The 137,022-nt window shown below is 60.5% G+C and overlaps 5 protein-coding genes across 6 annotated transcripts; 2 read left to right on the forward strand and 3 right to left on the reverse strand.

Annotated features, from left to right (window-relative positions):
* Positions 1–13,846: 13,846 nt before the first annotated feature.
* C3H9orf50 (chromosome 3 C9orf50 homolog) lies at positions 13,847–20,388 on the reverse strand. Its single transcript, XM_036020132.1, has 6 exons — positions 19,772–20,388; positions 19,307–19,531; positions 16,058–16,611; positions 14,738–14,909; positions 14,382–14,556; positions 13,847–14,081 (listed from the first exon to the last, which is right to left on the reverse strand). The coding sequence occupies exons 1-6, from the start codon at positions 20,386–20,388 to the stop codon at positions 13,974–13,976; spliced, it is 1,851 nt and encodes a 616-aa protein (XP_035876025.1). The 3' UTR covers positions 13,847–13,973.
* A 3,707-nt stretch (positions 20,389–24,095) lies between these two features.
* On the forward strand, positions 24,096–30,845 carry NTMT1 (N-terminal Xaa-Pro-Lys N-methyltransferase 1). Its single transcript, XM_028518780.2, has 5 exons — positions 24,096–24,257; positions 25,534–25,620; positions 27,872–28,084; positions 28,911–29,163; positions 30,040–30,845. The coding sequence occupies exons 3-5, from the start codon at positions 27,923–27,925 to the stop codon at positions 30,294–30,296; spliced, it is 672 nt and encodes a 223-aa protein (XP_028374581.1). The 5' UTR covers positions 24,096–24,257; positions 25,534–25,620; positions 27,872–27,922; the 3' UTR covers positions 30,297–30,845.
* A 395-nt stretch (positions 30,846–31,240) lies between these two features.
* Positions 31,241–36,033, reverse strand: ASB6 (ankyrin repeat and SOCS box containing 6). 2 transcript variants are annotated; one of them, XM_028514124.2, is made up of 6 exons: positions 35,745–36,021; positions 34,664–34,845; positions 33,584–33,690; positions 33,381–33,489; positions 32,842–32,928; positions 31,241–32,693 (listed from the first exon to the last, which is right to left on the reverse strand). In XM_028514124.2, the coding sequence occupies exons 1-6, from the start codon at positions 35,855–35,857 to the stop codon at positions 32,026–32,028; spliced, it is 1,266 nt and encodes a 421-aa protein (XP_028369925.1). In that variant the 5' UTR covers positions 35,858–36,021; the 3' UTR covers positions 31,241–32,025. The 2 variants fall into 2 exon arrangements, with proteins under 2 accessions (XP_028369925.1, XP_028369941.1); XM_028514140.2 differs by lacking the exon at positions 33,381–33,489 and having other exon boundaries at positions 32,589–32,693; positions 35,745–36,033.
* Positions 36,034–51,958: 15,925 nt separating this feature from the next.
* Positions 51,959–94,267, forward strand: PRRX2 (paired related homeobox 2). Its single transcript, XM_028520423.2, has 4 exons — positions 51,959–52,465; positions 91,781–91,968; positions 92,588–92,766; positions 93,807–94,267. Exons 1-4 carry the CDS (start codon positions 52,213–52,215, stop codon positions 93,940–93,942), a joined length of 756 nt encoding a protein of 251 aa, XP_028376224.1. The 5' UTR covers positions 51,959–52,212; the 3' UTR covers positions 93,943–94,267.
* Positions 94,268–103,429: 9,162 nt separating this feature from the next.
* Positions 103,430–113,911, reverse strand: PTGES (prostaglandin E synthase). Its single transcript, XM_028525451.2, has 3 exons — positions 113,569–113,911; positions 111,008–111,090; positions 103,430–104,110 (listed from the first exon to the last, which is right to left on the reverse strand). The coding sequence occupies exons 1-3, from the start codon at positions 113,695–113,697 to the stop codon at positions 103,861–103,863; spliced, it is 462 nt and encodes a 153-aa protein (XP_028381252.1). The 5' UTR covers positions 113,698–113,911; the 3' UTR covers positions 103,430–103,860.
* Positions 113,912–137,022: the final 23,111 nt, after the last annotated feature.

Genomic DNA, 137,022 nt, shown 5'->3' on the forward strand with positions numbered 1-137,022 from the left:
CATCCAGGAGGTGGCGTCTCTGAGCGCCCTTGCACCAGGCCAGGCTCCAGTCCTGGAGGCCACAGTCCAAGGGGCAGGGGAGGAGCCCACGCTGGGGGGCACACTGTCCATTTGCAGGGAGACAAGAGCAAATCCAGCAGTCGGCCATTCATTCCACAGCAACTTAGTTAGTCGTCTCTGCAGAGAAGCAGAGCCACACTGGCTCTGGAGCCCAGGGGCCTTAGGGCAAAGTCCCGGCTCTGCTGCTCGGGCTGGTGATTCAGCCAATATGTGTCCCTCAGTTTCCCTGCCTCAAAGGTTAGGGTTATTGTGAGGATTAAGTGAATGCCTACAAAGTACTGAACACATGTCAGCTATTTATTATTATTATTATCGATGATGATGATGAGCTAGGAGATGGAGATTGTGACACAAGCTATTAGGTCTCGTCTCTCCTCTTCTACAAGACTAGCAACCCCCAATCCTTACCTGAACATATGGCTGTTTGACTTAGAAACTACATTTCCCAGCTGCCCTTGCAGCTAGATTATGGCCATGTGACCAAGCTCTGGCCAATAGGATGTTGACAGGGGTGGTCTACATCACTTCCTGGGAGTCTCCTTAAAGGACAGGGTCAGATACTTTGTCCCTTCACCTCCTTTCTGCAGACGGGAAAGTGAGCACAGCAGCTGGAGCCGGAGCAGCCACTGTGCACTGTGAGGCTGGAGCTGCTTGTGAGGACGGCAGAGCAAATAGCCCTCAGGAGCTCAGGTCCCCAGCAGCCACGGAGCCCCATTCCAGGCCTGCCTGCCTGCACTTCCTGCAGCAAGACATAAAGCCCTTTCTGGTTTAACTACTGTTATTTGAAGCCTGCCGTGTTTGAAGCACAATCAAACCCTTTTCAACACAGGAGCACGGCTGTGAGCCAGAGGAACAGACCCTGCCTTCCTGGAGCCTCAGTCTACTGGCGGGGGGGGGGGGGGGGGGGGGCGTCTGTGCCCTTGCAAATAAAGGAGAGCTCGGAGGAAATGGAATGAGGGCATGGAGAGCATGAGAGGGGGCTGGAGGGCCTGGGAGGAGGGGGCCAGGGAGCTGAGGTCTGACAGATGGAGGAGCGGGGAAGGGCGTCCCTGCAGGGAGGAAGGAGGACCCCTCCCCGCCAGGAGCCACAGGGGAAGGCTGGGGTGCAGTAGGTGGTCCTGGGCCCCCAGCCTGAGCTGCCCCCTCCCAGCTGTGGGAGCTGTTTGTGTCTCTGAGGCCGAGTGCCCAGCCAGTACCCGGCACATGGTAGGTGCTCATGAAGACCGCTGTTTGAGACGGGCTTTCTAAGGATCTTGAAATGGTAAAGGGAACAGAGTGTGGGGGGGTCTTCTCAGTAGAGTGACCATTCAGATTGGGTCCCAGGGACATGGGAGTTTGGCCAAGGTGGTGGGAAGAAAGGGTATTCTAGGAGAGCGGGAGGCAGGCCCTTTCCCCTCACCACCCACTTGTGGGCCAGCCCGACCATCGCACCCTCTCAGGGCCCAGCCTGGCTTTCCCCACGTCAGCCTCTGGCCAGTCCGTTCCAGCTGGGGCCTGAAATCCAGGCTGGGATTTTCTCCTAACCCCAATTTAACTCCTATTTCTCTGGGTCCCACCCATTGAGTTTCCTCAACCTGCCTCTGAATTGTGGGGGTTCCCAGGTCTGGCGAGGCCCTGTTCAGCCCCCAGGCCTCTGCCACACCAGCCTGCTCTCCCCACTCACACAGTCCAGCCCACTCACTCATCTGCCTGCACACTCTTCCCTCCCGCCACTCACTCTCCTCACTCTGGCCTTTGCTTTCAATTCATCCATGCCACTTCCTCCAGGAAGCCTGCCCTGCTGTCTGTGGTCGGGTTAGAGCCTTTCTCTGAGCTGTCTGGATTTCCACCAGGATAACCCCTATTTATGGGTCTACTTGACATGTGTCTCTTTCCCCCGCTAAATGATGACAGTGCTGTCCAAAGAGGCATCTGCATGCTTAGCACAGGGTCCGCACATAGCAGGTGCCCAGCAAACATTTGTTAAAGAAGAAGGAAAACGAATGTTCAGCCCTCCAGGATCTGTGAGAAAACAGGCTGAGAAGCTTGGCTGGGGTGGGGGCGGGGGTGTCAGGTCTGCTGCCTGCGGCCCTACCACGAGCCATCCATTCCCTCCCCCTACTGCGCTCTGCCCCTGGACCCAGCAGAACAGAGGGTGGGGTGGGGGCAGTGGGAGTGGTGGTGGGGAGCGGCCGACAGAGCACACCGGGGAGGCGGCTGCAGCAAAGCGGAGCTGGGGGTGGGGTGGAGCTCACATCTGGTGTTGGCCACCCAGGGTGAAGCTCCTGCAGGCAGCTCGGCCCTCTCCCCCTCACCACCCCGCCACCACCCCGCCACCACCCCGCCCACAGCCCGCCTCTTCCCTTCCTGGGGAGACAGGAAAGGGCCCGGCTCAGGGCCGCTCTGGGGCTGTGTGCGTGTCCAGCGGGTATGACGGTGCCCCGTGCGTGCATGGAAAACATCCGGTCCCGAGACACGACACACAACCCACCTCGAGGCTTGTGGCCAATTTGCTCCCGTGTTTAATTTACGGAAGCCCCCCCCCCAAAAAAAAGATGGTGCCTGGGCCCCCTCCCCCTGGCAGGAGCCCTTAGTTGAACAGAGTCCTAGGCTGGAAGCTAGCCTGGGTGGAGGGATGGGGGGCGCCTCTCTGTCCTGAGGCCCAACACTGCCAGGTCTGGCCCACTGGCTCTGGGACTCTGTGGACCTCGGTGTCCCCGACTGCAACTCAGAACTGAAACTCTGTCCCCAGCTCGCTGTCCTAGGCTCTGGGAGAGGCCGGGAAATCAACTGATCCCCGGACGAGAGGGTTCAAGAAGGCCGCCGTGGAGCATTCCGGGGCTGTGGGGCGGGGAGTCCGAGGCCAGGGCTCTATCTACTGCCAGTGGTGGAGCCTGCGAGGGCTGGGGCCGCAGGGGGCAGTGGGGTGGGGGCGGGGGTGGCTGCACAGTCAGGTGAAGGCCTGGGCTGGAGGTGGGGAGAAGGGTCTCCCATGGAACCCCTCAGACCGGCCTGCGAGGCCGTTACTGACTTCTGCCAGTGTGCAGCGCACCCGCCCACAGCTGTCCAGGCTGGGGTTCGAGGAGGCCTTCCTGGAGCTCGCAGCCAGAGGCCCGGGGGGACCGGGTTTCTAGACTCCCAGGTGCCCTCCTTTCTACGAGGGGCCAGGTGGGAGAGCTCCTGGGAAACAGGTGAGGGAGCCGTTTGGGGGAAGGTCTGTGAGAGACCAAGCAATAAGGAGCTGAGCTCAGGCTCGGAGAAAAAGGTGGGAAGGGCGGTCCAGGCAGGAGGAACAGCATGTGCTAAGCCGGAGACAGAGCCATACTTGGGAACCACAATGATTCCATCTGGCCCAGGGGCCGAGGGGCAAGGGGCGCCAGGGGCAGGGCACCCAGCGCAGGGGCCGCAGCGCCGAGGACTACTCGCTTCCGCGCTCCTTGGGCGCCGCAGGTCCCTGCGCACTCCTCCCGGCGGGTCCCAGGGAGACTGGGCTGCCCGCGGCTGCCCTTTCATGTCGGCCTCGGGGAGGCAGGCCCCCGAGCCGGCGGGCAGCGGGCCGCTGTGGGACTTCAAAGCTGGCGCCCCTAGCCCGATCCCTTGGCGGAAGGGGCGGGCGAGTCCGGGGAGGGGGGGGAGGTGGATTTCAGCGGACGGCCCTTTCATCCCGCGGCTCCGCCCGGCCCAGACCTCCGGGCGGCGCCGCACGTCTTGCAGGGCTGAGCTGCCCGGGAAGGCAGGGGCTTCCGGGGGGCACAAAACGGCGTCTGTGCTGGGTGACCTCAGGTCAGTCCCTGCCCTTCTCTGGGTCTTGGCTGCCCCCCTCCCTGCCCAGAAAGCTGGGATCCGGGCCTTCGTGGGCAGGGGGGCTTCTTGGGAGAGGCATTCGGGAAGACTCCGGCATTGGGACCCTTGAGATCTGAGCAGGCAGCCGGGGCTCACCTGGGGGACCTACTCTAGCCGCCCCCCCACCCCGCCCCGCCATCGCACCCGTCCTTCCTGGAGGTAGTTTCAGCAACTACCGTCTGTCTCTGTGTGCCCCCACCCCCCAGAGTACTCCACTGTCCGGCTTTCCCCTCTCTGGGCCCCAGCTCCGCGGAAGCTCCAGGGGGTGGCGTGCGAGGGTCCCTCCGAGCCGCTGAGACGCAGCACTCCCTCCGCAAGCCTGTTTTCCCATCTTAATTAGTGCGGGGCGGAGGGAACCGACTCCACTTTCCGACACAACAGTAATTACGGCAATGGCCACACGCTGTTCCACGGAAGCCTCGCAGTGCCCTTTGTGGTCAAATCTGGACCTCCTTTCTCAGGCGGAGAGCCTGAGGCTCAGAGTGGGGACTCAGCCCAGGTGACAGGGCTGGGGAGGTGGGACCAGAGGCATGCCCAGGGAGAGGACGCTCGCGGGGCCGTGGAGTCTTTCCCGTGCTGTTCATGCCTGCTGCCCGCGTGAATCAAGATGATGGGGGTGGGGGGGCAGGCTGGGACTGCTGAAAGCAGACCCTGGTGTGCAACTGAGTGAGTGCGTACAAAAGAGGCAGGGGAACCCATCACCCCCATTTTGTAGATGGGAAAACGGAGGCACCAGGCGGTCACACAACAACCAGCTCAATAGCAGAGCTAGGCATGGGCCTGGCTTATTTGTGGCTCCAGAGACTTGAGGCTTAGCCACTGGCCCTGGGAGGAGAAGGGCAGGCCCCTGACGCCCCAGAGCCCAGGCAGAGAACCATCCCTGTGACCCCAGGAGCCCAGGCGGGGGGGGGGGGGGGTGCTGTTATTTATTACGCCTGTTATACAACTGAGGACCGAGGCTTGGGAGAGTACAGGCGGGCCTCGGTCTCCCAGAAAAGTGGCCAGGTCAGAACCGGAACCCAGCCTGTCTGGCTCCGAGCCCCGGGCAGACTTGGTGGACAGCTCTGGCTGCAGAGGGCAGGCCCACCGCCAGCAGCACGGAGCTTCGGAACCTCGAAGGCATCTCGTCTGCCAAGAGGGGGCCGTTCTAATGGGTCCCGCAGGGTGCCAGGGGCACTTGGGCTGGTGGGGTGGGGCTGGTGCCTGGGATCGGGCAGATGCCACCCCAGCCTAGAGATTTAACATTCCTCCCCGGAAAATCAGACAATCAAGGAAGTCAAATACCGTGAAATGAGTGTGATCCTCGCCAGAAGCCCAGCGGGAGCACCAGAGAATCACCATCACATGGCAAGTGCAGGAGGACCACCCACCCCCGGCCTTACAGGCAGGGAAACTGAGGCACCCAGCACTGCAGGGAGGTCTGCCCGGAACGTCCCGCCTGCCCCCTCGCCCAGCATTCACTGAGGGCCTCCCGTGTGGCGGGCTCTGTGCTGGGCCTGTTCGGTCCCTGTGCACCTGGGATTCAGGGTCTGCTTGAGAGGGGCCCTCTGTGTGCCAGTAAGGTACCATTGCTCAATGCTGATTCAGGAGGGCTTCTTGGAGGAGGGGACATCTAAGCTGAGACCGGATGTTAAGTAGGAGTCACTGAAGCTGGTGGGAAGAGCACTGCAGGCAGGGGAAGAGCATGTGCAAAGGCCTTGGGGCACGCAGGACTCTGGCTCGGGAGATTAAAGAAGCAGCCAGAAGCCTGCTGTAGAGGGGGGAGGGGGGAGCATGGAGGGAGGGGGCAGGACCGGCACCCAGGAATCCAGCCCGCAGGGACCGCCCCACAGGCATCCAGGACTGGAAAGGCCAGGAGACCCCCGCTGGAAACGGGAGACAGGAGGGAGTGGCTCCAGTCCCATCCCGTCCCGTCCCGAACCCTGTCCTGTTGAGCTACTAAAAATTAAAAAAAAAATAGATAAGAAAAGGAGTGAGATCAAAAGGGAACATTCGCAAGTTAGATGTACCCTCGATTCTGCTAAACCACCAAAAGCTGCTGGAAACTAGTGTCAGGGTGTCAAGGCCACAAACGCTGGTGGCCCCAGCCCGGGAGACCTGTGGGGCCGTGGCCGTTCCCCCCCCCCCCCCCGCCCGGGGAAGGAGGGTGCAGCCAGGGCCCGGTCTGCGGGCTCACCAGCGGGCACACAGGAGGCCGCTGGGCTCCGTGGCTCCCACGTTCGATTTGTGCTCCTCAGACCTGTGCCGTGGACAGGGTCAGGCCGTCTCCACCAGCGGAGGCTCGCAGGCCTTATCCAGGTCCGTGCGTGGGTGGGGGGGCCGGAAGAGAGGCAGCAGGAAGGGAGAGGAGGGGAGGAGGACAGGCGAGGAGGGAAGCAGAGGGGAGTGAGTGGGTCGGAGGAAGGGGCGGTGTCTGTCTGTGCTGAGGGCGGTCACCACCAGGGGTGCCTGTGCCCTAGGACCCCCTACTCTGTCTGTCTGCTCCGGTAATGTCAGCTGCCCGGACGGCGGAGGCCCTGTGCTGGCCTGGGGGCAGGAGAATCCCCAGGTGGGTCTCATCTGACCTTCGCAAGGGGCTGCACCCAGTCATCCCATTCAGCCAGACCCCACGCCCTGGCACGTGTAACACGCACGGGTCTCTCCCCCTGGGCCCAGCTCCAGGTTTCCCCAGGACCAGGCACCACACGTGTGCACCTGCGTGTGTGTGTGCACACGTACATGCTTTCGTTAGGTTAGGAGTATAACAACCGCGAACTGGCTGGGCTTAGACCCTGGCCTGGCCACCTGCCAGCTGTGTGACCTCGGGTGAGTGGCCCAACTTCTCTGTGCCTCAGTGATGAGCAGCGAACGAGTTGATCCCAGAAACCCTAGACGACAGCCTCTGAAACAGAGCTAATGGAGGGCCTCAGTTTTAGTTACAAGGACTATTAGTCCGAAGAGGCAGGCTGCGGGACTCCTTTAGGGGGGACTCTACATGGGAGGGAGGGGTCTGTGGTGGGCCTCGGAAGTCCTAGCTGCTCCCAGGATTTTTCTGAACAGAGGTGGTCCTTAGCTCCTGTCACGGGGCCTCATGACCCCCAAAGCTGAGCCTCCTCGAGCCCTCGGTGATAGTGCCCCCGGGCTCCGAGGGCTGCTTGGTGCTTGCCCCGGCCAGGCCGGGGCTGGTGGGTGTCCACGGTCCTGCAGAGCCACCACAGACGCCCCATGTGGGGGGCCACGCGTGCTCAGGGACAAGGAGCCCCCCATTCAAGGGAATGATTTCTCAGGCCGAGACGACACCGCACGGCTGCATCCAAACCTGCTCTCTTCTCTGCGATGGGGTGGCGTGAAGACAAATTTCAAAGACGGAGCTTTGAATAAACAAAACCCAATAAAAATAATGCCCTGAACCCAAATGCTGAATCACAGCCCCAGGCACATGCAACCAGCTGACGCCAGCCCTCCCTGGTGACAGGCACGAGCCACTTAGGGGCGTGCCAGGAGCTTCCGTGCAGCTGGGGCCTAGGTGGCCCAGGCGCCGCACCTGCCCCACCCCCAGCAGGCCACCTGGCCCAGCCCCGCGCTCCGGGCCTTGCCGGGACTCCTGCCAGCTCCGTCCTGGTGGCTCTGTCGGGCTGGAAGCGTTATTTGCCCGATTCTCACCTGCTCCCCCATCTGGCATCAGGGAGGCTGTGAATATATTGCAACCGACCCCCCACCCTACCCCGGAACACGAGCCTGCTGCTGGGAGGTAGTGCAGCTTCTCCGCACATTCCAATCTTGGTTCCGCTGTGTGACCCCAGGGTGGTGGCCGCACCTCTCTGAGCCTCATGTAGAACCGGGGGTCCTCATAGTACCTCCTTCATGGGGTGGAGCTCTGGCTGCCTCCATAGCAGCTGGGGCAGGAGACAGGCTGTGGGGGAGGCCTGGGTGTATGGCGAACACCCAGCGGGGCGGTAGACCACAGCGTGCCAAGGCCAGGTGCTGCTCATGGGCGGCCGTTTACGCTGTGCCTAAGTGGCCTTGAAAGAGCCTCCTCCGCGCCCCCAGGTAGATGGTAGAGTGAGGACGGTAAGTGCAGGGAAATGTGCACAGTGCGGAACCCATGCCTCACCGACTGCACGGTACAAAATGCACGCATGCACTCACTTCCTCGTTTGTGCGTACACTGTCTCGGGGAGGCACCCAGACACGGGGGTACCTGGGAGGAGGGATCAGGGCCCAGGGCCCGGTGGGAGGCAGCTGGGAGGGGCTTTCGCCTCCCTGCTTTCCGGCCCGTGCCCGCCCACACTGCCGCACGCAAGCATTGTCCGACCAGTGCACATGCGCAAGAGTCTGTTCCAAGTTCTTCCGGAGCTTAGCTGGTGACCTCGCGCCTGCCGCTGACCCAGCTCCCAGGGAACTGCCCCAAGGGGTCCGGGGACCCGTGGCAGGATGTGGGGTCAGGACCAAGCCCAGCCCCCTGGGTCAATCAGGCCCTGCCTCTGGGCAGCCCTCCTGGGCGCTCCTGCCAGCCCCCCAGGGGGCCCAGCCCAGCACGGACCACGGTGTAATGTCTGCGTTCTGGACCTTTACGGTCTGCAAGGGCTCGGGGAAACGTGAACACACAGCGCCCTGGTTCAAAGCCCATTAAGAATTTCAAGAGGACGAGAGCGGAGCATGAAACCCAGTGCAGAGCCCTTCTAGGCGAGGGGCCCCAAACCAGCCCCCGCTGTGCCCTCCTCACCAAGACACAGGCACCTGCGTCAGGAGCACCGCCCGTCTCATTCGCAGGGCCCGGCACACAGCCCGGGACACGGCAGATGCTCAGCACGCGTGCGGGGAATGAACGAAAGAGAAGGAATGGAACCGAGGCGCGGGCAGAGTTCACCATCGACAACGAGCCTCTGGGGACCCCGGCTGAGCCTCTGCTCCCGCAGCCCTGCCCTCTGGGCTGGGGGAGCTCTGGCCAGTTTTCTGGAGGGCCAAACCCCAGGCTCAGCGGAGGCCACTGCCCTGTGCTTCCCCCATCACAGCACTTCTCACGGGCTTCTAATCTGGAGCTCGGCTGTGTGACCCTGGGAAAGTGACTTAACCTCTCTGTGCCTGGCTTCCTCATCTGTAACATGGGGCTGGGGCAGTGCCTACTTTGGAGACATGCTCTAAGCATGGCAGTCTCTGGACCGATGTTGGCTCAGGGTACAGGCATCAGTCATTCCTCCTCTGATTTCTGGGGGGACTCGGAGCTCTGGGAGGGCAGGGCCTAGGTCTGTCTCACTCACGAGGACCCCTGGCCGCTCTAGTTACCATTCCAGGCCGGCTGTGGGCTATTAGAAGTTACTCAGGAGCTGGCCTGGGGGGGTGTCTTTCCCTGGAGAACACGGTCCAGGCCCCCGAGGAGCCTGGGCCAGCAGGGCTCATGGCCAGGGGGGCTGGAAGTCAGCCCAGAGCCCAGCAGCGGCTCCCTGGGAGCTTGGGGGTGGCACTGTGGTCCCCGGGGCTGCCAGGTGAAGATAATAAACTAGGTAGGCCCTGGCGGGTGAGTCATTAAGGGTCCCCGAGGCCCCATGATGGGAGATGGCAAAGGAGCTGCTCAGGCTGCTGTTCTTGGGGACCAAGGGCCACAATCCAGGAGGGTTGCAGAGCCAACCTGGAGGGTCCAAAGCCTGCTTCTGGCTCAGGCTCCGCCCAAAGCCAGCTCCGATGGGCCCACATAGTGCAGCGAGCATCACCAGTGTCACCGCCTTTCCTGAGTCTGTTTAAGGGAATGTTGAGGCTTGTAGGGCTGCCTGGAGGTGGCAGCGTACATTGTCTGCACAGAGGGATTTGATGGTTTTCAACAAGAGCCCCTGGCTGGTGCAGACCACCTGTCCTTTAGGGCACATCGGGAGGGAGTGGCAACAGGACCCAGAGAGACAGGGATGCGGGGGAGAGGGAGGACGCGGGTGGGAGTGAGGTCAAAGGCAGTCGAAGGCAGAGGGACTGGAATGAGCAGTGGGCAGCCCACGTGGGGGGCACAGGACATGCGTGCGTGTGTGAGAGTCTTGTCTAGGAGGACAGTAACCGTTCCCCTCGCCTGTCAATGGCCTGCCTGGACCCCCTGCCCACCCACACCCATGCCCAGGCCCAGAACTGTTACACCAGCCACGCTGCACGCAGGCCAGCCAGCAGTCACCTCTCTTCCCACACTTCCTGTTCCTCTGTCCGGGTCTGGCCACGCCCCCACCTCACTGTGGTGGAAGGCCCAGGTGTCCGCCCCGCGCCCCATCCAATGGGTGGGACCCCCTCTGTGCCCCCAAATCCCAGGCTTCCCATCACCACTCGTCACTGTGTCCTGTTTTGTCCCCCACTAGACTGTAGCTTGAGGACAGGGCTAGTCATTCTAGTGTCCACCGAGGGCCCAGGGCCCGCGTGTATGGGGCGCACAGTAGGTGCTCAATGAAGGGCCTGCAGAACGAAAGCAGGTGAGCCCGTGGGGCAGCTCGTGTCAGGCCCCTCCCCGCCCAGCCCCCGCCCAGAGTCAGCGCTGCCCTGCCCACGCCGGGGGTCCAGCCGCCGTGGCCTCCACCCTCCGAGGAACCTTGAGGCCTCCTGCCCCTCTGACCCTTTGCTCTTGCCGCTCTGCTTCCAATCTGCACACCCTCCCCCAATTCCACTTTCTCCAAATAACCTCTCTCCCTCTCCGACCCAGCCCTGGGCCTCCCTGCCACCGAGATGCCCACGTGCTGGACGAGGGGCCCCAGGCAGGATGGGTCTCGACCACCCTGCGTGCCTTTCAGGTGGAGATGTGGGCTGCTGCCACGAGGTGCTGCCGTACATTGGTGTCTCCTCCTGCCGACCTTCAGCCCGGACTCCAACACTTGCAAACTGTGTGGCCTTAAGAGTCTGACCCGCCCTGATTGGTGTGGCGCAGTTGGCTGGGCATCCTTCCGCACAGGCCTGGGTTGCGGGTTCGGTCCCTGAGCAGGGTGTATACGGGAGGCAACCAGAAAAAGAGTGGCACCCCTCTGGGCCTCAGTGTCCCCAGCAATGAAAGGATGTACTGGGAACACGTGTGTGTGGCCGAAGGCTGCCCACTGGTAGAGGACGCAGCCTGGCCACACCCTGGTGTTCTCTGAGCTTCAGTTTCCTCATCTGCTGCAAAGGGGCTAGGAGATACCCCGGCCAGCCTGGCGGGTGGAGGGGCCTGGGAGCGGGGAGGGCTCTGGAGAGAGGAGCAGCGATTTTCTTCCCTCCTTCCTGCTCCCCTCTCTACACCCCCAGACCGGACGCAGCTCCCCTGGCCCCACCCATGGTCTTGTCTCAGGTCTGAGCATGGACCACAGTGAGGGTGGGGAGCAGAATGGGGTGGGGACCAGGTTTGCTCAGAATGAGAGGGCACAAGAGGCCTGTGCGGGGGGCACCCCTGCCTTGCACCCCAGAGATTCTGCAGGGGTGGGGACCGGAGCCCAGCCCCAGCTCCAGCTGCAGAAGGCCATGTTCCCGGCCTTCCGGCCATGCTGCTCCCCGGAGCCCCAGGAGGGGCTGGCCACCCGCCAGCCCGAGTGGGAAGGTGCCAGAGAAAAGGGCCCTGTTGGGAGCCCTGAGAAGGGGGGAGAGCTCAGAACCTGGGGACATCTGGGAAGGGGTCCCACCCACACCTGCACCCACACCCCCTGCCGGTCTCCACACCTTCCTTCTGGTCACCCAGTTCAAGTTCAAGCTCTGCCTGAGTGGGGGAAGGGCATGCCAGGGACTAGAGCTGCAGAGGATGGGGAGGGGCTGGGGGGGACATCTGGGGCCTCCCTGTCAGCAGGTGGGCCTGGGAATGTGGGGCTGGAGTCGCTGGGAGACCCTGAGTGTGTGTGTGTGGGGGGGGGGGGGGGGATGTGTGTGCGCCATCTGTGGTGTCCCTAGTGTGTGTGGTGCGGGTCCCTGCATGAGTGTGTGTCTGTGTGTGATGCCTTTGAAGTGTGTGTGTGTCTGGCGTCTGTGTGTGTGTGGTGTGTCTGCTGTGTGTGGCGTCTGTGGGTTAGGCTGGCGTCTCCGTGTGTGGTGTGCTTGCTGCGTGTGCATGTGTGGTGGTGTGTGTGGTGTGTCTGCGGGGGTCCCCCTGCGCCTGCTCGCGCGCTGAGTGGGATGTGAGGCTCCGAGCTGATGCTCAAGGTCCTCTTGACACAGAATCCATGTTTGTGGAAGAGGGAAAGAGGAAGAGAAGGGAGGCGAGGGGAGGGTCGGGGGCGAGGGAAAGAAAAAATGAAGGGCTGGGGAAGGGGCGCAAGGGGAGGGGGGAGGCGGAGGGTGCAGGGAGGGGCAGAAGGTCCCCGTTTGCCTGGGTGCGGGCACCCCAGCCAGCCCGAGCCTGTGGGGGAGGTGGAGAATACCCCCCATTCCCACCCCTTCGGCAGGTCTCTGTCTGAGCTCCTTCCCTTTGTGCTGGCCGCCTGCGGGGCAAGTGCTCGGCTTTGGGTCCCCCCGCCAGATGCTGGCAAAGATTTTCCAGGGGCCTCTCCACCCCGGTGCGCTGCCCGCGGGACTCAGTTTCGAGGGCTCGCTGCTCACAGCTCTGTCGCAAGCTTAGCAATTTTTGGTTAATCAACACAAGGTGAGAAAGAGAAGCTGCGGGACCAGCGGCCACCAAGCCCTCGTGGGCGGGCAGGTGGCAGGCGGCCGCTCGGGCGCAGCGGAGCTCCGGGCTGGAGGCGGCGCGGGGGCGGGAGGCACGGGAGCGGCGCGGCGCGGCGCGGCGCGAGGGGAAAAGTTTCCGACCCTCGGGCGAGAGGCGGAGAAGTTTCGGCTGCGCCAGGCGGCGCCAAAGCCAGGCCAACACTGCCCCCGCGTGGGCGCGGGGTGGCGCGGCAGCCGGCGGCCGGGCGGGGGAAACTGAGGCTCGGAACTGGCGAGAAGGGCTCTCAAGGTCACCGGGAGGAGGTGCGGCGGAAGCAGGCCTCCTGTGAGACCCGCAGACTCTCCAGGAAATAGAAAGACTGCGCCGGGGCTGGGCGTGCAAGTCCGGGAAATGGCGTGGAGGGGGACAGTCATCCCGGGGACTGAAATCCCAATCCGGCCCCACACCCCCACCCCCCCCCACCCCCCCGCCCCGCGACACACAAAGGGGTGGAGCACTGCCCCCAGCCCATCCCCTACAAGGTTTGTCCAAACTGTGCCTGCACTTGTCGCCTCTGTTCTGGAGCCAGGGCACCCCCTTAAAGAGGGGTCCCCACCCACAAACTGTCCTGGCCCTGAGATCCCCACCGCCTGTCCCCCCAAATCCCACCCTTTTCCCACTCATCAGGGTGCCCGGGTGTGGATTCCGCAGCAGTTTCCTTACTGGCCAGTAGGTGGCGATAAAGACCCGGATCCCGGGCCTGGCCAGGGGTTGGGGCCCACCCTGAGCTTCAAGGAGTGGAGGGGGCTCAAACTTTGCCAGGGTGTTGCAACACAGCCGTGGCAGGGCCACACCCGGACGACAGGCATGTAGGGTGGCACTGGGGGGTCAGTACAGAGGTCAGATTCACTCCAGGCAGTACCTGCCACCTAATCTTTTCGTCACCTCCTGCCCACGCCTCCCCTCACCAGGAGGAAAAAGACAGCTGGTGGGGGCCCACCCAACTACCCTCCCACCCAGATGCTGTGACCAGGGACAGGGGGTGTGAACCTAGTCTGGGGCACTCAGAAAACCAACATTTGAGCACACATAGGGGTCTTTTCCCGCAGCCTCAGCCTGGACGCCCTCAGCCCACAGCAGTAGGTCAGCAAGCACCCTTGGGTGCCATCGGAGATGGAGGCCAGCCCAGGTGTCTGCTTCAGGTGTGGGCTGATCCAGACGGACAGAGGCTCGGTTCCAAGGTTTGAGGTGTGTGGTGGGGTCTCCCACCTTCCAGAAGAGGGATTCACTTAGAACCAACCCTGACCCCTGGGGATGCCTTGCCCCCGCCCTTCAGCCTCATCTCGGCTGTGGCCCCCCCCCCCCGAACCCCCCCCATGGTCTGGGCCCCCCAGGGGTCAGCAGAACCAGACACCTGGAGAGGCTTGGAGGGTGAGACCTGGCAGCAGGTTCCAGGCACCTGGGATGCACATTTATTTGTGGGCCAAGGCCGGCCTGTCCTCACCCCTGGCCCCCGTCCACACCTGGGCTCGGCTCCGGAAGCCTTTCATCGCTGAGCCTGCTGCCGTGTCACTGAGGGCAGGAGGAGCTGGTACCCCTTCGGGCGGCCTCGGTTCAGGAACCTGTGCAGCTCCAGGCTGGGCAGGAAGGACTCCTAGAGGGAGAAAAGACCAGCTGGGGCCTGGGTGGGGGTGGGGCCGGGGGCGGTTCCTGGGCAGCAGACAGGGCTCCTGGGGCCTCAGCACTAGGGGGCAGGAACTCAACTCCATTTGAGAGATGAGGAAACCAAAATGCAAAGACAGCTTGCTCTTACGGAGCTGGGATCTGAAGCAGGCAGCCCAGCTCGAGACCCAGCCCTCAGCCAAGCGTGTGGGGAGGCTCCACCTGGCACTTGCTCCCCCACCCCCCACCGGACTGGGGTGCTCCAGGTGGCTGGCTGCCCACAGGTACTCACCAGTTTCTGGCTCCAGGAGCAGGGCGGTTTGCCCACCGGGTCGAGAATGCTGTGGGCACCCAGAAAGCTTTTGCGGTCTCTTTGCTGCCGCTGGGTGCTGGCCCTGGGGATGTAGGGCACGCTTCTGTTCATAGAGGTGTCCTCAAAGAGGTAGTCTTCCAGCTCCGGGATGGGCCTGGGGGCAGATCAGCCTGTGAGCTGCATGGAGCCCGGGTCCCAGGTCCGTCCATGGCTGGCGAGGCTCTCAAGGGCCCAGGCCCGCGGCCTGCCCGCAGCTGGCCGGACCTCGGGCTGGGAGCTCTACACGGTGAGGAGGGGGAATGAGTGGGAACCCCAGCCCTTCCCCGAAGCCTCACAGGCTGGGGTTGTCCCAGCGGAACGGGGAGCTGGCCGCGGCCTCCTCCTTGGCCTGGAAGTCCAGGGCTCCGCTGGGCAAACTCTCCACCCATCTCCCGACGCTCCCAAACGCACGCTCCAATGCCGCCTCCGACGGGGTGGCTGGCCTGGTCCCGGTGATGCCCTGCTGGACTGGAGGGGAGAGGGCACTGTGAGAGCTCTCCTGAGGGAGGGAGGGAGGGGACACCCCCCCCCCCCAGCTCTCCCCTCCTCCCTCTGGCAGGCAAGGCTGGCAGAGCCGGTCTCCATGGAAACCCAAGGCTCCCCAGCGCCTTCTGGGTACCTCCAGAGAAGGCTCAGGTTTTAAAACTCTCTCGTGTGACTGTTTTTGCCTTTATTACCCAGTCTGCCCCTGCACCCCCACACCACTCCTGCTCCAGCCCCAAATGGCCCCCCTTTTCTACCATGGGAAGGCCAGTCACCCCACAATGGAGGTCCAGGGGAGGGTATTGATTCTCCCGTGGGGATGGAGGGGGTTCTGGGGGCTGGGAGAACCTCCTGCCCAACCAACAGCAGCCATTCTGACCAGTCAGGGGTCCTGAGGATGGGGCGGCTGGGAAACACCCACAGAGCCCCAGTCTGGCACCCTGGGGTGCAGGTGCAGTCCCCCCAGCTGGTGGCTGGCCAGGCAGCTCCCCCTGTGCCTGGCAACCGCCAGTTACTGGAAACTCTCTCCAGGCGCCTCAGGGCACCGCCTGTGGTTGCCCTGGACCCCCAGAGTGGCCGGGCTCCCTCTGGCGTCTCTTCTTGGTGGCTGTGCCATCTGTTCAGGCCCTTGGTGTCCTCATCAAACAACTGGAAGTTGGGTAAAATCACGGTTTCTCTCTGCAGCTTCCTGGGACCCTCGGGGATCCCCCCCCCCCCAGCCGGTGACAGTCCTGGGTTTTAGGGCTACAGCTAGGCTTTGGGCAGCCGTTTCCTGAAACTGCACCTAGTAGGTGCTCAAAAAAAAAGAGGCGCAGACTGTTGACCGTCGGAGGTTGCAGCCCCCAGGGTCGCTGCTGGAGCTTGAGGAGAGAGGAAGCGGGGAAGGCGGAGAGGGGGAGCTTTGGTGACCTCCACGGGAAGCCACGCCCCAGCGCTCAGGCTATCCCGTTCCTCCGTCGTGAGAGCTCGCGGAGGGCAGGGGTCTGCTGCGGACCCAGGCCTGCTGGCTCCTAGCTTCTTTGCCAGACCCGGTGGGGCTGGTCTCCCCTAATCTTCTGGAACTTTCTGGACACCCCCTCATCCAACTCTGCTTTCACGAATACGGGAGGAAGATGCTTCTGGCGCCCTCCCACCGCCACCAGCCCCTGCAAGCCACGCGGGGAGCCGGATCCGGGTCGGCAGGCTGTGGGCGCGGTTCTGAGGTGGGCAGATGCGGCCTGTGAGAACCCAGGGGCGTCCAGCAAGTTCTGGGCAGCCGTGGTGTCCTGGTCCCATGCTGTGGCTGCGGCCTGGTGCCACCTGCTTTGGGACACTTCTACCGGACCTCGGACCCTCAACTTCGTCCTCGAAGGCCACCCTGACATCCTCCGGAGGGGCCAGGTCAGGTGCCTCCTTTGAGGGCTCAGCGGCCTTTCGGCCTCTGCGGGCCGGTGCCTCCCTCCCAGCACCCAGGGCCGCAGGGTCCGCTCTCCCAGCTACAGGCTGGGGCTCTGTGGAGTGTGGGGCTCCCCGCCCCAACTGCTTACGTGCCCGGCTGCGCTCCCAGTAGCGCAACGCCGTGTCCCATACGGTCTCGTCAGCGAACCGCACTCGGAAGGGACTGCACCTCCTGTGGTGCCCTGAGCCTTCCTCCGAGGAGCTGTGGGTGAGCTCGGCCTTGAGCTTGGGCGCCTGGAGACCGTGGGGCCTGCGGAAAGAGGCAAGAGTGAGAGGGGAGGGCCAGGGCCCGAGCCCTCTGGGCACCCCCCCACCCCAACAACGCACATCCACCAGACTGCAGCTCACCGTGCGAACCTCACGGTCACAGCCGCTGGCCTTTCCCGAGCACCTCCCGCGTGCCAGGCACGCAGCGTGCAGCCCCACCCAGCCCACACACCTCTGCGATGTATGGTCACCGTTCCCATTTTACAGACGAGGAAACTGAGGCACAGAGAGGTTTTTTTTTTTTTTTTTGTAACATGCCCAAGGTTACAAAGCCGGCGAGGGATGGGGCCAAGCTTTGAATCCCGGTTCCAGAGCCGGCGCTCTTCCGTACGGGCATTTCCGCAGAGGGAACAAAGGCAGGGTCTCAGGAGCCAGGCGGCCCTGGGTTCCGATCCCAGCTCTCCTGAGCTCTGGTTCTCTGGTCCGCACGGTGGACCCCAGGCCTGCCCACCAGCCAGGGCTGCGCGGAGGCGAGACGAACAGCAGAGCACCCCGCCGAGGGTCTGCGGGGCCGGGGTGAACACCTCTAACTGGGAGCTGTGCTCACTGTAATTACCGGCCTCGATGACACCCCCTCTCAGCAGCGTGCTCTTTGGGGGCCAGCCCTTGAGTCTGCCCTTGTAGTGCCCCCTTTAAATGATTATGTAAATCATGGACGGGCATGATAATAGCATCCTTAGAAGAGTTTGGTGAGCATCACATAGCTTGTGGGAAGCATCTAGCCCAGGCTCTGTGCTCAATGAAGGGGATCTGTTATTGTTACATGCGTTGTTACTAATTTTGTCCTCAAGGCCACGGCCCCACGAGGGCCTGCCTGATCCACCCACGGTTCTGTGATTCAGAAAGGCCATGTTTGACCGTAGGCACATACGCATCGCTACATCCACGCCCATTCATCTGACCACATCTTCCCGCCTGCGCGGACCCAGAGGTCCACGAAAGAGCCTGGCAGGCGGGAGGTGTCCGAGACTGCGCCTGGCTGCAGCCCTCGGACCTGCTCATCCGACAGCCGTCGGCATAGCGACGCCCGCTCCACGCAGGCCTCAGGGCCAGGCCAAGGCACCCCAGCTCTGCCCACGCTCTGGCACCTCAGCGTCTCCTCCCAAAGGCTGCTGGAGCCTGTTCTAGTGCACCCTGCATTGCCCCCACCCCAAGGCCCACCAGGGAATCTTCCGCACTGGAAAGTGCTCGAGTACTAGCTCTCGACTACGGAGCACAGAGAATGCAGCCTTCCCTGCTCTTCTCACGGTTGAGCCCTCGAGAGCCATACGTTTCTTTATTATGTCTTGCGAGGAGCGGCGTGTTTATCTGGCCGGAGTGGTTTAAAGTTCCTGGGCTGGCAAATGTGTTTCATTTCTGGCTCCTACTCCAATGTCTGCCTGGAGCACGGTGTCAGTGGGGAGAAGTGCGGCGATCCATTAGCACTGTCTGCCACGCGTGCAGGATTAGAAGGAACGGTGCATGTGTCGTGTATTTACTCTGCTGGTCTCTAAACTCCTGCTCAGCGCTCTTCACCCCTCACCCCTGTTTAAGCCCATTTAAGCCGGAAGCTGTTTTTCTGCATTCTTTCCGTCCTCCATCAGAGTTATGGTTTCTTCTCCTGCCTCCATCCCTTATTTTATTTCCCCCAATATTCGACATAATTCAATAAGACATAATCAATGGTAGAGGAAGAAATGGTTGAATGGATGGTGGAAAGGGAAAAGGATGGAAGACTTGTGGGTGGGTAGGTGGATGGCTGGACTAGTGAAAAGGTCTGAATGGCCCCTGGCTGGCATAGCTCAGTGGATTGAGCACGGGCTGCGAACCAAAGTGTCACAGGTTCGATTCCCAGTCAGGGTACATGCCTGGGTTGCAGGCCATGACCCTCAGCAACTGCACATTGATGTCTCTCTCTCTCTTTCTCCCTCCCTTCCCTCTCTAAAAAATAAATTAAAATAATAATAATAATTAAAAAAAAGAAAAGTCTGAATGGAAGAGCTAGGTCTAGGAGGATGGGTAGAGGTGTGGATGGGTGGGTGAATGATTACGTGGATGGGTGGGCGAATGAGTATGTACATGGGCATGTAGGCTCGCAGATGGCTTCGTGACTGGATGAGAGCCGGCTAGCGTCCTGGGTTTGTAAGTGGCTAGAAGGACTTGCAGGTGATTGATCTACACATTGGGTCCGTGGATAACATTGTGGGCATCTGCGAATAGGTGAGCAGCTGACCAACGAGATGGGCAGACGGATGGATGGGTGGGTTGCTGAATAGGGTGCAGAAGACCTCGTTTGCAGATAAGATGCACGCAAGGTGGATGGGTGAAGGGGAACGTGAAAACACGGATGGCTTCGTGCATGAATTATGAACGTGCTGGTAGGAGACCTAACTGATGGGTGGATGGATGGGTTCACAGGTGTGGATGGATGATTCCCGAATGTGTTGGGAGAAAACCTGCTTCACAGATGGACGGATGCAGCGATGAACGAGCGGAGGGTGGGATGCATGGATGGGAGGATGGGTGGATCCACAGGCGGACTGTGAATGTTCTGGCAGAAGACCCGACTGTGGGTGCCCCCGCAGATGGACGACCAGGTGGATACATAGGTAAACTCTCGGGCGAAAGACAGAAGGAAGAAAGGGAGCAGAGAAATGCTCTGTCTCCTCCCTCCCCGCCCCCATCCCCCCGGCACTCACCTGTCGGCCTTTTTGACCTTGGTGGCTTCTTGATCTCTCCTCAGCAGCCCCAGGGTAGGTATCTGATCAAGCGAACTCTTCTTAAGACTATTCTGGAAGTTCAATGACCGGCCCCTTGAAGACAAATAGGCCACATCCGGCATGAGTGGCCAGGGTCCCCACCCTTGGAGCATCGATGACAACCCTGTCCCCTGCCCTAGCAGGCCCCTGACACTCACCGCAGGTCTGGGACGAAGGAGCAGTCGGGGCTCGGAGGCGAGTACCCCCGCCAGCACTCGGACACGCACCGAGGATATGGCGGTTCTGAGGATGCTGAGAGCCAGGAGGAGATGGAAACAGTTAGGAGCCTTTGTTTGGGGACAGCCCTTACCAGGGTCTTCCTAATTCTATACCCTTTGGCCTCAGTTTCTTCATTCCTTCAAGATGGGCAGTGGTAGGCCCGCCCCCAGACATGGCTGTCCGAACTCTGCCAGGAACTCAACTAATGTTAGCATCATTCTTGGGAAGGGGGGGGGGGGGGCTCCCCACTGGAAACAACTCAGCCCCGTTGCGCAGCCCCCTGGGGACCCGGCAAGGGCCTCACTCGGCGGCGGCGGCTGCTCAACCCACTCCGCACCGAGCTGGCTCAGGAACTCCCGGAACCTTCGAGGGAGGAACTCTCCGATGAGGGAGCCCAAGGAGCCCGAGGTCTTCCTGGCCGAGCCCCTCCAGGAGTCCTCGCACTCTTCAGGCCTGGGGTGCGGGGGCGACAGCAGCAGCGACCTCAGCCCCGTCCGGCTCCGCGCCGCCCGCGGGCTCATGGTGAGCAGAGGGGGCAGGCGCAGCCCGGAACGCCAGACGTCCACCCCTGGCTCTGTGTGCGAGGACTCGACACTGGAGGCCGGCCACCACTCGGGGCTGCCCCTCGAGGCCCTCGAGCCCCGAGATCTCCACGCGCCAGGCACGGATCGGAGGTCACGCGGAGGCGGAGGCGGAGGCGGCGGCCCTGGCAGCCCCGGGTCTCTCCTTCGGCGCGCGCCCTCGCCAGGGAACCCCTTGGGCGCCACCTGCTGGGCTCGGAGGTTGGGGTGACGCCAGGGCATGTCTGGCCCGTACTCAGCTCAGGGCATCCTCAAGCCCGTGGGGGCGGGGGTTGCCGTGTGCAGCGGAGAGCAGGGCGCAGACCAGCCCCCAGGCCATCGTGCCGAAGGCGAGGCAGCGTGGTTTGGGGGTAACATCCCGGGCTCGCCAGACACGGAGCGGCTTCAGACTAGAGCTCGCCCAGCCTCTGTGTCCTCACTTGGAGGGTGGTGACGGTAAGAGCACCCACCTTTTTTTTGAGTTGCTGTGACGTTCCAATGAGCCGGCGCACGTAAACGGGTTAGAATAACGTGGGGCACATCGCCAGTGCTCAGCAAACACTAGCTGCTATTATGATGAGGATTTTAAAAGATGCATTTAGAATTTAGCCTCAGCTCCACTACTCATTAGCTTTGTGACCTGGAGGAAGCCCACGGATGGGCTCCGCTGGGCGGCCTCATCCGTGGAACGGGGATAACGGAGCCCCGCCCCTCGGAGAGTGAAACAGCCTCACGTCAGTCACGTGGCAGGAAGCATTTCCCTCATTGGAGGGTCAAGTCGTGGAGGCAGTTACTCTTACTAACCCTCGCCCTGCTAGGAACGAGGGAGAGAATCGTTCCTAGAACCCGGGACCCGCAGGAAAGGAGAGAGCTGCTCAGCGCCTGCCTCCTGCTGGGGCCTCCCCACCCCCACCCGCGGGTGGGGAGCTTGTCCCGGGGGTGGGGAGCTTGTCGAAAACACAGATGCTCCAGCTTCTGATTTACCGTACTTTGCCACGTATAGTGCGCATGTTGGCCCAAATTACTATTTTTTAAAATATTTTATTTATTTATTTATTTTTTAGAGAGGGAAGGGAGGGAGCAAACATCAATGTGCGGTTGCTGGGGGTTATGGCCTGCAACCCAGGCATGTACCCTGGCTGGGAATCGAACCTGGGACACTTTGGTTCCCAGCCCGCGCTCAATCCACTGAGCTACGCCAGCCAGGGCTCTGGCTCAAATTTCTGAGGGGAAAATAAGAATGCGCATTATACATGGGTGGTACTAATTCTGTGTCTATCCAAACGTTTTTTAATTCTTTTATTTTATGCTTATGCCTTAAAAGTGTAACTCTAGAAAGCAATAACGATATCCATAGGCAAAATAATACCCCGGAATAGGATCATTGGTTCTGTTTGTAAATATAAATACATAAATAAAACTGAATTGAAAATGAAAACAAAAGAATTTCCCCCTGAGAGTTTGGGCCAAAAACGTGGGTGCGCATTATACACGGCAAAATACGGTGGTAGGTCTGGGTGCGGCTAAGACTCATACTTTTAACAATCTCTCCCTTTGGGAGACAGAACCCCAGCCTTGCCCCCAGATCCTGACCCTGGGGGTCTCAGAGCCTGCTTCCTCCTCCACACCCCGCTCCTAGAGGCTGTTGGCTCTGAGCTGACTCCTGATAGTGCCACTCACCCTCCTGTGCCTTGGGGATGGGGGCGGAGAAGGTCCTGGGGAGTGCAGAGCCCTCAGCAGGTGGCTGGTGAGATGCCAACAGGCGGCATCCTGCCAACAGGTGGCAGGATGCGGGAGCCCATCTTCCCGGCCTGGTCTCTCTGCTGGCCCCTCCCTGCCGCCTTCAGGGCCTCTTCAGGGTCATTGTGATCCGCCCCACACCCAAGGCTACGTGAGGAGCAGCGGGCACTGAGGCCTGGGGACAGAGGGCGGGGCAGTTGTGCTCGGGATGCCAAGGCTGCAGTCACCAGGTGGTGGGGGAACTCCTGATCAGAGCAGCCATGCCCGCGCCGGGGATGGAGGGCCCGGGGTTCAGCTACCCTCTCCAGACCAGGGAGGCCCAGGTAGGTCATGCTAGGGCTGGTGGTTCTAGAAGGAGAACTTCCAGCGGAAGGCTGGGCACCACCAAGGCAGTGGGCTTGGAATCCCAGAGAACCCACTTGGGGACCACGTTCCGCCTCTGTGTGCTATGCAACCCCGGACCAGTCTCCCCTTTGTTGGGGCTCCGTGGGGAAATGGACTGTTGGGAAAGGGCTTGAATTGTGAAATTTGAGTGAGGGACAAGGGTAATTTGGACAAGTAATTTCACTGGCATGGTATAATTTCATGATCTGAAAATTAAAAAAAAAAACACACAAAAAAAACCCAAACTTCGTGAATCAAACTACAAGGCATCTGCCTGGAGGAGGCGTCCCAGAGTATGTGTTCCATTTCTTGCAAATACTCCTCAGCCAGGGATGGGAAGAAATACCTCTCTGGGAAGTTAGAATAGTGAGTGGGGAAAGTGAGAAAGTTTGATATTTATTTTTTTAAATATTGTATTTATTTTTAGAGAAACGGAGAGAGAAAGAGAGGGAGAGAAACATCGATGTGTGGTTGCCTCTCACGCGCCGCCAACTGGGGACCTGGACCACAACCCAGGCAGGTGCCCTGACTGGGAGTTGAACCGGTAACCCTTTCATTCACAGACTGGTGCTCAATCCACTAAGCCACACCAGCCACAGGGCTGATATTTATTTTGAGGATATGCGAGTTTTTAAAAAATGGATGAGGAACGCCAGGCTAACTAGATGACTTCTAAGGAGCCCTCCAGCCCCTTGCTTGCTATAAATGTTGATTGAGCAACTACTATGTTCAAGATTTGGGAATTCAGAAATGCAAGACGCTTTGAGGTTGGGGGGGGGTGCTGGCCAGACCTGGAAAGGCCTTGGGGTCAGGGTGTAGGGAGGGGACTTCCTTTTCTGTGGACAGGAAATAAAAGCAGGGTGGATTTTTAGGAACCTCCAAAACGGCTAAACTCAGAGCGGCCCCCAAAATAAGATTACGGACACCCCAGGCAACTGACATTACCCATCACCCCCTTCCCCTAGAGACATGGAAAACGAAGCTTGAAAGGGGACCCAAGTCGGACCTGGAGCACTCTAGAGAGGATGCCAAGCAATATGGACATGAACAGATTTGGGGGACCCCACAGGTGGGCCTTTTCCGCACCCCGCCACATAGCCGTCACCTCGTTAGAGCAAACACAGTTTAAGCACCTCCCGTGTGCACAACTCAGAGGAAGGTGCTGGGCTGACAGTCTAAGACGAGAATGTCAGTGTAAGACAAACGGACTTAGGACGGATATCGGCAGTATCATGGCGGCAAGGGCCGGCCTGAAGCCTTGAATTGCAACGTCCCACACGTTTAACACTCCCGGAGTTGGCAGGTGAGCAGTTATTCCGTCCGCCTGGCAGGCGGGGAGACTGAGGCTTCGGGACCTGCCCCAGGTCTAGCTGCCGGCGATCTCCTATTGCCATCAAGGCTGCCTGAAATTCCCGCATTTCTGTTATATGGGAGGACCCCAAGGAAGGGCAGACTTTTTGAAATGTAAACTTCGTGGACTTGTTCTGCTTATTTGGGGTGGCAACCCCCGGCACTGCTAAGGTATTCCTTTTTTTCTTCTTTCCTCTTTGGATCTGTATTAAGATGCTAATTGTTATGCATGGGATTTGAAGGGGAAAGTCTCCCCGCTCACTTTACCCAGTGGGAAGCTTACAGAACACTCGTTTTTAAAAGTCCAGCCTTGAGCCTCCAAACGAACCGGTGCCCGTGCGGGAGACGGGAGAGAGTGGACGCTGCGCCCGTTCTCTCTCGCACAAGACGCAGAAGTCAAGTTAGGTCAGGAGACCAAGGGGCGGGGCAAGCCGACGCGGGGCGGAGCCAACCAGGCCCCGCCCCCTCCGGGCACCCGGAACTGACGTGAGCGGACAAAGGCAGCGCGCGCCGCGAGGTGTCGTGTCTGGTCGTGGTGTGACCGAGGTGGCTGTGGGCTTCTGGGCTCTTCGCTGCCGCCGCCCTCTCTTTCTCTCGCCCCGTCCTCTTCTTCCGGGTCCCGGGAGCCCCCGCCCGGGGTGAGTAGCGCGAGGCGGAGTGGGGGCGGCAGCCAGGGGGGCCCTGACCCCCAACTGTCTCGGCGCCCTGCGGCCCCGGCTCGTTACGTGACCCGGCGCTGGACGGCCCGACGTGCCGCACGTGCGCGCTCGGGGAAGGTTTCGGGCCGCGGGTGGGGGTCGCGGGCGCAGGTCGGGGCACCCGAAACCTGGCGCAGGCACCCCCCGCCCCCGACGCAGGTCCCCGGGCCGCAGCGAGCCCCTTCCCTCCTCTCAGCCTTGGTGTCCCCTCTGAGACCCGGGGGTAAGGACCCCACGCCCCCGCAGGGTGGGTGCCAGGATTCAGTAGAATGCTCACTTCGGAGCCGGGCGCGAGGCAGTGCCCGTGACACACGAGTCGCTATCGTATTTCACCCCGACCCCGCCCCAGAGATGGCCAGACACAGGGGCCGAGCAGAGGACAGTTCGCCGCCGGGAGACCTTGGAGCCAAGGTCAGCCCGTGCGCGGAGAGGCTGTCACACCGAAAGGCCTGGCTTTGCTGCCCGTCCACCGTGTGATCCGTCTCAGGACGCCCGTTTCGCCGGCTGTCTAATAAGGGGTAGAAAGACAGCGGGGCCAGAGGCCGCTGGGCCGCGGGGTGGGGCGGCGGTGCAGCCGGTCTGGATGTACAGAACCGTTGCCGGTGGGATGTGTGACCCCTGGGAGGACTCGGCCCCGATGTCGCCGAGACACTGCGGTTCCCTCCTTAATTCTGTTCCTGGTCTCCTGGGTGTGTCCGAGGCACCTCACTCCTGCAACGCAGTGGGTTTTCAGTCTCCAGCTGGCGGCTGTGGGAGGGTCGGAGGGTCCACGCGGGTAGCTTTGGCAGAAACCGGAAGCCATAGAGTCACAAAGATGGCATCTCAGAAAGCGTCCTTCCCTCCCCTGCAGCCCAGCGCCCTTTGGGCTGCTGGACGGACCCACCACCCAGCATGTCAGTGACAGTCCCTTCGGTGGGTCCAGTGCTCAACCCTGCACAGGGCGCTTCCCTGCGTCTGTCTCTCCGACCTTCACAGTTGGCAGAGATCATTGAGGAGGATCTCATTTAATAGAGATTTCTGAGCCGGAGGTAATAGGCCCCCAGCATTTATGCTTTTCTGTCCACCTCATCACCTCAGCCGAGCCCTCGAAGCCGGAGAGGGGCAGAGCCTGGCTCCGACCTGGCTCCCCTGGCTCCCTCAGAGCCTTCGTTTGTGTCTTAACGCTTCTCCCTGATTTTTTCCTTCCTCCCTCCCTCCTTCCCCTGCCTTGTCACAGAGCACGCCGCCGTTGTCCTATGTCCAGCTGCAGACACACGGACCCAGGGAGAACAGGCCCCAGCCGGCAGGCCTCCAGGAGGAGGAGGTAAGCTCAGGCAGGCCCCGGCCTCCCGTGGCTCCCAGGCTTGCTCCTGGAGACCGCGGTGACTCTGCCCGCCGCTGGCGGTGACGGGCACCCTTCTCTCCCAGGACCGGGGCAGGGAGAGGTAGCTGGGGAAGCAGAGGTTGCCCTGACACCTTGGCGGGGGAGGGGGAGAAGGTGGGGGATCACCATGAAGGATGATGAGCAGACACACCCTCCCCGCTGAGGAGCAGGAGCGCACTGTGAGCGAGGGGTTCCCGTCCTCCTCTGGGGGCTCGCCTGGAGCGCCCGCGCAGCCCCCCTGCGCTCCGGCCCCTTCCTAGCCCCGCAGCTGTGCGGCTCCTCACCGCGGCCCGGCAGGGTGCCGGAGGGCTGTCTGGCTGACGGCCCTGCTGTTGCCGCCCTGCCCACACCCCCTGCCCACACCGGGAGAAGCAAAGCGCAGACAGGGCCGGGGGAGTCACGTTTGCTAATGACTCGGCTCCTAGAACAAATGTCAGAGTTACAGCTGCCGTTTCCCGGCGTGGATGTGCCTCCCCAGCTTGTTCCCAGAAGCTGCTCGAAACTGGAACTCTTGTAAATTAGGTTATGCAGGGGACCCTGACATTTAAAGGAATCATGTTATACGGCTCTTTGGTAAAGCAAAAATTATATTGTCGGTAACGGCCTTCAGTGGCACCAGTTTTGAACGGTCGGGTTTTTATCTACGGGATTTTCTTAAAAGTGGAAACTGGCTGTAGCCACAGGAGACTCACTCTGTGATTCAGTCAACAGCCGGTCAGCCAACAGCCGCCTTGAATCTCGTGCCGGACTAACCGTGTTCAGAGTAACGACCCTGCCCTCAGGGGGCTCACGTGGGGGTGGGGGGCAAGGGGAACAGATAGGCAGGGACAGTAGAGCCCCGTGAGTGCGTGGCCCCAGATTTACTCTGTTCGTCTCACGGGAAGTGAAGGCTTTGCGGACACCCACGCGCCACACGGGGCGCCAGGGAAACATGGTGCTGCTCTTTGCGCCCTCCTCTCGGGTGCTGCCCGGTCCGCCGTTCGGAAAGGATCCTCCGTCCTCCGAGTTTCCACGGCTCTTTCTGGCCCAGCGAGAGTCCTCGGGGTTCATGTTTGCCCGTCTCTCCTACCGGGCGGCAAGCTCTCCAGGGTCAGGGGTCGGGGCCTGGGGCCGGACTTGAAGTGCACAAGCCCCACGGCAAGCAGAGCAGTGCCTGCAGGGCGGGGGGGGGCATGTGCCGGTGCCCCAGGGTGGCGAGGGGACCCTGGGTCCCTCCCAGGCCTGAGGTGGGCTGGCAGGCTGAGTGAGGGGCTGCTGAGCCACCCTCCGGTGGCGTGGGGGGCCTGAGCCCTCTGCCAGCGCCCAGTTGTTCCTTGGTGGTCCCCCTCTGTGCATTGGTGGTAACGCACCCATCAATGTCTGCTCTCACCCTCGCCCCAGCGGTCCGTGTGGCTGCCACCACTGTCTTCCAGAAACACACACCTTCTTGTGTCGCTCCCCACTTAGCCCTGAGCCGTCCCACTACTCACTCATCACTCTCCAGGGTGAGACGTAAACCACTCGATGGGACCCATGGGGCCTGGAGTTTCCGGTTGCCAGGGCTCTGCATGCGCTCCTGGGGCTTGTCCCGCTTGCTTCTCGAGCTCTTCCTCACCCTTGGCTGCAGCTGACGCCACTCCCCGGGGTGCCTTCCCTGACCCCAGCGGAGGCGGCCCCCAGGGTGCGTGTGCTCTTCTGGTGTCCTGGACGTCGCAGCCCTCACAGTGGGGCTATGTCTAGCTGCGTCTGCCCGCCCATTCGCAGCACGTGCCTGCAGAGTCCTGGCGGACCGTCCATGAGGGACCAGTCCCCACAGTGAGCTAGCTTCTGTGCTGGCGAATGGGAAGAAGGGGGGTGTGGGGGCTGCCCAGGCCCCTCCCAGGATTAGCCACATGCCCACCGCAGCAGGCCTGGGCTCCTGGCCTCGCGGTCCCTCCTCTTCAGTGAAGGTCAGATCCCCGTCCCCTGGGGTCAGAAGCCGCCGCGCCAGGTGGCCTGTAGAGTAGAGGGGCACTGGGAGCCGGGCCTCTGTGTCTCTTGCTCTGGCGTGACCATAGCTTTGTGAAATGACTTCAGTGCAAGGGGGGGGCGCTGCTCTCCAAAGGGTAGCAACGGGTTGGGGGACACTGGACGTCCCTCTGCGCCAGGCTGGACCGTGCGGCCAGCGAAGCATGGTGTCCTCGGCGTGGCTGACGCGCTCGTGTTTACGCAGGAAGCACCGCTGCTGAGTGTGTGTCTGAGCGGAGCCGGGGTCGGCGACAGCATGACGAGCGAGGTGATAGAAGACGAGAAGCAGTTCTACTCGAAGGCCGAGCTGTACTGGAAGGAGGTCCCGCCGACGGTGGACGGCATGCTCGGGGGCTACGGCCACATCTCCAGCATCGACCTCGGCAGCTCGCGGAAGTTCCTGCAGCGGTTTCTGAGGGTAGGTGGGCCTGGGCGCCCTCCGGGAGGGCAGGGCGTGGCTGGCACTGTGTCTTCCCCTCCCACGAGGGGTCTGAGGCTGTGCGTCACTGTCTGCCACCCACGCCTCGGACAAAGGGCAGGGGCGGCAGGCGGACTGTGGACGGGCCTCAAGGTCCCCAGGCGGGAGCTGGCTGTGATTTGGGGGGACTCCCTGGTGCTGGAACGGGGTAGTCCCCCTCTGAGTTTCCAGTTTTTCCGGGGACGGAACCTTTGTTCTCTGGCCGCCATGTGTGTGGGCATTTGGGCCCTGGCCGTTGGCCGTTCTGCTGAAGGCAGGCTCCGCCCACCGCCTTCCCCTGTGGCTGGGGCCTCCCTGGTCCTGTCCCCTTCCTGTCTGTCCCTCAGCAGGTGCCGGAGGCTGCTGCCCCCCTCCCCCCACCAGCCTACCCCATGTCTCTCCTCTGCCCACTTTCCATTGCCCCAAGTTCGTTAAAACCGTGCATGTGCTTGCCTATCGCCCTCTCCCGCTCCCTCCCTGATCAAATTCTCTCTGTTCTCCGTGCTGTCACTTTAACGGGGCGTCAGGAGAGGACACGAATGCCCCTCTTCAAGTCAGCGCCTCTAAGGGGAAGTCGGCTTTCATTTTAGAAATCTGGGCCCCAGAAAAATCACGTCACGTCCCCACCCACTGACGCCCCCACTGGTGCCGGCTGCCAGCCTGTGCCCCGTTTAGATGTGATTACTCCCAGGGCCCCCCCCCCCGCCCCCCCGGCATGATGGGGGCCCTCTGGCCCTCTCACCATTCTCACCCTGAGCGCATCTCCGCCTCCCTCCCCGCGTTCCAGGAAGGCCCGAACAAGACGGGGACCTCCTGCGCCCTGGACTGTGGCGCGGGCATCGGGAGGATCACGAAGCGGCTGCTCCTGCCCCTCTTCCGCGTGGTGGACATGGTGGACGTGACGGAGGACTTCCTGGTCAAAGCGAAGACCTACCTGGGCGAGGAGGGCAAGCGGGTGAGGAACTACTTCTGCTGCGGGCTGCAGGACTTCAGCCCCGAGCCTGAGTCCTACGACGTCATCTGGATCCAGTGGGTGATAGGTGAGCGTCCCGCTGCTGCTGCCGCCGCCCCCTCGGCCCTGCGCTGCCTCCCACGGTGGGGACTGGAGGCCCCCCCTGGGGTCCTGGGGCTAGAGGCCCCCCGTGGGGTCCCGGGGCTGGTGCCCCCGCGGCGGAGGCTCCTCCCGTCCGCCCTGCGCTCCAGGACCATGGGGCTGGCCACTGGGAAAGTGCCTCTCCTTCCATGTTGGTTTAACTCAGTACCTGCTGCAGCCCATGGTGGTAGGGGTGCAGGTTTTTGTTGAAAAATGTACGTGACCATCAACCACCTCACAAAGAGCACGGGCAGGAGATTTTGTGAAACGGGGCTTCTACTAAGAGGAAGCGCTGAGGCTTGGGCGGTCCCTGCTGTTGGCAGGGAGGGGAGCCCGGCTCTGCCGTCCCGTGCTGCACCGGCTCAGGCTGACAGCGGCGCACCTGGGGTGCTCTTCCGGGCTGCCAACGTGGTGACCAGCCACCCGCCCCAAGGCCGGGAGCACTGCCCTGCTGGGACATGCTGGGCCTGGCCCGCACTCAGTGGCGGTTCAGTGTAGGGAGGGAGGGAAGTCTGGCCCACTGGGCCGGTCCAGGCCTAGGAGGGGTGGGTGTGTGTGGTGGTAGGTGTCAGGCACAGCCTGGAAGTGGTGAAATCCCGGCAGCCTGCTTCGTGATCGCCCCGGGAAGGTGACCTCTGGGCCACGTCCGTCCTCCACCACTGGGGCTCAGTCAGCCCCCCCGGGATGTCGAGAGTGCCCTCAAGGCCCCGGTGTGGAGCACCAGTGTGTGCTCGGCTAGGTCAGGAAGGGGTGGCTGAAGGGAGCGCCCAGCGGGGTGTGCGCGCCTGTGCCCTCCTCAGCACTCCTGCCCCCGCCCCCACAGGCCACCTGACCGATCAGCACTTGGCTGAGTTCCTGCGGCGCTGCAAGCGGGGCCTGCGCCCCAACGGCATCATCGTCATCAAGGACAACATGGCCCAGGAGGGCGTGATCCTGGACGACGTGGACAGCAGCGTGTGCCGGGACCTCCAGGTGGTGCACGGGATCGTCCGCAGCGCGGGCCTCAGCCTCCTGGCCCAGGAGCGGCAGGAGAACCTGCCCGACGAGATCTACCACGTGTACAGCCTGGCCCTGAGATGACGGGCGGGCGGGCGCAGGAGCCAGAGGACCCGTGCGGGGGCGGGGAGCTGGCGGCCAGGGGCCGCCCGGAGGCCCCATCCACACCGGTGGTTTGCAGTGTTGGGTGAGGCCACCGGATACACCTGCCTGCCGCCCACTCACCACACAGGCTCTTTTAGCAGACACTGGGACCCACCGGGGAGTGCGGCTGGGTGGGCAGTGGGGACTGGGCAGAGCCAGCCTGTGGGAACACGGCAGCAGAGCCCCTGGGTCCCTGCCGCTGCCGTTACCAGGCCTTCCGGGCACGCACCTGGCTGCCTTCAGAGGCAAGAACCCTCTTAACTCGGTGGAGGACAGTACCTAGCGGGGAGGAGCGGGCTGCTGGAGCAACCAGCATTGCGTTACTTGCAGCTAGTGGGAGGGTGACAGTCCACGCGCTTTGGTGACAGGGCCCGGAGGTGGTGAACGGCAGCCTGCAGCCAGGAATGAGGTCTGTAACCTCATTTTGGCCACGCCCTGTGGCTCCTCCTTGGCTTGCGTTTCATTTCAAAATAAAAGAGGGTGACTGTTCCGGCCCGTGTGGCTCAGTTGGAGTGTCGTGCTGTAACTGAAAGGTTGCTGGTTCAATTCCCAGTCAGGGCACATGCCCAGTCGTGGGATACAGGAGGCAGCCTATTGGTGAGTCTCTTGCATGGATGTTCTTCTCCCTCCCCCCCCACCCCCACCTTGAATGGGGAAAAAAATAAACCGTTAAAAAACGGAAAAGGGTGAGCCCCCGTGCTGTGAAGGCCCGCCAGACTGGAGTGGCGCTTCCCTTCACAGACGCGTGCTGGCTACTCAACCCTAATGCGGTGTCTGCTTGCACCAACCACCCTGTCCCTGGCCGTCGTGCGGCCCTTCCCCCCAACTGAGCGGCGGGGATGTTACCAAGGACCTGTAAGGCCAAGAGAAGCCAGTTTGATTTGATAATATAAATATGTTATTCAGTTGCCTCGACTCACTTCCAAGGCATTTGCACAATTCGTAACCGCCAGGACCCAAAAGGCTTTGTGGGGACTCCGCACTGGGCGGCACAGCTGGCTTTCGGTCCTGGTCGCTTTCTCCGCCAGACGGGACAGTCTGGAAAGGGCTGTCCCTGGTCACACATGATTGCTTCTGGAGCAGAAGGCGTGGTCCCCGAGACCCTGGGTTTGGCACAGAGTACAGCCCTGAGCCTCGGTGGTGGGCGGGGCCACAGGTGTCACAGCCCCAGAGCTACAGGCCGCTCAGCTCTCTCCCCAGCCCACCGACGCACTTCCGTGCAGGGCAGGACCTCGGCTGGGTGGCCCCCCAAAGACCCCCAGCTTCCTTGGGGCTTCAGCTCTGTCCCCATGCAGCGCTCAGCCGAGGACCTGGGCTCAGGGCTCCCCTGCTTCCAGGGATGTCCAGCAGTCCCTTCAAACGCAGCCCAGACCCGCACCCGGTCATTTTGGCCAATGCAGCCTGAGAACCTGGGGGGCTGCCCAGGGAAGGGGGCAGTCTCCCTGACAGGTGCGCAGTCTTTTCCCCCCGGGGTGCCCGCAGCGGCTGGGCTCCGCCTGGCGCGCTCTGCACCGAGGGTCAAGCCTCCTTCCCAGCCCGCGCCTCCTGGCCAGGCAGGACCACAGTACTGAGGTCCTGAGTCCTGAGTCCTGAAGCCGCCGCAGGTACTCAGGTCCACTGGCGGGGCTGACAGAGGGGCTGGGCCCTGTCCCCTGCAGCCCGGGTGCGGTCACATGTCCTCTTCGGCCGGGCCGCTGTGCTCGCTGAGGAGGTACCACTTGAGCCTGTCGGGCAGCGGGAGGGCTCTGACCTTCGCGTCCACCGGCCACGGCTGGAGGTAGAGCCGGATGTACACGCGGCACAGGTGCTTGAGGGGCGGGGGGTAGCTGTCCAGCTGCCGCAGGGAGAAGTGAAGGGCCTGGATCTTCTCCGCCAGGCTGCCCACAGGATGGATGTCGAAGTTCTCGGGCAGCTGGAGCTTCTGGGAATTGGTCACCATGAGGTCCAGGACGGTCTCGGCCTTGCGCAGGAGGTCCGCGTGGCTCTCGTCCTCGGCGCAGCCGGGGTGGGAGCAGAGCCGGTCGAAGACGACGTGGAAGCCGGACCAGCAGGACGCGCCGTGCAGGGAGCAGTTGTAGGCGGCCCCGGACTCCAGCAGGAAGCGCAGCAGCGGCAAGTGCGCCTTGAAGCTCTTGAGGCAGATGTGCGTGAGGGACTCGTGGGCCGGGCACTCGCTGGGGTCGGCCCCGTGGGCCAGCAGCAGCTGCGTGACTTGGAAGCAGAAGCGGTTGATCATCTGGGCCTCCTCTTTGTCCCCGCCCACCGTCTCACCGAGCAGGAAGATGATGCAGGTGAACACGGTGTCCCCGTCTTTGGTGGTCGCCTTGACGTCGGCCCCTGGAGGAGCGGAGAGAACAGAAAGTCGGAGAAGCCCAAACGCCCTTAATGTACTGCTCGGTGTTTGGGTGCGGGGAGAGCCTGCAGGACCTGGGGTGAGGGCCCGGTGACAGGACGGGGCTTGGGGACAGCCGGGGACCGGCCTCACCTCCTTCCAGCAGCAGGCGGATGTTCTCGGTGTTGTGGATCTGCACCCCGTCGCTGCTGGCCAGCGCGTGGAGCAGAGCGGTCTTTCCTGGGGAGGGAGAGGCAGTGAGGGTGGGAGCCCGGGGCGGGGCAAGCCCACAGGCGGAGGGAGATCAGCAAATGACCTTTGGAAGGGACTGCCCTCTCCGCTCGGGCTGAGGGCCACCGCTTTCTGGCCATCCTCTTCCCACCCGCACAGAGTGTGAGGGCCAGGAGAGGCAGAGATTTTCTGGACCTGGGAAGCCACCTGAGATACAGTTCCCTCAGAAGCCAAGCGCCCCACCCCCCACCACGCCCCCCACTCCCCTACAGAAGCCTTCCCGGGGCTGGCGTGGGGCCAACGGCCGCATTCTCTCCAGAGCCTCTGCGAGTCAGCAAGGTGCACCTGAGCGCACCCCAGGCCATGCTGTTCCTGCCCACCTGTCGTTCCGGGGTACCCCTGCTCCCCTCACAAGGTGCCCGGGCCCAGGACTGTTCTGCTTTCCCATGGGAGGTGCCCACCATGTTTGTCGGCTGCGTTGACGTCTGCCCCGAGGTCCAGGAGGCGCTGCAGGCAGGGCAGGCGCTCCGGCTCCTCACTGGCCAGGTCCAGGGGGCTGCTCTCGTGGATCTGGGCCAAGAAAGCACAGCCAGGTCATCCTGCAGGCTGCACGTGGCTCCCTCCCGCACCCCCCACCTCACAGCAGGCTGGGCCCGGCTCTCACCCGGTCCCTCCGGTTGATGTCGGCCCCGTGGCGCACCAGCAGCTCCACCATGTCGGGCTGGTTGCGCAGGACAGCGATGTGCAGCGCCGTGTAGTAGGTGACCGGGTCTAAGGCACACACACAGCCCGGTCAGGCCTGCCTATCGGCGGCACGTTCCTGCAGGACCCCAGGCCCTGGCCCGGCAGCCTGGGCCCAGCACGCCCAGCACAGGAGGCCGGGCTCTGTCACAACCCAGTTGTCCTCATCGGATACTACAGCTCAGGCTCTGGGGTCAGACCTAGGCTCTGGTCCTGGGGGCGTTCTAGGGGGCACTGTCCTCGGTCTGTCTGGGCTCCAGTTTCCTCTCTGTAAAATGGGGCCACACAACCCGCCATCTCCTCCGGGCTCTCGGGAGGGCGCCCAGACTGGCAGCTTCTCGAAGCTGGCCCTCAGCCCCTTGACCCCTCCCGAAGCCCACAGCCTCTGAGTCTGTCCTCAAATGGGAGAGGAGGCGTGCCCCGCCACATCTCGGACCAGCACACAGCCCCCCGTTTGGTCGTGAGCTGGCCACGCAGCCTCCTCGCTGACCCTGCCTTCCTTGGGGGAGCCAGAGAGGGAAGTGCCGCCCGGCCCCTCCGCTGGCACCTACAGCCAGATGCCAACACAGTCCCCCTGCGATGTATACCAGGTGTGACCTCCTCCCCACCTCCTGCGGCAGGAACAAAAATGCAAGATGGCTCAGAATAAGAGGCAGGAAATTACCTTCCCTTAGCTCTCGGCACAGTGCCAGCAGCTGCACTTTCACACTAATGGAAGCAGGGAATTAGCTGGGAGCTGGGAAGATCTGCTAAGTCAATGCCATGGTAGAAGCAGCAACAAACTTGCTCTCGGACCAGAGGTGGAGAGGGCCATTTAAAGCCCGGCGGGTGGGGGGATGGGAGGCCACCCAGTGTGGGTTTCCCTAGTCCACAGCCGGGAGACAAAGGAGGGAAGGAGCTTCCAAGAGAACAGTCAGCAGAGCCCAAAGGGCTGGCTGCCCACCGGGAGCAGGGCTCCACGGAAGCCGCCCACCCACTCCAGCCCCATGCGGTTCCCCCTGACCTTCAAAGTTGAGGTTGGCCCCGTGCCGCAGGAGGACATCGGCCGCCTGGGTCAGCCCCAGCTCGGCCATCTTCAGCAGGGCATTGCTCACGCCTTCCTGGTAGAAGGGAGAGTGGGCCTTTCTCTCCAGAAGCTCAGTGAGAACAAGCAGTCGGCCCTCCTCGCTAGCGACGTAACTGGGCCTGGCGCAGGAGAGAGGCGGACCAGCTGAGTGTGGGAACAGCTGCGGGCCCTGCTGGCCCGGGCACCCTGTGGGTGGGTGGCCTTTAGTCTCCTTTTGTCACCGCCCCAGCCCTGGCGAGGGTCCAGTGCCCCATGGGCGCAAAACATTCTGGGACTATGCAAATATACGCCCTGCAGCCCCCTGTGCTGCCCTTCCCCCACCCACCCCAGGCAGCCTCGAAGTTAAGGAAACACTTTGCACTGCATTTTTTTTTCAGGACAAGCCTCAAAGTGAAGACAACAGCGCTGCCGGAAGCCTGCGTTTCCACCGAAGTCCCCAGACAGGGGCATAACCACCACTGTGTTTGAAATTCCGACGGGTCCCCGCAAACCCGCACCTGAGCCCCCTTTCCTCCGAAATCCTAGGTACTTTCCGTGATGGTCAGCCTCTCCCCTCTGGCGCGTGAGCATCAGGAAGGCGAGGGGTCTTGTTTAGCTCCCAGACATAACCCTGAATGACGCACTTTCTGACACCTTCCCCACGGGTTCACCGAGAGGCCTATTCCTGTCTATATAAAATGCTAACTCGGCTGCAGAAAGTTCATTTTGGCACTGCGGATACAAATTGAGGCCTCCATAGATGCCACTCTGCTCTTTTGCAACTCCGGGTGTAGTTGCAACAGGGTGGGCACTGAGACAGAGGCCCCGCCCGCTCTCCAGCCCTCGGGGCACTGGGGCCCCGCACCGCCTGCCCGGGGCGCGGCTAGCACTCGAAGCCGCGCCACTCGGGCCCCGCCCTGTCTCTTATCTGTATGGTGGGGACACAGATACCCCGCTCCCCGCCCCGCTTGTGGTGACAATTAAAAGGAAGCAGAGCCAGGTCGGAGAGGCCCCGACCGGCAGGAAGAGAGCGAGTTACCCGTCCAGGGGCTCCTGCCGCTCCGGGTCCTGGATCCCCAGGGAGCTCAGAATCGCGTCCACCAGCGGCTGGTACTCGAAGATGATCCTCCGGAAGCCGTGCAGGAACGGCATCGCGGCGGCCCCGGGCGCGGCAGGGCGGCCACACCTTCTGCCGAGGCTGGGACACCGACTGGGCGCGATAAGCGGCTGCGGGACTGGCCGGGCCTGTTCTCGCCAAGCCCCTCTCCTGCCGAGTCCACCGCCGCACCCGCAGCTCCGTGCCGGAAGTAACTTTCGCGGTGACTTCCGGCTCGCTTCGACCCCGGAAATGAGCGTTGGCAACAGCGGCCCCTGCCGGCTCGGAGGACCGCGGCGCATCCCGGCGCGCGAGCCGGAGGTGTCTGGCGGACCGACCCGGGAGTGAAGCGCGCGGGCTCAGTGCCGAGCCGGATCTCAGCCGGAGGCGCTCACGCCGCTTCCCGGCCCGGCCCTGCTCCGCCCTGCGATCCCGCCCGCGGCCGCTGGGCGCCGTCCGAGCTCCGCCCATTGCACGGCCCGGCCAGTGCACTGACTGCAGCCCTGGCCTAGGACCAGGCATCTTCCTTTTCGGCTTCTTCCTTTGGGCCACGTATTTGAACTTCCCCAACCTCAAGCTCCGCTGTGGAGCCATGATCTTTTAATGATTTTGGGAAGTCCGTTATGAAGAGGTGTGTGATCCCAGCCTTGGCCTCCCCCCGCCCCCGCCACGCGGGCTTGGGGTCTCTCCCACCTGGCACCTGCCAGAGGCGAGAGTTGTCGAGGGGAGGAAGTCAGGTTACAGTCACATTTAAAGACATTAGACATTAAAATGGGCACCATAAGCCTCCTCCAACAAGAGCAAAACTGTTCACAAGAACACCTTATCGAAAGCTTGCCCAGGTCCTGCTCTGGGATCCAGTGGGGTCAAGTATACAGCAGGGGATGGATAATTACACACCGTTGGTATTGTTAGGTTTACAAGGTTGTTTTGCAGATCAAACGACAAGCTAATTAAAACCCCCATCGGCCACTCAACACGCCTCATTTTGCCTCCCCTTCCACTGCCTAGAAGAGCAAGAAGGAGGCGTGGGGTGGGCAGCCAGTACAGGCCTCGTTAGGGCGGGCCAGCATGAGACCTCAGGTTTCCAGCACACTTCTGCCTGGGTTCCTGCTCCGGAAAAGAAGGCTCTTCCCCGTGACTGACACTGGGAAATTTTGCCAACACAGAAATGGAGACTTCCAGCTTGTGTTGTAAAGTCAGAGGACCCGGCACCTGGGCCCAAACTCCTACCTGGCAACGATGAGCATCCAGATGTGGCACTGGCTCCGACGTGCCTCAGCCTCGCGGGTGTTACCCTGGGTGGTTGGGAGTGTCCGTCTCTGTTTTCAGGGTCTGCACCCTGCTGTCTGTCCCCCTCCCCATTGGTCCCGAGGTTCTGAACAGCACAGCAGCCCACAGGTGACCCCGGGGCTGCACGGCCCTTCTCCCGCGTGATCCAGGGTCAGCGCCCCACAGCACAGATGAGGACATGGAAGTGGCCGGGGAAGGCCCCCCGAGAACAGGGTCCAGGGCAGAGTTGGGGGGACGGTCTGGTCCGACTGCCCCCCACTTCTTCCCTGGCTCTGTTAGTTTCCTAAGGTCATCGGAACAAGTGCCACAAACTAGGTGGCTCAAAACACCAGGAACGTGTCCTCTCTCAGTTCTGGGGACTGGGAGTCTGAAATCAAGGTCCCAGCAGGGCCCAGCAGGCCCACGGAGAGTCTGGGGAAGGTTCCTTCCTGAACTCTCCCCGCTCTGGGCAGCCCCAAGTGTCCCCGGGACCCGGCAGCATCCCCTCCATCTCCGCCTCCCTCTCTGCGCGCACACGGCCTTCTTCCCCTTGTCTGCGTCTCTGCCCAAACCTCCCGCTCCTTCCTTCCAAATGACACCAGTCATGGGACGGAGGGCCCACCTGAATCCAGCGTGACCTCTTCCTAACTTGCTTACTCCTGCAAAGCCCCTCCTTGGAGGACACAACCGGAGCCAGCAGAAGGAATGACGCCTGGCATGCCCCCCGTGGCCCCTGGGCCTCGGTTTCCTCACCTCGAAGCCGGAGGCCTCCCACGCTGACAGTCTTGGAGCCAGCAAAGAGCTGGACACAGAGCTCCACCAGGAGGAAAACTAGAGTGCTCTTGAGACCAGCGTGGTGACAAAAGGAGTTAACTTTCACTCACCGAGCCCTCTCAAGGTGCCAGGCGCTGTGCTGATGCCCGACGTGCTCATCTCAAGAGACCCTGTGAAGTAGGTGATGGTTTCAGGCCGTTTTACAGACAAGGAAACTGAGGCTCGGAGAGGCTCGGATGCTTGTCCAACCCTGTGGTGCCTCTGGCTCTGGGCCCAAGAGGGTCTGGACATGCAGCAGGGAGGAGCCGACCCCTGCCCTGCTGCAGCCCTTGGGCACCACGCTTTGGAGCCAGGCCCTGCCGCCGGCCAGTCACCCAGGCTCCTATCTCGAGCAAGCGCCGTGCCCCCTGACCTCCCTCCTGTCAGCAGGGGTAACCCGGTTTCCTCCATCTGCCTCCCATTAACGCTCTGCCATGCAGAGCCTCTGATTTCAGCTCTGAGCCTCCTCTGCTTCTTCCTCTGCCACTGGCCCTCGCTGCCCTGCCGGCCCAGCCACTTCCCGTCACCCGACTCCAGGGTTCCTTGGCAGGCTGGGGTCCTGGGGCCGACCGCCCCGTGCTCGGACCCTGGCAGGGTCTCTCCCCCTTTCCTGCACCCCAGGCAGCTTGGGAGTCACTCCGACTCTCCAATGTACAGAGTGGGGTAACCTTAATATGTAAAGAACTGTTAAACACCAACAAGGCGAAGGCAAAAACACCAGGAGAAAAATGGGCGAAGGACACCCATAGGCGAGCCACAAAGGATGAACAACTGTCAAGGAACACCAGGTGGGAAGTTTAGCCTTTCTAGCTGTCCGACCCCGGCTGTGACAACAGCGGACACAGAGGACGCGTCACCTGCTAGGCTCGGCCCTAGAGCAGCTCAGCCAAGCAAGTCACAGGACAGCAGGCACCACACAATCCCATTTAGGAAAAGGTGCGGGGCATGGGCGCGTGTGTGCACGGGTGTGTGTGTGGCCGGGCTTCGTCCCTGTTGGCCCCCTGCCGAGCTGGCACCAGGGCTGTTTCTGGGGGCTGGGACCCGGGGAGCTTTTATCTTCTCTGCGCTTCTGCGTATTTTCCACCTTTTCACCAATGACTGTATCTTTTCCCATGAGACTCAAGATGCTAAGTCAGCCAGAGGCAGGGAATGAGGCCCTGCACACGCCTCACGTGCACAGACGTTCTCTCGCACACAGACACACACACGCTCACACCTACACACTGTCGCACGGGCGGCCAGGGCGGTGGCCCCATCCCAGCACTCCCTCCACCCCCGGGCCCCTCCGCCCAGGAGGGGCTGCCAGCAGCCAGGCCTGTGCTTGACAAGACCCTCTAGGGGGAAACGGGGTGAAGAGCCCCTCTTTCGTGTCTCCTTTTTGGACTTGGCCGTGTCCATAAAGTGAGGGCTTTGGAAAGCGCAGCGACCTGGTGGCAGGTGCAGCTGCAGCCCCGGCAGGTCCCAGGGGAATGGGGGCTCAGGGGCGCAGGACTGGGCGTGGCTCTGAGGTGTGGCCTCGAACCCTGAGCCCTGCGGCCTCTTCCAGACTGCCTCTCCTCTGGCCCAGCTCCCTCTCCCGTCCCCCCACCCTGACCTACCCTTGTGACCCCAGTGCATCACTGACCAGGAGACCCAGCCCGCCTGGCCCTGTTTGGCCTCGGTCCCCACGCCAAAGGGCAGGGCCCTGATTCCTCACTGCCGGGGGGGCTTCCTGGGGACCCGAGGGGCCAGCAGGCTGGGGGCAGGAGTGGCGGGTGGTAGGACATTGGCTGGGCCAGGGGCAGACTTTCTTGTCTCCTCCCTCGTCCCGTTCGTGCTCCCGCAAAGCTCTCAGCACCATCTGGGGGGGTCCCCACGCTTGGGGAACAAGCCCCGGGCCCTTTGTGCTTCCCGGAGCCTGCCCTGCTCCTCCCTTGAGTGCTCCCTCCAGAGAAACTGCTCGAGCTGGCCAGGTCCCCTTGCTCCAAGGGCTGCCTCCCCCCTGACACCGCCCCCTACTCCATGCCCAGGCCCTGCCGGCTGGTCCCCGGGCTTGACCACGGCATGGGGCCTTAAGAGCCAGCTATGAGCTGGGCTGGACCCTGGCAAAAGCCCCAGGTGGGCCCCCTGGATGGGTCTCTGAGGGACCTCTCTTTCTCCACCATCCCTTTGTGCCCGCATCAGGGGCCCTGCCTGACCCCCAGCCTCTCCCGGGGAGGGGGGACAAGTCCTCGGGGCCCCCAGAAGCCCAGGAGACAGGGTGAGAAGGTGCTCAGGCCACCACCACACACTGTCGTGGGCCGGGCGGTCTATACAGCAGGCACTCGTTCCCCGCAGTTCTAGAGGCTGGGAAGGTCAAGGTCATGGTGCTGTGAGGCAGGTTTCCTTCTGAGGTCTCTTTTCTGGGTTTATGGGCAGCCGCCCGCTGTCTGTGTGCTCACGTGACCTCCTCCTCACGCTCATGCGCAGAGAGGCCAGCTCTGGAGACGTCCCCTCTTCTCATGAGGACACAGATCCCACCCTGGGGGCCCCATCCTCATGACCCCGGCTGACATAATCCTCACACAGGCCCCACCCCTAATACCGTCACATCGGGGGTTAGGGCTTCCACCTGTGAACTTGGGGGGCGGGGCACATTCAGTCCATACAGGGACGCTCTGACCCCGCACCCCATGATGGGAGGGAGGTGGGGTGGCTCAGCCTCCCTGCACTGTCTATGGGAGAAGATGGCGGTTTCAAGGCCCCCCGAGATTCCTTCCTACTCCAGAAGCCAGAGGTCTGCTGGGAGGGATCCCTGGCTTCACGTGGGAGAGCCGTACCCGGAAACAGCACCCAGCCCCTCCCTTACAGACCCTCGCCCCCTCAGTGCCGGTCGGTCGGCCGCCTCGGCCCGGGCGCTCACACGGCCCTCTCCTGGCAAGCCGCCCTGTGTGATCTTGGCCCGTGTCTTGCCCTCTCTGAGCCTCGGTCTATCCGGCTGCCAAATGGGTGGGGGAGGGTGCCGGGGAGGTCTGAGCGGGCCTCGCCTTTGGCTGGTCTGTGAGCCCGGCGCTCTTCCCGCTGAAGCCCCCGCTGGCCCCTGCTGGCGTGGGTCCCTGGCAGGCCAGCCCCCGGGGAAAGGTCGGGGGAGGGGTCCACTGGGCTGCCTCCAGCCGCTGCAGCCTGCCGCCCAGGCGGGCGAGGGAGAGGGCTCCAGAGAACGTACATCCCCCGGGGAGGGAGGGAGGGCGGGCAGGCGGGTGCCGCGCAGGGTCCTTTGTGCTCCCCGGGAAGCCCCCCTGCTCCACCCCCACTGCCCCTGCTTGGCAAAGCTGACAAAGCTGACGGCAGGAAGAGCCCCGCCGGCCATCCGTCAGGGAGACAGAGTGAGCCGTTCGAGGAGGGGAGCCGGGAAATTTGATCATTAAGAAACCCTCCTGGCTGTCTGGGGGAATTTAATTAAATTGCTGGAGAGGGCTGCGAGAGAGGACCACATCTGGAACCAATATGTGGGCTTTGATTTTTTTTTCCCTCCGCCCTCCCTCCTCGCCTCCCGCCCTCCCTCTTCCCAGCTCACTGCTGTGCAAGGGGGTGCGGGAGACCCTGGGGAATCGGCTCCTCCGGGACAGGCCCCCTGGCAGACGGAGACGGAGGGGAGCCAAAGGCGGGGGGCGCCCTGCGGGAGGCAGGGGCGGGAGAGTGGGGATGGGTGAACCCCGGGAATGGGGACCGGTTGGACGGGGAGCCCGGGAAGAGGAGGGGTGTGGCCGGCTGTGCGCTGGGAATTGGCTGCGGAGGCTTTTCCGGTGACAAGTGGGAAAGGCCCCCTTCACAGACTGAGAGAGCACGCTTCAGAGGGTTCCAGAAACGGACACCCCGGGCCAAGAGTCCCGAGGGGTGCCGGCGTGCATGGAGCCCCAGCTCATCATGGGGTGACTCCTTCTGACACCCCTGAGGTGCAGATACTGTTAGGAGCCCCATTACGTACGGATGAGAGGCACAGTGACGTGTCCAAGGTCACAGAGCCCTTGAGTGACGGTGCCAGGGGTCGATCCCAGGCCTGTCCAGATCCCGTCTAGACTGGGTCACTGTCGTGGCCGTTACTGCACGTGGTAGCTCTTTACTTCATGCTCCTGTGTGCCGGGCACCAGGCTAGGCTCTCGGGGCATCGGTGTGGAAGGCCGGCAGGTAGCTCCCGGCGGGTCTGGAGCTGGACAGGCCGACCTCGACCGGGCGGTCAGCGGTGGTTAAAGTGGGTCCTCCCCCCGCCCAAGTGGGCACAGAGGCACTGGGGCCTGTATTGCCCTGCGGAGCAGGACCCTGCAGGCCACAGGTGCTCATGGGTGTGGGAATGGGTAGATGGCTTCCCACCCTTGACCCCCAAGGCTGCATCATTGCTGCTCACTAGTGGCCGGCCCCAGTCTCCAGGCTCACCAGCCCCGAGGACCCGGAGCCCCCAGAATGCAGTGGGGCTCCCAGAGCCCACTAGCCAGGGGAAGAGCATGGTCCCCGCTCTGGGCAGACAACTTCTGGGGTAATTCCCGTCCTCCCCAAACCCCAACCCCTGCCCTCCAGTACGTACAACCTGGGGGCCCTTCCTGGACACCCCCTGCCGGGGAGGGCAGTACCTGCAGTCCGGGCCTGAGGTCACCTCCATCTTCGTTCTTCCTTGGTGGGCCCCGGGGGCAGGAGCCAGCTCCAGCCCGGTGCCTGGAGCAGCCCCAGGCCTGGCCAGAGCCAGCCTAGGAGGGAGCAAGGTGCATGCTTGTGGACTGGGTGTCTCGGGACCTTGGGGCACGCAGAGCAGTTTAAAAATGCCGTTCAAGCTCTTGGCACAGAGGGGCAAGGGAGACTCCGAGAGACAACAAGGGGGCTACTGCGGGGCCCACCCCTGGGAACAGGTGGGGTGCGGGGTCTCCGTGGGTCCTTCCAACATTGCAGCGTCTCTGCCTGGCCACCCCGACACCCTGCCCTCTGTCACCTGCTTGATCCTGCTCAGCTTCAAGAATGGCTTAACGCCCCTTCCTGAGGGAAGCCCTCCCTGATAGCCTCCCCCCCGCCCACTCCCCCATGGTCCACTGACCTCACTCCTCTGCAGGACGGGACTGTCCGAGTCACCCCCCTGTCCCCAGTGCCCCAGCCCGGCCCCAGCACTGGGAAGCTGGCCTTTGGGGGCAGCAGGCGAAATGAGCTGGGGAAACAGCAGGGGTTCTGCCCTTGGGCTCCAGGTCCGGGGCAGCAGTCATGATGGTGACCCTGGCCACTGCTGTAGGTGCGCATGTGCTGTGGCCGCGACCAGGGCGGATGCTAGGAACACTCGGAGCCGGGTAAGGCTGGGTGGGAAGGTGAGGACCGAAGCAAAGGGCTGTACTAACGTCCGGGGGCTCGGACGGGGCAGGGGCGCATAGTTCCACGGCCCAGGCTGCAGCGAGGGCTGTGGTGGTGGCGGCGGCGGCAGCAGCAGCGGCGGGAAGACGGGTGGCAGCGAGAGGCAGCCAGACGGCAGGGCAGGGCGGTCCGCAGGCCAGCTAATCTGAAACAAACCGAGAGGGAGACGCGGGGTCTCCCCCGGAGGCCCTGACAGGGTGATGATGTACAGAGTTTTAAATAAATGTATCTCATTAGGGACGCGTTGTCTGGCGGGAGAAAAACGATGCGCCTCCTCACCCCACCCCACCTCTGCCTCCCGTTTCCCGAAAAATAAAATAAAATAAAGTCCGACGCTACGGCTCAAGAGGAAATTGCATTAACACAGATTGTTTTATTTAAAAAACCTTGACCTCCACTTCAAAAAAAAGTCATTAGACATTCTCCCTCTCAAAGGCCGCCGGCACGATTACGAGGGGGCCTGCCCGCTTCTCAATGACTAACTGTTCCCGGGCGCGGGGAGCGTGCGAGGAATCGGGAGTAATTTAAGGCTCCCTACAGATCGGTGTGTAAATCTTTGCATGTCTAAAGAAACTTTACCAGACCGCGAAGTCAGGGGGAAAGAAACCTGGGCCAGCCTGCCGCCCGCCGCCCGCCCCCCGCCCCCCCTTTTTCCGTTTCTTCCCTTTGGAGCTCCGATCTCTTTGATCATAAAAATGGTCATATTTCACCCCCAAAATATCAGCAATCAGCGAACTAAGGAAGCGGGAGCCCAGGGGGAGTTGCGCCGCCGATTAGGACCTCGGTTTAATTATTTAACGCCTGCCCCGGTCTCCTGGCGCGGGTTCAAGCGCACGTGACAGATAGTAGTGACGAGTGCGTCCCCCCGTCCGGCCGGTGAGCTGAGAGCCCCCGTCCCCGCCCTCAGCCCTGCCTGGTCCTCCGCCACCTTTGCGGTGGGTCATCGCGTGCCCCCCACTGTGCTGGGCGCAGGGGGAGCCTCGGAGAGCGCGCGGCCCAGGGGAACGGCAGGGAGACCGTGCCGGCCTGGTGGGGGCGCGGCGAGGGCGGGGCCGACCGGCACCCTCGCAGCCTGCACACCCCCCTCTGACTCCCAGCGAGGGCAGAGCGAGAGGGGGTAGAGCAGTTCCCCAGGAGAAAATTCTGGAGAGCTACAGGGGGGCTCGGCCCTTTTCCCTTTGAGCCTCAGTTTCCCCACCTGTCGCGGGAGGGAGTTCTTCCACAAGGGTGGCCCCGGGAGTCACGTCAGCCCCAGGAACCCACAGACCACAGGTCGGACAATGTCGCTGCTGTATCAGAGGGACTGGCCCTTTCGTGTGTCGTCTTGGGGCGCAGGCCGCCATGGCTGGGCCACAGCCTCTCCTCGGGTGGTCCTCTTGGGGCTCATGGCCTGGCGCGCACCCACGGTGGGCGCCTCAGTGTGCAGTGGGCGCTCGGTGAACAGCTGTGGGATGACTCGTTCAGGACCACCTTCCTGTGACGCCTGAGCCCCCTGAGGACGGCAAGGGGGTGGCACGTGTCTAGAAGGTAACATGTATGTGGACCACAAGCTCTGCCTGCCGGGGGCACTGCACACAGTAGGCATTCCACACGGGCTTGTCGTTGGGCCAGACTCGGATCCAGGCCTGTCCCAGCCCTTCCAGCTCTGCGGGGACCTGAGGTTTGCCTCCATGCCCCTCTGGCACCGGCCCAGGCCCAGGTCGCCACCCTGGGTAGGCATTCCCTGAGCCAAGGGGCATCTGATCATAGCCATTCGACATGTACAGAGAGCCCTACTATGTGCAGCACCAGGGCCTGCCTCAGTGCTCCTGTCTTCTCCTGTGCAGGCTCGGGGGCACAGAGGGGAAGGGATAGAGCAGCCACTTACAGGTAGGAAGCTGAGGCTCAAACAGGGGAACTCATGGCCCAGAGTCACACAGTAGGTCCACAGCAGGGCCAGCCTCAAATCCAGCCAAGTCTTGCCATTGAGGACAGGTTCTCTCTGCTCTGGCTTCACCAAAGCCTTTTTCACACCCATAGATGACGTGTATTGACTGTTTCCCACGTGCTGAGCTTGTGCTAGGCTTTTTGTTCGCACAGATGACTTCGCTTGAGTCTCACAACAGCCCTGCGAGGCAGGTGCCATTGTTACCTCTGATTTACAGATGGGGAAACCCAGAGAGGTTAAGTAACCCAGTCCATGTCACGCGGCTAGAAAGTGTCAAATGCAGAGCCACTGCATCAGAAAGATTTAAAATGCAACCAAGGAAAACAAAAAGTCACATGTTGGGAGAAAACACGAGAAGCTAATATACAGACTTGCCACCTCGACAGATAGAGTTACTGTAATTATGTCTTAACATTAGCTATGGGTTTCCTGGTGGCCAAGGCAAAAAGGGAAATGCAATGGGTTGTCCAAGTCTTCTTATTTCATTCTTCATCTTATTTTTTTGGAGAGACTATAATTCTTCAAGAGAAACGAATAACTCCCCAGCCCTAAATTCTCCTGGAACAACTTGGCGTGATGGCGGGGAGCCCAGCAAACCTACAGGACACAGAGCTGAAGCTGTCCGAGTCTCAGCTTCCCCTCCCTGCATGGTGATTGTGAGGGAGCTGCGAGACAATGTGGTTCAGTGCGGCGCCTGGCTCACGGCAAGGCTCGTTGACCGTGAGCCCCCGCTATCACACATTTTTCAAAGGGGCATGGTACTCACCTCCTGCCAAGAACAGAGAAGCGGTTACTCCAGCAGGAGGCGCTCAGGGAGGAAACCGAGGCTGGGAGGTGTCCGGGCAGTGAGCTGGGGGAGAGAGCCAGGTGTCCTGCCCCGCTGGGCCCATCTCTGCTTCCCACAGGACGGACCGGGGTCTGGGATGAGCCGGGGGCCCCGCTGTGACCGCCGCCACCTGACACAATATTTGCAGAGCGCTGCGGCGATCCGTCACAGTCGTGCCTGGTCACGTCTGAGTTGCCGCAGCCTCAGCGTTTATAATTCCCCAGACGCTCGGTGGAGAACACGGTTCGGCCCGTGTGCCCCCGTGCGCTGCCCCTGCTCAACTGGCTGCTTCCAAAGGGCCTCCTGGGTGTGTGACCACAGAGGCTGGGCAGGGGACCCCGAGGTGCAGGGTCTCACGGTGCGCTTGGGCTCTGTTCCCGCATCTGTGAAATGGGCCTGGTCCTGGAGTGATTGACAGTCGAGTGTCCTTCAGCGGTTGTCATGGCTGAAGAATGGCACCGGTATAGCCCTGACAGGTGTGGCTCAGTGGGTTGGGCATCATCCCGCAAAGCCCAAGGTCGCTGGTTCAATTCCCAGACGGGGCAGGTGCCTGGGTTGCAGGTTCATTCCTTGGTCAGGGTGTGTTTGAGAGGCAACCCATCAATGTTTCTCTCCCTCCCTCTAAAAAAGAAAAAAGAATGACCCAACTATAACCCCATAAGAAATAGAGAGGAGAGGACCTTTCCAGTACAAAAATGTATAGTGAATGTATATAGACTTTCAGAAATAAGAAATGCAAGTGGCTGTCACATACCAAAAAGAGAACCCTTCAGAAATAATTCAAGGTATGCAGAGCAAAACAAGGGAATGCCTTTTGAAATTAAAAATCAATCATCATTCCCACTCTTCCTCGACCCTGCCTACAGAGACGGCAGCCAGCTCCTCCTCGGCCTCACGCCGCCCTGGGGGGTGGGGGTGGGGGTGGGGGTGGGGGTGGGGGTGTGCGCAGCCTAGGATCGTCACAGAGAAAACAAAGAAGATCAAAATTAAGCGCAACCGGCAGACCCCCGGCGGCACTGCAACAGGACTCGGAGGAGACTCGAGGGCCTGCTTCCACGCCCAAGGGTGGTGACGGGAGCAATAAGAAAACCAAACACGCGCTACCCGTTGACTTCCGGAAGGGCCCGGTCCCCGTTGTCAAGGAGCAGGAAGTGACAAATGTCGCTGATGTGCAACAAATCTTTCTCTGCGAAACTGCTCCCGAGGTTGCCACAACGTTTCCCCTAAGAACTGCAGTGTCAGGGAGCAGGAAGCACCAGTCTGACGCGCAACAAATCTCACTCCGCAAGGCTGCCCCCGACCCTGCCCCCGACCCTGCCCCCGCGCCCCCTCTAAGAGGCGCGAAGCGGTCTGGAAAGAGGGGCCGCCGCGCCGTCAGTCCCAGTCCCAACGCCAGGCAGATGACCAAAGCGAACACGCGTCCACGTGCACTTTCAAGTGTTCTTTTATTCGTGCTAAACGACACCCTGCAAACGCTGTCAGATATACACACGTAAACAGCGGAGCTCCTGCTGGCCAGCGCCCGGAGGCCCTGCCGGAGGTAGAAATGGATACATTTCTGGAGGCTCTGCGGCAATATCATCAGAAGTCTTAAATCTTCTGTAGAGTCTTCCCCCCAGTGTGTTTGTTGTCTTTTCGCTGCTGTAACAAATTATCGAAAAGCTAGTGTTTCAAAACAGTACAAACGTATTAGCTCAAGGTTCTGGCGATCAGAAGCTCCCGGCCACCGTCAAGGTGTCGGGCTGCCTGAGCTTCTGCCCCAGGCTCCAGGGAGGAGTCTGTGTTCTTGCCTTCTCCCGTTTCTAGAGGCTGCCCGCGTTCCTCGGGTGGCGGCTGCCTTCCTCCACCTCCAAAGCCAGCAATGGCCAGAATTTCTCACCATGAGGTCCCTAACTCTCTCTTCCGCTTTTAAGGACCCTTGTGATTACACTGGGCCCACCCAGTTCATCTAAAATGATCTCCCATTCTTTTTTTTTTTTTTTTTTTGAGCTTTCTAAGGTACCTGTTGGCCAGACCCACTGGTCCTCTATTTCTGCTTTATTTGACTTTTAGAGAGATGGGAAGGGAGGGAGAAAACCCAGGGAGTGAGACATCCACTGGTTGTCCCCAACCAGGGCCCTGGCCCGCAACCCAGGCACGTGCCCTGACCGGGAATTGAACTGGCGTCCCTTTGGTTTGCAGGACGGCACTCAACGTACCGAGCCACACCAGCCAGGGCATGATTGCCCATGCTTCAGGTCACCTAATAAGCAGCCTTAACTCCATGTGCTACCTAATTTCTGTTTTGCCAAATGCACAGGCCCCGGGGCTTATGGGGTGGACATCTTTGGGAGGCTTTCATCTGCTTACCGCACCCAGATATTCTCTTGCTAGGTATTTATTATCAAGAAAATCACTATGGCTGTGTAGCAATAGTGAGCGGTGTCTCCAGGCTGTGATGAAAAACAGTGGTGGACAAGACTAATGACATAGTAAGCAATTATTTAAAAGTTGGCACAACATGGTTCAGCTTTCGTAATACTTGTGGCTATTTCTCCATCTATCTAGAATATAAATATGAGCCAGCAAGACATACTCTACCTAGAGCATAGATAGAAGCTAGGGAAATATACTCTAAAATTGAAAGATATATTCTAAAAGCCCCCTTTCTTCTGTTACTGCTTTTTCTAGGTCTTCAATTCAACATTGAATAAATAGATGATTATCTTCGATCTGTCATTGAACTGAGCTTTAAAAGTGTACAGAATACCTACTGTGTGTCTGAGAGCTCTGGGGGTGAGTGAGTTTTATTTTCACAATGTTACTGTTTTCTAAAATCTCCACGATAAGCATATTGCTTCTGTCATAAGAAAAGTTCAGGTATTTTATTTGTTTTCTTTTATCGTTTAGCATGTGGTCTTTTGAGACGGGGGCAAATATGCATTTTCACTCGAGGTCACACCCAGGACCCAGTCTCCGGTACGGTCACCAACCCATGGACTGCTGTCTGGGGAGCAGGGGCCCCTCTGCCCTCTCTGTCCCCTCCCCACCCCCACCTAGAGCAGGACTTGGTTCCATAAACATTTGCTGAACTGGCCCTGGCTGGCATAGCTCAGTGGATTGAGCATGGGCTGGGAACCAAAGTGTCACAGGTTCGATTCCCAGTCAGGGTACATACCTGGGTTGCAGGCCATGACCCCCAGCAACCGCACATTGATGTTTCTCTCTCTCTCTCTTTCTCCCTCCCTTCCCTCTCTAAAAATAAATAAATAAAATCTTTAAAAAGAAAAACATTTGCTGAACTGAGAGGTTCCAAACTGGGGCCCATTTTCCCTTCACCCCCCACCTGGGGTTAGCATCGTAGGACTTATCTAAATCACAGAGCAAGTTATTTCGTTTTTATGCTGTCTCCCTTTGGGGTGATGGGCCCTCTCATCCTTGGGTTGACCGGAGCTGCCCTGGGTGCATTTGCAGGGTGTGACGGGGCTGGCTCTTCCTCAAGAGCTAAGGTTTGGTACACCAGTCCCAGCTCCGTGTCCCCATCTGCCACCTGGGTACCACTCTGCCCCCAGCCCGGGACTGGCAAGGGTAGTAACAACCGAGTAATAACAACAATAATAATAATGCCAGATTCACAAGAGTCCTTTCAGGCTGGCCTCTTCGTTATCCCTGTGCACAGATGACAGATCAGACTCAGAGAGGACCGGCAAGCGACCCCCCCTCCCCGTGACCCCCAGCCCCAAGGCCACACAGCTAGTAACTGGTGGCGAAGTCATTCAAACCCATCCCACCAGCTCTGAAGTCCAAGTTTGCCAGCACTGCCCGGCACTGTTTCTTGGAAACAGGTGTTTAGAAAATAGTAATTAACTCTTACTGAGTGCTCATTAAGTACCAAGGGCCCACATTTATGAATTTGCTTAAGTCCTGGCTGGTGGACTGAGCACTGGTCTATGAACCAAAGGATTGCCGGTTCAATTCCCACCCAGGGCACATGCCCTGGTTACAGGCCAGGTCCCCAGTAGGGGGTGTGTGAGAGGCAACCACACATCAGTCTTTTTCTCCTTCCCTTCCCCTCTTTTATTAGAAATAAATAAAATCTTTAAAAAAGAAAAACTTACTTAATCATCCCAATCCCCCATTTTACACCAACCCCCCCCCCCCCGCCCACAAAAAACAAAAAACAAAAGCTAAGTGGATTGCTAAGGTCCGCAGCTGGGAAGGGCAAGGCCTGGATTTGAACCCCGGGGGCTGGAGCCAGAGCCCGCCCCCCCCCCCCCCCAGAGAAGTAGGGTGTTCCCTCTTCACACACAGAGACGAAGGAATGCACGAGGGGACACTGGAAGCCGTGTGGCCACCAGTGTCAGCGAGAGACCTCGGCCCCTCACTCTTCCGCTCTGGGCCTCCCCGTGCGGCCTGCACAGCGAACGGGCTCAGACCAGACGGTGTCGGCGGTTCTCCGGCTCCGGAAGGAGCCCTGCCTTTCGGCCTCAGTCTCTCCGTCTGCCATCCGAGGGGACGGATGCACCTGACCTCTCAGGCCCTTCCCAGCCCGGGGGCCTGTGCAGACGGCACCCTCTGTGTGTCCTCGGCCCCGGGCCCGGGAGTTCCCAGGGACAGACTCCCTGCGGGCCAGGGAGATGGCACGGTATTGGCCTGTTCTATAAGGGAGAAGCGGGGGTCGGAAAAGGAGGGTGTCGCGGTTGAGGTCCCCCGGCAGTGCGTGCGTGACAGAGCTGGGCCTGGAACCTCGTCCCTGGCACCAGACGGCCCCCAACCCTGGGCTGCCCTGTACCCGGAAAAGTCCCCACTCTGGGCTTGCTGGGTGCCCTGCCAGGGGCACGCGAGTCCCCTCCCAGACGGTCCCCGGGGCTGCGTCTTGGGCCCACCCTGCTCAGTCTTTCAGAAGGTTGGTTCAGGGCACACACCGTGAGCAGCGCTGGGGAGCCCTCCCCCCCCCCCCAGTGCCCAGGCGGGGCTCTCTGGGGCAGCTTCCCACCGAAGAACCATACCATCTCCAGACCTCCAGCCCACCCACCTGTGTGCCCCCGTGGATGGCTGTGGCCCACATCACTGTGGCGGGACACTCGGCCTCACTCTGGGGGGGATTCTTTTGTGGGGAAAACCAAGTGGCACAGAACCGGTGCTGCCGGCCCGCAGGATTTTGGGGATGCATGCGGGTGGGCTTTCTGCGTGCGAGGCCAGAAAGGACATTCCGAAGTCCACCTGGTGGCCTTATTTTTGTTGCTATGACGTTAGGGCTCTGCCGCCAGGGCCGGGCAGACAGGGCGAACGGGACCCGGCCAGGCCAGCTGCCACCCTTCTGGAGAAGGGCCTGTGGCACCTGGAGGACCCCGAGTCAGCTCCGCCACCGGGAGCCACTTCCCCGTGCTTCCCTTGAAAAACAAAACCAGGCGCAGAGACCGGAGCCTGCCCCTCTCCCTCACTGTCACCCATCTGTCAGCCTGGCTGTCGTCTGGCTGTCTCTCCTGGAGGAATTCTGGAGGGGCGGTGCTGCCTGGAGCGGCCTGGAGGTGGGCTGGGAGGGGTGGTGTGCGTGTGGGGGGGGGGGGGCATGCACCCTAGAAGCTTCAGAACGTGGCGCTTTTTGGGGAAGAGAACTTCAGGCCAGGCGAGCAGAGAAGACTTCTGAGTCTTTTGGTCAAGACAGGGAATGTGTTGGGGTGCGTGGTTGGGGGGTGGCGGGGACGAGGGTGGAGCTGGGGGATCAACCCTCTTAGAGTCGCTCCCCGGACCCCCGCGGAGGAATTTGTACATGGAGTGGGGGGGGGGGGCGCTAACCCCTCCACCGGCACCTCCCCACACACTTGTGCGGGGATTAACAACACAAAACACCGAAGTTTCCCGCTCCTTAAAATGTGGGTGGGACGGCGACACCCTCTCTTCTGCCCCCTCTCCCCGCCCCCAGCCGCCAGCCGGACTCCGCGCAGGACCCCCTCCCAGCCCGCAGCCCGAGGGGCGGGGAGGAGGGGCAGGAGGAGAGGCCGGGCGAGGTTCGCTTCAAGAAGGGGCGTGTGGCCGGAGCAGCTCGTGTTCTAGCAACTTGGGAGAGAGCGCGGAGGCAGAGGAGGGGAGGGAGGAAAGTTGGTTCCCCCGACGTCAGCGCGGGCGGGCCGGGTGGCCACGGAGCCGGGAAGCGGCCGGAGCCGGGCAGAGTGCGGGGCGGCCGGGGCGCGCAGGCTGCGACCCCGCCGGCGACCCGGCCGGCGACCCCGGGGCGGCTCGCGGGCATGGACAGCGCGGCCGCTGCCTTCGCCGTGGACAAGCCGGCGCTGGGCCCGGGACCGCCGCCGCCCTCCGCCCTGGGGCCCGGCGACTGCGCCCAGGCACGCAAGAACTTCACGGTGAGCCACCTCCTGGACCTGGAGGAGGTGGCCGCGGCCGGGCGGCTGGCGGCGCGTCCCGCGGGGGCCGAGACGCGGGAGGGCGCGGCGCGGGAACCGTCCGGGGGCAGCAGCGGCAGCGAGGCGGCGCCGCAGGACGGTGAGTGAGGGCCTGGCGGGCGTGGCCCGGGGGCGTGGGAGCGGAACGCGGGGTCCCCGGCTCTCAGGGGGGCCCGAGGCTGGGGGCCCGCGGGGCCCAAGGAGCGCGCACGCGGCAGGCAAAGACGCGGGGCGCGCGGGCCGCCGGATCCGAGGCTGCGAAGGAAACGGGCGCTGGTGGACACGCTGCGTGTGGCAGGACCTCGGGGGTGGGGGTGCAGGCGCCCCGCGTGCGTGCGCCGTGGGTCTGGCTGCCCCGCGGCCACAGTGGAGATTGTCTTTCATGGTGGGATGGGGCTCAGTGACCCCAGCTCTCCACTGGGGAGGGGCCGCTTTTTGGCCTTAGTCACCCCGAGTCGTAGCGGGGCCGGAGAGGAGGAGGTCGGCTGCCTTTGGGGCCAGCCCCGGAGCGGCCCTCGCGGCCCCTGCTCCCAAGCAGCCTGGGAAAGTGGGTGTGATTACACAGTTGGGGAAACTGAGGCTTCCGAGGAGCACAGAGACCAAGCCTCAGCGCTGGCTTTCAAACCCTGCCCCCTCCCTCCCAGACGCCTCCCGAGCTGCACTAGGTCTTCCTAAGGCAGGGGTTGCGGCCTGCGGGCTGGGGGCCTGCCCCCACTTTGGTCCAGCCCGCTGGAGGCAGTTTCCTAGGTGGAATGTCCCAGCGCTCAAGAGCCAGCTAGGCCTCGTTTTTTTTTTTCCTGATAAGGTTAAAGGTCATCAGGAAGGGGCTTTAAAAACAAACAACCCACCCAAGTGGCCTTTTTCAAAATAAGTCACCCTGGTGGGAAGGGTCCTTGGTGAGACGTGGGAGGGGCCGCGGGGACAGGAAAGGGAGATACAGCCAGGGTCCGGCGCCCGGCAGTTTCATGGAGCAGGGGGGGAGGGGCACCCAAGTCCCCACCGCCCACCCACACCCTGAGGAGGAGGAGGGGTGGTCCGAGACCCCTGTCCCGGTTCCCGAGTGCTCTGGAGCACAGGCTGGCCTGCGGGACGTTCTGGGCCCTTTAAGAGTCACCCACCACCAGAGTCCAGCAGCCTTCCCACCTGCCCCCTGGGGACCCCCACTTACTGCACCAGCCTCCTGGGTCTCGGGGAGCCCCACTGGCTGGTGGCATGCCCTGCGCCTCGATGACAGGAGGTGCGGGGCCCGCTGTGCGGCCTGCAGCTTGTCTGAAGCCCCCGCAAGGGGCATGTGCATATGAGCTGGCGGGGGGTGGGGGGCGGGGGGTTGTATCTGACACGTGCCCGCAGCTCAGGGAGCGCCCGGCGGGTGCCGGCCGTGTCCGCTGGCCACTGGCTCCCTCTCGGTGGCATTCGCCGCCCACCAGCCACAGCGAGCCGACACCTCTCTTCACCCTGTGGAGTGAACGTCGAGTGGCCAGGCCCGCCGTGGGAGTGGGGAGTCTGGTTTAGGCCAGGGGTGAAGTGGGGTGCCCCCTGGTGCGGGAGGGGGAGCCCTGCCATCCTCAGTGGGTCCTGGGATCTCAGGTCTCACGGGAGGAGCTGCTGGCCTCTGACGTGCCCCTGGTGATGGGGGCCCCGGGGCAGTGAAGAGGAGGCACACAGTGAAGGTGAAGCCAGAAGGGAGGTAGGGAGGGGAGGAGAGGGAGGGAGGGAGGGGAGGAGAGCAGAGAGGGGCACAGGGGCGGTCGGAGGGAAGGCGGCAGGCCTGGCCGTGGGGACAGACAGTGGGAGGCTCCGCCTCTCCCGGGCACATCGTAGGCGGTCTCTGATGGAGGGGTTTCCTGGGGGAAATGGCTGGGGTTAGCTGGGGACACAGGTGCGTGGATGGGGCCACGGCGGCCCCCAGCTATCAGGGTGGGTCACGGGCCCCTCAGCAGCTCCGGCGCCAGGCCACTCCCGGTGAGGGCCTGGGGGGCTGTCGGGCCTCTCCCTGAGGAAGGGCCTGGGCGCACTGGGAACACCCGGGTGTTGGGGACAGGGGACAGCTGGGTGTGGGGTCAGGCGCGACCGGCCAGAGGGCAGCGGTCCGTCTGCCCCCAGAGGTGAGGGGTCATGGGCAGAGCTGGGTCAACCAGAGGCGCACATCCTGCCCTGGTGAGCCCTGCCCAGCTCTGCCCGCGGGGCACCCCTGGACCGCGGGGCGACTCTCCGGGCCTCTGCGCACGGGAGCGGCCCGGGCAATGCGGGGACTTGTTCGGGAAGCTACACGTTCTGGTTTAAAGGACACTGTTGTATGTGGGATCACATCGTCCCTGCTCATTTTTTGGTGTTAAAAACATAATTTTTATGTAATGGGAATAATAACTGGAGATTGTGGTATGTGAACGCCTCTCCGTGGCAGAGTTAAAAGGAGGTAACTCTACACTCGTGCATCAGATTGAAAACAAATCACCAGCCCATGAAATCCAAATGTTTGGTGTAGAGTCAGGCACCTCCCGAGGCCGACTGCGTGCATTCCAGGGGGCGCCTGCTGCCAGGAGAGAGACCCCGGGGCAGGGCCGGCGTGCCCCGGGCCTGGGAGAGTCCCTGGCTGGCTCCCTGGGTCTGGGCCTGGAGACAGAAGGCAGCCCGGGAGAGGCCAGCTTCCTGCAGGCCTTCCTTCTCCTCCCTCCCAAGAGCCCTCATCCCCTCCCCTGCCCCTGGCTGAATCCCCCAGGCAAGATGTCCCACCCAAAGGTGGGGGAGAAGGGACCTCATCCCGGTGAGCCGGGCCCGCGCCACTGGACCCAGAGCAGGCAGCCAACCCTTTGGGGCACCTGCCAGGGCCCTGGACCCCAGGCCAGCAGGCGTGGACCCTGGGCTGTGACTTTTCCCCCCCCAGTCCTGGGCCCTCCGGGAGGCCTGACAGCTCTCTGAGGGTTCGGACAAGCTGGCAAGCGGGTCGTCCTGTGGCTTCTAGAGATGTCTCCCGTCCAAACAAAGGGGCTGCCACCAGAGAGAGGGGCTGCCTCCTGTTAGAAAAACAAGAGTTTATAGGGACGCTAATGAGCTAGAAAATTGATATATTTTCAACCTGCCAGGATAGCCGGCTCAGACATTTTTTAAACATATTTTTTACTCTTTTGTTTTCGCAAAGCCCACAGCAGATGCGGCGTATTCTCACCAATGGCTTTCCCAGACCGGCTCCCGCGGACCTGGCCCGGGAAGGCTGTGGCCGCGCCGGTGACTCAGAGCGAACCGGGCTCTCGGGTTCCTCCCCAGCCCAGTGCTGACTGAGGTCTGGGCCGGGGCGCGGAGCCATGCCAAGCACGTTAGGAAAATAAATCCTCGTTCGCTGCCTTTGCGATGACTTACAACAAAAGAAACCACATTAATAACTGAGATTTTCTTGAAAGCATTCCCTCCTGTGGGCAGGGCGGAAACAGAGATGCAGACACACTGGGAAAATAAACAAAGCCGGGGAGCCAGCGGGGAGAGGCCCCCCGGGCCCCGGAGGAGGAGGAGGCTGAGGCTGCCCACCCGCCGGAGAGCAGGGCTGGTACCTGTTTCGGAAAACTGTGGGACCAAGCAGGTCCGCCTGCCTGCGACTGGGGTGGTGGGGAGCCCGCTGAGCAGGGAGTGGGCAGGGCCCCGGGCCGGGGAGGGAGGCAGGCTGGCATCCCTTGGGGGACCTGCTCCCTGTGCCACATCTGCCACCTGACGACAGGAAGCCAAGGGTGTGTCGCTTTGGGGTGGAGACCGGCTACCCCCCACCTCACCTCCCCAGCCAGGGGAGGGCGGGCCGCGCCCAGTGGTGGACCTGCAGGGACCACGGAGTTCCAGAGACTAGGGAGCTTGCTTTCAATGTTTAAATTGTCTATAGTGGTAAAATACAGTTAGATTAAAAGTTATCTTTTCTTTTTAAGGTATTTTTTTTATGAAAGACCTCTTTTTTTAAAGATGTTATTTATTTATTTTTAGAGAGGGAAGGGAAGGAGAAAGAGAGAGGAAAACATCAATGTGTGGTTGCTGGGGGCCGTGGCCTGCAACCCAGGCATGTGCCCTGACTGGGAATCGAACCTGCGACACTTTGGTTTGCAGCCCGCGCTCAATCCACTGAGCTACGCCAGCCAAGGCAAAAGTTATCATTTTTAAGCATGTAGTTCGGGGACGTTTTAGTACATTCACATTGTTGTTGGGCCCCCACCACCGCCATCCACCTCTGGAAAATTTTCGTTTCCCCACATTGAAACTCCATCCCCGTTGAACTCTGACTCCCCTCCCGCAGCCCCTGGCACCCACCGTCCTCTGTTCCGTCCCTTTGAACTTGACACTCCGGGGACATGGACTCTCACAGTATCTGTTCTTCTGGCTTATTTCACGGCCTCGCGGCCTTAGGGGCCGTCCGTGGCGGGGCAGGTGGCAGGACTTCCTCCCTGGGACTAGATGACATTCCGCTGTGTGGACGGGCCACACCCTGCTCCCCCCTCCCCCACCCATGGGGGAGGCCCACCTGGGCTGTGCCCATGGTTGGCTGTCGTGCCCGATGCTGCCGTGGCCTCGGGGGTGCGGACAGCGGTTCCATCCCTGCCGGCAGCACTTTCGGGGACACGCACCCCCAGAAGCGGGGTGGCGGGTCGTGTGGTCATTCTATTGCGCACTTTCTAGAGTGGCTTCCGCACCGTTTTCCACAGCGGACTGGAGAGTTAGCGGGCCTCAGTCTACCTGGCTCGGAAAGTGGGGGCAGTGGCGGCGGCCTCTGGGGCTGTGGGGCAGGGACATGGCAGGGACACGGGAGGGACACGGGAGGAGGCCGCCAGGCCATGTGGGGGCAGGGCTGCCGGGGGAAAGACAAAAGGGTTTCTCCAGCACCGAGCCTTTTCATGGCACGCCTGCTTTCCTCCCCTCCACCTTCTTCTCCCCTCCTTTCCCCTCCATCCGTTTCCGGGGGGTGGGTGGGCAGAGCCACCTGCAGTGAAGGAGCCCCGGGTTGGGGGGATCAGGACCCCCAGGTTCGGGTCCTGGCTTCTGCTGTCCTCTCCGCTGTGACCTTGGGCGGGTCACATCGCTTCTCAGCTTCCCACCGAACACTGCCAGACCGAGCACAGATGTCTGTGAGGGGCCCCCTGTCCCTCGTCATCATCTGATCCAGGTTCGGAAAATGCCCCATGACGGGTCCCCGGGGCGTGGACCCTTGGACAGGTGACTGGGTGGGTGTCCCTCAGTGCGTGCGCAGGAGCAAGGAGGCAGGAGGCGTGAGCGAGAGGCCAAGAAAGCAGGCCTCGCGGCTGGCCGAGAGCCCTGGGAACTCGGCGGGGGAACGGTGGGAGAGGGGCCTGCCCCTCTGCCCCTCGATCGTGGCTTCAGGGTCGCCCTGCGCCTCTAGCCGAGAGACCGTTTGGGCGGAGCTTGGGGGCCTGGCACAGGGGCCTGAGGCCAGCTAGTGCCCCCACAAGGGCCCTTCCCTCCGGGTGGAAGCTCAGCGGGGCTGGAGCTGCCGCTGTCCCTCCCGGGAGACTGTGGAAAAGTCACCTGGGAGCAGCAGGGCCTCGCCTGCTTACACACCACCCTCGAGGCCTGAAAAACACCCTGCGGCTCAGTGTTGCTGTCTGTGAAATGGGGCCACTGGACAGTGGGGTCTCTTACAGGCGTGGTGAGCCTTAAATGAGCAAGGGAGGGGGTACCTAGCACACAGTAGGTGCTCATAAATGGTGTCCTTGACAGCTCATGGAGACAGATGCTCACAGCAGCCCTGTGAGTCAGGCAGGGGTTAGTGACTGACACCCCTACTTTTTGGAAGTTCCAAGAGGCTAAGGAACTTGCCTGAAGTCCCACCAGCTGAGAAGGAGGGGAGGGTCCCAAGTCCAGGCCTCCTTCTCCTGCGCAGCTCCACATTTAGGCCGGAGGAGTGGGGGAGGGGGCGCCCCAGTTTGCTGGGAGACTGGACTTGAGCCAAGCTTTGTTTGGGGAACCAAAGGGGGCCGGGGTGACAGGGACCACCGCGCTGGCACTGGCCGGGGCGCCCCAGGCCTCACCCTTCCCGGTCCCCCCCACTGGCCATGGGAGCCAGCCCTTGTAATGTCCTCCTTTTATGAAGAGGGAAAGCAAGGGTCAGGGTCGAGCCCCTGGCCAAGGTCACGCGTTCCCAGGCCTGTCCCATTCTGAGGCCCCCGTTCTCCCGCCCGAATGCCGGGCGGCCGGCCAGCCAGGAGACCCTCTCCCAGCTGAGGACTCATCGGGGCACCAAGAAGCAGCCAGGGAGGGGTGTCCTTGAGGTCCTGGCCCGGGTCACAGGCCTGTGGGTGGGAGACCAGCTGGGACTGGCGGCGTGGGGACCACCGGGCTTTGGGGGCATTGGAAGGTGTGATTGTGAGGGAGTTCTGATCCCCGTTCACCCAGAAACATCTGCACGGCCCCCCTCACCCTCCGCAAGCTAACGGGGAGAACCTCAGGGGGGTCCCTGACTCCGAAGGACAGGCCCCCTTCTCAGTCCACCCCCAGGCCCCCCACTCTGCATTCATTCATTCGTTCATTCATTTATTTGCTCGTCCATCCAACGATTGTGTGTTAAGCAGACCATGTGTCAGGCCTTGAGCCCCCGCCACCTACCCAGACTCCCGGGTTTCCAGCGCCGGTGGAACTCCCCGGCACGCAGAGGGGCCGGCAGAGCACAGGCAGTGCGGAGCTGCCAAGAAAAGCATCCACTCGCCGCCGCCACCATCCTGTGGCCCCCGGTCTGTTTGCCCGAGGGGGAGCCTTTCAGCATCTTCCTCTCTGAGTCAGGAGTGGTGCTCCACACTGACCTCGTGTAGCTTAACCAAACAAAACCCGCCGGTCGCCCCGATTTTTCTCATTTTGTGGGAGGCCGGCGAAAGCTTGCCGTGGGCTGGCATTGGGGGACCGCATGGTAGACTGGCTTTCCCAGACTCACAGGCGCACGGGACACCCCCCCGACGCACACACGCGTGCACACACGTGTGCACACACACCACAGCAAGCGGGCTCCCGCCTGGCCCCCAAATCAAGACCGGGCTTTTAGTGGCCAGGGCGGCCGCAGGCAGCTAACAACTGGATGAGCGGCCACATCACGGTGGCCAGGGGCCAGGGGTTAAGTGCCTTTGGCGAGGTGGTGAGTCGGAGAGCACCGTGGGAGCTTCCTGTTTAGACAGAGGGAGCTGGGGAAAGTTGTCTCAGCCGGCTCCCATGCCGGGCGCAGGCCGGGAGACCGGGTGCCCGGCAGCCTCCAGAAGCCAGGCAGGGGGATTCGGGGCAGGGGCCTGGGGCGGGGCGCTCCCTGGCCCCGGAGATGCAGGGAGAAAGCGGCTGCCAGGAAGAGGCGGGGCCTCCCCGGGCTGCCCCGGGCAGAGCCTGCCCAGCCGGAACTGGAGTGGGATCTCTAGATGTCCTGGAAATGAAGGTCCTTAAAGAGACCCGAACGCTCTTGCTGCCCCTTTGGCCCTTGTCCCTTCCACATCTGGGAAGCTCTTGTTCCCAGCCTGGCTCCGAGGGGCCACCGCGATGGCAGGACGCTGTCCACATGGGGCCTTTCGGGGCCGATGATAACTTTTATTGCACCCTAAGAACGGAGCAGGCTCTGGAAAACATCCTTGTCAGTCCCTCTCGGTGACCACGCCGCTTTTCTGTGTGTGTGGGATGGGCTCCCAGCCGGGACCTTCCGGCTTGGGGGACGGTGGGAGGGGTTGGATGGGTGCGGGGGGGGGGGGGGGGGGGATGAGTCAGGAGAAGCTAGGAAGCTGGGACCCGGGGGCCTGAGAGGTGGACAGGGGCTGCCTGGCAGATGACGGCCTTTGGGGCAGTGACAGAGCAGGAGGCCTAGCGGGTGGAGACCTAGAAGCTTCCACAGAGGGCCCCTCCATCCCAGCGCAGAGCAAGAGCCTTGGCTGCTTGAAAACGGACACGGTGGGAGTGTGCCACCCCCGGTGACGGTGACCACAGTGACGCTGCTGCCCAGGAGGCAGTGGGAGGGGCCCCGGACCAGGAGTTGGGGACCTGGGAGGCGCCCTGCCCTGCGGCTCGGTCACTGGTCCGAGCCTCAGTGTCCCCGCCAGCGTTCCCAGAGGCTGCCTTTGTGCAGGGAGCTGCACCCCTGGGTCCTGGAGAGAGACGGCAATGGCTGTTGACCATCCACCAGCATTCCCCCGCCCTGCCCCAGCACTTACTGAGGACCCGCCGCACCAAGGCAGCCCAGAGAGCTGGAACGAAGGGGGCTTTGCGTTAGGGGAGGAGCCCTCTCTGTTCCTCTCAAGTATCCTGGCACTCTCTGGCTGCCCGGGGGCGGGGGGGGGGGGGGGTGTGTGTGGTCAGAGCCTCACTGCCCAGTTGGGGGTCTCTGTCCCTGGAAGAGCCGCCTCCTAGCACCCTGCCTGCCCGCTCCTCCCTGCCCCCCACTTACCAGGCCCCGCACAGCCCTGCAGCCTCCCCTCGATGCAGTCCCCTCAGGCAGGGCGTCCACCGCCCCCAGGAGGGCGGCCGCCGCGCCCAGGTATCCTCCACAGTGTCCCGCCCCCGCCTCCCGCACACACCCGCCCGCCTGCCCTCCCCCACTGCGGGCCTCCCCTCCTGGCCTCCCCTCTTGCCGTGGGCACAGACGTTTACACGCCAGAGATGGCGTTATTAAAAATGACATTTAACCAGGGCTGGAATTACCGCGCGGATGGCTGCAAACCTCGGAATCAAAGCCGAGCCGCCGGGCGCGCCTGGCAGGGGCCGCGGGCCTCCTCTGGCCGCCAGAGCTCCGCGCCGGCCTCCCATATAAAAGCCCGCAGCACGCAGAGGCCCTGAAAGCGAGTGCACCTCCTTTCATTAGACTAACAAATAACACGTAACAGAAAACAGCTGTGCGCGGCAGCCCCTAATGCTCTCAAGATGGTGCCGTGGGCAGCTGGTCCAGCCGGCGGGCGGCCCGGCCGGGCAGGGCCCGGGGTTTGCCTGCCCCCACCCCGGGGCGGGGTACAGGGCCCTTGGGAGGGCCTGGCACCCCCTCCCTCCTCTCCTGCCCCCCCCACTCTATACTCTGCGGGACCTGGGGGGGTCTCCTTCCTCCAACACAGCCCCTCAGCCTCTCTTCTCACCGACGAGAGCCCATGGGCGTCTGTTCGTCCCGGGACCGTGCCCTGGACGGTGGCATCCCAGCTGCCCCTTGCCCAGCCGTGGGGCCGTGACAAGGTTCCTCCCTCTGAGCCTTGTTTGTCGTGGAGAAGATTTGGTGTCTGCTCGAAGGGCGGCTTTGGGGGTTTTAAGAGGTGTCAGGGGCAGAGCAGCTGAACCCCCAAGAAGTGCTCAGAAAGGGCTTCTGCTGTTACGATTGGAGTTGGGGATCCCCGAGGCTCACAGTGGTGCAGTGACCTGCCCGAGGGGACACGGCAGGTGGAGAGGTCCCAGAGCCAACCCCTCCCCCGATCCTGAGAGGAACAGAGTGAAGAGCCTGGTGCGGGGGGGTGCAGACACGGGTCTGCATCGGGGCCGCAGCCCTCGGCCGACACAGAGCGGGAGCTCGCCTTGCTTCTCACTGTGGCTGGGAGCCCCCCGCCACCCCCCCACTACCCGCTGGGCTTGGGATCCAGAGGGACCCAAAGCACCCACCCCGCACTGCTCGGGGCGGGGTGGGGGGGTCTGGCCTGGAGAAGGAAGGGCCTCCCAGACCAGGGAGGAATGTCCAGAGAAACGCCCCGAAGGTAGGGGAGAAGGACCAACAGGCGCTTTGTCCCCTGTTTCTCTCTTAAGATAAAGCTCCAGGAAGCAGGCCTGCTGTCTTCCTGCTCCTCCCCCTCCAAGATATGCCTTGTTCTTTTGGTGCCAAGAACACTGCATGGGATTCATTCATTCGCTCGTTCATTCATTCATCTGTTCAGTGCCCAGGTGTGGACAGGTGAGGCTGGCCCCTCATCAGGCAGCGAGGCTGAAGAGCATTACCCCCATTTTACAGATGAGAACACTGAGGCTCAGAAAGGCAAAATGACTTGTCCAAGGCCACCCAGGAAATACGCAGCGACCCCCAGAGCCCAGGTACAGCACCAGCTGCCGTGAACAGGGTCCCCAGATGCTGGAGGAGCTGCTCGGTGTCCTCTTGCTGGAAGCAGCCAGGGTCCTGCCTCCTGTCTCCCCGTTCTCCCCTGGAAACCCCCGAGGAAGGGGCCACTTACCCTGTGCAAAGCCTAACCCAGAGCCACCGGGCAGGGGGGCTGGGTCGGGACAAGAGGCTGGGGCTGGCGGCCAGGGAGGGACCGGGGCCTTTGGGAATCTGGTGTTTCCCCGAGAGACCTCGTGTTTTCACGGAAAGGCCAGCCTCCCCTGCAGAGCCCGCTGCCCGGCCACCACACCCGGCGAGGACAGTGTCAGGGCCCCAAGCGGGAAATTGCTGGAGACAAGAAGTAAAAACGCTGCTCTGGTTTCTCTGGGAAGAAAAAAAAAAAAAAAAAGAAAAGGCAAAGATCTGCGGCAGTCGAAAGCGGGTTTGTTGTTTAAAGGCGGGAGTCGATGTTGCAGTGACTTCAAGCCTGAGGCCAGACAGAGCCGGGGTGGGCGGCCGCCTGTGCAAGGGACTGGTGTCTCCCCAAAGGGAGGAGCACGGGGGACGGCGGCCCACGAGCCTTTTCCTCCTTCCTTCCACCAGTATTTGTTGAGGATCGACTCAGTGCCCGGCTGAGGGCTGAATACTGGGGAGCCCACAGGGAACCAGGGAGGCGTGGTCCCTGCTGAGAAGATGTCCTGGCTGCTATGAGAACAGATAGTGAAATCCTAGTCTGGGCGTCAGGGAAGGCTTCCTGGAGGAAGCGGACTTTCAGAAGTGACCAGAAGGATAAGTGGAGTTAGCCAGGGGGAGGGGCTGGGAAGGGTGCTTCCGGTGGAGGGAACAGGAGCTGCAGAGGCTCAGAGGGGGGAAGAACTGGGCTGGTCCAGGAGCAGAGGGCTGGGACGGTGCCCGGGGGGAGAGGCCGGAGGACGAAGCACTGGTTCAAGGTACGCAGCTGTTCTGCCGAGAACAGTGGGGGTGCTCCCGGTGCACCTGTGGGTGTCTGGGTGCCCGGGGCACCCAGGCCCTGCCCAAGGGCTCCCTTGGTGAGCAAGTGTTCCCTGTCACACGGGAAGTGAATGGCTAACGTGAGGACAGCAGTCGTGTCCCGGCTGCCCGGCGCCACCCGGGGAGGCCAGGCCACTCTGAGGTCTGTGATCCCAAGTCTAGGTGAGGAGCCTCCTGGGGGCTGTTTGGAACTCGAGGCAGGGCAGCCTGGTGCCCGGCGTGGGGCTCGCCAGTCTGGGAGCAGCATGGCTGGCCGTGCCGGAGCCCCGGACCGGACACCCGCGCCTCAGGCCGTGGGCGCACAGCAGCCCCGAGACGGGAGTGTCATTAGCAGACCCATTGCAGGAGGAGCAAGGCCGTTCGGGCTGCCTGGCTGCAGAGCCTGCGTCCCCGGAGGGACAGAGGGAGCTTGGGCTGCTGGCAGCCGAGTCGGGCAGTGGGGCCAGGTGACCCCGGGGCGGGAGTGCCTTCCGAGTGTGCTGGCCCTCGCCACCAAGACCCCCATCGTCGGGACTGTTTATTGTGCACCCCCTACGTGCTGACCCCTCCGTGGGGACCACCTCAGAAACTCCAGGGGCCAGCAGCCTTGCGGCCCTGTTTCCCAGGCGAGGAGACAGAGGCCCAGAAACATGGGCTGTGTGTGGAGGGCGCCGGAGTGGTGCTGGGCAGAGCCCAGGGCGGCTCCTTGACCCAGGCGGGCAGGCCAGGGTCCAGGCCCCCACGTCCCCGGTGCAGCTCGATGGTGACACGGGCTCAGAAGCAGAGAGTGCCAGGGGGTCCCCAGCCGTCCCCGGGGCAGGCCACAAGGTGGGAGGGGCCTGGCTTAGCTTCGGGATCCTGGTCCCAACCTCACCTCCACTTAGTGGGCGGCCTTGGGAACGTGTCTCACGTCTCTGAGCCTCAGACTCCTCGTCTGCAAAATGGGCACAGCGAGGGGCCTGGGTCTCGGGCTGTTTGGGGGTGCTGTTGGCATCGTGTGGGGGGGGCCACTCTCTGCCCGCTGGTCCCCTGGACGCACTCAGCCAGCCCCGGCATGTCCTCTCTTTCCCTCTCCTTGACACTCAGGCGGGGGAGGCGGGTGCACAGGTCAGGACTGTAAACCCCCTTCACAGATGGGGAAACCGAGGCAGGAGAGTTTCCTGAGGTGCCCCAGGAGGCGGAGCTGAGATCGGGGCCAGGGCTGGGTTCTGGGAGCTGGCCCCAGTGGCCTTTGCGGATACCTATGCGCTCCAAAAAGGAGTCAGGTTCTCCAGCCCCGGGTGTCCCCGACATGCACACAGGACCCGGCCCGGGGCCCCACCCAGCCCCCCGGGGCCCCTCTTGGGGAGCACGGCGTTGGTTCGCTGCAGCCCAGCCGGTGTGGAAGGAGCATCTTGCTTTATTTTCCGAGGCACAAATAGTCACCATGCATAATTGCATGACAAATACGGCCTATAAAACACAACACAATTATTTTTATAATGTGGTACTTGAGGTTAAAAATTCAAATTAGCGGTTAATTGCAGCTCCTAGAAGGTCTGTGGACGAGACGGCTTGTGTGTGGGGGGGGGGGAGGCTGACACTCAGATACACTCCCTCAGCGCTTCCAGATGGGTTCTCGCCACCTGCCCCCACAACATTCACACGTGTGTCAACACGCGTGCCCCACACGTGCATGTCCATGAGCGTGCACATGTGGGCTGCACGTGCGTATACTGCACCAGCGCTTGCACACACACGTGGGCACACACTGGAACTCAGCTGGTCCCTGGGCTCCAGCAAAGCCGGCTCAGCCGGGGGTTTGCACTGGTGGGAAAGCTGGTCTCGTTGCTGGCTCCCCCCGCCCCCTGCCCAGGACCCGTGCGTCCAGGTGCCCACCAAGAAGCAGGTTTTGTGACGATCAGGGAGCCCAGGGGGTGTGGAGGCAGGTGGCAGGGTCGTGCACAGAGCTGGGGGTGCCAGGGAATCACGCGCCCCTACTGGGTGTACCTCCACGGGTGCCAGCTCTCAGCTTCTCCCGAAACCCTGTCCTCCTCCCCCCGGCCCAGAACTAGAACCCACTGGAAAGGTCAGTCTGTGGACCGTGCCGGACGAAACTCCGCCAGGGAGGAGGGAGGAAAGCCACCGCCCCGGTCCAGAGAGGCCAGAGCGGGCCGTGCTCCCTCCGGCTCCCGGGCCCAGCTCGGAGCGCTCCCTGCAGGGGAGCCGGCGCTCTGCAGGCTCGGGCAGCTGCTCGGGCTCCGGGGATGTCCTGGCAAGTGTCCGCTGCTTTCTTCAAACAGGATCAGTGGCCAAAGTTGGGAGAGCGAGGCTGCCCGGTGGGGACCGCAGGGACAGGCTGGTCCCTGAGGAGGAGGCATGGAGGGCAGGGCATGTGGGTCGGGAGGCGGTGGCAGAGATGGGACACATTTGTCACAGCCCTGGCCCGTGGCCACCGCCGCCGCTGGTATTGTTGCCGCTGTCACCATGAGTAGCAACTCACAGGCAGGTCCCTGAGAGGGGGGGTGGGCGGAAGACCCGGCCACACCCCTGGCAGCTGCTGGTCCCCAGGGTCCCTCCTTTCCCCAGCATGGCGGCGGGCAGTGTCCCAACCCAAACCAGCTGCAGGTTAAGGTGACAGTCTCCTTCCAGCCCTGCGCCACCCTGGAGCCGGGCAGTGTGAGTGAGGGCTGGTGTATTTCCTGTTTGTGGGCACATCTGGGTGAGAACCGGGGGCGGGGGAGGCAGGCGGTGTCCCCAGGCCTCTCTCAGCGTCCCCACCCCGGGGGCCTGCCTGGGTGTCTTCAGTGCTACCCAGCCCTGGGCACAGCAGACACACAGAAGCCTGGGCCACCAGAGCAGGGAGGGGCCCTGGCTTCCAGCTCCACCGTGGGGATCTCAGACTGCTGACCCCATCTTGCCCTCCTCCCTGCTGTGCCACTGCCTGCCATGCCGTTATTAGTCATCTCCTTGGGAGGAGTCACTGTCCACAGGGAGCCCCTGCTGGGCCCCCCCTCATGACAGCGACCGACTGTCCCTCCTGAAGAGGCTCCCGCTGCAGCCTAAGCCACGTGCTCCCCCTTCGTTTCCACGGGCTCTCGACATCCCCGTGCTACAGGTGAGAAGCACAGGCCCCTCCACTCCACATACGTTTCTCCAGCCCCTACTATGTGCAGGCACTGGGCGGACACCCACCCATCAGCCCTCAGAGCTCCCAGCTAAGAGGAGACAGGCGACATGTGAAATCAGCATGTCACCAGCCACCTGTTAGTCACCTCTCGGCACTGTATTTAGGGACCAATACACAACTGGACTTCAGGCTCCCGTTTTCCTGGGTCTTTGGTAAAGTTCCTGGGCCTTTGGCATTGTGGGCCTGGAGGGAGAACAAAACTGGGCTGTGAGCCAGCCAGCCACCACCCGTCTGCCCACCACCCATCCATCCACCACCCATCCATCATCTATCTATCCATCCACCATCCATCCCTCACCCACCCATCCATCCACCCATCCATCATCCATCCATCATCCATCCATCATCATCCATCATCCATCCATCCATCATCCATCATCCATCCATCATCCATCCATCCATCATCCATCCATCATTCATCCATCCATCACCCATCTATCAATCCATCACCTGCCCATCCATCCATCCATCCACCATCCATCACCCATCCATCCACCCATCCATCCACCCATCCATCCATCCACCCACCCATCCACCATCCATCTACCATCAATCCATCCACCATCCATCATCCATCCATCCATCCATCCATCCACCATCCATCCATTCACCCATCCATCTACCATCCATCCATCTACCATCCATCCCTCACCTACCCATCCATCCATCCATCCATCCATCCATCCATCATCCATATATTCATCCACCCATCCACCATCTATCTACCATCCATCCATCCACCCATCCATCCATCCACCCATCCATCCATCCACCCATCCATCCATCCACCCACCCATCCACCATCCATCTACCATCAATCCATCCACCATCCATCATCCATCCATCCATCATCCACCTATCCATCCATCATCCATCTATCCACCATCCATCCCTCACCTACCCATCCATCCATCCATCCATCCATCATCCATATATTCATCCACCCATCCACCATCCATCCATTCACCCATCCATCTACCATCCATCCCTCACCTACCCATCCATCCATCCATCCATCCATCATCCATATATTCATCCACCCATCCACCATCTATCTACCATCCATCCATCCACCATCCACTCACCCACCCATCCACTCATCCATCCACCCGTCCATCCATCCACCCATCCATCCATCCACCCACCCATCCACCACCCATCCACCATCCATCTACCATCAATCCATCCACCATCCATCATCCATCCATCCATCATCCACCCATCCATTTATCCATCCATCCATCATCCATATATTCATCCATCCATCCATCCACTCACCCACCCATCCACCATCCACCCATCACCCATCCATCCACCATCCATCCATCCACCATCCATCCATTCACCCATCCATCCACCCATCCATCATCCATCTATCCCTCCATCCATCCACCATCCATCCATCCACCATCCACCCACCCACCATCCATCCATTCACCCATCCATCCATCATCCACCCATCCATCCATCCATCCATCCATCTATTCATCCATCCATCCATCATCCATATATTCATCCACTCATCCATCCACCCATCCAGCATCCATCTACCATCCACCCATCCACCATCCATCTACCATCCATCCATCCACCACCCACCCACCATCCAGTGTTTCCTGGGCACCTCTACTGTGCCAGGCTCCACTGTCAACACAGACAGCCCCGGAGAGGGGCAGAGGGAAACAGACCAAGCAAGTTGCATCAATGATGGTGAAGTGGTGGGGGGCAGGGACAGACAGGTCCCCAAGCCTTTCTGGGGCGGTGAGGGCAGGGTTCCTACGGGAAGTGGTGAGAGGAGGTGAGACTGGGCAGGGCTTCCTGATGAGGCGGAAAAGGCATTCCAGCCAGAGGGAATAGCATGTGTGCGGACAGGAAGTGACTGAGCATGGCTGGTGGGAGGCTTGTGGCGGGCAAGGGGAGCCAGAGGAGTCTAAAGGGACAGGTCCCCCCGAGGCTGGGATCCAGCCCCTGGTCTGGAACATCAGCCTCTCTCAGGGTCTTGCTCAGGCGGAGGGTCAGGACCAGGGGAGGAGAGGGGGGGACGCCTGCCTCCCACCGCTCAGTTACACCGAGTCCTAGGGGGCACCTGGGGGTCACGGCCTAGTGGGCCTGAGACAGGGAGCAAAGCCCGGAAGCCAAGGTGATGAGGCTGAAGCAGACAGGTGCACAAGGAGTTCTGGGCATGGGCGGGGCTTTTCAAGTGGGGTCTTGCAGGATGCGTAGGAGCCCACTGTCCACCGGTTCCCGCTGTAGCACCCTCTGCCTGTGGCTCTCGGCTTGCATGCTCACCACACTCCTCGTCCACAGGGTGGAGTGGGGAGGGCCTGCTCTGCTGAGTCTCCAGCACTTATGAGCCCTGAGGGTCTTGCCAGAAGAAGGCCAGGCACACACAAGGCCAGGGACGTTGCATGCTGTTGGTTCCCAAGAGGCTAGGGGCTTGGGGATGCCGGTCCCTGGCGCAGGGAGCCACCGCTGCACCCCTCGGCACACTCCCACCTGCTCTCCCGTCTTTCTTCTTCCACGCTGCCCTGCCCTGTCCCCCCGAAGCGCTCACGTCTTCAGTAACACACCCGCCCACTTCCGTCTGATCCCTGCCACTGCCACTGGCCAGCCGGGTGACCCTGGGAAGCCCTCAGCACCTCTGAGCCCTGGCTTCCTCGTGTGGAAAAGCGGAGTAAGTGGCAGCGTGTACCCCCGGGCGGTGTGCTGGGCTCAGGGCCCTGCACACGGGAATCGCCCCTCACGCTCATCACTTCCCGCTCTCCCGCCGCGTCCCGGCCCTGTGCCTGCTCACCTGCGCCGTCGCCTGCGACAGCCCTGTGGGGAGATCTCCGTGTGCAGAGGAAGACACGGACGCTCATGTGGGGTGACTGGACTGTGGTCAGGGCTCTAGGCTGGTCTGATCCCCAAGACCCTGCGCTTGGCCTTGTGGTCGGTGAGTGGTGCTGTGCGCTGGCTACACAGCAGCGCTCCCTGGAGAGCTCTCGGTGGGTGCTGATGGCCAGACCCCACCCCAAACCTGCTGGGTCAGACTGAGAGTGGAGGGGTGCTGGGGCTTGGTGTCTTATTTTTAAAAGCTCCACCCCCACCCCCACCCCCGGCTCAGTGACCGCGTGGAGCAGGTAGAGCTGAGTGAGGACCCCAGCCCCACCTTGCTGCCTGCCTCCGTCCCTCGCCCCCTCCTCAGCCCGACCTCCCTTGCCCTTGGCCTCTGCCTTGGGGGGTGCATCACCCTTTCCTGATACTTGGCACGGAACCTGCAAACCTGTTTTCTCCAGCAGGCCTTTTCAGGGAGCACCTCGCTTTAGCAAGGCCCCCCCCCGGGGGGGCTCAGGGCAGGTGATGTTTTTAGACACACAGGTCGCATCAAGTTGCTGGGAAGGACCTGAACCCTGATGACAAGGTGAGCGCCACCTGGGGACCCGACAAGCCCTCCCGAGGGCAGGGGGCGGCCGCTCCTGGGATAGACACTGCTGTCACTGTCACAGCTGTACCTGGTTTCCAAATCCAAAATGGGCCACAGGCCACAAGGCCAGCTGTGACTGAGGACACCTGCTCGTGGAGAAGGTCGAGGAGAAACAGGTGACACCAAGCCCGCCTGCCTCGGACGGGCCAGAAACTGTAGCGGTGCCGGCTCGTGTGGCTAGAGACCGGCCACCGTTACATTGTCAGAATTTGGAAGGCAGGTTGTCAAATACAGATGCTATCGGAAGCCAAAGGGCAATACGAACTTGCCATCGCATTGAAACGGTCATTGTAATTACCTTTAACATGACATTTAAAAGAAGGGCCATATAGTCTCAAAACTCACCTCTTTCCGGCCACCCGATAACCTCTCACTGTTACTCAGTATTTGCGTTCTCGGGGGTGTGCTCTGCCTTCGTCACTGCTACGCTGTAGCTGGAAAGTGGCCCCGGTGGAAACGTTGGCACCCCAGACACCGGCAAACATTATGAACTAAGGGCCCCTCCTTCCAGGGAACCGGCTGTTCGGCACTTGCCAGCAGCACAGCACAGACTATGATTTAATCTTTCCCCCTTCCCGACGGACGGTGCGTTTCAGAGAAGTGCCGGGTTCCCAGCCACCCTGAGCGGGAAGCACGGACAGTGCGCCCACTCCCCCCGCCTCGTACTCGCTCCCACGGCCTCCCCCTGCCCAGAGCCGTGCGTGTGTCACTACAATCCGAGAGCCTACACGGACACGTCATTGTCACGCAGAGTCACCCAGAGTCCGTGGGGCTTGGACAAACACCGAATGACAGTGTCGCACAGAGCAGCCCCACTGCCCGAAGAACCCCGTCTGCCCCGCCCACGCAGCCCTCCCCCCAGCCCCCACCCCTGCACCCACCGGTCTCTTCACCGTCCGCATAGTTTTGCCTTTTCCGGAACCTCGCACAGTAGGACCACACAGTGTGCCGCCTCTGCCGACTGGCTCTTTTCCCTCCGAGTTCCTCCGTGAATTCTCACGGCTTCACGGCGTATAGTAACGGCCCGCGGTCTGGACGGACCGCCGCCTGCTCACCCATTCCCCTGCCCAAGGACCGGCTGGCCGCCTCCAGGTGGGGCAGCGGTGACAGACGAAGCCGCCGTAGACATCCGAGTGCAGCCCTTGGGGTGGACGCCGGGTTTCAGCCCCCTCGGGCGAATGCCGAGAAGTGGGGTTCCCGGGAAGAGCTGGTTTAGTTTTGCAGGAAACCTCCGAACCGTCCTTGCAAGTGGCTGGACCACTTAACCGTCCCACCGGCCGTGGCTGGGATGGGGCCGCTGCTGCTCCTCCGTGTCCTCGCCGGCGTTCTGGGTGCTCGGCCGTGTCTCCCTGTTGTCTGGCTCGCGTTTCCTTTACAACATGTGACGCAGAGTGTCCTGTCGTGGGCTCACCTGCATCTGTACGTCTTCCTGGGGGACGTGACCGTTAGGGACTTCGGCCCGTTCTTAAAATCGGGTTGTTCATAGTGAAATGTTGTAGAAATGTCTCCTCAACGGCAGACAGTCTCAACAACAACTGTTCTCTCGGGGCCCGGCTTGCCCACGCGGCCTGGCAACGTGCTGTTCCTGTGCCGGGAGTGGGATCCGGTCCCGTTTTAAACACGGAGGCTGGCTCGTTGTTCCCACCCCCGCCACGGCCCCGGGCGAGGGTCTGCCCAGGCAGCGCCCGACCGCTGGGCATGACCTTGCTCACGGGGGCCAGACCTGGATGAACACGGCTGTGTCCGGACGGACTTCGGGGGCCTTCCGGCGAGCGGGTCCCCGCCGCCGCCGAGACCTGGCCACAGGGAGAGAGCGGGGAGGGACACCCCTGTCCCCCCCCCCCCCCCCCGCCTGGCTGTGTCCAGACCTGTCCCCGTGCCCTCGAGCAAGCCGTCCTCCCCTCCGCACCTGCGGAACCAGGCCCGGGGTCAGGAAACACCTGCTTCCCCGCCAGAACCCCCTTCCGAGCCCAGGGTGCCTCCTCAGCATCCCCCTTAACACCGAGTTCCAGCAGCTACTACTACGAGGGGATGAGAAGGGCGGTGGGGGGCGGGAGGGGGTGACAGCGAGAGCCAGGCTGGTCGGAGTGAGCTCACCGAAAAGCCCTGTGACCCTGACCGTCGGTGCAGGGCGCTGCCTGGGCAGGAGCTGAGCGCAGACTCACCTGTGCTCAGGAGGAAGGCAGTGTCGGTCAGTGGTTAGGAGCGCAAGGGGGTGGGGCAGTGAGTCCCGGCTCTCCCACGCACAGGCTGTGTTGTGTGACCTTGGGGAACGTACTGGACCCCCCAGGTCCTCTTTCCTCGTCCGGGGGCGGGGGACAACGATGCCCGCCTCCTCGGGTTGCAGGTGTGTGGGTTCCGTGCGCGAAGCGCCTGGCACTCGGGGGGCTCCCTGGGGGGCAGCCGGGGGCGCCCCTCTCAGAATCCTGGTGACCACCGTGGTGTCTGCACGTGGCCCTGGGGGCCGAGCAAAGGCCTCCCAGCTGGGCCAGGCCTCTGGCCTGGGGAGTTCAGTGCCCCTCCCCTCACGAGTGCCCCCTCCCTGCTATCTGGGGGATCCAGGTGAAAGGGGCCCATCCCACAGAGCAATGGGTCATGCTACAGGCCGGTCAGAGAGGGCTAGGGGCAGGGCCGCGGCACCCACGGCCAATCTTTCGGGGTTACCTGGCCCAACTCAGCCCCCCGCAGTGGCTGGGCCTGGCCGAAGCCAGGGCCTCACGGAGAGCAGGGTCGTTCTGGCTGGTCGAGGGCGCCCCCGCCCCGACCTGGGGCCCCGGAGTGTGCATGGGCGCCTGCAGTCAGCACCTCTTCAGAGCGGTCTGGCTGAGGCGGAGTGAGGGGAGACCACCGGTGACAAGGAGAGGCTAGGGGACCAGAGGCTGCCGCGCACTCTCTCTAGCACCAGGAGAAACCACCTCTGCACAAGGGCTGGAGGCAGCAGTGGCAGACGCCCTGCGGGGACCGGCTTCCCTCCAGATGCGCTGTCACCGCTCCAGGCTCCACTTGACGGGCTTGCTCGTGTGGCTTGGTCATTCCACTCCGAGCCAGGGACGGCGCTCCTGGCCCATGCTGGCCTGGCCCTCCCTCCCCACCCCCACCCCCAGCCTGCTGGGGAAGGGGCCGGTCTTCCCGGGGGTGGAGGCTGAGAGCCAGGTCCGGAGCCCCCAGTTTGCTGGGGCCTCCCTCTCCCACCCCATTCTGCCCCTCCCTAGACCCCACATGCTGGAGGGGCGGGGGTGGGGGTGGGGCAGCGGCCACGCCAGCCGGGAACTTTCATGTGGGACTTGGCGGGGGGAACAGAGACTCTGCCGGCCGGTTTCCAGGGCCCGGGCACGTTCTCCGGGGCCATCACGGAGCCGATTACCTCCAGGCAGGGAGCTGCTTAAAAGTGTGGTTTTGCTCTGAAACGCGGCGTCTCGGACAGCCAGCGTTAACGAGCCCCCCAAGTGAATTCAGGGGGGATTAATGGGAAGGTTCTGAGCGAATTCCTTCCCCATCGTGTAAGCAGCTCAGAAAAAAAATGCTCTTCCCCAGTTTAAGGGTGAGTGTGGCATTTTGATGTGGGCCCATTTCCTTAGAAGGTCCCCTCGGAGGAGGGGGGAAGCAAAGTCTTAAGGGGAGGGGGCAAAATCCTAACCCGGAGCCAACAAATTACTTGCAATTTGCAAGCACACACTCGCTGCCCACAGGGACCAAAGGCCGGAAGAGGAAGGAAGGAATGAAGGAATGAATGCCTACATACATACATACATACATACGTAAGGTCGGAGCAGGCAGGGCGGGAGAGACACAGAGAGGGCGGGAGGGACAGAGGGGAGGAGGCCGAAAGCCAGAACTGACCCCCTTGGGCCCACTCGGATGGATGGACCTTTAATGCCAGTATGAGGACTCTTCCTCAAGGCCCCAGCCACCCTTCCAAAGCAAAGCGCATCATGCGCCCTTGAATAGCAAAAGGCAGCTGCTAAAGCAGAACATGTCTCTGGGAGCAAGAGCCGGCCCAGCACACACCCTCCAGGTACCAGGTTGGCACGGGGAGCAGTTCTGCATAAGCAGCCATACAAGGAGTCCCTCACAGGGTCCCCACGGCGCCTCACCGGCCCGGGGGGGGGGGGGGGGGCTCTGGTGCAAGGGCCTCAGCCTGGGGGTTAGGGTGCAGCTGAGGAGAGGTCCTCTGAAAAGGGGAGGGGAGGGGAGGGGAAGGGAGGGCCGCCCCAGGTGAAGGCACGCGTTAGGGCCAACTTTAGGTGACGCTGCGTTTCAGGTGCAAGAGTGGCCTTATCACTGTGAGGACTTGGGCCAGTGACCCCTCCAGCCTCAGTTTCCCTGGCTATGAAGTCAGGATGGGCGAGGGTGGCAGCGTACCTGACTCCTAGGGTGGTTCTTTGCGGAGGAGCGCACGTGACGCGTTCAGCCCAGCCCTTGGCCCGAGGGACGCGCCAGGCACGTGGGAACCGCCTGTTGCTAACTGCGATTGGATTTCCGGGAATTTGGTTTCCCAGGATGAGCAAGGGGCAGTCCTAGCCACAACCCCGGACCTAGCGGAGAGTGGGGAGCAGGGGTGGGGGAAGAGATGTCCGAGCGGGAGGGCAGGCAGGAGGCAGGAAGAGGGGGAGGGTGGGCGTCGTGCCTTGCGCCCCTCCTCCGCGCGCTCCCAACCCTGCACGCCTCTCCCACTCTGCACTCACACTGGGCGGCGGCGGGCGCGGGCCGCGCGGGGCTGGGCGCGCCGATCTATTAACGTCTGTGTGTCTGGGCCGCGGGTCTGCGGCGAGGCAGGCGCCAGGGGCTCGCCTGGAACCAGATGTGCCGCGGCGCCGCTCTGGCCGCCACCGGCGCGGCGCGCTCGCACGCACGGGCTGGCGCGCACATGGCCAGGCGGGGTGGGCGGCGGCTGGCGCGCCGGGCCGGGCACCCCCTGGGTTTCGGGGTTGACCCTAGACCCGTGTGTGCGTTAAAGAGACCCCCACCCACCAGCCGTGCGCCGACAGAGTCCCGCCCAGATGGGAGAATACTGCCCCCCCCCCCGCACCCCCCTTCTCGAAAGGCGGGAGCCGCGGGTGGTGTCTGCCCGGCCTGCCGCAGGCCCTGCCCCGGGGGAGAGAAGGATGGCCTCTCAGAAAGCCCAGCCTCTCCAACACCCCCTTCCAAGGGCTAGGGACCGTTCCCGCAATCCCCAACTCCCAAGTTTGTTTTCTTAAGTTTGTGTCTGAGATTTTTTAAAGTTCTGAGTCAGAGCTTCCCCTAAGATGAAGAGTTTGGTCCATTCTGAGAAATGCCAAAAACGGGGGAGGGGAGCGGGAAACTGGGCGAAGGAAATGTAGGAGTTGACGGCTTTGAAACGCGCAGGCTTTGAAGGGGACTTTTTGCCCACCGGGGAAATACAAGGATTGCATTGAGGACCGTCCCAGCTTGGCGCCAAATCTGCTTCAACCACAGGACGGTCCCCAGCCCTGGCTGCCGTTTGGCAGCTTGCCCCACCCCCACCCCCCCCTCCGCAGCTGCCCTGGGGTGCCCTGCCCTTCAGGACCAGCTGCTTTCCTCTCTGGACCTCCTCTGGGGTTCTGTGGAGTGATGGGGCTGGGCCCCCAAAGCCCCCAGCTCTCCCTACCTGGGCCCTGAGGTTAGGAAGGTGGGGAGGGAGTGGGTGGGGAGGAGACCCTCTGGTCCCACCTGGATGGAGGCGGCATTGAGAGCAGGCAGGCGGGGTAGGACACGGGACAGGGCTGCACCCAGGCCTTTGGGGTTGGGGCAGTGCCTGGGTCGGCAGCCCTTCCGCCTTGCTCTCCGAGAGCATTCCGTGGAAAACGCTGGAAGACGTGTGGAAAGAGCGGATTTCCAGGCCTTGCAGCCCTCCCTGTTCTGGAAATGGTGGGGGAGCTGGGACACTGAGGGGGGGGCAGGGGGTGTCCGCTCCACAGGCATCAACGCTGAAAGATGAACCCTCCCTTAGGTGCCTGTGGGGTGGGGGTAGGGGAAAAAGTGTGTGCTGTCTCCAGGGCTCAGGCCAGGGAGGGGGAGGGCAGGGAGGGGGAGGGGGAGGGCGGGGAGGGCTCTGGCCCTGCGTCAGCGCTGCGGTGGCCGCTGCCTCTGGCACCACCGTCCTCTGGTTGGAACCTTCGCCTGCCCACTGCAGGAGAGCACGGAGGGCCAGCGAGGAGCCGAGGCGGGCTCAGGGAGGAGGGTTCCAACCCAGCCGCCCAGATCCGGGCTGGGGCTTGAGATCGAATCCCGCTTTGCGCTGGGAGGTGCAAGGAACAAGGCTGTTTGTTCCAGACCTTTAGGAGGCAGAGGGAGGGTCCAGCTGAGCAGGCATCGGGCAGCCAGCCGCCTGACCCCAAGGACAGTCTGGCCGCCCCGCCCCTGCCCGGCAGGGCAGGCTCAGCAGACCCGCCCCAGGGCCCCCTTCTGTCCCACCCCCATCCCTACAGGAAGGACGGTGGGTGTCCTCGGGCCTCCGGCCGTGAGCAAAGCCCGCTCCTTTGGGAGGGGACTTCTCTGGCTCTTGCTCTCGCCCCTCGATTAAAAAAAAAAACCAATAAAAAAATTTGTTCCCGCAGATGGGAGGGTCGGGAAAGTGGGCGGCTCCTAACAGTTTACACCAGTCGAGAGTGGGTCACAGTCTTCGCGTGTTTGGATGGACGGGTAATTGGGAATCCCTCCCCATTGGGACCCAAATTCCATCCATTCATTCACATAGTCAGTCACCCAGAATTTACTGAGCACCTACTGTGTGTCGGACACGGTGCCGGGCGCTGGGAATAAAGAGGCGAGTTCGGTCCGTGACTGTGGCTTCCTGGCTTGTCCCCAAGCGTCTGTAAAGGACGGACCCCGCCACCAACGCACACCCGCCTCGGGCACAGCCCAGGTGCCCAAACACCTCTCTCTCTCCCTCTTTTTAAAGATCTTATTTATTTCTTTAGAGAGGGGGGAAGGGAAGGAGAAAGAGAGGGAGAGGAACGTCGATGTGCAAGACACATACCTATCAGCGCCCCTTGGGCGCCCCTAACCGGGGACCCGGCCCGAAACACAGGCAGGTGCCTTGTTACCAAGACACCGGCTCTTCTCGCCGACGCGGTCAAGAAGGACAGGTCGGCGGGCCTGTGAGCGTGCAGGCCGAGTTCGTCAGTGCTGCGTTCTAATGGGGGAGCAAAAGCAAGGGTGGCCAGGGGCCGGGTGGCCAACCAAAGGCCGAGGGGACAGAGAAAGTCCGCTGTCCTGAGGACCTCTGTAGTTGGCAGGATGGGCGTGAGGGAGTTCCATGTGGATTGACGGTAAGGGTGGTGCCGGCTGTCCCGAGGAGACGTGACTCCCCAAACGCAGGTGTTGCTGGGGGTCTGTTAGCCCGAGTCCTTGCTTTGCTCCGACTCTATTTGTTACTTTTTAAAAAAATTTTTTTAAAGAAATGCACTTTTATTTTTTTTCTAAAGATTTTATTTATTTATTTTTAGAGAGGGAAGGGAGGGAGAAAGAGAGAGAGAGAAACATCAATGTGCAGTTGCTGGGGGCCGTGGCCTGCAACCCAGGCATGTGCCCTGACTGGGAATCGAACCTGCGATGCTTTGGTTCGCAGCCTGTGCTCAATCCACTGAGCTACGCCAGCCAGGGCTTATTTGTTCCTTTTGCACATGTGACAGGGACAGGCGATCAACCCAAGTTGTTTCCCGGGCTTTTCTCCGGGCACTGTGGTCCGCCTCCCCTCCTCCCTCCCAGGCCTTGGGGTGAATACACATCTCAAGGTTTCCCTCTCCCGGCCCCCCCACCCACCACGGCCCCAGCCCGGGCTCCGGCTAGTGGAGACGACACACACACAGCCTTTCAAGGGTCCCCCCGCCCCCGCACCATCACAGGTCACTTGTGTTGCTCGGAGCGCCTGGCAGCCTTACCGGACCAGCCTCAGAGCTGATGGGTTGACGGGAGAGACGTGTCTCCCTCTGCTTTCGGCCTCCTGTTGCAGCTCTTTGCTGGACTGCAGTGGTGAGGGCCCTGCCTGTGTTTCCCCCCTGGCCGCTCCTTCTACTGTAACACCCAACCGGGATTCGAACCAGCGACCTTTCGCTTCGCAGGCCGACGTGCAACCCGCTGAGCCACACCAGCCGGGGCTCAGAGCATCTCTTTTAAACAAGCTTCCCGGGGAGTTCCAAGGCAAATTGTCAGTGGACACCCCTTGGAGGGACCTGGAAGTCCTCTGTCAGCCCCTGCCCGAGGGTCGCAAGGTGGCGAAGGGGACAGGGCGGGTCTCCGGAGTCCTGGCTGCAGGTGTTGGAGAACTGCCTTCGAGTGTCAGCAAGGTGGTCCCGGGCAGAGTCCCTCCGTGCTGCCCTTCCACGTACGGCCCCAGGACACGTGGGGACACCCGCAGGGAGAGGGGTTACGGCCGGCTGCAGTGGAGAATGTTCTGGAGTCAGGGCTGGCAGCTGCCCCAAGGCATGACTGGGATGCTGGCAGGGAGGCCGGCAGGGATGGCTCGGGGCCCAAACTCTGAGCCAGCGCCCCACTGGGGAGGCGGGGGCACCGCAAGGGACCGGCAGACTCGAGGGCACCGGGGCCCAGGAGCCTGGTGTGAGGGTGCGGGCAGAGCTCTCCGATGGGCTTTAGGAGAGAGGGGTGGGCAATGAAGCCGCAGGAAATGGGAGTGGGCTGTCTGTGCCCCGCGCCTGCGCCCACCCTGACCCAGCACAGGTGTCTGCTGAGGCTCCAAGCAGCCCCGAGCTCTGCAGCAGGAGGGGACCCCAAGGAACCCCACCCCTATCCATGCTGCCCTAAGCTGCAACCTCACCTCGGTCTGGAAATGGTTAACAAGTGCCACTGTCCTCCAGACATCAGCCACTGTGGGGACAGACAGACGGACACGAGTCCCGGTGTCATCGCTGCCTGGCTGTGGGACCTGGGTCCACTATGTCCGGTGCCCCTCCCAGCCCCCAGCTGAGAGCAAAGCTTCGCAGCAGCGCCTTTCCCATGTCGGAAGGCAGGGCTGGATAGCCCAGGGCCCGGCATTGGGTTGCAGTAAATGGAAGCCCCCCAGAACAAAGTGGGGGAGGAGGAGCCCTTGTCCCCTGCCCACAGCCCGGAACTGCGGCCCGGAGAGCGGCGGAACGCTGCAGCCAGCCCGGGGAGCCTGCAGCCCACGTTCCCCGGCCTGCCTGGGCTCGCCGATGGTCAGGGAGACCCCCAGCGACGCCTGCAAAGCCGGGTGCTCTGGGAGCCCAGAGCCGGGGGCTCGGGGTCCTGCCAACCTCAGAAGAGGAGGCGGCGGGTACTGCCTTTCTCTCAGCTGCTTCCTGGGCGGGGGACCCCAAGGGGGAACCTCAAGGTGGAACAAGGCAGACGGGCAGATTTTTCTGGGGCTAAAAAGCCTGATTCTTCATCCAGCTGACTTTTTCGGGTGGGGTCTGTGGGCAGGATTCGGAGTCTACACACGCCCCTCCTCCCCCCTGCCCCAGAGACGCATGGCAACTCTGCGTGCACCTGCGTGTTTCTGGGGAGAGGCTCACAGCATCTGTCAGACGACTTAAGGGGTTCATGATCAAAACAGGGGCGCAGCCAGTGAGCCAGGGCCCCGATGTTACCTGGGCACTACAGCAGCGGGGCTGGTGGCCATCTGTGCAGCCCCGCGGTGATGCCCCGGCCCTGAGGACAGCCCCGGGCTGCCCCACCCTCTCTGCGCCTCCCGGGGGGGTGGGCGTCCATTCTGGTCTTTCCCCAGGGCCCAGAGGGAGACCCTCCCAACATCACACGGTGGTGTGATGTTGGGAGGGTCTCCTTCTCAGCGGCTCGAGGGGGCAACTATTTACCCTCTGGGGGGGCAGCTGGTTGCCCCCCCAAACCATGTCCAATTGCTGGGTTGGGGGAGGCCCCGCCCCCCGCCCCATGGAACCCAAGAGTCGAGAGGGCCCAGGAAGGAGGAAAACCGGCGTTCTCGGGGCGCGAGCCTCCGTGGACGGGGCTGGGGAGCCTGCCGTCTGCGGTGAGCCCTGGGCCCACTCACGGCCCCTCCCCCTGCCTCAGTTTCCCCGCCTGCAAAAATGAGGAGCTTTGACAGATGACGTGTAAGGTCCTTCCGGGTTTGAGTCCTTGAGCAGATGATAAGGGGCTTGAGCGGTTTGCAGGTTTGCGTCAGAACCGAGCCACAAGGTCGGCACATCTCTGTCCCCTGCCACCAGGCCACTCCCGGGCTCCCAGGCACTGGCCGGGGGCTTTGGGGGGCCCGCCGGCCCTTATCTGGGAGAGGAAGCCCCACGCTGAGCCCTGAGTGGCGGCCTCGCCCTGGTCTGGAAACGGTTAATGAGGGCAGCTTCCCCCCAGATACCAGCCCCTTATTAAAATGTAGGTTTTACAATACGCATTCGGCATGTGGCCGCCAACCTTAGATTAAAACCAGACGCTGACCCCCTCCCTAGATCAAATTTTGAGCCGAGAGCTGCTGTCATCCTCCTCAGTGGCTCCCGGCCCCCTCGCCCCGCACCCCCACTCCTCCAGGCGACCCTCCCCTCCGGAGCGTGGTTCTGGGGTCTCAGGAGCAGAGCTGAGGATGACCGGGCTGACCACTGAGGTGACCAGGGGAGCTGGGAGGTTGGAGCCCCTGGCTGGAGGAGCTTGGAGGCAGAAAGCCATCAAGCCCGGAGGCTGGAAGCTTCCAGAGAGCCGCCCACCCAACCCCCCAGACTTTGAGCTGGATGGTTGTCCCTGGCCTTGGCCCTCCTGGCCCTTTTCTGTGCCTGACAGTAGGACGCATGTGCTCTCTGCTCAGTGGCTTCTCCCCTGCGCTCCCCGCCCGCCCCCCCCCCCCACCTTAGGCTCAGAAGCTTTAGCCCCACCCTTGCCCGCCCCCTGGCTTCCCCAAGGGAGCCTGCTGTGGCGGTCCCCCACCCCCACCTCTCACACACAGGGTCGCGTCCCCAACACCCCCACGCAGAGCAGCTTTGGGGGCCCTAGCAGTGCCAAGCCACCCCCATCTGGGCCTTAGCCACTCCTCTCCTGCCCCCTGTCACCCCCTCCTCCCAGTGCCCCCTTTCTGGCCAGTCTCTGCCACTCCCTGTGTGTGTCTCTCTCTGACCTCTCCCCCTTTTCTGCTTTTTTACGGAGCTATAATTCACACACCATACAGTTCACCCGCTTAAAGTATGCAAGCCGGTGATGTTTAGTGCAGTCGGTGGTACAGCCAGCGCCACCATCAGGTCTAGAACATTCTCATCGCCCCAGAGAGAAACCCTTTCAGCCATCGCCCTGGAGTCCCTGGCCACCACCGAGCCGCATCCGCCTCTGTGGGTTCGCCCGCTCCGGACACTGCGTGGAAGTGGGGTCCCATGGCCCTCGGCCTTCTGGGACAGGCACCGACTCTTCCCACTCAGCACCACGTCCTCACGGTCCACCCACGGTGTACCGTGGACCGGAGCTCTCTCCCTTCGTGGAGGCGAAGAGTTCTCCCTCGTGTGGAGGACACAATGCCTTCAGTTTATCTGCTCGTCAGCGGGTCGGCACGTGGGTCGTTTCCACTTTCCGGCTCTGATGAACGATGCCGCTGTGAACACGTGTGTGCACGTTTTTGTGTGGGCGTCTGTTTTCGTTTCTCTTGGGTTTCTCTCTCTCTCTCGTACCTACAAGTGGAATCGCCGGATCGCCGGGTAACTCTACGTTGAACATTTGAGGGGCTGCCAGACTGTTCTCCAACGTGGCTTCCCCACTTTACATCACCCCCGGCAGTGGGTCAGTGGGTCACGTTCTCGCCGACACTTGTTATTGTCTGACTTCTGGTGCTGGCCGCCGAGTGGGTGTGGTTTCGATTTGTGTTGCCTTGACGGCCAGTGGCTCTGAGCGTCTTCTCCTGCGAGTATCGGTTGTTCGTGGACTTTCTTTGGAGAAAGGTTCTGTTCCGATCCTTTGCCCGTTTTTCAGTTACACTATTTAACTTTTTATTATAGAGTTCTAAGCGTTCTTTGCTTTCTGTATACAATGATCCAATATATGATTAGGAGAAATTTTCCTTAAAAATATTTACGAACCCACAGAAGTCAACCCATTCCTGTAGGTCATCTGGTCGCCTTCTTGGTGGCGTCCCTGTAAGTTTTTGATTTCGATGACGTCGGACTTTTTCCCTTCGGTGGCTTGTGCACTGGGTGTCGCACCTAAGACCCCTGCCTGGCCCCCGGAGGGGAAGTGGAGACTTCAGCTCGTTCTCTGGAATGAGGCGTCCCTCCGTTTATATAGTCTTTCATCCAGAAACAAATTTGAAACCGAACTTCTCGTTGAGCCCCGGGGATACGGCAGTGACGAGGCAAAGCCGGTGCCCACCTTCCTAGGGTTTAGACTCACATGGAAGAGACAGGCGGAAGCAGGTAACCACGATGGAGGAAGGACTTAATCACAGACGTGCAGGGCAGGGCCAGGCCCAGGAGCTGGGAGTGAGGAGACCCATCCTGGTCCGGGGGCAGCAAAGTCAGGCTCTGACTGAAGGCGGGGTAAGCATTCGCTGAGCGGAGGGGTGCCCTGCTGCAGGCACGGGAACGGCACGTGCAAAGGCCCTGAGGCAGGTAGGGGCTCGTGTTGTCTGGGAAGGCAGACCGCCTTGGCCCATGGTCCCCCCGCCGGAGGGGGCAGTGGCCCCTTGGAAGTGCAGCGCAGGCAGCATGCCATCATGGCCTTTGTCAGGGCAGCCCCAGCCCCCAGAGACCCAGATGCATTACAGCTGCCTCCAGGGTGCTGCCGAAGTTTCTGGTGGCCATGCGGGAGCCTTGCCAGTCTCAGGTCTGCTGGGACTTGCTGCAGCCACACGGGTCGCTGGCCTCGGGGCTGGCAGGAGGTGGGGGTGCTGTGCAGAGGCCTGTGAGGCTGTGGGCTTGAATGGGGCCCCGGTGACGCTCTCTGGGTCCTCAGGCCCCGCCACATTGTCCCTCCTCACCTTTCTTCCCGAAATGTCTGCTCCTTCTCCGGACTGGTAGCTATAAAAACGTGTCAGCACCTTGGGTTTTGTTCAGAATTAACGAGGTGAAACATCCTTGGGGGGAGGAAGGGCCGTGGCTGGCAGTGGCGGACCCCACCCCCTGTCCCCCGCCCTGTGAAGGTGATCTCCCGGGACTCAGTGCTGGCCGGGCCTTTGGGGCTCTGTGAGGAGGACCCCGGGCCCTGGAGACAGCCCAGCACAAAGGGCAGCCTCCGTGGTCCCTCTACACCCTTCCAGTGCCTCCTTGTTTGTTCATTGGTCTGTTTGTTCGTTCATTCGTTCACTTAACACTCGAAGTACAGTTGTGAAGAGTTTACCTTGGGGCCAGGCCCTGGGATGGGTCCCAGGGAGACAGAAAACAGTGAGTTCCAGTTCCTGCTTGACAAATGACCCCACACTTACCCTGCAGCAACAGAACTACGAGGGAGGGAGCGGTCGGGGAAGGCTTCCTGGAGGAGGCGGTGTAGCTGCTGAGACAGGAAGGCGAGCCAGGGAGGGAGAGAAGTTGCCAGCCCAGGAACGCTTTGAGCAGGGGTCCACAGCGCGAGGGTGGGCATGCTCAGTGTGGGCACTGATTTCAGGGAGGCCGTGAACCCCGACTGCAGCCCTGAGGTGGCTCAAGGACCCCAGCCCCGGCTCTGCCACGGGGGTGACCTGGGCGTGAAGACAGCCAGGGAGACCCCTTGGGAGAAGGGCTCCGTCCTTTTACTGTGTGTGCTCACCGATGATTGGCCCAGGGCAGGGCTGCGGCCCGGGGTGGCCTCCGCCCTCTGTTATCCCTGGCAAAGTGGCCCCCAGGGCTGTGGCAGGAGAGGACAGGGCCTGGGCGTCACAGGCTGAAGGGCCCCCTCTCACTGAGTGAGCCCGGGTAGGCCCTGGCCTCTCTCTGGGCGCCCTTCCGCCTCCTCCCAGCGAGGAGAGCCAGCCCTGCCTGCAGCTCCGGGGCCTGCTGGGGGCCGCCCGGGGGGCGAGGCTGGGAAGCCAGCCTGTTCGCTGTCGCCAGAGGCACCAAACCCTCCTCTGTGCTTCGTCCCCGGGCCCTGCGTGTCCGGGAAGGAGGCCAGCTTGGCTGGAGATGAAACCAGCCCCGGAGCCCCTTGCATGGGATCCTGGCTGGGGTGGGGCTGGCCTCCGGGGGAAGCCCCCGGAAGCCCGGGCTCCCCTCTCCAGAGGCCTCTAGGAACCGGGAACCTTCCCCTTCCCCTTCCCTTCTGCCAGGGAGCCCTCCCTCTCTTTCTGTGAATACTGTTGACCTGACTCAGTCGCAGGCCTGACCTTGGGCCTGCCCACGCAGGTCTCACAGGCTGGGTGGCCCGCACGCCTCCCCCTCCTGGAAGCCCCCCTGGCCTGTGTGCCCGGGAACTCCCACACGCGCCCCAGCTCCGGAAATGCTTCTGCGGCCCTCAGCGGCCCTCCTCGGGGTGGTTCCACACCCCCTGAGCCCCCGGAGAGGCGCTCAGAAGTTCGTGCGCGAGGACCGGGGTGGGGCGCCATGGTCGTCCAGAGCCTGGGCGCTCTGCGGATCTGCCGAGCCAAAGCCCCGCTCGGGCCTCCGCTAGCCACGTGGCCTTAGAGTGCTGCCCGACCCCTGGGGCCTCAGTTTCCTCGCCTGTAAGACCGAGATAAGAGCCCCCATACAGGGTCGGTAAAAGCGTTCAATGAGGTGGTTCCTGTTCTCCCCATCTTTTCCAGTGAGATTCCCGAGGCCGGATGAGGCGAAGGGGTTCCCTCCCTGCCACCTGCCTGAGCCAGGCCCTCCCGCATCCTTATCCACAAGGCCGCTCTGCCTCTCACCTCCCGTGGGTGCAGGTGGAGAGATTCCCCCGCCCACAGTCCTCCGGGATGCCCAGGCGGTTCCCAGAATTCCTGTGTGCGCTCCGCTCCCCCCAGGGTCCTGCAAAAAGGAACCCAAATCTCTCCCAAGAGACCTGGGGGCGTGGGGAGAGGCAAAGCCTTCACTGGCCTCTCAGCGCCCGCCCCCCATCTCCACTTCCTTCCGAAGCCTTCCCCGCCTGGGAAGGCGCTGCAGCTCCGAAGTGAAGCGCCTTTGACCAGGGCCCGGTGTTAATTTGTTAAACCCACATCAAGGTCCTGAGGACCCATTGTTTATTTTTGTGAGCGTGTTGGCAGAGATCACACGGGGGGGGGGGGGCGGGGGGAGGGCTGCTGCTTTGGTCAGAATAAATGCTAATTAATAAAAGTTATTTATTTGGGTTGGAGCTCGCCATGGCCCTGGGGTCAGGCGCAAACTGACTATTTGAAGCAAAAACAAATAGAGAGTGTCTCCCGACGGCTCGAGAAAGGCAGGGACGAAGAGGCTGGGTTTATTTGTCTTGGGAAGAATTTGCAGTTAATTCCCTCCAGACTATTTAGGCCCTTAAATTACACGGAGTAAGAAAAACCGTGGGTGCCGGGGAGAGGAGCCAGGAGCACTTGATCATCTGGCTGAGAACGGGGTTTTTAAATGTCTTTGGCCCGCACTCAGCCAAATAAATGGTACGTGTGAAATAATTTAATGGCAGAGAACTGCGCGCCAGTCTTTTTTTTTTTTTTTTTTCCATTGTAATATAATCGGGGACGGAGTGCTTTGGGCTTTAAGGCAGAGAGAGCGGGGCAGGCCTCCCCGGTCCAAACGCACCCCTCCCTTCCCGGATCCAGCCCCCTCACCACCGAGTCTAAACAGCCAGGGGAAAAGGAGGCGACTGAACGAAAGGACTTGGTCGGAGCGGCCCCAGGCCTCGCTGGCTCCAGGCTTCCCGAGGGTTTGTCTTGCGGCCCCGGAGGGACACGCCCGCCCACCGCGGAGCATTTCTCGGGAGGTGATTCAGGAACTTACCGGAACGGCACATCCGCCGGGAAGTGGGGGCTGCCCAGGGAGCCCTGGCTGAGTCCCGAGCCCAGGGTTCGAGTCCTGACTCACCTCCCAGACGCTGCTGGGATCTTCCTCACCCCGCCCCCCTCACCCTGCACCCCGCCCCTGCACCCCGGCTGCCTCTCCTCTGCCCACCTCAGGGACCAACACCCTCTGTCTTCTCCGGGCTGGGTGACGGAGGACAGAGCCCTGTCTTTGAGCACCAAGCGCCTTGCACGCTAGCGATAACGCCGCGGGCAGTGGGCACTTATCGGTCCGTTACCGTGCTCCTGACGTTGAGTAGCTCTCAGCCCCTCCGGGACTTGGTGTGACCTTGGGCAAACCACTGTCCCTCCCCCTCCCCAGCTCCCTGGAAAGAGGTGGCCAGGGCGCCCTCCCCCGGAGCTAGGATGGGGACTCAGGCACTGCAGCCAGATGAGGTGAACCTGGAGACCCCGCCCCACGGCGCCTCCCAGAGCTGGGCCTGAGAGTGTGCCAGACCCCCGCATGGCGTCCCCTAGTTGGGAGGTGGATGAGGGAGGGGACCCCCACGAAGACAGGCTCCCAGTCTCACGGGCTGAGCCTTCCCACAGATCTGACTGTCCATCGCAACCGCAGGACCTTGGGCAGGCCACCCAGGGCCTAGGTCTCCCCGTGTGTGTGACACGGGCGGGCACCAGGCCTCCGTGGATGCCAGCTTACGAGCCCTGGGCCCTGCTTCTACCCAGCCCGACTTCTGTTGAGTGCACCCCATCCCAGCCGCCTTGGTGGGAACCCCAGGAGGGCCAAGTCCACCCCTGTGGGGCCCGCTGGTGTCAAGGGTGGGAGGCCCTGGGGAGGGGCGCAGGCCCTGATTTGGGGGATAGGTTTCAGCTCCAAGTCCCCGCACAGTTTGGCGAAAGAGCCGCGTGGTTCCTTCCGGCGCCCACTTGGCGGGGCGAGCGCTGCAAAATTGTTTTCATTGAAACACCCTCCGTTTTAAATTGCTTGGAAACTTCCCGAAAAAGTCTCCTTTTTTGGCTGAAACGCCTCCTGCGTTTGGGTGTGTGCCCAAGCAGCATTGCCTGAAGCGGGGCGGACATTGCGTCTGCAATGGCGGCTGTTCCAGAAGCTTCTGTCGGGCCGGGGCTATTGATCACCACCCAGTTTTCAGCACATGGGCCCTTGTTGTTTTGGTTTAAGGTTTCTCCCCGCGCAGGGGGGTGGGGGGTGGGGGGTGCGGGGCAGAGAGACGTTCACAGGCACCAGGCATTCCCATCCATCCATCTTCGCCTTTTCTTGGAGGAGAGGGGTGAGGAGTGAAGGCTGAGACAGCGCGGGAGGGGAGGCTGGCTCACAGGGGCCACTCCAAGCTCCCGCCACCGCCTACCCACCCCCACGTGCCCGTGCGTTTGCAAGTACGTGCCCCCACGCAGGAAAAGGCCCTGAGCGGACACTCCAGGTGATACAAATCAACAAGGGTTTGTCACCCTCAGCACCGTGGGTGACGGGAACCAGATAATTCTTTGATGGGGGGGCCTGACCTGTGAATGGAAGGGTACCTAGCAGCATGCCAGCGTGTACCCTTTCCATCCGCACCCTGGCAATCAAAAATGCCTCACCCCCACCCCTGAGGTGAGGCTCAGTGGGTCGAGCGCCCTTCCACAGCGTGAAAGGTTGCTGGTTCGATTCCCGGCCAGGGCTTGGTCGCCATGTGAGACTCGAGTGATCAGTGTATCTCTCTCACATTGATGTTTCTCTCCCTTTCTTTCTCCCTCCTTTCCCCTCTCTCTAAAAATAAGTAAATAAAAGGTGGGTTTTTTTTTTTTAAAGATTTTTTTAGCCCTGACTGGTGTAGCTCAGTAGATTGAGCACGGCTGCAAACCAAAGCGTGGCAGGTTCGATTCCCAGTCAGGGCACATGCCTGGGTTGCAGGCCACGGACCCCAGCAACCGCACATTGATGTTTCTCTCTCTCTATCTTTCTCCCTCCCTTCCCTCTCTAAAAATAAATAAATAAGTAATATTTTTTTAAAAAAGATTTTTAAAAAATGTCTTCAGACACTGCCAGATGGCTCCTGAAGGCAAAATCGCCCTCAGTTGAGAACCACCGGTCCAGACCCGGCTGTAAGGCCATCTTTTCCCCGGGCACCCGCCCTGACTCCTGCCTGACTGCCCCGCCCCCCCCACCCCCGGCCTTTCTCCTACAGGCAGTGCGGACCAGGCACCAGGCTCGTGGGACAACTTAGCCTCAGACAGAATCAGCTGGCTGCTCGGCAGTCAGCGAGCTGCTAACCTGGGAGCTGGTTTGAAGGCGGAGAGCGAGTGGTGTCCATTACGGTGCCCAGAATGTTCTAGATGCTCAGCTGAACAAACGGACAGCACTGTGAGAACAGAGGACACACAAAGGAATGTGTCACCGGAGAAGCAAAAATACAAGGAAGGACTAAAACCCAAAAGGTTAACCCAAACTCTGGGAGCCAAATTGGGCAGAGCAGGCCCTCCTGCCCGGCTGGTGGGCGTGGCCACATCCAGCATCGTGCCCGCAGGCGCAACAGTCTCGCCTCCGGGACTCCGATGCGCAGTGACCAAAGGAGAAAATTATGTTTACACAGAGACGCCCTGCAGCGTTCCTTTGGTTGCAAAAGATCGGAATGCACCCGAGTGCCTGTCCCCAGGGCTCCGGGGAATAATCCCCGGTGAGTCACACACCGCAGTGCCCCGGGGCTGCGAAGAGGAGCTGGAAAGTTCTCTGGGCGCTGGATGGAGGGGTCCCTGGGACAGATGGTTAAGGAGGAAAAACGAGGGCAGAGTAGTGCATGGAAAGCTGCCTTCTGATAGAAGATGGGGGGGGGACATCCCACATAGTTTATTATATTTGCACAAAGCAAAGCTGAAACACAAAGCCAAACTGACTTAGGAACCGGGTCCCCACGCCTGGAGGGAGAGAATAAGAGGAAACAGTGAGTACGGAGAACAAGCCAAAGAAAAGGGTGACAGCGTGGGTGCGAGGGGCGGCTGGGTCACTGGGCCCTGCGGGACACCTGGTGTGTCAGGCCACCCTGCCCAGACCGGGGGTCAGAGCAGCCCTGCTAACACACGGGAACAGACACAGGGAGGCTGCCAACACGAGGGGACAAAGAAACGTGGCCCAGATGAAAACATAGATGAAAACTCCAGGAAAAGAACTAAACAAAGTGGAGATAAGCAATCTGTCAGGTGCAGAATTCAAAACCCTGGTTGTCAGGATGCTCAGGGCACTTGGTGAGGACCTCGGCAGCATCAAAAAGACCCAGTCAGAAACGAAGGACACCCTGATTGAAATAAAGAACAATTTACAGGGAAACAACAGGAGAGTGAAGGAACCTGATAATCAAGTCAATGATTTAGAACATAAGGAAGCAAAAAACAACCAATCAGAACAACAAGAAGAAAAAAGAATTAAAAACCAAATGAAGATAGTGTAAGCAGCCCCTGGGACAACTTCAAGCGTTCCAACTTTTGCATCATAGGGTGCCAGGAGGAGAGAAAGGGGAAGAAATTGGAAATTTATTTGAAAAAAAAAAATAATGAAAGAAAATGTCCTTAATTTGGTGAAGGAAATAGACATGCAAGTCCAGGAAGTACAGAGAGTCCCAAACCAGATGGATGCAAAGAGGCCCACTCCCAGACACATCATCACTGAAATGCCAGAAGTTAAAGATAAAGAGAGAATCTTAAAAGCAGCATGAGAAAAGCAGTTAATTACATACGGGGAGTTCCCACAAGACTGTCAGCTGCTTTCTCAATAGAAACTTTGCAGGCTAGAACAGACTGGCCAGAAATATTCTAAGTCATGAAAAGCAGGTACCTACAGCCAAGATTGCTCTACCCAGCAAAGGGTAGAGAAATTTAGAATGGAAGGGCAGATAAAGAGCTTCCCAGACAAGAAAAAAGTTAAAGGAGTTTATCACCACCAAACCATTAGTATATGAAATGTTAAAGGGACTTATTTAAATAAAGAAGATCAAAACTATGGACAATAAAATGGCAATAAATACATACCTATCTACAATTAAATCTGAAAAACAAACTAAACAAAGAAGAAGAGCAGAGACAGAATCATGGATACAGAGCGTTTTGATGGGTGCCAGATGGGAGCAGGAGTGTGGGGGATGGGTGAGAGGTGAGGGGGTTTAGAAGTACAAACAGGTAGTTACAGAGTAGCCAGGGGGAGGTAAAGTACAGCACAGGAAATGGAGCAGCCAAAGAACTTATACCATGACCCACGGACATGAAAATGATGTGGGGATGGCCTGAGGGAGTGGGGGTGCTGGGTGGAGGGGGGTAAAGGGGGAAAATTGCAACAACTGTAATAGCATAATCAATAAAATATAGTTAAAGATGTGATTTTTTACATGGACATTTTGGTTATTATGACACTAGATCTTTTCTTTAAAGATTTTATTTATTTATTTTTAGAGAGAGGGGCAAGGGAGGGGAGAAAGAGCAGAGGGAAACGTCAATGTGTGGCTGCCTCTCACGCACCCCCTACTGGGGACCTGGCCTGCAACCCAGGCATGTGCCCTGGCTGGGAATCAAACCGGTGATGCTTTGGTTCGCAGGCCTGCACTCAATCCACTGAGCTACATCAGCCAGGGCCAAAGAAATGATCTTTTAGAAAGAAAAGGGTATTACTGTCCTGAATGAAATGGTATCTAAAATATTACTAAATAAAAACAGGCTCATGGAATTACCAATGTGTTCAGCGCAATCTCATGCTTGTACATTTTCTTGAAAATAATTTTTTTAAGATTTTTTTATTTTTAGAGAGAGGGGAAGGGAGGGAGAAAGAGGAACATCAATCAGTTGCCTCTCTCTCTCACGTCCCCAGCCGAGGCCCTGGCCCACAACCCAGGCATGTGGCCTGACCAGGAATCCAACCAGTGACCTTTCATTTGTGGGGCAATGCTCAACCCACTGAGCCACGTGGGTCAGGCTTGCTTGTACATTTTTAAAATGCACGTGTGTAGTCTTATAAAGTACAGAGAGTGGAGCTGGAGAGGGGGAAGTATCTGGTTTTACTTTATACCCTTCCGTGTTGTTTGAAGCTGTTATTGTGACAAGCAATGACATCACTTGTTATTAATATATATTAATATATATTTTATATTAATTATTTCTTATTAAACATGTATATATTTATTAAGAAAATCAGCTACACAGAGAAGTGCTGAACAGGGCAGTGTTGGTTCTAAGAGGCAGGTGAGTGCAGTGAAGGGAAGGAGGTTTCATGTGGACTTAGGTAGTCGGGGAGGGGTCCCTGGAGGAGGGGGTAGTGAGCCGAGCCCTAGGGGATGAAAGGTCAGCATTTCTGTCCCTGGATAAAAATTAAATGTGGAAATAGTAGCTGAACATTCTCCCCCCTTCCCCTCTGTAAATGGGGAGCGATGGGGATCCAGCACCTGTGTATAGGGTTCCCATGAGCACCCCATGATCTGTGGGTGCTAAGGAGCCTGGGTGCAGTGGACCCTCTGAACTGTGACTCTTACTGTTCTTTATTGGGTGTCATTTTAATTCAACAACAAATATCGATGGAGGGATTACCACGCCCTAGAGCCAGGACCAGGTGCTAAGGACACGCCCCTGTCCGTGGACCCTCCCTGGCCAGGTGGTCGCCCCTCGCGGCAGCAGGTGCCCATCCCCTGACTCCACAGGATAGAGCCTGGTGCTTTCGTTCACCATGGTGTAGCCCAGGGCCCTGGCCTTAGCCTGCCACACAGCAGGGGCTCGGTGACTGTGTGTGGAAGAATGAATGGACGAAGGAGCGAAGGAGTGAGTGAAAGGGAGGGGCTCCTGCGCCGTGCGTCTGCGGAGGGAGACCCAAGTAGAGAGCTCAGTGCGAACTGCCGAGCAGGCAGATGCCTGAGTGCCTTTGCCCGCGCCCCCAGGTGCAGGGGCAGCCTGGCGGGGCTGGGGACACCCACCGCGCCCTGCCCTCCGCCCTACTGACCCTCAGGTTCCTCCCCGCAGGAGAGTGCCCCAGTCCTGGGCGCGGGAGCGCCACCAAGCGGAAGAAGAAGCAGCGGCGGAACCGCACCACGTTCAACAGCAGTCAACTGCAAGCGCTGGAGCGCGTGTTCGAGCGCACGCACTACCCCGACGCCTTCGTGCGCGAGGAGCTGGCGCGGCGCGTCAACCTCAGCGAGGCGCGTGTCCAGGTGAGGGCAGCCCCTCCGTGGGCCACCCGTGGGTCTGTGGAGCCACCATGGGCTCTGGCTTAGGGAGCTGCCCAGGTGAGGTGTTTAAGAGCAGGAACATCTGAGGCCAGGAGGGCTGAGGTTCAAATCCCAGCCCTGCCACTTATTAGGTGTGTGACCTGGGGTAAGCTACTTAACTTGTTTGTGCCTTAGATGCCTCTCTGTAAAATGAGGGTCCCTTGGGTCTATGTTATAGGGTTCTTCCGAGAACTACAGGAGTTAATACATTTGTAAAGTGCTTGGAGCTGTGCCTGCCGCAAGGGTTTTGATAGACAGAAGTCGTTATGAAGTGTCGTGTCCGCTGTGCCAGCTCTGAGCTGAGAGCTCCGCATGCGGCTCTCTCTCGATGACCTCACAACAGCGAAGTGTCATTCACTGGCCGTTTCATCCACTCACGCCCCCATCCCCCATTCCCCAGCACTCTCTCTCACCCCCATGTTACAGATTCGAAAAGTGGGGCTCAGTGAGGTGAGGTGGCCAGTCCAGGGCTGGGAGCAGAGCAGGCACACGCTAGGCTCCAAGGTCCCCGGGTCCCCTTTGCGGCGGCTGCGCCTGCTCACCCCACCCTCCCACCCCCCAGGTCTGGTTCCAGAACCGCCGGGCCAAGTTCCGCCGCAACGAGCGGGCCATGCTGGCCAACCGCTCCGCCTCCCTGCTCAAGTCCTACAGCCAGGAAGCCGCCATCGAGCAGCCCGTGGCCCCCCGGCCCACCGCCCTGAGCCCAGACTATCTCTCCTGGACGGCCTCGTCCCCCTACAGGTGAGAGCTGGGCCCCTCTCGGGTAAGGGTGGGCCGCAGCCGGGACCCCGGGGGCATGTAGGGCCCGGGCTCCTCTGAGCATCGGAAGAGACCTGTGAATGGTGCCCACGGGCCCCTGGGACCGGGGCCCACCAGGTCGTATGGGGGCAAGTGTGTGAATGTGTGCTCATGAGTGTGCGTGGGGGTGTTGCATGAGTGTGTGCACACAGGAGTGTGCGTGTGCACATGTACTTGTGTGCACGTGAGTGTGTGGAAGGACGAGAAGACCAGGCCTGTCTGGAGGGGAAGGGAAGAGGCCGCACCACTCTCAGGCGCCCCGTGGGATGGCTGGCGCGAGAGCCCCAGCGCCGTGCCCACCCTCCTGGCCAGAACCAGAGGCCGGGGGGGGAGGCCTGACAGAATGGCCTCCCCATCGTGGGGACCCGGTGGGGTCCAAAGCCAAGTCCTGGGGCAGTTCCCCCCTGGTCAAACCTGGGAAAAAGGCTCCACCCAAGGTGGCAGGGCGAGGCAGAAGAGGGAGGGGGCGCTAGGGTTCTGTTCCCCACCACTCCAGGGGGTGCCCCTTAGTCTGTGAGCAGCTGGAGCCCCAGTCTCCTCGAAGGTGAGACCCAGCAGGTCAGCTTGTGGGACCGAAGTCCTAGTGCCGCCTGACATCTCTCCGAGCTACCCCTGCCCTGTCCTCGCCTGGGGCGGGAGAATCACGTCAAGGCACCCTTAAATGCAGGTGTGTTCATTCACCCGCATCCCACGCAGACACTGGGGGAATGGGACCCAGGCCCAGCTCTTGGGAAGCTCCTGGTCCAGCGAGGAATGCCCACAGACCCACAGGGTGGCTCCGTGTCGCCGTGCTGGCTGTGGGTGCTTCTGACTGCTCCCCGAATGCTGCAGCCCCTCCTCCCCCGCCCCAAGCAGGAGGCTGCCTGGGAGAGCAGGCTGAGGAAGGGAGGCGGGGAGGCTGGGGTCCAGGGCTGACAGCCAGAAGAGCCGCGGGCAGCATGCCAGCCACACCCGATGTGTCCTGTGTCTTCTGTCACCCCCAGTACGGTGCCACCCTACAGCCCTGGAGGCTCCAGCCCGGCAACCCCAGGGGTCAACATGGCCAACAGCATCGCCAGCCTCCGCCTCAAGGCCAAGGAGTTCAGCCTGCACCACAGCCAAGTACCCACCGTGAACTGACCACCCGCCCTGTCGGGACCCGGCTGCCTCCCCGGTCTACGGTGACAGAAAAGAGGGCAGACACGCAGGAAAGTGGCCCTCTCCTGTCCCTGTCCCCAGGAGGGGCAGAGGCCGGGGCTCTCCCGGTCCCTCCCTCCAGCCCAGGGTCCCGGGACGGAGAGGCTGCTCAGATGCCCGAAGCCTGGCTGGAGACTTGGGCCCGTGACCCTCGGAGGGGCTGGGCTGGAAGGTGGAGCAGGAGCTAACCAAGGACCTCATTTATTTTGTGTATTAAAACCGAATAGCTTTTGTCTTTAAGAAATAAAAAGTTGTTTAAGCCCAAAAAGGTTGTGGGAGGGCGGGTCCGAGCAGCCAAGCAATTGGGGGCCGCCACCCAGGGCCCACGGAGACTGCCCGGGCCTGGCTGGGGCCAGCGGCCAGCAGGGCCAGCTGCCCACGTATCTGTCTCCTTCTGGATGAAGCCCTCCCTCACCACACAGAGCCCCAGGGTGGGGAGGGGGCAGGAGGACAAGGAGCTGCCCCAGACCCTGCGGACACGCAGGTGTCTACGCGACTCTGAGCAGGAGGACCCCTCCCCTGTCTGGTCAGGCAGGGGGGTGACCACAGACTGGCCAGAGGGTGTATGGGGCAGACGCTGAAATTAAATTCCCTGTTTGTGTACATACAGAAAGTGGGGGACCCCTCTGAGCATTTGACTGTGGAGGGGCCTGGGCAAATGGCCCGCAAAGTGGGGGCACAGAGTGGAGGTCCCAGGCAGGCTCACAGGACGGAGGAGTGGTCCCAACAGTCCAGGACACCAGAGGGGCCTTGCCCAAGCCCCGCCCCCCAGCCACCTTTCTGCGGGTGGTAACTGGGGGTGACAGAAGATACCTCTGCCACCAGCCAGTGACACCAATGATGAGGAGCTACAGAACACTGTGGGGTGAGGGCAGTGGTCTGAAGCCAGCCCCTCCGCCTGGCCCTCTGCCACCCCTTCTAAGGGGCACGCCCCCCTGGGAAGGTAAAGGTCATTTCTGGAACTTCAACCAGCCCCCAGGAAGAAGGATAGCACTTCCTGACCCTTGAAGGCGCAAAGATGAGCAGCCCCTTTGTCTGGGTGGCCCGCACAGTAACACGGTGGTCACGCCCTGGTCGGGTCAACATTCTACAATCCGCCAGCCCACACAGCCTCAGAGCGCCCCCTAGAGGCCAGCGCACCCACCTGCAGGCTACAGCTAGATGGCCTCAAACAGGTCCAAGCCATGTGACAAAGCCTCGCTTGAGGGGGGTCCCCGTTTTTGTTTTAGGAAGTATGGTGACTATACCCATGAGCGAGGTGAGGACCCCTCCCCGGTCTCCCCCAATTCCTGCCTCGATGGCCTTCGTTGCACTCTACCTGGAACCCCAGCGTGAAAACGTGGCCCTTGTGGGCGGAGCTGGGCCCTCGTCTGACGTACAGACGTGCGTGGGGACGCTGGCCACGTGACTTCCCGGTGGCTGGACGGTTGGGACTCTGTCAGCACCCAGGGGGCCCCGAGGGGAACGAGGGGGGCACAGGCTCGGCCTGAAGCCGCGGGAGGGGCCGTGCTGCCCACGTGCAGTGAGCTGGCCCAGGCCCACCTGACTGAGAGGGCGAGGCCGGAGCCGGGGAGAGAGCCGCACCTGGACAGGGGCCCGGCGGGTGCAGCCAGAGCTGTGTTTTCTCACTGCGTTTGGGCTCTGCCTCGGGCAAGTGCTTTCTGGGCCTTCATTTGCCACTGATCACTGAACAAATGTTGTGAAACAGCCGCTCTGTGCCAGCCCCTGAGGACAATGCAGAGAGGACTGACATGGGGTCCCTGGCTGCAGAGGCCACACGCAGCACAGGAGGCCCCACACTTAGCCTAAGGCATCTAGGCAGACTTCCTGGAGGAGGTGTCCCAGAAGGATGAAGAGTTCACCAAACAGAGAGGAGAGGGACAGCAGTGTGTCTGGCTAAGGAAACGGCAAATGTGAAGGCCCTGGGGAAAGCCAGAAGCTGTCTGTTTGGGGCGGGTCCGGGGCTGGGTCTCCCAGGGTGGGAGGAAGAGATGCAGGAGCCAGCTCGAGCGGGACTGCTGTGGCCAGATCTGAAAGTCTGGGTGTCACCCTGGCACTGGGAAGCCATGGAGGGGACTTGCTCGGGGGAGGAAGCTGTGCCCTGGGCCCTGTGTGGAGGCCAGGGCAGGGGTCCAGGCAGGAGTGACAGCATCCTGGACCAGCCGGGGACCAGAAGGGCAGATCTGGGAGGTGTCCTGGACACAGTGGGGTCAGGGGTTGACGACGAGATGATGGGCTGGGGAGAAGGCGGTGGCCAGGGGGCCAGGACCCGGCTTAGGCACCCGGCAGTGCCCAGGGAGGAAGAAACCCTGGAAAGGAGACCTGCCTGCTAGAAGTCTCTGGAAGATGCTGGCTGCCCGCTTCTACCCAGACAAGAGTGGGGGGACCTCCTGGTCTGAGTAGAGTCCTCCCTCACACAGAGCCGACCCCTCCCGCCTGGCAGGGGGTTTGCACCAGCCAAGGGCTGGCCGGGGACCGGGAGCAGGGAGCTCCTAGGCAGCCAAAGAGTGTCCCTTTCCTCCCCAGAAGCCTTGAACCGGGAGGGGCGAGCGAGCGAGTGGCTGGGCACCCAGCACCCAGGCGCCGCCGCCGGTGTTCCCGCCCTCGCGCAGATGCAGGCCCATCGGTCATGCTCTGGGCAATCCAAAGCTGGGGTGGGTGCCCCGTAGCTGGCTAGGTGGGGGCAGTCTGCAGCAGAGATGGGGGTCACGGGAATGGGGGCAGGCCGGCGTGAGTGGGAGGGGCGGGGCGGGGCTCCGGCCGAGGGCCTGGAAGGCAGGCCCCAAGAATGCCAGCCTCGGCCAAGGCCAAAGCGGGGGGCCGGGTTCCCACAGAGGCGCTGGCCCTGTGGTGGGGCGCAAGTATGTCAGTGTCGCTTCCTCCCAAGCGCTCTAGAAAAAACAAACCGGCTTAATTGTTTACACATGTTGCTCTGGGGCGCTGCGGGGGGGGCGGGGCGCGCGGGCCCTCCCTGTAGAAGAAAATACATTCAGACTGTGCTGTCGCGTTGCAGCCCCAATTACAGGGCTGTGTGGGAGCCTCCCGGGCACCAGGCCCGGGATATAATTTTCCACGAGGGGCAGGTACCCACGGCCCCATCCCAGGCCGGGAGAATGCAGAGCTTCTCTGTCTCCCTTTGTGTCTGCCTTTTTTTTTTTTTTTTTTTTTTGTCAGTAAAGGAACTTCAATTGAGAGAGAAATGGGGAGAAAGGCAGTCTGTCTCTTGGGAACCCCCAAGCCTAAGAAATGAAGCCCAGAGCTTTACGCTGGGCGAGGCACTTCTCTGGTCCTCAGTTGCCCCCTCCGTAAACGGGAGTCACCCCGGAAGCCACTTCCCAGGGTTATCGGCACGTCGCCCTCCATAAATGGGTGCCTGCGTGTCTATGGTGAAGGAGCACGGTGAGCGGTGGAGTCTGAGGAGGTCAAAACCCTCCCCGTCCTGGGCGGGGGGGGGGGGGGACTGGCACCGTCCCTGCCCAGGGAGCCCGGCACACACGCGGTGCTGGGGGGCCCTGGAACCTTTGGAGCGCCCACTGGGGGCCAAACCAAAACGGTGTCTTCAGCTCCTGCACTCCCGCCACCCGCCCCTGGAGGGCGCTGTGGGGTCACTGTCGGGCACGGAGCAGGGAGAACACCGCCCCCTCCCCACACAGATCACCCCGCCTGCAGCGAGCTCGGACCCAGCCGGCCTTCTCTCGGAAGACAAAGAAACCAGCAAATCCCCGACCACCAGCAGGGGTCACAGCGAGGAAATCAGCACAAGCCTTCCGGAAAACGCACCAACCGCCTTGGAAATGTGGGCGCGCTCTCGCTCAGAAATTTCATGTCGAAGCGCACGTGGAGAAATAATCCGAAACGGGGTGGGGGTGGGGGTGCAGGGCAGTGTGTGCCCAGATGTCTATCACCGCAACGCCAAAAATCTGGGGAGACGCACACCAGACCGGCAATGGTTTAAATCCCCTAGAGGCAGGCTCACGACGCTCAGGTCTCCGCACTGCCTGCACTGTGGCTGACAGCCCGGGAGAGAAACTCACAGCAGGCAGGCCGGTGCGACAGTGTCACCTGCACGAGCAGCCCTCTGAAAACACAAATCCGCGCCTGCTTCCCTTCTCCGTCCCCCGTGGCGCCTCAGCCAGAGCTGGACCCGATACCTGTTGCTGAGTGGGTGGCCCCGCCCCCAGCTCGGGGGTGACGCCCCATCAGTCCTCCTGTCTTGAAGCTCTGTGGTCCGGACCCCCTGTCATAGCGCAAGTGCTGGGGAGAACGCGTTTGAGAGCTTCTCACCTCTCGGTTCGCCTCTTAGAAGTGGGAAGGGATTGAGCTTGGGGTGTGAGGGGCAGCAGGGGGCCACTGGGAATCGGAAGAACCAAAAGGAGAGGTGGTGTGGTGGCCTGACACTAGGACAGCCCCGTGACCCCCACCCCAGGCAGCCACACCCCTGTGTCACCCCAGCCCCTGAGTGTAGGCGACCCTCTGACTTGCTTCCCACCAAGAGAGTAGGGAAAAGGTAAAAGACTGAGCAGATGTAATTGGTCCCTAATCAGATGACTCAGACTTAATCAAAAGGGAGGTTGCCCTGGGTGGGCCTGGCCTAACCAGGTGAGCCTTCAAAGAGGGCCCGGGTGTTTCCCGAAAGAAGAGATTCCAAGCAGAGGGATGCCGCCCCGCCGGCCTTGAAGAACAACGGCCTTGCTGTGAACTGCCCTTGGCGGCGAGGGCCTCGGTCTTACAGAGCACAGAACCAAGTTCTGGCCGCTGTCTGGACGAGCGTGGAAGGGGACGCTGAGATCCAGGGGGCCTCGGCCTGGGGGAGCCCTTGACGGCAGCCTCGTGAGACCCTGAGCAGAGGACCCAGGTAAGCCGTGCCCCGACTGCTGACCTGCAGAAACCGCAAGGTCATAAGTGGTGTTGTTCTAAGCTCTGCTTGTGGCAACTTGTTACTCAGCCTAGAAAACTAATGCAGGTGGACACGGAGCTTGGAAATCCCACCTTGACCTTGGCCTCACTCTGCCCGAGGTGCCCCCAGAACCCCAGATGATCTTCCAGGCCACAGCAACGGCCTCCCGTCTTAACTCCTTCCGGGCCCTTCTGCACAAGCTGACAGATGACCTGCTGCCCTCTAGAGCCTCCTATGGCTCCCCAGGTCTGTCCCCGGGGACAGTCCCATCACCCAGGCCCGGGGTCAAGGCTCCGCCATCCAGCCCTGCCCTCCCTGCCGGCCTCAACCGCCCTGTCCCCAACCCCGGCTTCTCCAGACAACAGGCCCGGCATCTCAGGCCCCTCGCCCCATCACACTCCCTCTTTCCGAGGTCCCCCTGCCAGCCCCCACCCAGCCCCCCTGCCAGAGAAAATCCATCGCAACAAGGGATACGATGGTGTCGGCTTTCGAACACATCAAGTTCACGTCTGGGCTGTCAGCGGACATTGCAGCGTGTCTGGGGAGGTGTGCGCAGGTGAAAAAGACGAATTTGGTGTTATAATTTTATATGTGGACAGTGGCAAGAAGAATGCTATTTTTTTTTAATAAAGATGAGCGAACTATTTTTTAAAGATTTTTATTTATTTATTTTTAGGGAGAGAAGGGAGAGCGAGAGAGAGAGAGAGAGAAACATCAATGTGCAGTTGCTGGGGGTTATGGCCTGCAACCCAGGAATGTACCCTGGCTGGGAATCGAACCTGCGACACTTTGGTTCCCAGCCCGAGCTCAATCCACTGAGCTACGCCAGCCAGGGCCTATTCTTTTTCTAACTCAAATTTTAAGAAGCAAAGTTTTCTTTTTTTCAAAGTCGTGGCTGGTACAGATGCCAAGAGGAGCGACAATGGCCATGCAGGTGGCCGTGTGGCAGGGTCCCCTGGGAGCAGAGGTAGAGAAACATGACCCTGCGTGTCATGCCTCTCCCTGGGGTCACGCAGACACTTTGGGGGTGTACACATACCTATAGGGTAATTAGTATAATATATATTTAATATGCATGTGTATAAACACATCACGCACATCATATATAGCACGCATACATCTTTACTGTGCCTAGTGGGAAAGTCTGGGAAGAGACAAACCCTAACGTGAACAGCGATGTTCTCAGGGACGCGGGGTTGTGGGTGGTCTCTATTCCCAATACACACCCCTCATGAATTTCCCCGCCCAGGCTACACATCGACAGGACAGGGCGGGGCAAAAGTGGGCTTACCGTTGCATGTGAAACAGAGCTTATGCTTGTGTTATATTTATTCATCCCGGCATTATGTTCCACACGAACAACTGTAAACTGGTTTTTTAAAATATTTTATTTATTTATTTTTAGAGAGGGAAGGGAGGGAGGGAGAGAGAGAGATAGAGAGAAACATCAATGTGCGGTTGCTGGGGGTTATGGCCTGCAACCCAGGCACGTACCCTGGCTGGGAATCGAACCTGGGACACTTTGGTTCCCAGCCCGAGCTCAATCCACTGAGCTACACCAGCCAGGGCCATAACTGACTTTTGCCCCACCCTGTCTTGTTTGGAAAATCCCATCCGAATCGGAACCATCTTTTCTGGGGGACGGCTACACCACAAGCCTCCAGGGCCCGCGCGCCTCCCGGTCCGGCGAGTTCACCGCTGGGTGCGCACCTCAGAGAGGAGCTCGTGCGCGGAGACCGGTGTTGGGAGGCCCCTGAGAGAGACGCGCCTGTGCTGGTGAGCCCGGAAAATCAGCTCCCCAACCATGAGGGCTGGTCAAGGAAACGAGGAGGGTGTCGGGCTGACCGAACGCCGGGAGCTGGTGGAATTCATGACGTTGGCCGTGGGAAGCCCTGGGAGAGAGGGCAGGTGGGTGATCACTAGGGAAAGTCTCAACCGGTGACAGAAGGGGGAGCCCCTGAGCACAGATGCCAGCACACCTGTGACACGCTGGGGCCTCCCAGCGCCAGGAAACCCTCAACCGATGTTTTTTGCTGTGAACTTCTGTCCAGGGTAAAACACACACACACACACACACACAGATACACACATAACACACACACTCACTTTACACGCCGTCCAGTCCCTGAATGGAAACACCCTAGGAGCCAGGTGCTCTCCCCAGCCTGGGGGACATGGCACCACAGGGGACAACGCAGACCCCCAGCCCTGTCCCCCAGGAGCACACGCACTGGACAGAGACCAACAGTGGAATGGATCGGATGAAGGGGAGTGCGGGGCCGCCCTCTGAGGGGAGAGGCCGCCGGAGGGCTCACCGGGCTGGAGAAGCCTCTGGCTTGGGTGGGGGGATGGACATAGGGATCTGATTGGGAGGCCGTTGCAGTGACACAGGCCCTTGTGGCACCCATTGTGGATGAGTGTCCCAGAGCCCCAGAGTGTGACAGGACGGCCTCTTCTTTGGTGAGCACGGGAGGTTTACCTTTCTTTCTTTGGGCTTTTCTGTGGTTCTTAAGCCTTTGCTGGACACTGACCATGACATGTGAGTGTGAGTAATTCACAGTTTTTGAAAAGCTCACCCACCTTTCAGGTTCCAACTCCAGCCCGCCTCTCCCGGGAAGCCCACCTGGAGTGCCACCAGCTCCGACAGACACTCTCTGTTCTGTGACTGCCCTGGCTGCTCTGCAAGGCCATTCCCAAGAGCAGCGGCCACAGGGTCCCTGGATTTTATGTGGGAAATGGGCTCTGCCTGCCCCGGGGCATCCTTAGGTTCTGTCCCTGCCCCTGGGACTGTGCAAACCAGGTCCCTTTGTCCCCTCACCTCTCTCTGTGTCTCCAAGTCCCTCTCACAGGAGGGAAGCTCTTGGAAGCCTCAAGCCAAGAAACTCACAAAAGGAGGGAGCCCCACGGGTTCCTTGGAGGGGCCCCTGTGGGAGCCTGGGGAGGCCGGGTGGGCAGGGTGCATCACGGGCTTCCTCCTCAGGGATGTGTACTGGGGTGGGCGCAAAAGGGTCCACAGCATTAGACCCAACTAGCAGCGTGTCAAGGAGAGGGACCCCACTTACAGCCCAGCACCCTGACCCTGGGCTCTCCCAGTCCCAGTTCTCGACCCTTCTCCCTGGCTCTGAACTCCCAACAAGCCCCAAACCCCAAGCGAGCCTCGCCGAGGACCCTTTGGCCTCCTTTCCCTCCGTGCCCCCTCCCCACCACTTCGCAGCAGCAAGACCGCAGGGGGCCGGAGTCTGCTCATCTTTGCACAGCCCCCCAAACAATGTGACTTACCCCAAGACTCAGGTGAGTTTCCACCTCGCCCCACGCAGGGGTGGGAGGGCCCTCCCTGTACCCCCGCTGCACCACCTGCCCCATTAGGGTGCTGGGCGCTTGGAGTTGTTACTGTCTGTTGTCCTGGTGTCCCCCAACTGCCCCTGCCCTCAGGCTGGGCACAGCATCCGAGGTGGTACCACACCAGTGAATGAATGATGGTGAATGAATGACAGCACACAAGAGGCTCTGCATCCCTGTGGCTCCGCCCCCTTCACCCGGGTCCCGGGTGGCATCGGATGCCCTCCTCATCTGGGTCCCAGCTGGGCACACTGCCCCCTCAGCCCCCTTCCCCAGGAGGAAAAAGATAGAAATAAAAACACACACAAGACCTGCTTCCCTGAGCCTTACTTCCATATCTACACCCCTCCCCACGGGGACGGGCCTAAGGAGTTAAGGGGAAAATTCTAAGTACCGCGCCCCGCGGGTGTTCAGCCAACAGCGGCCACTAGATGCTCCGCCAAGCGCCTCCTCGGCTCGTGTGCCAAGAACGGAAGCTCCTCTCACCACCAGGGGGCAGTGCCGCCCACTCCCGCTCTGAGGCCGGAGCAACGCCGGGTCTAGGCTAACCCGGGTTTCCAGTGATCCCCCTCCCACTCCATCAGCGCGGAGGGGCAGGAGTTCAGAGGCTGCAGAGTGGTGGGAGGCCCCCACGCCCGGACCCTGGAGCACAGGGCAGGCCTGGCAGGGGGTTTAGGGAGAGTGGGGCAGCAGTGCGCAGTGGTTAGAACAGGGCCACACGGGTCCTGGGACAAGGGTCTAGGACAGTCCCAGCTCCCCACGGGGGTGCACGCCGGCGACGTTCAAAACTGGCAGGGACTGAGGGAGCCGGAATTCCCTTTAAGTGGTCAGCCATTCAAAGCCCAGGGTCCCCCACTAACGGCCCTCGGGAGCGACTAACACCTCAGGGAGAGGGGGCCACCCTCACCTCGGCCCTTCCCATTGGCACCTGCCCCAAGGAGAGCGGGACCTGGCAAAGAAATGTGGGGAGCACGGGGAGACATCCCCAGGACCCGAAGGAGTGAAGCCGCACCCCACCTCACCACACTCCCACCTCCAGAGAAGCTGCAAAACCACAGCCTGGCTGACCCTGGGCCTCCCCAGGGAACCGGCAGGGGCTCCCGGGCCTGACCTCGGCTGGGGCTCACGGGGCAGCTTGCTCAGCACGTGGATGCCCAGGCCCCCCTCCAGACCGGCCACACCAGAGCCTCCGGGGGCTGTCTGAGAAGTTAGCGTTTTATTAGAGCTCTGGACCTGGACAGCCGTCAGCTGTAGGGACCTGGGCTGCGTCTCTGCGAGCTCTCCCTGTTCGTAGGCAGGAGGAGACGGGGCGATGTCTTTGGTGCTGTCATCCGAGTGGAGGGACTGTCTCTCAACCCTGACGACCCGTCTCTAAACGGTTCCGATCGGCCACTTCTCCCAGGAATCCAAGGGGCATGCATTTACACGTGTGCACACACATGCATAGGCCAGCTGGGCCAGGAGCCCGGAGCCCACGCTCAGCAGGTTGCTAGGAGACCAGGCCCTGGGGCCTATCCCAATCTTGAAAGGACGCCCAGTTCCCCCAAGTACAGTCCGGCCTGGTCCGGCCCTGGTGGCTGGTGGCCGGTGGCCAGCGGTCCGGCGGCCGAGGTGTCAGTGGCCGGTCACAGATGGCGGGCTGCTTCCCAGATGATCTGCAGGGCCATGGAGACGCAGGGGATCTGGGCCACCGTGTAGGCCAGGGAGCGGGTGGGCGCCCGCAGCTTGCCTAGGTAAGCTACGGTGTGCACCACGCGGCCCAGGAAGACGACGAGGAAGTGCATCCGGGCCACGAAAGGGCTGGGCTCCAGGAAGGAGTAGACCAAGCCCAGGAACAGGAAGGGGTAGATGTTCTCCATGTCATTCCGATGGGCCCTGGGGAGGCAAGGGCGGACAGTCAGCAGGCGGCGGCTTTGGGAATGTCACACAGGCTGGGGCCCTCCGCCCTGAAAGGCCCTGCGCCCCTGGGGTGTCATCTCAAAGGGCGCCAGACTCAAGTCCCTCCGTGGCCAGAACAAGAGGTACCCAGAGGTGGGAGGGGCGGCCGCTCCCAAGCTGGCCCTGCCAGCAGCCGGGAAACAGCCTGTGACCAGGCTGGGAGCCATGGGCGGCCGGTTGGGGTCAGATTACCAAGCCCTAGGGCTCCGCAGGACCGGTCCCTGCCAGTCTCCCCACCCTTGTCCTCTGGCCTTGGACCCCACGTGGGCAAAGTGGGGCTCCAAGGGGCTGAGTGAGGGCCGGGGGGACCTGGGTCTGACTCAAATTCATGCTCTTCGCCAGCAAAGCCAGGCAGGCTTCCCCGGGGCTGCCCTCTTTCCAAGGGCAGGTTCCCCGGGCCCTCCCGGGCGGAACGGGCTAAAGCCCGGGAGCCTGAGTCGGAAATCCACGCCTGCATCTAATTCTGCCCCTAAACGGAAGCGAGTCCCCTCCCCCTTTCCGGACACAGACAACGGGGCAGCCTCCCCTCGCTGGACCCAACCAGCTGCCGGACCCTGGCGACGCGCTTCCTCCCATCCGAGCTGTCCTGCTTCTGTTTTTGTTTGAAATAACCAAGCGTGTGATGCGGGGTGGGAGGGGGAGGGCTCAGGGCGGCCTGCGTGTGGCCCTGCCGTAAACAAAGGACCGGGAACGAAGACGCGCGCACTTCCGCGAAGGGTCGGTTTACATTTTCCACGACGCCCGCTGACGGGCAGCGTTCTTTACGGAGGAGTGTGGGCAGGTCGAGCCCCACGAGTTACACACGGAGCAAGTGACTCAGGCCAGAGATGGCATGTTGGAAGCTCACGTACGCGGGAGCCCGGTGCCGGGGCCATGACCTCCCCTCGGGAGGGGCCCCACATGTGTGTGAGGCGCAGGGACTCCGCTGCCGCAGAAGCCCCTTCTCCGGGCCTCCCTTCCAGCTGGAATGCTTCTCACCACAGCCCAGCGCAGCGCAGCGCCCCCAGGCGGTGACCTGCCGCAGAGCCTTAGGCAGGGGCTGTGGTATGCGGCCCCACAGAAAGGGACTGGGCCGGGTGGGCGGGGCAGGAAGGGGACCCGGAGCTCCAGGCAGTCCAGTGCTGGAGGGGTTCCCGCGGGGTGGGTGTGTGGGGGGGAGGTGTGCACAGCAGCTGGAAGGATGCGGTGCAGGGCATCCCTCAGGAAAGAGCCTTCCCAGGGAGAAGCTTTGGCACCTGCACGGGCTCTGAGGTGGGGAGAAGCTCAGAGTCCTGGAGGCCTGGAGAACTGGCCCAAGTGGCTGGAGGGGGTGCAGGAGGGAGAGCAAGGCCGGATAAGAGTGGGGACGGGGTCTGAGAAGCAAGGTGAGGAGTCTGGAATTCAACCCGAGCACACAAAAGCTCCTGTAAACCCAGCGGGGCCTGGATCTTTCTTGGGTCAAACTCAGGACACAGCGGTCAGTGTCTCTGCCCCTGTGTCCTAGAGCCCAGGTGAGCCTGCCTTCTCCTTTTCTCCAGAATCTCGATCTTGGGACCCGGCCCCATGGACAGGAAGTCTCCAGCCCGGCAGGTGTCACCCAGGGGGGCGGGGGCTGCTGCCACCTCCCAGACTGGAGACAGGAGGCCCTGGCCGGGTCCTGGCCACAGCGAAGAGGGAGAGAGGGAACCTGAAGCCAGGGGCCACTCCAGTTCCCCAATCAAGCAAGTCCCTTGCCCCCCCCCATGAGTTACAGGAAGGAGGCAGCAAGGAGCCCCCTAAAATCGCCCCACCCTGTGGGAACGGAGCTGTGACACCAGCACCCCCACCCGCTTGCTCTTAGAGGGACCCGCTTGAAAAACCTGTTTGAGGTTAGGTCAGAGTGTTCCAGAATGTGGTCTGTCCACCCACGAGGTGAAGCCACCTGGAGGAGCATTCATTCCTCTCATGTGTGTGTGTCATGTGTATGAGTGAGTGACATCCCCAGTGTCCTGAACTCACAGCCCTGCTCAGCGCCCGCGGACTCCTGCCTGGCGCCTCTTTTGTGGAGTCGGTCTGTCTCCTAGTCGATCCCCCCCTTTTCCTGCTGCCTGACAGTTCTCTGGCGTGAGCACCTTTTCCAGGGACCTCTGCCCTCTCCGGACGTGCCTGACAAAGGGCAGCTTCCGCTTGGCCATGTTCGCCTCCAGCGATGTTTCAGGCGTCCTTGGCTCTGGGACTCACACTCTTTAAGGAAAAGTGAGTGAATGAATGAATGAATGCATGAGTTCCACAGGAGGGTTACCCTGGTCCTGAAACGGTTAGGTAAAGAGGTCGTTTTTGTCACAGTTCCATAGTTTTATCTAAAAGCTTCAGGAAAACTATAACTAGCCTATGAAACCCGTTCATTTACTTTTCCTTCAAGTATCTATTTGTATTTTAAGAGTGAGTCTTTTTTTAGAAAGCCGTTAAGAGACTCGCTGGCCAAACCCCAAAGAGCAGGTGAGGGGAGGAAGATAAGGGGGGGGACAGTGTACGGCCGGGATGGGGGGCGTGGAGAGGGACCCTCGCAGGAAACCAAGCAAGGGAGCTGAGCCCCGCCTCCTGGCGTCAGCCCTCGGGGCTGGAAGACTCCGAGGCCCTGCCCCCCACCGTGAGGAAGGAGAGGCGGCTGGGATCTGAGAAAAGCCTGGCGCTCTGGCGCTCTGCTACTCAGCCCCTGGGGTCAGGCCGGGTCCCGCCCTCCGCCCTCTGCTGTGTGCAAACCGCAGTGCAGCCCCAGACAGGGAGACGCGGGGAAATGAGGGATGATGCAAGAAGACACATTCCCTTGCTCCCCACCCCAAAATCTGGACGGAGAGAGAGGACAGAGTCACGTACCCGAGGGATGCTTGGACAAAATGTGTCATTCCAACAACCACCGCTTTTTTTCACGGAGAAGTCAGCCACGGCAGTTCCCGCTAGACTGAACTTGCAGGCTTCCCGCGGCCTCAGGCCTGCCCCGCCCCTTCCGACAGCAGCCAGCCGCCCTTAGCTGCAACGGGTGCGGGTGCAGAGGGAGAGGGACACAGGGGTACCCCCGAGACACAGCTGGCTGCCAGGGCAGGTCTCTCCTCTCCCCATGCCCTGATCTCCTCACACGCCGGCAATTTCCCTGGACTCCCGCCCGCCTGGAGACCAGACCACAGAAAGGCTGCTTAGTTTTAAAGGCAGGTGTAAGAGACAGTCAAGTCGCCTCCGGGCAGAGGACAGCCTCCCAGCCTGGACAAACCTGTTCCCTCCTCTGCAGATAAGAGTTCCCTCCTCCAAAGGCTGCTGGGAGAGCCCAGGGGCCAGGTGCCTTAGATGGAACCCAGACGGTTATGCTAAATGAAGTCAGTCAGGCAGTGAAGGGCAGTATCATATGATCTCACTTGGAGCCCAGCCCTGGCTGGTGTGGCTCAGTGGGTGGAGTGATGGCCTGCGGACTGAAAGGTCGCCGGTTCGATTCCCACTCAGGGCACATGCCTGGGTTGCGAGCCAGGACCCCAGCGGGGGGCCGTGAGAGAGGCACCCGATCGCTGTTTCTCTCCCTTTCTCTCTCCTTTCATCTCTCTCTAAAAATAAATAAAATCTTTTTAGAAAGATGATGGTATCTGAGCCATTGCGTTCCAGGAAGATACATCCAGCCACTCAGGACACAGGACCCAGAGGGAAAATCACTGGTCAGCGGATGAAAGCATGTTAGGGAATTTGATGGACGACAGCTTTTATCCGATTAACCCCTTTTCTGAATTCCACCTCCCTCACCCACACTTCTTCCTCCTTACAAGAAAGGCTGGCTTGAAAGGACAAAGTCACGTACAGAGTCATGGAGGACCATCTGTTAGGGTGCAAACCCGCCGCCTTCTCAGATCGCCGGCCATCTGAATAAAGCACCCACAGAGATTCGGTCCCCGTCTCTGCTTCTTGGGTCTGGGGGTGACGGGCAGCCCCAGCATCGGCTTTTCTGGTTTCACCCTCGCTGCAGGTTCATCCACACAGACTCAGACTTGGCCAAAATACGCACAACGCCGGGGACTTGCACGGTCAGCTTCAAAAGAAGGTGGGCTTCCTCCTTCTCCTGGAGAGCTGGCTGCTGGCTGGCACAGCCGGGCTCATCTGCAAGGCAGATTTACCCTCCAAGAGCCAAGACCCGAGGGCTTTCCTGTTCGTGCAGAAGGGGGGGCCAGACCACCCTGTAAACGCTGGTCTGATGTTTAACCAGCTTTCGCTGCTGGGGCGTCTCTCCCTCCGGGACCGGGTTCCAGCCGGTGCCCCAGGAGCTGGTGCCAGGCTGTGCACTTCTGAGCTCCGCACCCTCGGGGTTTGTGATGTTATGTGAAGTCAGGAGGAGGAGCCCAGGGGACCAGGAACCCCACGTCTGGCATGGCAGGTCCCCAATAAATACCCACCAAATAGATACAAGGCATTAGTAGGTAAGAGGTGCTCAAAAACCGCCAAACTGAATCTCAAGCATTTCCATGTCAGCCCTATCACAGATGGTGAGTGACTGCAATCAGAAGAAAACACGGACCCTGGCCGGGTAGCTCAGTTGGTTAGAAAGTTGTCCCGACACACCAAGGTTGCGGGTTTGATCCCCGGTCAGAGCACATATAAGAACCAAACAATGAGCCCTGGCTGGTGTGGCTCAGCAGATTGAGTGCAGTCTGCAAACCAAAGGGTTGCCTGTTTGATTCCCAGTCGGGGCACATGTCTGAGTTATGGGCCAGGTCCCCAGTAGTGGGTGCACTAGAGGCAACCACACATCAATGTTTCTTTCCCTCTCTTTCTCCCTCTCTTTCCCTCTCTGTAAAAATAAATAAAATCTTTTTTTTAAAGCATCAAACAATGAATCAATCAGTAGAACAAACATCAACAACAAAAAATGATGTGTGTGTCTCTTTCTCATATAAATTAAAAAAAAAAAACTGAACTGGGTGTGTGCAAATGTCTCTCGTTGGCATGGATACAGCCAGAGAAAATAAACCAAGTGTTCGTAAGCCCATGTGATCACTCCTGTGCCTCAAGTGACCTTGGCTGCACAGCACCCCTGGGCCCTGGGAGAAGCCAACACCCTGCTGGTGGCTGCTGTGAGCCGGCTCCAGCCGGTCCGGGCAGCTCCTGCCCACTGCTGCCCAGGGGGGTCAAGCCAACCCAGGGTGGGGGTGGGGAGAAGGGTCCCCAGTATGGATTCAAGTATGGGTAAGGCTTTTGTTCACTGAAGCACAACCAGGTCTTAGTAAAGCGTCTTACACATAGTAGGTGCTCATTACATGCTAACTGGGTGATGGCTAGATGGGTGGGCCTCATGTGACGGACCAAATGCTGTAGTTATGTTAGAAGTGGCAAAGAATTTCACTTCCTACATTAACATTTCTGTGAGAGGTAAAAGCCACACGCGTGTATGTTTTTTGCAGCGACCAAGAAAATAATAACAAAAATTAAAAAACAGGTTTTCCTTTAAGAAAACACTCTCTATTACTTAGACCACAGGGTCCCACCCATTTCTGCAGGAGCCCTGGGTGAGGGTCTGTCTCCCTCTCACTCCCGTCCAGGGGCCCGCCCTCCCCACTGCTCCATGACCCAGCGGACAGCCCCCACCCCCCGGGGGTGCCAGCCCCCGCTCTCCAGCCCCTGGTATGGAAGAGCGGAGAAGAAACCGCCCAGAAGTCCCACACTGGGACCAGCGACAGGACATGAACCCTGACTCTCGGATGGAATTTTTACACGGCCCTTTTTAAAGAATCCCTTTTGAGTAATGGAAAAAGCTCATGAGATAATGCTGACTGAAAAATACCAGAATCCCCCCAAACTGGGTCTACGACGCATGCTTACGCTGATGGAAAATATAAAAAGTATTTAGACCTAGAAGCCAGAGAAGAGGCAGAAGGGAGTGTGAACAGGGACTAGAATCATAAGTGGTTTTCCTTTCCCTATCCTCTGTGTGGCCAAGGTCACCCACACTGTGTGCAGTGAGTAGTTCTGATTTTTGTGTAAGAAATCTTGTTTGTGACCGACTGGGGGGATGCTAAGCGCAGGAAAAGATGTTCAACTTCTCTCGGAATAAGAGAAAAGCAAAATAAACTGGGATGCGACATGCATTTCCAGCTCTCGCTCTGGCAGTGTGTCTGTCCAGAAGCAGAGGCGCTGCGGTGTCCAGCCCCAGAGCAGCAGCCTGTGACCACGCCGGGCGGAGGCCCGCGGCCCGTTGGGCGGTATTTCCTGCCATCAATTACCTCCGTGGTTTTGCTCGCCCGTGCAGAGGCCAACGAGAGGTTTCGTGCACTCTGTCTGTAGCAGAGAGTGAGAACGGCCTCGGTGCCCGTCAGAGGGGACTTAGGTGAGTCACAGGTCACCCCCCACCCCCTGCAGGGCGCCGACAGAGACACGGCAGCCCCCACCCCCGCAACGGTGAAGGACGGCGCTCTAGGAGCCGATGGGAAACCGTCTCCGCCGTGGGAAAACGCACGGCGCAGACCCGCGAGCAGAGGCGGATCGGCTGAGGGTGCGCAGGACAAGGCCCAGCCCCTGTGTGTGCGTAAGGACAGAGGAGCCCGGGACAGGTCTGCCCCGGAGGGTGGCACTGGCTGGGACGCAGCGGTCAGAGCCGGCGGGGAGGCCGCTCGCTGAATCGCCTTTGCTGCCTTTGGAATCCGGGACACCCTCAGCGTGTGTGTGTGTGTGTGTGTGCGTGTGTGTGTGTGTTCCTCTCCCACAGTTAGAAACCAGGCCAATGAATAAGGTGGGGCAGTCTGGGGGGGAGGGGCGGGGACCAGGAGGGCAGCAGACCCCGGCCCCCCGGAGCCCTCCGCGCCCCAGTGCTCAGAAGAGGGCCTGGCGCAGGCCCGCGGCACTTGCCTGAGGCAGCGGTCCACGTCGGGGTCGCTGCGGCAGTACTGGAGGCCTCCGTGTCGCAGCGCGTCCTCCGGGTTGGCGAAAGCCTGGAACAAACGCGGCAGCTGAGAGTTACTGCGCATGCGCGATGGGCGGCCCGGTCCCGCCCACTCGCCAGCACCCGTGAACTCCCTCCGTGGGCTAAGCGCTGGGGACTCACAGTGAACGGAGCTGCCCCAGACCGAACCTCTGTGTCCCCGCAGCAGAGTCAAACGTCGAAACCTAGCATTTGTGCCCTTACAAAAAAGACCCCGGGCAGCTCCCTAGCCTGTCCTGCCACGTGAGCACACAGCGAGCAGACGGCCGCCTAAGAACGAGAAAGCAGGCCCTCGCCAGACCCAGCGTCTGCCAGGGGCTTGACCTTGGACTTCCAGGCTCCAGAGCTGTCAGAAATAAATTTCGGTTGTCTGTAAACAGTCCAGTCTACGGTATTTTGTTATAGCTGGCCAAACACACGAACGCAAAGGCTCTCCCATCCCCCCTCTTGTGAAGCTCCCGGTCTGATAAACCAGGACGGACCAGGGGGTGCATGTTCAGCAAAAGGAGACAGGGTTTGGCCTCGAGAACGTTCGAGAAAGAGCTGGCCGAGCCTGGGGACCAGAGAAGGCTTCCCTGGGGCAGTGACAGGAAAGCTGAGGCCTGAGGGATGCACCAACAGTAACTGGATGAAGGGAGTCAGGAGCTGCAGCCACTGAGGCAGAGGAAGAGCATGTGCAAAGGCCCCGGGGTCAGGACAACAGTCACACCCAATGACTTGTCAATGGAAAGCAAAGATTTAAGGTCACACTCAGGTCATCAGAGGCCCACGCCCATCGCTCACGCTCCGCTCCTCCCTGCTGGCACCTGGGTGAGCCAGCGCCACCGGCTCACAGAGAACCCAGCCCCGGCCCTGGGTCACTGAACTGCCCACCCAGTGGAGTGTCCTGCTGCTTCCGACCCCAGAGCCTTTGTGGCACCTGTCCCCAGGCACTGGCTCGTCCTGCCTGGCGGGCCTGCCCCGTGCCCTCCCCCAGAGGTAAATGGAGCCCACGCCCCATGCCTGTCTCAGGATCAGAACCCCCCCCCCCGCCCCCCGCCCCAGAATTCTGCACCAGGCGCCCAATCCTCCTGGCACTGCGACCACCATCCCCGGCGTCCAGCGGAGGACACCGAGCTCCCAGACGGGCTCAGGTCCCAAGGTGGGGGGAGGGGGGGTGGAGGAGCCAGCACCAGCACCTGCACCTGCCACCTCCCTGCCACCTCCCCAGGCAGAAATGAGAGAGACGTGGGTGGGCTGGGTCCGAGGGGGGACTGCCGTCTGCCCCTCCCCTCAGGCCAGGCCGACAGGTTCTCAGACTGACCCGTATCCTTGCTTTCCCGAATTCACAGGCGAAGGGAAAGCTCCGGGCCCCAGCACCTCCCTGTTGGGGCCCCACCCCCTGCAGCCGGACGCCTGGGTTCAAACCCAGCTGTGTGACATTCAAAGCGAAGAGCGTCTCCTCTCCAGCCCCGATCCCTTACTTGGGACACAGGCGACCACAGCTCCTCCCTCCCACCCCACAGCCCTGGTGGGGATCATTACTGCTCAGCTCCTAGAAGGCACCCGGCGGGCGGGAGCAGCTGTCCCCGCTGGGTGTCTGTGCCCGGCAGCCTGGGATGGGCCACGGCGAGGGGGAGGCCAGGTGCTCAGCATGCCGGGAGTAATGGCACCTGGTGGGCTGCCCTGGTGGAAGGCAGGGCTGGGCCCGAGCTGCGGTGCCTACCCCCAACCCCCCAAGGATGCCAGAGCCAGCCCCACCTTGCTTTTGAACTCGACAGAGGGACTCACTTTCCCAGAAGGATTCCTCCACTGGAACACCAGTGGGTGCCCCGTGGGCCTCTCTGCTTCAAACAAGCTTGGCCCCCAGCTTCTCCGCTCCCTCCCACCGTCCAGGGTGGGTGGCTCCCACCAGCTCGCCCTGGCTCAGGGCTCGGCCACTTTATTGTTGTTTTGGCTCAGGGACTCAGGGACTCCTGGGCTCCGACGGGAGGGCTGAATTCCTCCCTAAAAGCTCCGGTGCAGCTCAGCTGAGAGCCAGCCCGGCCCCCAGAGGCTGTGGCGGGTCTGTGAGTGACCCGGCCAGGCAGCTGGGAATTTCCACTGGAAGCTCTCGGGTCCTGTTTCGCCGGTTCCCACTCCACCCAGAGCTCCGATCTCCCGTGCTGGGAGGCTGCCAGGTCGGAGGAGTGCCTCTGCTCTCTCTCCACCCCGGGGCTCCGAGTCTCAAGAGCCCAGCTGCGCTCGAGTGCCGTCGTGCCTGCAGCTTAGCTGGTGGCGCAGCGAGTGAGTCAATCTCTTCAAACAGAGGACAGGGAGGTGCGGGCCCTGCTGAAACCCGGGGCCACCGAGGTGCCATCCCTCTGGACTGGGCGCCGCCGCGGGGCCCGCCCCCCCCCAGCCCCGGACACTCGCATCCCGGCGCTGAAACCACCTTGGTAGCGAGAGGGGGAGTGCGCGCGCGCGCGCGCGCACGGACAGGGCAGGGATCTCCGAGGGCGGCACGTACCTTCTTCCGTAGCCGGACTTGGCCGGTGATGACCGCCACGACGTACATCTTGATGATGAGCAGCGTGCTGCAGAGCAGGAAGGCCGGGAGCACCTGGCCGCTGACGAGCGCCAGGACCGGGGGAGGCATCTCGACGCGGGAGCTCCGTGGAGGACGCGCGCGGCAGGCGGGCGTGCGGCTGTGCCCGTGGCAGTTTCTAGAGTAGCGAGGAGGCGGGGAGAGCGGCGAGGAGGCCCGTCCGCGCTCAGCACCCGCCCACTCCCAGCCAGCTGCAGAAGCGCTTCTGACCCTAGGTGCTTGGGACAGCAGGGCCCCCGGGGGGGGGGGGTGTCCCAGGCCCGTCCCTCCCCGGAAAATCCTTACCCACTTTCTAATCTGTTTCCTGGTTTTAAAAAATCATCTGAGTAAATTTGAATATCTAATTGTCTCTATTGAGAGATTCATGAATCTGGGGGGTCAGCCCATCTGGCAGCTCAAAGGGTGCCTCAAAGGGGGGCAACGAAATTGGAGATGTTTATAGGAAGAAAAGGGGGGCAAGGGAGCTAAATGGGAAAGAAAAGAAAAGGATTCTTTGAAGCCTCGATTTCTTTGGGGGAAGAGAAGGGGAAGGAGTTTTATCATGAGATCGCATCTTCTTTCCACAGGGGGGTGGGAAGGGGCGGAGGGGGCCCACATGCAGAGGAGGGCGCTGGGCCAGGCATTCCAGATCCGCTGATTACATTATGGTCCCGAGAGAGGTTTAAACTGCGATTCCTTCAGGTAGTGGATCTATTTTTGGTATCATGGGCTTTTAGCGCGAGTGACGCCATACGGGGCCTGTGGTTTTCTCTTTGACACCCCTCATCTGTAAAGTGGGGGTGCATGGCGGTGCCTTCCATGGGGGGGGGGTGCAACAAGGCCCAGCACCTGGCAGGACCCTCTGCAAGTAGTGGATGTTGCGCACCTGTGCTCCCCTCCCTGCGAGTCAGGGCAGGTGTTGGGCACGAGAGCTGAGCCACCTGCCCCCAACTCAGCCCAGACACCTGAGCCTCGGCCATACCCACATCGATGTGACTTTGCTCCTAGCGGTAGGCTGCACAATGGCCCCCAAAGATGCCCCCGTCCCAACCCCCAGAGTCGGTGACTGTGTCATCCTACGTGTCCAAGGGGGCTTCACAGAGCAGAGATGACCCTAGATGATGTGGGAGAGTCTGGTTTAATCACAGCGGTTTTCCTAAGAGGGAGGCAGGAAAATGTGTGAACAAAAAAGGGGGTTCCACGGAAAGTGGCCTCACGGGGCGATCTGATCATAAATTTCTACCTGGGCCGGTCGTGGTGGGTCATCACGCCCCAGGCATGCAGCTTTTTGCTGTTTTTGATTCTTAGAGAGAGGGAAGGGAGGGAGGGAGAGAGGGAGAGAGGGAGAGAGGCAGGGATGCGAGAGAGAATCCTTGACCCGCTGCCTCTCATCCAAGCCCTGACCAGGACCCGAACCCGGATCCCAAGCATGTGCCTTGACTGGGGGAATCAACCAGTGACCTTTTTTTGCTTTGCAAAACGATGCCCAGCCCACTGAGCCACACCAGCCAGGGCAGGCATGTAACTCTTTAGTAAAAGGTTTATCTTTGCCTCAAGCAAGTTCCGTCCTTGGCTTCTGTGGGGGGGACATCAAGGTGCCTCTGAAACGAGCGGGCTGCCACCTCCACGGAGGGCCGGAGGGCCGTCTCGCCAGCCATCCTGAAACCCAGCCCCCACCACGCTTCCCCCCACCCCCATGTCCCCTCCCTGAGGCCCCCTCCTTCGTGTCCAGTGCACAGAAGAAGCTGCAGAAGCCGTTCTTCTCTGGAGCATTTGAAATCTTACTGCCCAGCAAATGTCATCCGTTTGGCTCAAATAAACTCTTAGGAAAACTCTCCACCGGCTGAGCTGTCTCTGTGTTGGCAGATAAGAGGAAAGATAAAGGGAGAGGAAAGGTCAGAGGGGAAGAAGGTGCGCTACGGCTCGCTCTGAAGACGGAGGGAAGATAGCCGGGGAGTGTGGGCGGCCCCCGGAGGCCGTGAAAGACCAGGGAACTCGGGCCTCCTCAGAGCTTCCCGGAGGAGCCTGTCTTGCAGACACCTTGACTGCAGCCCACTGCGGCTGACCTTGGACTTACGGCCTCCAGAACCAGCCTCCAGGAAGTAAATGTGTGGTCATTCGCTGCAGCAACCCCAGGGGACAGGCCCACACCTCCCGCTGTCCTCGGGCATCGCCGGCCTTTCCCGAGAGGCTCCAGGCAAGCCGTTCGGTGTGGTGACTCCCCCGGGGGTCTGTCAGCTCTCCCCCCTGACCAAACCAGCCGTCCGTGCCCTGGGAGTCCCTGCGGCCCTTGTTTCAAAGTCCTCACCTTGCTGTGTCCCCCTCCCCCGGACCCCTTCCCCAGGGTTGGGGTGGGGCCTCAGGCAAAGGCAGGCATCTGGTCCCTTCCGTTTTGCCAACATGGCTCGCTTTGTCAGGGGCACCCCGGGGAACTGGGAAAGAGGGAGGATGGAACTTGGGCCTGCCCGAGGGGACAGACATGTCAGTCTGGCAAGTGTCCCAAAGCAGCAAAGACCGAGTCAAGGTCCGGCCGGAGGACGAAGACACTGGCCATGTGCTCGGGAGCCAGACTCAGCCGGCGTGGAACCCCGGGGCTGGCTTCCAGCGGCAGCCGTGTGGCTCCGTGCCAGCAGCTTCCCTCTCTGAGCCTGTTTCCTCAACCGGGAAACCTGGCTGGCAGTCGGTCCCCGCCCAGAGCCGCTGGGAGAACCGAGAAAGTCGTGTCTAATGACAAAGCACCTGGCACGTCCTCAGCCCGCCACCACCGGTTGCTCATCTGGGCCTCAGATTCCTCAATGAGGGGACAGCCACCCCAGCCTGGTGGGTCTACCAGGAGGGAGAGCCTTGGAAACTCCTGCCCTTACTGCTTCTTGTCCGTTTGCAATGTGCCCTAGCTTCCTTTATCTGGGCAAAAGATACACTGGCAAATAAAAAAAAGGAAAGAAAGAGAAAAGAGAAGAGAAGAGAAGAGAAGAGAAAAAAGAAAGAAAAGAAACGAAAGTGGCGCTTGCGGACAGACACCCACGTTTCTGGAGCGTGGGGCTGCCAGACGGGGCGGCCCCAGCTCCCAGAGATACCGCCGGGTCACGGCCAGGGACGGGCCTGGAAAGCCGCGACAGTCCTGAAATCAGGGTTATCTCTGACTGGGCACTGGGTGGAACTGTGCGAACCCAGTTCCCAGTTCCAAGGGCTCCTGGATGTTTCGTCCTCTGAGAACAGAGGACGTCGGCCTGCTGTGCCCCCACCTCGGGCGACCGCTGGAGGTGGCTGTCTTCCCTGTGGCTCAGAAAGCTCAGTTATGGCGTCTTTTGTGCCCCCCCTCCCCCCCAAGAATGGTGGACTAGAGACAGCCGGAGAGGGACCCTGGGAGTCGATCCCTCCTTGGCGTAGGAGGCATGCGGAGCCCTGCTTGGTCTTCCGAAGCAACACGGTGGAAACCGCCCCAGCAGGAGCTGGGAAACCAGCACGGGTGGAGAGCGGACTGCTACCTGCTGGCCCCCAAAGCCCAAACCCAGAGGGGCTTCAGGGAGGCCCTTCCGACGTCACGTGCGTGGCTTCCTGGTAGGAATCCTTGCCTCGCTGGCCGCTGGAATCCTCCAGCTGAGCCCGGGCCCGGCAGGGAGGACCAACCCTTCTCAGACCTCCGGCCGAGAGCGTCCCTAACGCCTCACTCAGCCGGGGTTTGTGCTGCGTTGTTTCTGGTGGCAGACACGGGGGGGGGGGGGGGGGTCAGTTTTCCCTGAGCCCCGGGCACACTCACTGCCTGTAAAACGGGGTGGGACCCCCGGCCTCACAGCAATGAGGGAGACTGCAGAGGCGCTGGGCCGCTCCCCGGGGCCTGGCCCGGAGGCCTGTGGGATATGCAGCCCGCGGGGCCTGTGCAGAGCTGAGGGTGCCGGCCGGCACTGGCCGGGCCCCCGGGTGTTGGAAAAGGTGTATATCTGGGCCTGGGTAATGGTAACATGGGCAGGACATGTGTAAACCTCCACCCAGCTCCCCCTTCCGTTGTACCTTTATTGTCTATTTTAATCTCTTCTCTTTATTGTATCTTTTCCCAAAGCCCACAAGGGTGCTGCCGTCACATCTCTACATCTCTGAGCAAACAGGAGCAGATGCGTCCAAAGCCCCATGCGCTTCCTCCAGCTCGCCCTCCTTGGCATTTCCTGCGGAGCAGAGACCCGGGCCCTCGCCGCCGTGTAATTGTCTGACTTCAGAGGCGGCCCAGAGAGAGAAGGAAGCGGCTCCACCTTGCTCCTGGTTCCTGACCTCCGGGAGCGAGCGCGTCTGGGGAAATGCGTGGTTAAGGAAAAAGAAACCTAAACCGGGACTGTCCTTGAAGTGACCTTTTAGGTCAGATTTGCACTGTAGTCATCCCTGTGATGGGGAACTCTAGAGTGGGAACATTTCAGTTTCAGGTCATAGTTAATAAAGCTAGTAGTTAATGCATGTGAAAGCTACTGTTTCGGGGGCTGCAGGTACGGCCCACCCTGACTCCGGGAGACCACAGTGACTGGCCTTTGTGCTCCAGAGCGGACCGTGAGCAATCACGATGATATCCGAGCCATTGTGCTCCAAGCAGAGACATTCCCCCATCCAGGACACATAAAGAAAGTCACCCGGGGACTTCCGGTCAAGATGGAGGTATAGACAGACACACTTCACCTCCTTGCACAACCATAAGAAGGATCACAACTAACCTCAAAACAAAAACACAAAGAACCATGAGAAGGTTGAACTGTGTGGAAGTCCAACAACCAGGGATTCCAAGAAGCTGTCTTCACCCAGATGGGCACGTGGGGCGGAGCCAGGGCTCGGGGGTGGAGAGGACACAGTGTGGTGGCAGTGAGGCAGTGGTGGCGAGGCAGCTGGCGGAACCAGTGGTCCCACGTTCATGAGCGGTGGGTAACATCGGGAGGGACACTTGGAAAGTGAGTGATCCCGGCCATGGGCCACACCATGCAGCCCAGGGCTCCAGTGACTGAAAAATAAAGCCTCATAATTTCGGGCTGTAAAACCCAGCAGGGGCTGGGGCAGTGGAAGACACTGCGGCCTCTTAGGGGAGGCCATTCAAAGGGCCCACGTGGTCCTAGAACGTGTCACACAAACCCACCCACTCTGGGAACCAGCACCAGGGCAGTGGCTAGAGGGGTGTCAGTCACAGACAGGAATGGGGCAGAGTGACTGGGAAGGGGTCAAGTGCTGAGCAAGCTTCAGCATCGCTGTCCCCGCTCCACTCCCTCCCTGGCATACAGAGCCACGACACAGGGAAGCGGGGTTTCCCGCCCTCACAGGTACCTAAGGCTCTCCCACCCTGTACAACTCCACAGGTGCCTAAGAGAGGGAGTCAGAGCAGCTCTACCTAACACACAGAGACAGACCCAGGGAGGCTGCCAAATCGAAGAGACAAGGAAACACGGCCCAAAGGAAAGCATAGAACAAAGCCCCAGAAAAAGAACTAAACGAAATGGAGATAGCCAACCTACCAGATACAGGGTTCAAAACACTGGTGATAAGGATGCTCAGAGAACTCACTGAGTATGGCAAAAGCATAAGGGAAGAAATGAAGGCTACACTACGTGAAATAAAGAAAAATCCACAGGGAACCAACAGTGAAGGGAAGGAAACCGGGGTTCAGATCAACGATCTGGAACATAAGGAAGAAACAAACAGTCAACCAGAACAGATGAAGAAACAAGAATTCAGAAACATGAGGAAAAAATAAGAAGACTCGGGGACATCTCCAAGTGCACCAACACCCGAATCATAGGGGTGCCAGAAGGAGAAGAGCAAGAGCAAGAAACCAAAAAACTTATTTGAAAAAATAATGAAAGAAAACTTCTCTAATTTGGCAAAGGAAATAGACATAAAAGTCTAGGAAGCACAGAGTCCCAAACAAGTTGGACCCAAAGAGGCCCACACCAAGACACATCATAATTAAAATGCCAAAGGTTAAAAATAGAGAATCTTAAAAGAAGCAAGGGAAAAGCAGAGAGTTACCTACCAAGGGGTTCCCATAAGACTATCAGCAGATTTCTCAAAAAAAAAAAAACTTTGCAGGCAAGAAGGGACTGGCAAGAAGTGTTCAAAGTGATGAAAAGCAAGGACCCAAGATTGCTCTATCCAGCAAAGGCTGTCATTTAGAACTGAAGGGCAGATAAAGTGCTTCCCAGGCAAGGCAAAGCTAAAGGAGTTCATCATCACCACACCCTTATTATATGAAATATTATAGGGACTTATTTAAGAAAAAGAAGATAAAAACTATGAACATTAAAATGACAACAAACTCACAACCATCAACAACTGAATCTAAAAAACAGAAAAAAACACAAACTAAGCAAACAACTAGAACAGGAGCAGAATCACAGAAATGGAGATCACATGGAGGGTTATCAGCGGGAAGGGGAAGGGGGAGAAGGCGGGGGAAAGGTACAGGGATTAAGAAGCATGATCAGTAAGTACAAAATAGACAGGGGGAGGTTAAGAAAAGTATAGGAAATGGAGAAGCCAAAGAACTTATGTGCACCATCCATGCACATGAACTAAGGGGGTGGGGGATTGCTGGAGGGAAGGGGGGTACTGGGTGGAGGGGGCAAAGGGGAAAATATTGGGACAACTATAATAATCAGTAAAATATACTTAAAAAAAAAAAAAGAACGTTATCCAGGACACAGGACCCAGAGGGAAAATCACTGGTCAGCGGATGAAAGCATGTTAGGGAAATTGACGGATGGCAGCTTTTATCTGATTAACCCCTTTCCTGAATTCCAAATCCCTTATCTACATTTTCTTCCTCCTTATGAAAACGGCTGGCTTGAAAGGAAACAGAGGACCGTCTGTTAGGGTGCAAACCCGCCGTCTTCTCAGATCGCCGGCCATCTGAATGAAGCGCCCACAGAGATGCAGTCCCCGTCTCTGCTTCTTGGGTCTGGGGGTGATGGGCAGCCCGAACGCCGACTTTCCCAGTGTCAGCCACAGCACCAACCCTCCCGGGGCAGCACTGTTTGTGACCGTGGCCGGCGGTCCACCGAAGAGGCAGGTGCGGATTAGTGAGCTCTGGTGGCTCTGAAGGCCTTCCTGGGGCCGACGCCCACCAGGTGGCACCTTGTGACTTCCCTCCTGACGAACACGTCAATGAAGGGCTGTTGTTTTTTTGTCCGCCAGCTCACCTCTCCCACCTTCCTTTGGGAAATCACACCCTTCTCCTTTCAGGACCTGTACCCCTAGGTGCCTGCAATCCTGGTGGGGCAGCCAGTGGGCACACTCCATCTTCTTAATAGGGGCTAGCTCTGTGACCCAGACCAGCCCATCACAATATTGCTGGCATCCAGGTGCTGATTGGTGCAAGCACAGCCAATCAGAAGCCTTCCCTGGGAGGTTATATTCCGACACTGATAGCCCCCGCTTGGCTGGAGGCCTGGGCCCCTGGACGGTATTCCCAGTGCACAGCCACTCCCCCTCCCTGCGTGGAGGAGGCTGCTCTGGAGGAGACAATGAGGCCCCAGCGTCTGACTCATCTGGGTCTGTGAATCTAGGAGTTTCCTTTTTTGCCTAAACAAAACATGAATCAAATCATGTCCCTCTGAGCCAAACTCTGCAGTGGCTCACAACCTACTCAGAGTAAAAGCCAGCATTTGGACAACGGCCCATGGCCCTGTCCCATCTGGGCCCCATCTGGCTAAACTCCTCTTTCACCCCATCCCTGCGGCCGGTCACACGGCCTTCCTTGCTGGTGCTCAGACACGCCAGACCCTCTCTTTCTCAGGGCCTTCGCTCTGGCCGATGCCTCTGCCTGGGGTCCTCTTCCCCTGCAGGCTCCCCCTGGGGTGACACCTCACCTTCAAGTTCGCTCACATCTCACCTCCTCTGGTGGGACCCCCTCTGGTCACCTTCATCAGTTCTGCAGCCTGCCCCCACCCCCAGTTCCCTGCTAACGTTTTCTCTTCCTGCAGCATGGTCACTCAATGAAAGATACCCCTTATGGTTTATTTGTTGTCCCACTGTGGAACTCCGGGCTTCCCAGGGCAGGTGTCTGGGTTTTGTGCTCTGAGAACCTCAAGCACCGGTCCCCTGGCCGACACATAGATACCACTGCACTTTGTCGGGATAAACTGAATGAAGCTCATTTGATTTTGAGTTCTCTCTTTCTCCCTCCCTCCCTCCCTCCCTCCCTCCCTCCCTCCCTCCCTCCCTCTCTCTCTCTCTTTCTTTCCTTCTTTCTTCTCTCTCTCTTTCTTTCTTCTTCCTTTCTTCCTTCCTTTCTTTCTTTCTTTCTTTCTCTCTCTCTCTCTCTCTCTCTCTCTCTCTCTCTCTCTCTCTTTCTTTCTTTCTTTCTTTTCCAATCACCAAAAGAATCTAGACCAAGAGAAGTGAAAAACTCCAGAGTTTGGGTCTGGGTCCTGAGCCCTGTGCCCCACTCCCCCCACCCCCTGCCCCCTTCTTGGCCAGCCGGGGAGAGCCTGGCTGCCTGTCCCGGCAGGCAGCGCCAGGGAGGAGGCGGATGCGTCTCTGAGAGGGACCGGCTGCTGGGCAGGCTGGGACCAGACCCAGACAACTGGGGCATTGCCCCAGGGCACCTGATGTTGATAACGGCTCAGGACTAGAAAAGACAGGTGTGATATCAGATGTAGTCCTTCACCCATCAGTGGCACACCCACCCACCCAGCGGTGCAGAGACCCAGGACCTGACACCGAGCGACAAGGATGCATGGTTGGTTAGGACCTGTGGCTGCCGGTCGGCGAAGCTGGCAGGCTCAGGGCCGCGTGCCCCACATTTGCCCCGGCGCCCCGGCCAGCCTGACTCCTGGAGCCCCTTTCTGAGACAACCAAGGTGGCCTTCAGGAATGATGCCACCCCCCTCTGACCCTTGGCCATCAGCCTCTCTGATGGCCAAGGGTCAGAGGGGCTGACGGCCACGGGTCACTGGGTTGTGTCCTCGTACCTGACATTGGGCTAATCACAGACGCTGTGGTGTTTAACTCTCCTGGGGGGCTAAGACCACTGGACCTGGGTCAGAGACGCAGGGCCTGGGGCTCAGATTGGTGGCCGTACTTGCCATGGGTCTCACAGCGGGGCTCAGGTGCAGGTGGACGCTCCTGTCACAGAGGCGGTGCCGTTCTAGCTGTGGGGCTGTTGGGGCTGTGGGCTCAGGCCGGGGTGGGGGGTGGGGGGGGACTGGTACACGGTGAGCACTCAAGAGGCAGCAACTTCGAATGCATCATTTAAGGTCCCTTCCCCTCTCTCTCCATGTTTCTGAGTCAGAAAATCCCCAGGGAGCTCATCCTCTCTCGGGCATGGGGATGGGCACGGCTGCTCGGCTGCAACACCCAGGGGTAAGAAAAGACCGGCGGCCACACGTGGAATCTTGTCCAGCCATAAAAAGGAATGACGGCCCCAGCTGGGTGGCTCCGCTGCTTGGAGCGCCATCCTGTGCGCCAAAAGGTTGCAGGTTCAATCCCCGGTCAGGGTGCATGCAGGAGGCAACCAATGGATGTTTCGCTCTCCCATCAATGTTTCTCTCTGTCTCTCCCCCCAGTAAAATATATCATTGGTTGAAGATTAAAAAAAAAAAAAGAAGAAGACCGGCGCAGTAATACATGCTTCAGTGTGGACCGGCCTACAAACGAGTGAGAGCAGCCAGGGACAACGAGCCACAGCGCGCACGGGCGGATTGACATGCAGTGTTTGCAGTCCAGAAGGAGAGACGGAAAGAGGATCGCAGAGGCGGGGGCGGGGGTGGGGCCCCCTAAGGCAGATGGGCCTGCCTTGGGGAGATGCAAGTTCTACAGACGGACAGTGCTGATGGCTCTCCAGGGATGAGCGGGCTCCAGACCACCGCACCGCACATTTCGAAAGGATTCTTTTGACGTTGAAAATAAGAAAGAAAAGCTAGGGCCACGGCTGTGTTCACGACTGTGTTTACACGCCTCGCTTGGCGTCCACCCAGGGCCTGGGCGTGTGCACGGGATGCCGGTGAATTTCGGGGCCTGGCCATGGTGCGCCTCCCCTCCTCCTGTCCCCGGGGAGAGAGACATGCGTGACAGAGCCGTGCCAAGTTCTGACAGAGCTCAGTCCTGATGGAGCCCAGCTGGTGCTCCTGGGCACCGGCCTGGGACCCCGGCACCCAGCTCCGGCGACAGGGAGCATTTCCTGCAAGCAGCCGAGGGGCAGGACACAGCTGAATGCCGCGGGTGGGGGAGGAGGGAGAGGAGAAATATTTGTCTCAGCACAAACCACTCCCGAGCTCCTTCCAGGGAAGCTGCTGTCTGTCACCCGCGTGTGGCTCCAGGCAGTGTCGCCGGGCTCCCTAGAGAGCCAAGGCCCCGCCCGCCCGAGCTGCGCAGGCCTGAGGCGGTCTCACGCCCTTGGAAGCTGGTGCATGTGGGCGAGTCCAGGGCCGTGCTCTCAGCCGCATCAGGAACCCATTTCCTGGGAGGCCCTGGAGGGGAGTCTTGCATTCCTGAGAGCGTGTTCGGGGAGGCGAGGGCTCAGGGGACAGCGGCTGGCCCGGGTTTTCAAAGGCAGGAGTGGCGGGAAAGCGGCTCGCTTCTTCCGCAGCCTCCAGATCCCCGAACTTCCCTGGCTCCGCGAGAAGCGACAAGCGCCACCCTCTTTCTCCGTGGGGCCCTAGTCACGCATGAAGCTGGGATTTTATGACTGCGGAGTGGGGGGAGGGAGGATCTGTTTGTTTGTTTGGGTTGTGGGTTTGTTTGGGTTTTTTTGCCCTTTGGAAACAATGTAATTTTATTTATTTTTTAAGAGTTGCATCTTTATTGTCATTCTTTCCATGACCATTTCGCCCCCTTAAACCCCCCTCCCCTACGGCCCGAGGGTTTTTCAGCTCATCCCCCCCCCCCCAACAGGTCAGATGCTGACGTTGTCAAGGGGGCCAAGGGCAGCTTCCCCCTTCAGCCCCCATGAAAGGGCGGCGGCCGCAGCTCCCTGGCGGTCCCTCTCGACTTGCATGAACCCTGCCAGTCCCGGCCTGGCCACATCCAACAATAACACCCACGGCAACAGCCACGGCGGCTGCGGTTCATCAGGCTCCTGCTGGGAATGGGGCGCCTTTGCAGGCCGGGCGGGTGACCCTCCCTTGTTTTGTCTTAGGCATCGTCCCCCCATACCACGAGGAGCATTACCAGGCCCACTTTACTCGTGAGGGAAAAGCAGGCCCAGGGCCATGAGCCACCCCCTGTGAGGTCCCAGCTCTGGGCAGAAGCAGAGCCGTCCCGAGCCAGAGCTGAGCTCCTAACCCCCAGGAAGAGGAGAGGTTTGAATTCAAAGCAGCCTTTCCCTTCTTGCACAATTCTCCTCGTTCCAAATTCCTTCCTTCTGCCGAGCTGGGTCTGCCCCTTGGGGCCCCGGGAACACACGCGCTCCCTTCTCCTCCCCACTGCCCTTCAGAAGCTGGAAGTCACTCCGGCTCCACCCTGCATCTCCTCTTCCAGGCAAGGCCGCGGGCACGCCATCGACTTATCCTGGGACCCCATGTTTGCCAGCCCTCACGGCCCAGTCTGTCAAGGTCCCTCTCCAAGGGGCCAGAGCCCTGGGTGCTGGCGAGCCAGCTCAGAACAGAGGGCCACCATCACCCGTGAGGGCGACCCCTCACAGTGACAAGCACGGGAAGAACCGTGACTCTCAGCGGGTCTGGTTCCATGATTTGTGGGGTCCAGTGCCCAGTGAAAACACAAAACCCTTTGTTCAAAAGTTATTAAGAGTTCTCCCTGGCTGGTGTGTCTCAGTGGACTGAGTGCCGGCCTGCGATCCGAGAGGTCGCCGGTTTGACTCCCGGTCAGGGCCCATGCCTGGGTTGTGGGCCAGGTCCCTGGTTGGGGGCGCATGTGAGAGGCCACGGTTTCACTCTCACACGAGAATGTTTCTTTCCCTGGCTGGCGTAGCTCAGTGGATTGAGCGCGGGCTGCGAACCAAAGTGTCGCAGGTTCGATTCCCAGCCAGGGCACATGCCTGGGTTGCAGGCCATGACCCCCAGCAACCGCACATTGATGTTTCTCTCTCTCTATCTCCCTCCCTTCCCTCTCTAAAAATAAATAAATAACATCTTTAAAAAAAAAAAGAATGTTTCTCTACCTGTCTCTTTCCCTTCCCTTCTCTCTAAAAATAAATACATAAAATCTTTAAAAAACTTATTAGAAGTTTCAGTGACCACAGCAGAGCATCCCACGAGCATAGGGACTCGTGGAGACTGCAGGACGCCTGCCCCCATCCTGAGCCCAGGGTGACTCAGCACAGGGTGGGCAAGGAAGGCATGTCCAGTCAAAGCCGGAGAAACCTAACCTACAGGATAACATCCGATCTTCCTGATCTTATCTGCAAGGCAGGGCCTTTCGTCGCCTCTACTGTAGCGGATGCCAGCACCTGACAGTAAATGGAACAATGGCAGCAGCTCCTAGTGTTTCTGAGCACGTCCCCAGGGCCAGGCGCCGTGCAACACTTTTTAAACGGCACTTACGTAATGTGACCACATGCCCAGGAAACATTCTCTTGTTTCATCTCCCTGACATCCGGTGAAGGTAGGTGCTTTTGTCTCCACCCGACAGAGGAGGAACGGGGGTACGGAGCAGCTGAGTGACTCGCCGTGGTCACGTAGCTCTAATGAGTGGTCTCACTGCAACCCTTTGGGGGGAGTACTCGGAACACCGGTACCTCCAGTTTTCAGACAGGGTTCCTGGGGCTTGGGGAACAGAGAACAACCAGGGAAAAGAGACCGCCAGTGGAGGCTCCCAGTCCGGAACCAGACGGGTGCGGAGCTGAGGTCCGGAGCCTCAGGCTGTCCAGCCTCTACCGAACAGGCCCAGGCGGCCCTGGCCAGGCAGTTCAGTTGGTTGGAGTGCGTTTGGATATACCAGGGTTTCAGGTTCTATCCCAGACCAGGGCACATGCAACAGTCAACCAATGAATGGATGAATGCAAAAATAAGTGGAACAAGGAATCGATGTTTTTTTTCTCTCTCCCTCCCCCACCTTCCTTTCTCTCTAAAAATCAATAAAAAACAAAGACCAGGTTACATGCCTATGGGGTGTTGAATAACAGCCCTCCCTCCCACCCCCCGCCAATCCTAACCACCAACCCCCAGCACCTGTGAATGCGACCTCATTTGGAAATAGGGTCTGTATTAGTTGAGGTTCTCCAGAGAAACAAACCAATGAGAGAGAGACGGAGACAGAGGCAGAGGCAGGGAGGCATGTGTGTGCGTGTGTGTGTGCACACACACACACACACACGGAGAAGTGTTTATCATGAAAATTGGCTCATGTACTTGCAGAGGCTCGGCAGTCCCACGATCTGCCATTTGCAAGTCGGGTCCACGAATGCCAACACTAATCTCATCCAGAAACGCCCTCCCGAACCCACCCAGAAATAACATTTCATTCGGGCACCCTGTGGCCCGTCAAATGAACACACAACGTTAACCATCACAGGGTCTTTGTAGATGTCATTCGTTAAGGATCTCGCAATGAGATCATCGTGGATTTAAGGCGCATTCTAAATCTAGGGACTGGTGTCCTTAGAAAAGGAACTGGCTCTGGCTGGTGTGGCTCAGTGGATTGAGTGCCATTTTGTAAACCAAAGGGTCGCTGGTTCGATTCCCAGTCAGGGCAGATGCCTGGGTTGTGGGTCAAGTCCCCAGTGTGGGGGCCCATGAGAAGCAACCACACATTGATATTTCTCTTCCTCTCTTTCTCCCTCCTTTCCCCTCTCTCTAAAATAAATAAATTATTTTTTTATAAAAAAGAAGAGGAGGGGGAGGGACGGTCAGACAGATAGATGCAGAGGAAGAGGTCCTGGGGAGATGGAGGCAGAGACTGGACAGATGCGGCCACAAGCCCAGGGCCACCCGAGGCCACCAGAAGCCACCTCTGCAGAGAGCCAGGTGAGGGAGCTCCTTGGAGCCGGAAGGAACTGGGGAGGGGGCTCTCCCCTTCCCGGGTTTTCCATGCGGTCTGATATACGGATCGACGTGAGACAGATGATCGAGAGAAATGATCAAACTGAATCGCACACATAGGTATGGATACACGAGAGGTTCAGAGGCCGAAAGTAAAATGAGAATTATTTGGCACTCCGTGCCCAGGATAAGATGCACTGGAGTTTTGGGACGGTGGTTCGCTGGACCCTAGGAACAGCAGGTGTCCCAAAATTAAGTTTGCCCTGGTCCTGACTGGTGTGGCTCAGTCCTCCTGCAAACCTAAGGTCACTGGGGGTTCCACCCCAGTCAGGTGCATGCCTGGGCTGCGGGTTCAGTCCCCGGTCCAGGCGCGTATGGGAGGCAACCGGTCGACGTTTCTCACTCACATCACTGCTTCTCTCTCTCTCTCCCATCCCCCCCCCAAAAAAAACCAGAACTAATTACCTTACAACAGGGTAGGAAGTATGATGTGTGGGTACCAGGTGAGGAGAGAAACATACAGGAGAAAGTGGGGGGGGGGGGGGGGCTGGGTCCCCCAGGAACACGATTGGCTGGTTGGAAGCTTAGACTGGACAAGCCCAGAATAGGAGCCCTGCTGGAGCCCCTGTAAACGGGTTACCCACAGCCCACATGTAGACCCCCCACCCCATTTCCTGAGTCCCACCGGGGCCACATCTGATTGGACAGCGGAGAGCACCGGAACACAGGCAGCCAATGGGAGACTAGCCAACAGCCAATGACATCAACAGCCCGGAAGCCCTCCGCCCTAAGTAGAGCTCCGAGGTGTGCACGGAATACACCCAGGGAGACACGCGCGTGGGCGCAGGAGCCCGCACACGTCATCGAGAGGACGCTGCGCTCAGTGGCCCGAGGGGTCCCTGCGAGCGGCAGGAGCACTGCGAAGGACTTTGACAAAAAAGTCCCTCCGTGCATCTGCTTCCGTCCCAGCCAGCCCTGGGTCCCCACCTGCGTTCCCATGCTCCGCCCAGGAGGCTGCACCTTGTACGGGGAGCATCCTCACTGCAAGCCCCTCTGTCTTAGGGTACTCAGTGCAGCTCCGCCCTAGCAACACCAAAACAAACCGACGACCCCCAACCGGACCTCGGTAGCGTGGGTCTCCCTCCTGCTCTACTGGGCATTGGGTCCACCGAAAGCCAAGCCCCGCCCCCGAAGGCCATTTCCAATCCTGCTTGTCTTTTTAGTAACATAGAGCAAGATTGTCTCAGCCAGCCTCTCACTGCTTCCCTGCTGCTCCCCGGTCCCCGCAACACCACCACCAGGAAGGCCTCCCTGCTCTCACTTTGCCTCTGGAGCCACAGTATTGACCCAGATGAGCCCCTGGCAGCCAGCGGCCCCCTCCTCCTCGCTGTGCGTTTCCTGCCAGGCCTTCTCTGGGTGTGATCCTGGCCACATAGAGCCATCGAAGGCCACCAGGGCCGTGGGTGTGTCACTGTCCAGCAGGCTGGAGGCAGCTCTTGAGAGGAGAGTCCATGCAGCCCTCGGGGGAGGGGGCACGCCCCGGGGTTGGGCAGGCAACGTAAGCCCTGGCAACAGAACACAGCCTCCTCCTCCCCTCTGGACACGACAGCTGAGATACAGCTTCAGGGGATACGTGTCTGGGGACACGAGCTGGGCAGTAAAACTGGTGATAAAATAATACCTACTATCTAGCAAGATGAATGACCACAATAGCTCGCCTCCCCTGCCAGGCGCTGCGCCCGGAGCTTTACAAATGTCAGCTCATTGTCTCCCTGTAATGATCCTGGGAGGCAGCCCTGTCGTACGTAACCCTCCCTTTAGGGACAAGGGAAGGGAAGTCCAGGGAAGCGGACTGACTCAAATCAGGTTCTGTGCTGAACCGCAGCCCTGTATGCGGGCTGCTCACGCAGGGCAGCGAGGCGCTCCGGAGGGCCCGGGTGAGGGGCTGCAGCCCAGGGCAGGCCGTGCAGACCCATCGGGCTGATCTCCCAGGGGCCCAGCTGGGGCTCCGACCTCCCCAGGAGCTCCAGTTTCCGGGACCGTCCAGCTCAGAGCGGCCGTCGAGTGCCACGTGCTCTATCATCCACGGCTCAGCCCAGAGCACTGGGCTGGGGGCTGGTGATCTGATCTGGAAGCTCTGAGCTTGGAGGCTGGGAAGGACCAGCTGTGTCCCTTGCACAGGCTGCAGCCAGGGGCCCACACAGCCCAGTTTGGCCACCCAGGGAGACCCTGACCATCCCACCTCATCACAGCAACCCCCTGCGGCCCCGGGGACAGCACGGTTTTTGGCTTCTACATTGCACATTATCCTGGAGAAAGAAAACATGCTTCTTCCTCCTGGCCGGATGCCAAATCGGCACCCCGCTGCCCGTCATTCCCCGGCTCTGCACACCAAGCCACACACCCGGAGCTGGCAGAAACGACAGGCCTGCCTGCAACCAGAATGCCAGGGCAAGTCTCCGTGGGAACCAAGGACAGGTGAGGCCCCAGAAGAGCCATTTCTGAAGGTCGCAGAACTACAGTGGGAGACCAGGGTGCCCAGCAGAGCTGCCTGGCTGGCTGTGCATCCATTCATTCCTTTGATCTCGGGACCCCGAGCCCTAAGTGCCCGATGCCCTGGGTGCTGGGGACACGGGGCTCATGTCAGAGGTACCCCAACATTAGGAGTGGTCTGGAACGCTCCGAGAAGCAAACTTTGACCTGTGACCTCTCTCCAACCCAAGCCAGCCCCAGCTCTGTCTCCCGCCTCTTACCCTGTCCCCAGGCACCTCTGCCTGAGGTCATCGGGCCATGACGTCAGCAAGGTCACGCTGCAGGCCTCTGGCGGCTGGAAACCTGAGGGTCTTCAGTGCTCTCCGGCCCTCCTCCCTCCCCGTGTGGCGGGCGGCGCTGTGACTCAGCAGGGCAGGCCTGGGCTGCGGCGAGACTCCCCGCTTTTATGCAACTGCTTTCCTCACTCTGACCACAAGGCCTGCCGGGGGCCTCCTCCGCCTCTCAACGCTCCGCAGGTCACAGTTCAGACGCCGGGCAAAGATGCTTCCCTCTGCTGGGGTGACGGCACCCAGCCCAGCGACACCTGTGTCCTGCGTCACTCCTCCCCCCCACCTTTTTTCTTTTCTCCAACCAAGAAAAGTGACCTCGTAGCCAAATTCAACTGGTTAGTGATGGGACATGTGGTTTCTCCAAAGGGTACCAGCGTTGGTCTGTCTGCCCACTCTCTCCTTCACTGAGTGCCCGCTCCGGGCCGGTGCTGCGCCGGGTCCCCGCGGCAAGCAAGACCGGGAGATCACTGCCACCTCCCGCTCTGGAGCTCCTGGTCTGTGGCAGTGCAGGAAGAGGGACCCTCTTGTTCAGCGGGGTCTATTCCACCCTGGAGGGGTGCACAGACTGAAAACAGCTGCCCACAACCTTGGCCTGAGACCAGCTGTTTTCAGTGGTTTGTCCTCTCTACCCAGAGAAAGATGCAGTAGCGAGCTGGAACTAACTCTGCTGTAGGGGGAAGCATTCCAGTGGAGGGAAAAGCATGCCAGGAAAGGGAACAGAGTATGCGAAGGTCCTGCATGGAGGAGCGCAGGGCAGGCAGGCGAGCAGGACCAGGCCGGAGGACTGAGCTTCATCCCAAGAGCAGGATGGGGACCACAGGAGGGTGTGAAGCAGCCGAGGGGTTTGGGTTTTGGAAAGGTCACCCTGAAGGCAGCAGAAGGGGAGAAGGGTTTGTGGGTAGGGGGGAGGGGTTGAAGGCCCACTGAGTAAGTTAGATGTCATTTATCTCGTCTGGGAAATTTGAGTATAAATTCCCCAGACTCTCCACACGGCACTTCACAGCTGCTTGTACCCGGAAGGAGCTGGGTTTTGGTCAGCCAAGGCGAACGTGATCTCAGGTCCTATTCACAGAGGTTCACCCTCAGGACACAGAGAGATGCTGAAACACGTGGCAACGTTTTTGTTATCGCCACAGTATCGATCCCGTCTTCCGTGCAAACCAAGGCAAGGATCCCCATAGAGGGACAGCCCTATGCGCACTGTCCGATGCCTGGGAGGCAGAGCCCCCAGCCAGTGGCGGTGTTCACATCGGGGAGAAGGACCGGAACATCACCCCCGCTGAGTTTACGGGAAAAGTTTACTGGGAAAAGTCCCGTCAGGGGCTCGTGTTTCCCACCATCCACCCCTGCTTTAGCCCGCTGTTCAGAGGAGACTCGGGAGTGGAGGAGTAAGTCCACCGACACCAGGAGGAAGCAAGAGGCCAATCTAGAGGGTGGGGCTTTCCATGGGAGCCTGGCCTGGTCTCCCCCGTGGCCATTGGTACGGGAGGGGTGCACTACCCGAGAGCCTCAGGGACACATGGTCGGTGTGACCCGGACCCTGAACTGGGCACACATCCTCTTCAAAGGACAACTTGGGGGTCACTGGAAAAGTCTCTTTTTAATAATTTTTAAAAATTGAATTCAGAGAGGCGGGGAGAGTTGGGGGGAAGAGAAAGAGAGAAACATTGATTTGTTGTCCACTTATTTATGCATGCACTGGTTGGTTCCTGTAGGTGCCCTGACTGGGGATCGAACCCGCAAACTTCGTGTATCTGGCCAACGCTCTAGGCAATAGAGACACCAGGTCAGGGCTGGAAAATTCTTAATAAAATCGTGCTTTAGATGAGAATTTTCTGAAATGGAAATATGGAATGGAAACCACTGATTAAAGCAGGTCACAAAAACAGTGTATTTTGTTTTTCGCCCAAACGAAATGTCATTAAGATAATTAAATCAGCCTGTCCTAAGAACAATAAACGTTCTCCAATAAAACCACAGCCTGTCCTCATCCGGTGACGTCACCCGTGGGCGTGGATCTCAGAACACGAACCCTGACGTGAGCTTGCGCGCATCTAGAAAGGCCCGGATGAGTCTTAGACCCTCCAAGCAGCGATGAAATCTGGGCGGTGGGGATGCGATGTTTTTGTCTATCGTTTGTTCGTTTCTACTGTCCAAACTTCATGCGCAAGTCCTTTTTTTAAAAAAAAGTTTTAAAATACATACATGCATTATGGGCACTTATTTTTCAAAACTCTCAAATCGGAGGAAGTGATGGGGGGCGGCTCTCCCAGCGCCCTGTGAGACCCTCCCCACCCGGTGGCGCAGGGCCCTGCAAAACCTGTGGTGTAGAGGTGTCCCCCACCCCGGGAAAACAGAACCCAGGCGGAGTGCTTGGCCGAGAGGGGGCGCCCCAGAGCCCTGCGCCCTGGCTTCACCACGGGCAGGCCGCTTGGGGGTGTCCTTAACTCTGGGCTCCAGCGTTTCACCTGGGTTCCCCTTATGACCTGCCAGCCTCGGACCACCTGGCGCGGCCTGATTCCACGCGTCGCAAAGGCGTGGGAGTCTCTGGCGGCTGGCGTCACTGTCGCTGTCCCTGCCGGGGCGCTTCCCCGCGCAGCAGGAACTCGGGGAATGATGGGCGACAGGACAGGGCCTGAGCTGCGAGGCGAGACCTGGTTAAAACCGGTGCTTCGGCGTCTAGACGCTCAGAGTCGTCAGCCTGGGTTCAAATCCCGGCTCCCCCACTCCGGAGCTGGAGGCCTGCGGGCCAAGTGTGTCAGGTTCCCAGACCTCGCAGTGCTGGGCCCTCGAGGGAACGTGGGCAGCAGCCCCGCAGGCCGTGCGAGGCTCGCGGGAGGGGCCGCGTGCACGGCGCTCCTGGCGCCGGTCCTCACCCAGACCAGCCATCTCCTTCTGGTTCCATCCGGAGTCCAGCTCCCCACGAGGACTAACTGCAAGGCTTAACCCTTGATTAACCCCGAAGGACCCTGCGGGGACGATGGGAGCCATCTGAATGCGGACCACGTGATAGGTAGTATTACTGTATTGAAATTAAATTGGGTAAGATGGTGGTTTTGTGGTTTTGCTGGAGTTTCCTTGACCTCCGCACATACATGACGTAGGGCTTGGGGCTGAAGCGGAATGACGTCTGCGAAGGGCTTTCAAGTAGGTCAGGAACAGCAAGAGGGGAGGAGGGGGAGGAGACGCGGCCACGGCACGCAGCGGGGGCGTGACTGTGTGTGTGTGTGTGCACGCCGTGTTCTTCCTGCTTTTCTGAAGGTTTGAAACATTTTTTCCCCTCACAAGAAAATGGTATCGATTTTCTAAGAAGGAGAGCCTTGGGAACACCCCCCCCCCCACCCCCGGCCGCTCACTCTCAGGTCCCCCAGCCAAGGTTCGCTGTCCCTTGTCCAGCAGAGGCCCCCGCGGCTTGCCTGGGAGCCTCCACGCTGTTCCCAGGAACCTGCCACCAGCACGCCGTCAGTGCCCCCGCCCCCACGCCAGCTGGGCTGGGACCGCCTGGACACGGGTTCCAGATCCCCTGGGTCTGGCCATTGCTGGCCACTGACCTCCAGCCTCCGCCAGCATGGCCTCTGAGCGAGGTCCCCAAGCACAGACCCACACTCTGACTCACACGAGAGGCAGCGCCCCCTAGTTTAGACCGGCTTGACCCGACCAGCTTCGTTTAGCCTGTGGTAGTGCTCCTCCGAGTTTGGGGGGGATGGTCGCAGCGCCCTTTGCTGCTGTTACAACTACACGGGACTGCTCCCATCACACACACACACGCACGCACGCATGCACACGCACACACACACACACGTTTTGCGTCAGGGAGCTGGCTGAAGCTGCGCCGCCCATGCACGGGCCCTGGGCGAAGGTTCGACGGGCTGAACGGAAGCGGGAAACCACCTAAAGGCCCGTCACCTGCGAAATGAAGAGACGAAAACGCGAGCTGCCCCGGTAATGGGATAGGCACCGTTCAGCAGGAAAAAGGACCATCTCAGACCCTTGCTGCGGCATGGGCGGCCACAGAAGGGGACACGCGCCGTAAGGCCTCTTTGTAGGAAATGTTCGGAAAGAGCAAAGCCGTAAAGGCGGAAAGTAGACCCGTGGCTGACTGCGGGGGGGGGGGGGGGGGGGGACGGGAAGTTAGCGGAGTGTATGTGAGGGGCCGTCCCGGGGTGACGAAAGGCTTGAAAACTGATTTATGCTGATGGTTGCCTAACTCTGTAACTTCACTTAAAATCACTAAATTGCACACATGAAAATGTGAGCAATGTGATATGCAAATGTGTCTCGATGATGTTATCTTTAATGTCACTGGGCTGGAACATGTTGACTAATATTTTTCCCCCCCAAAAGAGCCTTGTGTTAGAAAGGCTAACCACTGCTGGAGAATGCACATGGCCCATCATCCACACCCACGAGATTTCCGCTTGCCCGCGTCTTCCCCTCTGCTCAAGTCCTCACTGCATATTTGTTTCGCCCAGACAGGGCGGGGTGTCCCCAGGGGAGGGCATGGCCGAGTCTCTCTGGCTCGCACTGCGTCCTTGGGCCCCGGAACCGGGAAGCAGCTCTCCAAATACTTGTCTAATGAGTGAACGGAGGCTGGAATGGTGTCACTCCCTCTGCCTCTCCCCGTCTCCACCCCCACTCCCATGGCAGGTTTCTAGCTGCTCCTTAATTTACATGGTATCAAATATCTAACCACTCTTTTTTTTTTTTAAGATTTTATTTTTACTTATTTTTAGAGAGGGAAGGGAGGGAGAGAGAGAGAGAGAGAGAGAGAGAGAGAGAGAGAGGGAGAGAAACATCAATGTGCGGTTGCTGGGGGCCGTGGCCTGCAACCCAGGCATGTGCCCTGACTGGGAATCGAACCTGCAACACTTTGGTTCACAGTCCGAGCTCAATCCACTGAGCTACGCCAGCCAGGGCAAATATCTAACCATTCTTCTTTCCTGTGCTGGGTACCAAGGACTATCTGCACCCCTCAGGAGAGCATTAAACTGTTCACTGCATTCCTGTTTTGTTTTTTTAATCTTCATCCTAGAATATAGTCATTGGTTTTAGAGAGACAGGAAGGTGGGGGGGGAGAGAGAGAGAGAGAGAGAGAGAAACACCAATCAGTTACCTCCCTCATGCACCCCAACCTGGGATCAAACCTGCAACCTAGGCGTGTGTTCTGATGCGGGATCAAACCTGCAACCTTTTGGTGTATGGCCTCATGCCCCAACCAGCTCAGCCCCCTGGTTCCTGGTTGAAGCCTTGACCTTGCTCCCTGAAATTACCTACTTTAGAGCGCTCTGGGCATTAGGGTCTTATGTTTCTAGTGTTTATCAAAGGCTTACTGTGTGTCAGGGGCACTGTGTGTATAAGTAATCCCATTCAACCCTTGCATAGTTCTCTGCACTAGACACTGTTACTATCTCTAGTTTGCAGATCAGAAAACTTTGCAGCCCAGAGAGGTTAAGAGGTCGCCTGGCTGGTCACACAGCGCGGAAGCAGAGCCAGGGTGTGACTCCGGGCCTTTATGCCGAAGTCCAGGCACTTGAGGCTAAGCACGAATCGTTCCGCCCTCCAAGGGTGTGCACGCCTCTGGGTTGTTCAGTGGAATGGTATCAGTCAGACATGGGGGACTGGAGTTTCCCCAAACCCCTTGATGATGTCGGTTTAATGCCTAAGAACTGCATCTTGGGTAATTTTAAGGATCAGAAAACGGTGCTTTATCAACACCTGTGAATGGTATTGCTAGTTCAACTAGGGTCCTTTTGTTACCTGGGCGCTGTTTTCTACCTCCACCTGCCTCTCATGTTCTCAGACGAATTCTCTGCCTCTGCTTTTCTCTTGCAAAAATAGCCTCTTCCTCGGTTCAAGTTGCGGGAGCAATCCGGGCTCCCGATTTCTAACCCTGCGCGCTGGCTCCATCTAGTGGTCATCCTTGGGAAGTACACCAGCCTTCCTCGGACAAGCATTGAGGCGAGCAAGGTTTGGAGAAATGAGTGAATGCCTTCTAGACTTTCTCTCAGGACAAAAAATACCAGCACTCTCCAGGTTACCAGAGGCCAGATTCTCCAGACGTCATCAAGGTACCTCTCTGGAGGCCACGTTAACGCTTTTATTTAATTATAAACTATCTCATTAAAGGAAGCAACATAACACCCCAGATTAAATAGACATTCCATGTTGCTGTACTTCCTTCACTCTCTGTCTTCAATAAAACTAAGGCTCTGAGCCCCATCCCTTTGGCTTTCCTCCCCTGGAGTCACCTCCATGCTAAGGCTGGAGCGCATCTGTTCCTTTTCGTGTTTTGTTTTTACTTTCACTGCCCGCGAATGTATCCATCCGCGATGGATAGCATTGTGTATTTTCATGTGTAAATAAATGGTGTACTGCACATGCCCTTTTGCTGCTTTTATCATTTTCACTCAGCTCTGGTTCCTGAGATTTATAGACATCTGATGCACAGAGTTCAAGTGCATCCGGTTCTTTCTCTTTTTTTCTTTTTTGGTGCCCAAACAGGGACCTGAACTCAAATGCATCCTTTTATATATTTTTTAATAATCTTTTATTTTATTTTTAAGATTCTATTTATTTATTTTTAGAGAGAGGGGAAGGGAGGGAGAAAGAGGAGAGAAACGTTGATGTGCAAGAGATTGGTCAGTTGCCTCTCACGTGCTGCCTACTGGGGAC

This window comes from Phyllostomus discolor, chromosome 3 (genome assembly GCF_004126475.2).
Source record: "Phyllostomus discolor isolate MPI-MPIP mPhyDis1 chromosome 3, mPhyDis1.pri.v3, whole genome shotgun sequence".
Taxonomy (NCBI): Eukaryota; Metazoa; Chordata; class Mammalia; order Chiroptera; family Phyllostomidae; genus Phyllostomus; species Phyllostomus discolor.

Coding starts and splice junctions, on each gene's coding strand:
- C3H9orf50 (XM_036020132.1), bottom strand. CDS start 20,388: ATGCCCTGGCGTCACCCCAACCTCCGAGCCCAGCAGGTGGCGCCCAAG. Junction 16,612..19,306: donor AAGGTCAAAAAGGCCGACAG/GTGAGTGCCGGG, acceptor CTCTTTCCGCAG/GCCCCACGGTCTCCAGGCGC. Junction 14,082..14,381: donor GCTCCTGGAGCCAGAAACTG/GTGAGTACCTGT, acceptor TTCTCCCTCTAG/GAGTCCTTCCTGCCCAGCCT.
- PRRX2 (XM_028520423.2), top strand. CDS start 52,213: ATGGACAGCGCGGCCGCTGCCTTCGCCGTGGACAAGCCGGCGCTGGGC. Junction 52,466..91,780: donor CGAGGCGGCGCCGCAGGACG/GTGAGTGAGGGC, acceptor TCCTCCCCGCAG/GAGAGTGCCCCAGTCCTGGG. Junction 91,969..92,587: donor TCAGCGAGGCGCGTGTCCAG/GTGAGGGCAGCC, acceptor CCCACCCCCCAG/GTCTGGTTCCAGAACCGCCG.
- PTGES (XM_028525451.2), bottom strand. CDS start 113,697: ATGCCTCCCCCGGTCCTGGCGCTCGTCAGCGGCCAGGTGCTCCCGGCC. Junction 111,091..113,568: donor AAGTCCGGCTACGGAAGAAG/GTACGTGCCGCC, acceptor CGTTTGTTCCAG/GCTTTCGCCAACCCGGAGGA. Junction 104,111..111,007: donor GACGTGGACCGCTGCCTCAG/GCAAGTGCCGCG, acceptor TTGCCTCCCCAG/GGCCCATCGGAATGACATGG.
- NTMT1 (XM_028518780.2), top strand. CDS start 27,923: ATGACGAGCGAGGTGATAGAAGACGAGAAGCAGTTCTACTCGAAGGCC. Junction 28,085..28,910: donor TCCTGCAGCGGTTTCTGAGG/GTAGGTGGGCCT, acceptor CCCGCGTTCCAG/GAAGGCCCGAACAAGACGGG. Junction 29,164..30,039: donor CTGGATCCAGTGGGTGATAG/GTGAGCGTCCCG, acceptor CCGCCCCCACAG/GCCACCTGACCGATCAGCAC.
- ASB6 (XM_028514124.2), bottom strand. CDS start 35,857: ATGCCGTTCCTGCACGGCTTCCGGAGGATCATCTTCGAGTACCAGCCG. Junction 34,846..35,744: donor CGGCAGGAGCCCCTGGACGG/GTAACTCGCTCT, acceptor CTCCTGCGCCAG/GCCCAGTTACGTCGCTAGCG. Junction 33,490..33,583: donor ACATCAACCGGAGGGACCGG/GTGAGAGCCGGG, acceptor TTCTTGGCCCAG/ATCCACGAGAGCAGCCCCCT.